The following is a 144,179-nucleotide window of genomic DNA, read 5'->3' as shown; positions in this document are numbered from 1 at the left end:
TCTATTCGCTAGATCAAGAAACAAATGGGGAGAGAGAGAGAGAGAGAGAATGAAAAAAGTGTGGTGTGTGTGTGTGTGTGTGTGTGTACTGAAGATGGGCTTGCAGCGGAGCACATATGGTGCTGTAATATGCTATTAGAATGAGGTTTAATTATCTTGCTGATGAGAAACAAATATCACCTCTCAGTGTGATATTTTCAGTCTTACATATTTAACCTCAGCTATCCAAGAGAATGTTGTGAAACAGTCATTAATCTTCTTAGAATATGAAGTCTGCCCTTGTCTGGATATCTTGAAGAGGGAACTATGTCTACAATATGACACTTTGCATGGCACATATGAATCAAAAACACATCAAATTTGGCTCTGGAACAGGGTGAAGTGTGGTATTAAAGGGGAGAAAACCTTGCTGGGCTGTTCCAAACAGCATGTACACTAAAAAGAATGGCGTGTAAAATTGATTTATTGACGTTTTTTTTCAAAAACACACGCTAAAAAGAGTCTCTAGGGTCTAATGTAAACGCCGTCACAATAAAATCATACGTCAGGAACTTTATCACTCTAGCTGCACACTTCATCTGGCTTAGATCACAGCTGTTGACTATACTATAGGGAGAATTCCTGTGGGTGGATACACTGCAGGTTGTGATAGCTTCTTCTGAAAAAAATCATGGCCCATTTTCAAAGGGGTCCCCTTGACCTCTGACCTCCAGATATGTGAATGTAAATGGGTTCTATGGGTACCCACGAGTCTCCCCTTTACAGACATGCCCACTTTATGATAATCACATGCAGTTTGGGGGCAAGTCATAGTCAAGTCAGCACACTGACACACTGACAGCTGTTGTTGCCTTGAGTTTACCATGTTATGATTTGAGCATATTTTTTAGCATCAGTTTCCGCTCGTTACATGCATGCTAGGGTTGTTACAATTTTGATTCTCAATCGGAAATCAATTGAAATTAGCTTCCGATCTCAACCATCAAAATCAAAAAGTAGGTTCGGCGATTGCTTTTTTTCTCTCCACCCCCACAAAACTCGGTGTAAGGTCCACTAGGTGGAACAATAACTGAACACAACCAATGATTAGAGAAAGTCAAAGTGATGTGCCATTTTAAAAGGTTTTTATTAAAGATCACTAAAGGTTAACAAGGAAAATGTGGTGGAGGTAAGGACAAAATGGTTGTGCCAAATAAACAAAATCAATAAATCCAAACCAGGCCTCACTATGTGTCTGCCCTCTTTGGAAACAACACAAACAAAAGGCTTACTAGATTATCTAAAAAACAGTGGTGTACAAAACATACAAGGGGTGGCACCAACCGATAAATCTAGTGTTTATAGACATTTACAAAACTACGTGAAAAGGTGTACAGGGTATACCCCCGACTTACCTATGTCCTCTACCTCCTCACCACAGACTTTAACTTTTAATCTCACAACTAAATCAGGGTACCACACAGGTCAAAATGCTTCAGAAGAATGAGTCAGAGAGAGAGAGAGAGAGAGAGAGAGAGAGAGAGAGAGAGAGAGAGAGAGAGAGAGAGAGAGAGAGAGAGAGAGAGAGAGAGAGTCAGAATCAGAATCAGAATCAGAATGGTGTTTATTGCCAGGTGTAAGAGGTATACACTAGGAATTTTCTTTGGCATTTTTGGTGCGAGACAAACAGTATAATATAATAACAAAAGAATGGATAAAAACAAAAGAATAGATAAAAGAATAGATAAAAACGTTAGAATAAAATAATAAAAATGTACAATTTACAAATTACAAATAAGCTATAAACATGATATAAAGATAGTGCAAATATTGAGAGAGGGGGGAGAGTCAGTGTCGGCAGGGGGGGGCAGTAGTGTGTGTGTGAGGGAGAGAGAGAGAGAGAGGCAGCCCACGATAGCGATTGGCTAGATAGCAGGAGAGTGAGCCAATCAGCAGCTGAACAACTCTCCACAAGTGGACTCCAATCACCTCCATTATCACTTAGACCTGGCAGCACCTGCAAGACAATGGTGAGGGCATAACAGTAGAAATGCTCTGCAAGCCTGTCTGGCCCTGCAGGCACGTAACACTCGGGTTCAAGGAAAAAAAAAAATATATATATATATATATATATATTTAGTTAAGAGTCTCAGAGTAAGGAACAGAACTGCTGAAAATAGAGTTTTTGGCACCATTATAATTGGCAATATTTGGAGGCAATGAATGGTGCAATTAGCAGGCCGTTGTGTCCATTCATTATACTGTTGTTCCTTTTATAACTCAGTCTGTTGCGTGAATAGATTTTTTTGACAGTCCCCATTCTTCCTGAAGGCTAAATTTCCATTTTCCATTTCCTCTAAAAAGTTTCTTGTGTTTTTCAGCTCTATGCAATTATCGCTAAACAGTCAAGGAAGTTTATTTCCATCACCCTTAATCTCAGTCTCAGAAGCGCTCGCATGCTCACGTTTGACACAGTAAATATAGAAGCGCACTATGAATTGTGACAAGAAATGTATTCATAAATAATTTCATCAGAAGAAAGGAAAACACAGAGAACAGAGCATGAGAGTTCAGCCTGCATGCACATTTGCATATTATAATAGATCACATGAAATGGGATTCCGGCAATCTTATTACAACGAATGAGGAAGAATTTATTACATCATTGATTACAAATTAATGCAGGGAATCAGTCATTTGGAGAGAAATGTGTTATTCGGTCTGATGTTTTATTCTGTGGAGAGCTGAGATCAGAGTCGAGAAATGTCTCTATTGCTCCAACTTTGTGTGTGTGTTTTATATGTGTGTTTGTGTGTGTGTGTGTGTGTGTGTGTGTGTATGCGTGTGTGTGTGTGTGTGTGTGTGTGTGTGTGTGTGATGTCTTGGAAATGCAGAGTTCGTCCCCCCAGCTGTTATTTGGTGCTAAAATTAGTCGCACGGTTCCAACAACAGCAAACATTGAGAATTAAAGGGTAGAGGGATCAGAGAGGAGAGAGAAGAAGGAAGACAGACGGAGAAAGAGAGAGAGAGAGAGAGAGAGATAGTGAAAGGGGATGAGGAGAAATTAGAGTGAAGAGAAGAGAAATGTTGATAGTAGCAGACACACAGAGAGGCAGAGGAACGAGTGTGTGATGCATAATGCAAAAGTCTGATTTTCAGTCTTAATGTTGCCCGAAGTGATTCACAACAAGACCACCGGCTCAGCATGGGGCTAACACACACACACACACACACACACTTATATATGCAGAAATCCTCCATTATTTCAGATGATAAGTCCACATCAAAACTGCTTATGAAATGTGTAGAAATGAGGGCTGCAAAAGCTAAGGCGATAATAACGCGTTAATGCAAATTAATTTTACTGTCACTACCGGCATCATATGAAATCATCATCATAGTTTCATCATTATAAAAAACCTAAGGAATCCATTAGTACCAACCATGTCATACTAGCTTGTCATGAAGGAGGTTAAATAACGCTCCAAAGTTACACTAAATTTTGGCGAGGAAAAAGCTGGCATGGCCATTTTCAAAGGGATCAATTGACGTCTTACCTCAAGATATGTGAATGGGTTCTATGGGTACCCTCGAGTCTCCCCTTTACAGACATGCCCACTTTATGATAATCACATGCAGTTTGGGGGCAAGTCATAGTCAAGTCAGCACACTGACACACTGACAGCTGTTGTTGCCTGTTGGGCTGCAGTTTGCTTGGTTGCTTTGGTTGTTTGATTTGCAATAATGAATATATACATACATTTATATGAAACAAGCATTCCCATGTTGATAAGAGTATTACATACTTGACAAATCTCCCTTTAAAGGCAAGGTTGACGATGTTATCCTGTATACACTATTTGTTATATTGCTTGAAATGGTCTTTACACCCAGCTGTGGCGGCTGTGGCTCAGATGGTAGAGCAGGTCATCCACCAATCGGAAGGTCGGTGGTTCAATGCCCGGCTGCTCCAGGTCACATGTCGATGTGTCCTTGAGCAAGACACTTAACCCCAAATTGCTCCCGAAGGCATAGCCATCGGTGTGTGAATGAGTATTTAGATAAGATCCTGATGGGCAAAGTTGGCACCTTAGCAGCCTCTGATATCAGTGTGTGAATGTGAATTCATACACTGAATGGGTGAATGCTGACATGTAGTGTGAAGAGCTTTGAGTGGTCAGAAGACTAGAAAAGCGCTATATGAATGCTAGTCCATTTACCATTTACACCCCGACAGCGATCCATTACTTATGAGCTCTGAAAAAGGAGCGGAAAAGAGCCGTCATCTGTAGCTGCTGTAATCCTGTAAAAACGTCTACCAATCACTGCCGCTTGGAAAGAACCAATCATATGCCACCCTGCCTCCCTGCTCATACTCTACCCTTGGCGTGCACCAGCCTGAACTCAAAGCGCGTCGCCGCCGTACGTTTCCTTGTTGTTGAAATGATCACTTTGTAAAGTAGTTCCATGGTAATAATCCAGCTATTACTGCTTTAATTTGCTTCATTTTAGCTCCTTTCAAGGTTTCCATTTTACATTTCTAATGGAAATTTAGCTTTTCTTAACATTTGGAAGAGCACAGTAATAAAATTGGAAAACATATTTAAGTTGCTTTTTGTGAGTTTGATATAAATGTAACAGAATGTATTAAATGGGCATATGACATCGTCTCATATTGAGCGCAGGCTGCTGAATTTAATCATGATGAAACTGATGATTTACACCTCTAGTAGGGAGGTAGAGAGAGTGTCTGTAAACGTAACAGTATATATAAAATGATTTATGAGGCTCTCTCTGGATATTTTCATAATATTATCATATGTGTTTTGTTAACATGATCTCAGTATTTCATGCTACCTGCTCAAGCATGATTGGTCGATAATACTAGTTGCCTACAGATTCTGCATATATCTGTTTATAGAGATTAGTTACAGTTTGAGTCATTATTGTTACATAACTGCAACGTAAAGTTAAACATTATATTGTAAACTATTACTTTTATTGTGGTTTTTGATTAAAATGTGCTATGCTCTGCATCGCAACCTATATTGAGTCAGAATGTAACAAAAATACACACGAAGGCCGGAGAGAAAATAGTGAGAGTTGAGTCATTGTAAAGAAGAAACGAGGCTGGATAAGGAGGACGGATGAAAAAGAGAGGAGCTTGGAGGGGGACGAGTGTCGGTAAGAGTATATATCAGCAGGAAGTCACACAGGTACATACTCTAGGGCTAAACACAGACTCACTCACACATGCTCTCCCTCAGGCTCTTGCAAACACAGACGCAAACAAGCAAAAAAAAAAAAGTTCAGACTTTGACAAAAACACACAAAAAGAAGCTTATCAGGAGGCAGACACAGGTTACATACATTAACTATATTCCATACACTAACGATGTTCCGTACAGATGAATAAATACTTCTAGGTCGTGCATACAATTTATATGGGTGTCGTCTTCAGTTCCCACAATGCCCGGAGGGGAAGCTCCAGTCCCGGCTGCAGCTTGAGAGGGGAGATGACTAGAGCAGCGAAAATGTACTTTTCGACTTAATGTATGCTTCTCACAGTACTGTAGCCTGTATGAAATGATTATTATGCTATCACACATTGTTAAATATATTACCCTTTGTTGAATAAATGCTTTGAAATGGGCATTTTTAACGTCAATGCCAAGCACTGAGCATTGACTGCTTGGCACTGCAGCAGCAAGTCTGTCAACACAGACGCTGTTTGCACGTAATCCTGCGTCTAATATTGATGTTACAGCAGTGTTATTTAAAGGTACTATACGTAACAATTTATGTGTATTAATCGCTTTGTATTGCCATTGTGTGAACAGATTGTAATGTAACTTAAAAACTGAGACCTTCCCCCTGCCTATGACAGCCTGTGGACTGTTTTTGATGTAAAGAACTCGGGACGTTTTTTCTTCGTAATGTTATCTGATGAAGTAATTTGCAAATGGCAGGCTGGTTAGTATCATGGAGACTGGACATTACAGATGGTAACGGTGATATATGATTGTAATGTAATGTCACGTCACTGCTTTGGCCGATGCCCATGATGACCGCTAACACCTACGGAGTGCGATCAACAGGATGCTGACTGCAGTTCACTTAACAGCCACCTGTGTCATTGATAACAAGGATTTTCTAAAAGTTACATATAGTGCCTTTAAAAAAAGGCCAATACAGTTAACATGTATTATATCAATCAAATATTTTGACATTTAAAATATTCATTAATCGCCATTGAAATCATGTTATGTGCTCTGTACAGTTGGTCACCTGTACTGAACACCGTTAAGCTTAATGATCTTCCAGACACAGGCGGAGGCGTTACTTTTCCCCACTTTTCTCAAAGACTCTTGGTCCAATAGACATCAGTCAAAGTGTAGACTTGTCTAATGGATATTCCCCCAGAGAATGAGCACACAAACATGCTTGTCAGGCTCTTAACAACAGAGGAGTGCTCCCTGGCGTGGCGCTGAGGTGCGGAAAGTGTACGGAACACAGTTAGTCTACGTTATACAGTACATCCGCTTGAAGTGTTAATGTGTAAAGAAGAACTATTTGGAGTTTCTGAAACAGTCACTGGTCTCCATACCTGAATTAGTTTCCCCACAGGACAAATTACACATCACAGCTGGTTTCAGCACACACACACACACACACACACACACACACACACACACTATTGTCTCCTACTGCTTCACTGATAGACTTTAACAGCACAACAGTGTATTACTTTCAAGACCAAGTGAGTGTAAAATAACCTAATCATGCTTCTATCTAAATAACGTCTACTCTCATCCTATTTCGCTACTCACCGCCCTCAGATAATACAGACAGGGGTTGACACCTGATGGTTAGATTTCCCTGAAAGTTGCCCACAGGGGAAAGAGGACATTTACCGAGTTTGAATCCGGGCACATCACCATTACTGAGCCTGAGTCTGAGGGCGAGACAAAATTTACTCAATTACTTATTTATTGCTGTCTGCTTCCTTCCCATTTGCCCTCTCAAAACTATTGCGTACTAAAGGCCACGGGTGTCTGTCTAGAAAGAGATGTGCCACTGAAAGCCCCGGTGTCCTGATAGACTATGAGATGATGCTGCCAAACATTAAATACAACCATTTTTGGTAACATGTTTAGCCATTGTTTTCCAGTGATGCACGGTTTGAATCAACCAGTGCAGTGCCCTTTCGGGATGCAGCCGTTCGGAATGGGCCGACTGTTTGCCTCCTGCGTTCCGGCCGTTGGGATTGGGCCGATTGGCTCTAGGAAGTGTTGCTCCTAGCGTTGTCGAGAATCACTCATCGCTCATTGACTACAGGGAAGTGAAGAAGAGTTTGGTTGTAACGCTAGTATATCCAACATCCAGCAGAAAAAAGTGAACAGCAGTCAATGACCTGCCGACTGAAAAGGTCGGCTGCGGACGACATGCTCGACTCTTCCTGCCCTTTAGCCCCGCCCCCGCTGCTGCACAGAGCCATATTGCTTGTTTATTCATAGTATTAATATTGAATGTGTCACATTTTCAAATTGCACCAACTTCAACACTGCACTCCCTTGAGTCCAGAGCAATATACCCACCAAATGTGAAATAGATCGGATGAACGGTTCTTGAGATATACGAAGGACACACACACATACAGACAGACATGCTTTGCTTTGTAGTTAGATACAACTGTCTACACCGTCCAACAGCTTATATTCATTAGACTGTGTGGACTTGATTTCTTTTCAAATGATTACATATGGAATTACAGTTCAAAGAATTCTGTGTATACAGTGTATACATGGATTTCCACCATCTGTGGAAGTCTTGTGAATAAAATTAAAACTTTCCATGGAGAGTTAACTCACACTATTTAGTTGCAGATATCACTCCCTGGCAATCATTGATATCCATTCTCATCTGTACTATTTGAAAGTCAACCAGGAGCCTCATGAAACTTGCATATAGTTGTGTCTCTCACCACTAACATTAACAATTACTATTGTTACTGTGACATTATTGTTGTGGGGTAATTCAAGGTCTCGCCTATTTTTATTGCGAGCCGCGGCAACAACAGACAGAAAAAACAATTTTTTTTGACTATCGGCAACATTACTACACTTTCAATGTCTGTTTCTATGAATATGAATATAAATATGTCACAGACATGAAAAAAAGTAAAGATTTTTCTGTGGACAGAATTCCTTCATTTGTTAGCACGATGCTTTTATTATGAAACATGTACAGGACAGTGTTGTAGATCATGCAGTGACTTGCAGGGCTCCATGAATGAATAAAGTACAGGGTTTTCATTGTGGATTATTACTAATATTTACAAATTACCACACGGTTCTTGACCTTTTTCCTTCTAAAATAAATATAAATGACATTTATATTTAAATGAAATTGCCATTATGAAAGGCAAATTCTATGCAGAAAGAAAGAGCCGGCGGCAGAAACGCTGCCAGTGAGGACAGGACAGGCCGTCAATCGGCCCAGTGGATAATCCTTGCTTGCCCCCTACTGCAGTCCTTGGCTTTCCTTCCACTCCTTCCACTAATTATTATTGGGAGAAACCTTCAGCTTTATTTGTTTTGGAACAACACTCTTTTTTTTTTGTGCCATAAAGCACCTGGCGGGACTGTGTTAGATACAGTGCAGCAGCAGAGGCTGCCAATCTTCCTGGCAACTAATTTAAGCCAAAATGTTACCGATATATTAAAATTGAAAGCGGTAATAAAGATTTATTGATGTTACAAAGTAATGAAAAGCACTTTTATAATTAAAGGAGTGGGTCCAAAATAAGCACTGCCTGTCCTGTTCGCAGGACAAAAGAGCCAATGAGGGCTGAGAGGATACATTGTTGTTTTAGGACTGAGGCTGAGAAGTTGAAGAAGCCCTTTTGAGTTGCATTTTGCTTTCTTCCCATTTCCCCCCTTCACGACAGTTTGCAGTTGTATCCCGGGCACAGCCCCCCATGTGCACCAGTCATAACAGAATCATGCATGCCTTATTGTTTACTTTCTTTTTCTGCTGACCTTGAGCGGTTTTGCTGATATGGTTGCATTTTATTCAGCTCTGTGGAGAAATTAAATGAAAAAAAATACACAGCAACATCCAATACCGGTCTGATTAATATGCACCCCCCCCCCCCACCCCTCTCACCCCTCTCCCTCCTACATTGCTGCAGAAAAGGAGCAGCAGGACAAACAAAGCATGATGAGTTGCCAGCTCTTTTAATTAGCACAGGCTCAACACACCGTGGTGCAGCAGTGTTGCCAAACTCCGGGATGTTAAAGGATGAACAGTCATGATAAAGCGGGAGGCTTGTTTACACACGGATCATAACCCTGCAGAACTGCAAAAAAAAGCCCACCCCCAATACTCATAAGCAGTTAATCAGTAGATAATAATAAATGTAAATGTTGGGGAAACAACAAACAGAGCAGTGGTTTCAAAGAAAGAACGGGGAATTATAATGACATCTGTTTACACATTGAAATTACCTGAAAAAACAACGTGAAGCAACACATCCCACAGAGCATATAAACTACTTAATCTGCAGATAATTCCATGCAAAAATGGTTCAAGCCACAATGCTACATGTTTGGTTTAACATTACTCAAAGTAATTGTAATTGGACAGTGCAGACTTAAAGCTGCAGTAAGCAGAATGTTTTGGGCATCATTGGGCAAAAATTCCATAACAACCTTTCAGCATATTGTAATTCAAGTGTTCTGAGAGAAAACTAGACTTCTGCATCTCCTCATGGCTCTGTTTACAGGCTTTAAACAATCTAGCTCGTGACGGGACACTTTGGCCAATCACAGGTCATTTCAGAGACATAGCGTTCCTATTGGCTGTTCATTCAACGGAGGCAACTGTCAGTCACTGGCGAGATTCGGTCAAACTTGGCAGTGCTGATCAAATATGAATCAATATTCTGTTAATATAATGCCTATTTCTCGCGCAAAATGTTTTCAGAAACATCTTGTAGTGTACTGTTTAGCTGTAAAATGAGAAAGTCTGCTCCGGCTGGTGGGCGGCGCTTGGTATTTCCACTCAAGATGGCGACCGGGTCACAAACTTTCTCATTTTACAGCTAAACGGTACACTAAAATATGTTTCTGAAAACAGTTGAGGCGAAATATGAACATTACAGTAACATAATATTGATTCATATTTGATCAGCGCTGCCTAGTTTGACTGTTTGATCGGAGTTTGCGAATGATTGACAGTTGCTCGGAGACGGCAAGGCTCAAGCTCGGCTCTAATTGGTTGTTTTCCTCCGGTCTGTGAAATCTTGCAGATGCCATTCGGAGCATCGGAGGACACAGAGGCACATGTTTTTTTCCCCCCAGATTGCTTGTCTCATGCACTACTGTCAGGATAAAGTAACAGTTTTATGAAAATAACTTTTTTTAATCATAATTGCTCCGATTCTACCTAATGCTGCTTTAATGTAGATACTTTGAATAGACAGACAGACAGATTGAGAGATGGAGAGATAAAGGTGTCACGCAAAGATACTATCGACTATGTTAATTTAAATTGTTGGAAAGCAAATATGTTCTGTGTTTTTCTGTTTTGTTTTTTACAGCAGATATTTTGACATGTCACAGTAGGAAAATCGCAGGTGTTACAAACAACAACATCTGTTCTATTCAAGTGTCTCAGTAAGTCATGCCAGTGTGACAGTGAGCCAGCATATGCAACAACAGGTCTGTCTGCTTTCCTACTGTGACAATTCAAAATGTATTCCATAAAAAAAAAGCCTCTTGTTTTCTACTGCCATTTATGCTCCTCATATGTATGGAGGACGGAACCTGACAAAATCAAAAATAAATGACGAATAGATAAATGACGAAATAAATAAATGTAGCAAAAATAATATCAAAAATAAATGTAGCCATTAATTAATTAATAGATCAAATGTGAGATAAATTGATAATTTTGTTTTAATTGACTTCTCTATTTATTTATCTTTCTATTAATTCCCTTATTTACTTGTTTAATTTGACCTTTTATTTATTTATGTATTTGCCCCATGACACACATTGAGTGTCAGCCCCCTCATTTGCATAATGAGGCAGAAATGCATAAAGAAATGTGTAAACAAATGTATAAAGAAAATGATACAGAAATAAATCAGATTGGGGAAGGAAATAAGGGTTGAATGCAACAAAAAATAATGCATAAATAAATAAATACATTTAAAAATAAATATAAAATGAATGAAAAAATGAATAAAAATAAATTAAAAGAATAATAAATACAAATTAATGCAAAAGTAATAAATTAATTTGAAATGTCATAATATAAATAAATAAATTGAAGGGAAAATTAAACAGAAGAGTAAATAAATTAGGGAATTAATACAAAATGAAGTAGAAAATTAAAACACAAATATCAAATGATCTCACATTTTATTATTAATAATAAATGAATTCATTATTTAATTAATTAATGGCTACATTTATTTTGAATATTACTTTTGCTACATGTAATGACATTTATTTATTTGTCGAGTCATTTATTTATTTATTCATTATGTTGTAAGTTTATACAAATATATGCAATATTCATATAGCTTCTCACTAAATAACACAACTGAACAAATAATAAAGAAAAGTGGGATATTACATTGAGCCATATTACATGATTTTACTTCAAATACTGAGTAGTGTGCATAATGAGATTAGGCCCAGAAGAAGAAGAACAAAAACAAGAATATATATATATATATATATATATATATATATATGTATACTGTGTATATATATATATAAATATACACAGCATACTGTGTATATATATATATATATATATAATCTGGCAAAGTGCAGCAGTGCAACATCAGTCAAGTTTTGTCCTTAAAGTTATCTGTTTATATCAGAATGATGCATCTGTATATGTTTACATCCCTAATAGAAAGACAGATAGTTAGCTACCTTATCTGATCATAAACTGAATGCATTCACTGTTGATCAACAGACTGCCAACGCTCTCAGCACTGAGATCCAGGTATGGACAAAAATAAAGTCCAACTGCTCTCTTTGGTCATGCACTTCTGCATTTTCTCAGGTTAACAGCTCTCCTGTGAAGTCTGCCGATTACTTTACCGCATCTTATCTCTCTGTATGCAGCGCTTTGGCCTTCTAGGTGGTAATCCTGAAGCTGGAGACCTCCATGGAAATATCCCCCTGTCAATGTTAAAGAGTTTATTTGCAGCGATCTCCTTTGAGCAATGCTAACTAACAGGTTTGTTATCAAGTAATGTGCCAATGCAGATCAGTTGTGACCCTATGTGACGTGTATCTAGGAAAGAAAGAAGCCAAACTTTACCAAAACTTTATGCAGAAGTGTAGAAAAATTTAACAGATTGCTGCTGTTTGCCCACTGAGTTTCACTGGAAGCCAGATGTTGCTTTGTTCCCCAAGACTGGTACCACAGAGAAATTTTTCAGTCCTTCAGAAAATATATATAGCCAAAGATACCTGCAGACAGATAACAAAAAAACGGTGGGCCAGATTTAGTGTGGCTTTTGTGCCTGTTTTTCAGGTGCAGATGTGACCCATTGTACCCCAAACACATGCTGTATTTAGGTGTGTGGATGGATGTAGCCGGCTGTTTGTTTGAGTGCATGTGTGTGGTCCAAATATCCATGTGTGGGTGGCATTACTTTTTTGTTTAGTGCACAAGCTTGTGTGTATCTTCTGTGCAATGTCTTTGTTTAATACATGACTCTTTTTTTCTTAGTGATCTGGCCCTGTGTATCTTTGTATCTATCAACAGCAGTAGTAGTAAGGTGTTTGCTTTGTTGACCCAACTACTGGTTTGTTAATACAGAGGAATAACCCTTTAGCTTGACAATTTAAGTCCGCTGAAGTGCCCCTGAGCAGGTCAATAAACCCACCCAAGCTCCATGACCCCTGTTCTGTATCTTACTGTGACCTCTGAGCTCCCACTTAAAGAAGAGGAAAAGGACAAATATAAGATCATTTCTTCACATTTACATGTTATCAGGCATATTTGATCCATAAACCCCCCATCATGAGTGCTGTTTAGCTGGGTGGGTGGTGATTCATATCAAACATTCATATTGTTAGAGAATGAAAAAAAGTAGAGCGTTTCAAATGTATAAAATACCAGTGAAGATAAAACTCTTTTCTCCAATTTGTCTTGGCTGATAAGACCGAGTGTGGCGGTGCAGGGTGGAGATCTGCTTCTCTAGATCTGCTACCCTAGATCTGCTAACCTCATTCTCTTTCCTCTTTTCTATAGTATCCACCTGAGCTCTCATCCACTCACATTTTTATACACTCCCTTTTGTGTGTGTGTTTCCTGATGTAGTCGGCTACATTCGTGCAGCATGCGGGCATTGAAGGCATCGTTTTTGGCCTTGTAGCACATTGCTTGTGCTAAGAAACCGCACACAATTGGAGAGGATTTGATTCTATTCGGCTACCAAAGACATTGTCAGAGAATTGCTGGGTGAGGATGCTGCCGTACCACTCTGATAATTCTTTGTGCCGACGGATTGGTGACATGGCACAGGAAGAATAAGGACAAACCTTTGAAGGTGCGGCAAACATGGCTGGACAATTTTAAGGAAAGAACAACCGCTGTGTATTGTCACTAGGGATTCACCGATACCACTTTTTTTTCAGACGGAGTACAAGTACAAGTACTTACATTTGGGTACTCGCCGATACCGAGTACCGATACAAGTACTTCTCTGTGCCAGAAGACCCTCATTAAGAGCCAGCTGGAGGGGGTGAGCGACACACGGCAGGCTGGGGAGTCCCGCATACGAGGCGGTGCGCCGCGACCGTCTCTAGGTCGGCCGAAGCTTTACAGCGCTCCCCGCCTGGACCTCGCCGCACCGTGACGGGGCTCCCTGCTCCCGTTGCGACTGTCGACCGGGGCGGACTGTCCTCAATGCGCGCCAACCGTGTCGTGCCTCAGCCCACGTAAAAGGCGCCAGAGGTCTGTGGCGATGTCGGCAACCCACCCGACCCGTCTTGAAACACGGACCAAGGAGTCTAACGCACGCGCGAGTCAGAGGGTGCAAGCAAAACCCCGTGGCGCATACAAAGTGAGGGCCAGCGCAAGCCGGCTGAGGTGGGATCCTGGCCGCGCCGGGTTGGGCGCACTGCCGGCCCGTCTCGCCAGCACCGTCGGGGAGGTGGAGCGAGAGGACCCGAAAGATGGTGACGAGAGGTTAACGTCGCGCTGCTGTAAAGTGGTATCGGTGCCGTTGTATCGGAGTCGTTTTGCGAGTACGAGTACATGAGCACAGTATCGGACCCTGGTATCGGTATCGGTGCATCCCTAATTGTCACTGTAGTCCTTGTGGCAAGTTCAAGATGATTTTTGGGGAAATAGAGCATGGTTGAAACATATCTGGCCCAGGTGGACTGTTTGCACCAGTACGAGTCAGTGCTGACAGCCCTTGAAGAAATTGCATCATGCAACTCATCTGATCCTTGAACTAAGGCCACCATTGGCCTTAGTGGAACATTTCTAAAAGGGATCACTGTGCTCGGGCCTTGAAATGGCTGAAGACCTGATGGGGGATCTGGAGTGCCTGAACTGCTCCTTAGGAAACAGACCGTTTCAGGCCTGTTGGAGGCCGTGGACCTTGACCAAAACAATCATGTTGAACATCAAACTGTTGTTCGCAAGAGCAACTACTATGTCAACAAAGTTGGACCTACAACCTATACAGAAGAATCATATCTGCAAACCTACAAAACATTACACCGGTCATCCTGCGGCCCTTATCCATCCGGATGCCCAGTCTTTGTACAGAGCCCAATTCTGCAACGCCTTAGACAGACACAGTGAGTGTCCTGAATTGAATTCAAGACTACTGCAAGAGCAGCGGGCAACACAAACAAGCTCAGATGTTGCTAGAATTATTCAGGAAATGGTGCCAGAGGTGACTTTCAGTCAGGTGGAAGCTTTAATAAGGCTTCTGCTGGTCGTCCATGCCTCCTCTGCAGAGGCTGAGAGGAGTTTTAGTGCCCTGAGGAGGCTGAAGACATGGCTTAGGTCATCGATGAGTCAAACAAGGCTGAATAATGTGGCCATGTGTGTTGACGTGCACCAGGAGAAACAGTACAGACTGGAGCAATATGCTGATCTTTTATTGGTTTTGATAAGCAAAGAAAGGCCTTTGGATCCTCTGCTTGAAGAATGGCAAAACAAAACACGTCATTGCCTGGAGAGGAGAGGAGAGGAGATGAGAGGAGAGCAAAGCAAACGCCCTACTGCCCCCCAAATCTACTTATAAATATGTGAATAAAAACAACAATTTGATAAAGCTTGGCCAAAATATCTGGACTTGTATTCATATATAGAAAGCCAAAGTCACGCCCCTTCCGGTGGACCTTATTTCAGAAAAAATATGAACGATAGTCAACGGAGAGAGATACATATTTTTTTTATCCCTTTTGAATTGCGCCATGAATCTCACATATGATGTTTGTCAATTTAAAACATAATTTTTCAAGTCAAGAAAGTCTCAGTTTGTCGTAGTATCATTTAGTTTCGTGTGAAACCGCTCAGTGAACTACATCTCTCATCTCGGACAAGAGCTAGCTAGACGTCACTAACACTAGCTAGCTAGCTAGCCAAAGCAGCTATGTTCCATGCACAAATTAAACGTTATCTTACCTGATGTGTTTTATCAAGTGACTCCTGTTTTTTTTTATCTATATATTACTTTACTCCCGCGATAATTTGCCTTGCGGACCGTCTACGTGATGCACATAGATATCATGACGGGGAAAGGAAAGTCATTTTCTCTGAATGAAAAAAACGACAGCGCACACGGAAAGCACCTGTAGGTGAAGCCGTCCTTGTCAAGTGGATTGATAGCGCCTGAAAACTCTGCTGACCGGCTCCTCTGCATTCGCAGCGCCGGCAGCTCACCAGGCACCGGTGCCCGTCTACCTCCAAACCGCTACCGGGTGAGAGAGCGAGGAGTCCAGTGCGCCTTTCGACTGCATGCACGCCATGGATGCGTGCTCGCGCTGCAGAGGGCGGAGCTGGCAAGCTGGAGAGTGAACCAGAGTAACGTTAACATTTCTTTACTAATAAAAGTGCTAAAAAACACTTTCATATAACATTTGTCGTCCTTAAATAAAAGGGTGCCAATCCTTAGTATCGATACAATTGATTTTTGCATTTCAGATCGATTTTATATCGATATAAGTCTCCCGTGAAGGACAACTTGCCGAGTACCTATCGATGTAGTTGGATTGTAGGAATATAAATCGATACATCGATGTAGTAGATGAATCCCCTACGTAGGAACATAAAAACTATGCAGGGAGCATCTGGACAAGCCGACACACGGGGACGAGGGGGTGAGAACGATGGTGCTGTAATTTATTGACACAATGTTAACGTCTTTTTTTGTAAAATATTAAGTGAACTGTTCGTCATATTTCTTTTAAACTTGTGAACGAATGAAACATTATATAAGGTTTCCTGAATCTGCTCTTTTGATTTACATAATATGATTTTAGAGGGCAAACATTTCTAGAAGAATGAGATGTTCAGACGAAGGCTGTGATAAATAATAGAAAATAATAATTTAACTAGTAATAATAATGGTCCAAAATGATGTGGAATTGCATAGTTTTAAGTCAAAAATCCTTCTAATTCTAAATCTAATCTCCTAGTATCTTTTATTAACTGTAAGAATTCAGAATGTAATAGTGATTGCTGATGTCGGCCGATACACACGCCAACATGTGAATAAGGGGAGCACTGACTCTTACTTTTTTTTCACTTCAAGAACTGCGTGAGTGTGCAGGAAGTTGCTGTATTTGTTTCTGCATTTTGCTGTATTTGTTTGTGTGTCTGCCGCAAGCATTTTTTTGCCCTGTGAAAGAAACTAAAACAGTTTTGGCAGCATCTTCCCTCTCTCCCTCCACCTCTCCTGCACGCATCCACCCTTCTTTCGTCCCTCTCTGTCTAACCGGAGCTATTTCTTTCTCCTTTCCTAACCCCTTCTTTCTCTTTCCCTGGAGGCAATAAAGGTGAAAGGATGGAAAATAATTAAAATAATCCCGGGTCCCTGTGCTCATGTCCACCATTCTGCTACTGTATTTTGCGGTATTTTTCCTTCTTTCTTTTCTTACCTTTCCCCTGCGGCAAAATTTGCCAAAAAGAAGCAGTAAAATATTGACAAAAACACATTTTCCCACCGGCCTCGAGTGCTTCTTCTCTCCCATCAACTTGTCTCTCCTTTATTTCTTTGTTTTGTTGTGTTTTTCTCCATCTTTTCTCTACCTCTCTGCCTCTTACCTCCTCTCTTTTTTCGTTCTCCCCCTCATCACTTCCTCAGTGTTCTCTAATTATTCGAGTCTGTCCCCACTTCAAAGTGGCCCGTTAGCTGATTGGAGCTCTTTAAGGAGAGAAAACGAGCGGGGGGATTTCATAATGGCTGCCGACAATCGTTAGCAGAAGAAGATGCTGAGTGTGTGTGAGAGAGAGAGAGAGTGGTGGCTTGTTGATGAGCTGGATCGGAGGGTGTGTTTTGGGGATATTATGTGTGCGGTTGATAGATGGGTGTGTGGATGGAAGTAGCAGGCTGTTTGTTTGAGTGCTTGTGTGTGGTCCAAATATCTATCTGTGTCATACTTGCCATCCTTGAGACCGTTAAAATAGGAAGGATTTCCGAGACTTTGTGTCTTGCACTCTGGTGACTTTACAATACTGAAAATAACAAAATAATAAGTTCACTGCAACAGCATTTTTATGTTAAACCTTTGATTTTACCTTTAACTCCAATGATAGAAAACTGAATAATTTGCCCCTCTGGTGTGAAGTTGGCGTGTGAATCTCTGGCATAAACTAATATTCATCTGTTTTTATTTATTTTTTACAACGGAGCATTAGGGCCACATTGAGGAAAAAAACAAATCTGAGAATAAAGTCTTAATATAACGAGAATAAAGTCATAACTTTACGAGAAAAAAAGTTGTAATATTAGGAAAACATATTACCAGCAACCAACAAAACGGGCGAGAGGACAACACAGTTTCTTGCACAAATCTTTTCAAGGTCCTGATACTGATGATAATGTGGTGCTGATGTGCAAAAAGATTAAGTATTTCTTTATTTGTGAAACCTAAACTAAAGTATAACTTCACAAGATGCGCTACAGTCCTCATTTTCACACATGCTGCTCTATTTCCCCTGTAAAATAACACGTAAAACTTATGACTTTATTCTCGTAATAATACAACTTTTTCCTAGTAAATTTATGACTTTATTCTCGTAATTTTACAACTTTTCTTTCACGTAAAGTTATGACTTTACTCTCGTAATATTATGACTTTATTCTCGAAATCTCAGATTTATTTTTTCCTCAATGTGGCCATAATACTCCGGCGTAATTTTTACCCCTGCTTGAGTATTCCATTTTTCTCTCCTTTTCTCATTCATTGAAAGTCCTTTCAGATACAACGCAACAACGGCACCACTGCGCTCTGAAACCCGTTAATTCCAATGGCTTGTGCCGCGCCACGAAGGCTTTTCGTTGCATCGAGCAAAGCCCAACTTTGGGCGCTGCAACGCTGTGGCGAGTGCAACTTAAACTGCGCTGTGTCAAGAGGATAGACTGCTTTCTTCTGCCGGGAAATGACAGTTGGTGTAGCTCTTTTGTCGTCCAGGAGGAAACAGTAGGGATTATAGACACTGTTCAGTTCCAGAAACAGGTTGACATAACGAAAAGGAATAAAACTGGGAAAATGTATCATAAATAGGGAGAAATACGGGAGAATTGTGACCCCGGCAGGAAACCGAGGGAGGGCGATGAAAAACGAGAATCTCCCGGAAAAATCGTGAGGGTTGGCGAGTATGATCTGTGTGTGTGTGTGTGGGCTATTACTTTATGAGCTTGTGTGTATCCTCTTTGCAATGTCCTTGTTTCATGCATGTCTGTATGTGTCTGTCACTGTCTGTCTCTCTCTGTGTGTGTGTGTGTGTGTGTGTGTGTGCCCTTTCAATTACCCTTGAAAAATGAAGCATCTCTTAAAGGTCAAAACCTCCCCGTGGATCAGAGATGAGGAAATTCCTACAAAAGTACCAAAAGCTCGAGTGTTCAAACGTAACGATCCGATCATTTCAGAACATGATCGCAAGCTGGGGGATAATTTAACACAGTCTCACGGCAGTTCATGAAATAGACATTTAATCTATTTCATTTGCGTGCATAGACACACAGCACAATTACTACGAACGTCCAGCAACACGTAACGTCTGTCAATTTCCGCTACTGTCTTTTCAAAATAAACCTACTCAGTTAGGTTCAGGAATAGATTGACTTGGTTAGGCTTGGACAACAACCTACTTAGTTAGGTTTAGGAAAAGATCGCGATTTGGGTTAAAATAACTTCCGAAGTGGCGTAACTTAAACTACAGAAGTTTCGTGTCAAATAAATCAACTCTGACTTATGGTTTCACACGGGACACGAACACCGGTCTCTTGGGTGAAAATCCATTTTTTTTGTTGTTGTTGTTCTGTTTTCTTGCCGCTCTCGAAATTTGTATCTAGAATTAATACATTCAATTTTGTGACTATTTCAGGAACTGCTGTGTGACTGGGCAGGATAATTTCACACTGATCTACCAGTTATAATGCAAATGCTGTATATCTTCATCTTTTTTGAATATTTAATGAATCATCTTAAGGATAACCCTGTAGGCCTATAGGCTATAGGTTGGGATATGAAAGAGTCTGTGTGTAAAATAAATCAACCTTCTTGACACTCTAGTATGAATTCCTGTGATATCTGTAGATCTATATTAACATTTTTGCAAAGTATTAGCGACTCAGACCTTTTTCTTTCTTTTTAGGGCTGTCAAAGATAACACGGTATTATTGTGTTGACGCAAATTCGTTTTAACACCACAAATTTCTTTAATGCATGAAGGTAAGGTTGGTTTAGTTTGTGCTGTGGGGGAATTTTTTAAAGCCAGAGTGAATATACTGGTATCATATGAAACTACAAAAACCCAAGGAAGCCGTTGGTGCCAACCAATGGATCGAAGGAGGCTAAATAACTCCAAACTTGTGCTAAATTTTGGTGAGGAATAACTGGCATGGCCATTTTCAAAGGGGTCCCTTGACCTCTGACCTCAAGATATGTGAATGAAAATGGGTTCTATGGGTACCCACACTTGTTTGAGGCAAGTCATAGTCAAGTCAGCACACTGACAAGCTGTTGCTGCCTTTTGGGCTTGAGTTTGCCATGTTATGATTTGAGCGTAGAACCCATTTTCATTCACATATCTTGTGGTGAGAAGTCAATAGACCAGTTTTCTAAATTTAGCCTAACTTTGAGGTGTTATTTAGCCTCGTTGACATGCTTGCATGTCATGGTACCTTAGGTTTTCAAGTTCCATGTGATGCCAGTATATTCCCTCTAGCTCTAAAACTGAGCCTGCTACACCCTCTGAAAGACAGTAAGTTGGCCAAAGGGCACCCTCAAGGAGTGGAAAAGCTTAAAGAAAAGTTGTTTTCTCAGCTTTGGCCATGTTTTTTGGTTATTGTACATGGTGATATTGCTAAAACAAAGTCTAACGGGGAAAAATACGAGAGCATTCAGACGATCAGACTGGTCACAACGCAATAACACTTTAGGCACCACTTTATTTTGAGTGAGTGTACCAAAATGTACCTTCAGCATAGTGCTGTAGGCCAAACCAGTTGAACCAGTAAACTGTGATGGATTTTTACAACAGACAGTTTGAATAATAAGTCTACCATTCACCTTCAATTTAACCTCCACGTGAAGTCTGGCTGACCTAGAGGTTTGTTTAAACCCTATACGAATGTGTGCGTTTTTGCACTTTAGTGAGTGTTGCCGTATTCACATATCAGCAATTCATAATCATAATCAATGGCTAAAGCTACAAAAATTGGACCTCTTTTTGAAAAATGTGTATGTTATATTGCCTGTTTCTGTCCTTTGCTCTCAGTTTACAGCATTAATGTTCTCACTGGTGCACCACTGGCCAGTGTCAATGAAAATGACATGTAATTTGGCTGGAGTTCAATGGTCATGATGCAGCAGGACTTCAAATGAGGGTGGCATTTTTCCTGAGGATATGCTCAAAGCCAGTCAGTGATTTATTAGTGATGAGGCTAGGAAGCAGTAGGACTAGAGCGACAGTGAAAAGATACGCTGTAATGAAGGAAAACACTCTGACAAAGAGAGGCCTGGCGATGCAAGACAGTAAAGAGAAGGATTGGCGTAGAGAAAGGGCAATGAGGCAGTCAGGAATAAATAGATGAAGAAGGCACCAATGGAAGGTGCTTAGAAAAAGGGATGTGACCCCCCTAAATAAAAATAAATGAGGGCCAGAATGTAGGGAGCGCCATAATCTCCAAACTAAATCCAGGTTCTTGTTTGGTGCCGTTACAATCACATTAATTTTCCCCGTCCTCGCTGTCTATCATTTTCTGTTATGTCTTTTGTCATCTCTTTCTCACATTTGTATTTGTTGTTCATTCCTATCGCTTTCTTCTTTTCCTTCCCTCTATGTGCATCTCACACACAGTCCTAATACCCCTTCCAGACAGAGGTTGTTATAAATCCAGCTAGGATGAATGAATGCACAGCCGGTTTCTGCTGTCTGAGACCTCAGACTAGGCGACTGTTGTTTGTATAATTTCCATGTTCATGCATACGACAAGATGAGTTCCACAGTATAAGAAATGCTGAACTCTTTTTTTGTTTGTTTTTTTGTGATTGACTAACCCACTGTGTCTTTTTTGTAGCTGCTTTTGATGTTATGCATGTATGGACTCATACATGTATATTGATAAACCAGCCCAGTCGCACAGCGGTTTGTGAAATTGAATGTGTTGATGTATTTTATGATTTGTGTGCATAGACACGAATTTCTCTTTTTTTTGTGATGGTCAGTACAAAATCAATTCATATGTAATCCAGGTAACTGGGAAGCATAAAGAGCAGCGAATGCAGCAGAGGGAGGAGGTTGGGATGGATGGGTGGATCCAAAAAACACAGGACTTTCACCAAGGAGACCTGTGTTCACGTCATTGATTTATTCGTTACGTAACTTCCGCATTTAAGTTACGGCACTTCCGGAGTTTTTCTTTTTACCCAAACCACAATCTTTTCCGAAACCTAACTAAGTAGTTTTTGTCAAGTAACTTCCGTACTTAAGTTCCGTTAAGTTGCATTGGTATTTCAACTCAAACCGTAATATTTTCGTACACCTATATAAGTTGCCTAGGCCTAACCAAGTTGATCTATTCCTAAACCTAACTGAGTAGTTTTAATTTGAAAAGACTGGAGCGGAAATTGATACGTGTCACATGTTGCTGGTCATTCATACAAAAACGCACTAAAAATATGCTGTTCAAAGTCGTGCTGAGCGTCACAAAAAAAAGGTAAATTTGTGTCTATAGATTAAATTTCGTGCCTATTTCACGAACTACCGTGAGTATTTAATGGACAAACTGTAAATCTACAAAACTCACTCTATAAGATGTCTTAGTTTTAAATCTCAAAATAATCAATAATCAAGCGATAACTGGAAGTTTTTTTTTTTTTTACTCTTTTTTTTTTTTACTTTAACCCAGGAGGCCGCTGTTTGTGTCTTGTGTGAAACCAAGTCAACGTTGACTTATTTTGCCATAGTTTTGTTATGTGACTTTTGGACTAACAAGTGTACTTATTTAACGTAATAAACATACTTATTTTAACCCAAACCACGATCTTTTCCTAAGCCTAAGTGAGTTTCTTGCCTTAACCTAACCAAGTAGTTTTGTTGCATAAGTTATTCTAAAAACTCATCACATTCTCACTCACAACTAGTCAAATACTGATGCTTGGTCAGTGCGCCTCCGGCATCGGAGACCGATTCAAGGGGTACCACTCTAGCCTTACTTTTGGACTGACCAGGGACAGCTTGTCAATATACGCTCATTACATAGTGTCCTTTCAAAATAAACTTCCATTTTCAGAGGAGTTTAGGTTTAGGCATCACAACCACTTAGTTAGGGTTAGGAAACGGTCGTGGTTGAAGTTAACTTTGCTGTCTGGTCACCGTAGAATAACTTTGCTGACTAGTCACCGTCGAATCATGCCGCAGGTGGGTTTACATTGGAGTTAGTTGAAATCCAGGTTCATCATATACTGTTGCTAAAGGTTGTCTCCGTGCGTAGGGTTCCGATGCCGAGGGGCACTTACCAAACCGCGGTATTTTGACGAGTTGGGAGTGAGAACGGGTTGAAAAACTAAGTAAACCTACGTTGGAAGTTTAGTTTGAAAAGAGACTGTATGCATGTAACAAGCAGAAACTGTAAGTTCCCTGTGAACACAGAAGTTTAACACACAATGCACGTAACGAGCACAAACTGGACACGCCGTCCCAGAGTCCAAAACAGATGCCAGAGGGGTACCTAGAGCATCAAAGTTTGAAGCTTGACCACTGACCAAGCCTTGGTATTTGACGAGTTTGGAGTGAGAGTGTGTTAGTTTGTTCTGGGGAAAAAAGAGTAAATTACACCGCATCAGCTGTTGCATAAATAACACCTATCTCAACTGGCATTTCAAACAAGCCGCTTCATGTATGTTCCACAATCACCCCCTGCTGTTCCTGCTGCGCTGCTGTTTGACTGTTTGTTCTGCTTGTTGTCAAACTCATATTTCTACGGAGATCCAACATTCGTTCATTATGTGTCAAAAACTGTTGCTTTTGGTGCCATCAGCTCTGTCTTGTTCTCAGGACGTCTTGCTTTGAGCCTGCAGTAGACTGTTCCAAAGCAGGAACAGTTATTTTGGGTACTTTGGTTAAATGAAAAACCTGCTGTTACAGCTCTCGTCTGGCAAATATAAGTCCCCTCCTACCGTCTGGAGAAGGCTCTGTCAAAGCAAAGAAGTGCCGTCTCGCTGATTCTGCTTGCTGCTACTGCCACTGTTGCTGACACCCACTAAGAGTGAGAGTCCATATTTTTATAACTTCTACCCTGAGAGCTGTCATAACAGCCAGACCTCACATGCTCAAGCACTCAATCCGTGGAAAACTGTTTTTTTACTCTACGCTGCTGCATTCCAACATGTTTTGTCACCATTGCCTTCCAATGTAAGACGTATATTTGACCCTCTCACCCTGAAGGATTCTGTCCCGTTGCAAATTATGTCAAGTCACCATTAATGCTGGAATCTGCAGTCCCGGCTGCCACAAACTAAAGTCAAATGCTTCCACCAATACTGAATATTAACGCTGAATAGTTGTACTATTGTCTATTTATAGCTAAGTGCACTTTGGACTCAGTCTAAATCATTAAAAAGAGGTCGGCTTTATCTTCAGTTCAAGTTACTTCTCTACAGTCAGTGTGTATTTTGGCCTTTGCATGGATATTCTTACACGCCACTCTCCTTGTTGTCACCTCAGTGAAAAGCATAGACATTAAGACTGCCGCTTCGTCCTGAAGGCCTGTCTGTTTAAGGTTCGTAGCGTTTTACTGTGAAGGTCTTGGCAAAAATCTGGCTGTTGACCTAAAGGTGTGATATGCACCCTAGGGGTTGGCGATATGACCAAATATGTATATCACGGTATTTCTTTAGTTTTTTGCGGTGACGGTATTACAAAATTAAAAGGGATACTCCACTCAGAACGTGATTCTACCTCTTTTCTTTCTGTTGGCAATGTAAGGGGACATAACTTAAAGGAACCACAGATGGAAAACAGATGATGGCCCAATTCCAATCCGCCGTATTAAGTGCCATTCCAAACCAATTCACGGGGAGTGGAAGTGGGTTATGAAACCCTCCAACAGCGAGCCTGCATTGATGCCAACTTAACCAGCTGCCCTTACTGACGACGTGCAACGCCATTTTGTGTTCGTCAGGGAACATGCTCCAACGTCAGTTCCGTACGACTACAGGTACAAACATTTAGTTGTAAACTGCTGAAACTGGTAGGCATTTAATTTACTGTACTTTCTTGTCATACAGACATCAACAACATAAAGTAGGTAGATTGTATTTAGGATCAAATATACCCTTGTCCAGTCTAGAAAACGGTAGACATGTTCATTAGATTGTATACACACACAACATATCAGGAGCTATAGCCCCATAATATATTATATCTTCAACTGTGCTATACCGACTTAACAGTACAATAATTTAGTGCAATAATTCAGCTGTGCAATAATCTTGTTTTCACCGGCATTAACACTGCATTTATTTATACAGAACATTTGAACTAATACTCTTATTTTATATTATTCTTGCATTTCTATAAATGCATGCATTTATATTATTTGCATATATCTTATTTTTTTTTTAGTTTTTGTTATATATATTTCTTATTTATATTTTCTTATGGTTTCTCTATTTTTTATATGTTTATATTTATATTCTAGAACAAGAGCAAAACTTAATTAAATTTCCACCCGGGGATCAATATAGTATTTCTGATTCTGATATTTATTTCCTTGCAGGAGAGAGGGAAATCCGTCTGGAAGTGGCTGCTGTATTGATCCCCTCCACCTTAAAGAAGGAGCTTCATTGAGCTGTGAGTGTGACTACAAACAGAGTGCACTCCACCACGGAGTGGGAGGGTGGAGGGACCGGATTGGAATTGGGCCAAAAACTAACTGAAAATGAGTTTTAGTCCTACATGTATTTTGGGAGTAGCCTGCCCCATAATGTAAATGTAATGTGATTCATTCAGAGTTAATAATAACAGGCATGCTATTGTTTTCAGATTTTAAGTGACTGTAGCTGACTGTAGAACAATCTGGATCTCAGCAATATAGAATATTTGGAAAAAGATTTTTTTTTTTTTTCACATATTTAACTGCTGTATTGAAGGGTGTGGAGGGTGTATCACAACGGCTCAGAAATAACCATTTAACCTTAAATCTTAAGAAGGTTCAGTCTCAATGTGTTTCTCCATTAGAAGGAGAGCACGAGATAAGTTTACAATCAAAATTGATCAAGAGGAAATAATGTAAGTTACATTTCTAGGTGACATTTTAGATTCACAACTCAAATTTGACAAACATGTTAAAAAAGTTATGCAAGACAGAAAAGGTAAATGTGAACTGTTTCAGAATGGTACGACAATACATACCACCTTAAGTCAGATCAACTGTTTATGCGTGCCGTGATATTTTCACACTTGTCTTATTGTGTTACTGTATGGAGCCAGGCTTCACAGTCAACTGTCAAACCTGTTGCATCACTATATAAACCATTACTGAAAATAATGGATAAAAAACAAAATGAAATGGCACCACTGTATTCTTATAAAAAAGTATAAGCTGCTCAGTTTTGATGGTTTTATCAAGTCCTCTTTCATCAAATTGATTTTTAAATGTGTGAACAATCTCGCCCCAGAACTCGTCCTGTACTTCGTCCATATGTCACAAATGAATACCATTAGATAATAGCTGCTAGGGGATCAACGAATGGTAACTGCAGAGTGGCACAGCGCAAAACAACCTTTGTTCAGTCATCTTTTCAGTAAAAGGAATATATTTCTGGAATGCCCCAACAACAGAATTAAAAATACAACCTGACCTGAAAACATTTAATGAAAAGGTGAAACACTGGCTGAAACTAAACCAAACCTGTGATCACTGATTATTGATTGGGAACATACATATGTAAATTGATTTTGATGTACAATGTTGTATTATGTGATTTTATGTATGATGTGTTATTCTGTATTTTTATTTTGTACTGTCCCTATCAAATAAGCTAGTAAAAAAATAAATAATTATCATTGTTCACCTCTTTTCAAACTGGGAATTACATTATTTAATTGAATTCTGACCTTTGAAAACGGAAGCTGATATAATATTTTACATCTTAACACGCATGAAGAAAGAGATTGAAAATATTCAGCATAGACTGGACGTTTGACTTGATTTTTTGTGATGATAAAAATAAATAAATAATAAAAACATTTCTTCTCGCATGCCTCCATGGTGAACGTATAATCCCAAAACAGAGTAAATTTACTACACATCCATTTACAAACTGTATTTGTATCAAAAAGTAAGCACGACTACAAGCCAAGTTGACCTTTCTGTAGGCTTATAGGCAAGAATACTTAATTATACTTTTCTTAAGTATACATCTATCAAAAGATTATAGTATAAACCAAGTATACTTAGACTTTCCAGTACACTTGTCAGTATAAGCCAAGTATACTTAAAGGTCCCACATTGTAAAAAGTAAGATTTTCATGTCTTTTATATTATAAAGCAGGTTTAAGTGCTATATAAATACTGGTAAACTATCATAACACTCAATATATGGAGAAATGCACACATCCCCTATTCAGAAATTGTGCGTTTGAAACAAGCCGTTACGATTTCTGTCCATTTGTGATGTCACAAATATACAATTATAAAGATCATTACACGGTTTTAAACATAAACATTCTAAATGTGTCCCAGTTTATTTCCTGTTGCAGTGTATGTAAATACCATCAGCTGACAGGAAGTAAACATGGACCCAAGCTGTTGCCAAGCAACACAATTCCGTTTAAATGCACTACAACGGAGCATTTCAGGCAGAAGTTGAATACAGGTATATTAGGCAGACAGTATGAGGAAAATATATATATTTTTTTAACATAACAGCATGTAAACATGTTCTAGTAGAAACACAATAGTAATGTAAAAGAAAAACTATGAACCTGAAAATGAGCGCAATATTGGACCTTTAAGTATACTTTTTTTTAAGAATATCTCTGATAAGTATAAACAAGTATAAAAGGTAAACTGAAAGGATACACTCTTATTTTAAGTTCAAAAATAAGTTCAAGAAGTATACTAATAGCACCCTTGAATAAACAACGTTTTGGTAAGGGTTAGCATTTTTGGTCAAAGCGTGCTTGAGTTTAGCCTCTAATTCTCAGCGTCACTAGAATAGCTGTAGACTTTTATTGTCTTATCACAAACCCAACCAGAGCAAGAAAAAACATGCCACTAAGCATGGATGTGGTTAAGATGTCAAAACATGAACAAAGTCAACCACCAAACACTAACGCTGGAGGGCGGTGGGTAGAATTAACAGAGAAAAGAGTGAGCATGAAGAACCAAAACCCCAACATGAAATGATGATTCCCGTCACTTAAACAAGGTGGTTTATTTAAACTGTCAGCATCTCATTCATCCCTGCCTGCTGCACTGCTGCTGCCTGCTTGTTGTTTACTCCCTCCCTCCACTCCTTATCTGTCAATATCTGCCATATGCTACTGTAGGCTTGTCTCTTGAAATGATGCATTTTTCATATCTCAGTGATTAATGTCTGCTGCTCCTCTTCTGTATATCCCTGGGGGTTTGATTGTTCTCCCCGCTGAATCTTTAGGATGCTTAAGCATTGTGTATACAGAAACTGTGCCACCAATTTCAACTGTATGACTGTTGAAACAGCAAATATTGTTGACTTCATAGGAGAGTGTTTCTGACAAAAATTATTCAAAAAGCAGCCTATATGACATGTGCTGCAAACTGCATGCGGCATTTGTACAAGCCATACAATTATTGAACCCATATTGACCTAAAAAAAGTGGGCTATTACTTATTTTATCATGTCACTGTACTACACAAGATAAGTTTGTCTGTACTAACCTACTGAGTGATATAATTTGGTGCACAACCTAGGTATACCTGCTAAACCCTTCTCTTTCCAGTGCTTGGGGACAGGAATGTTGTTTCTTTCTGCCAATTCCAATGGCAGTTCACAGCATTTCTTTGGAGTAAGGCCATGGAACTGTTCAGCCAGCTTCTTGATATGGTCTGCAAGCTCCTTCTCTACCTCCTCTGTGAAGACCTTCTTTGCCTCTGCTGTTCCACTGTAACCAACTGTTTTTACTTCCTTTATCTCCTTCTTTTGTATGTACCTCCGCAGTGTTGACCTGTCAATATTTCTGTCTTACGCCACTGATCTGATAGATTTTCCACCCTTGACATCAGTGGCTGCTCTCTCCATCTCGTCAAGGGGTGTTGAGTCCCAGTTGGTTTTCCTCTTGTAGATTCTTGGCAATATACCTTTCCTATAAAGGGTAACATATAAAAAATCAAACCAAGTTGTGTAACACTCAACTGTAATACCTTTTATACTTCAGAGACTTAACTTAACTTAACTGCATTATGGTGGGGTAAGTTGAGCCAGTGGCTCTGTGTTTATGTTAACGGAGGCTGGTGCATGAACCATACAATGACCCTTAGCCAACATGCAGATGTTGAGCAAATCATAAATATCTCCACCAAACTGCATGTCAAGACGTTTCATTTAAAACCAGAAATGTCAACATCAATAGATGGTGGCAATAGATGACAAAAAATTCAGGGGATCACCAAAGTCATTAGGATACATTGTGTGGTGAACGATAAATGTCTGCACCAAATTTTGTTCCGATCCATCGAATGAATGTTGAAATATTTCACAGGAGGAGTGAAAACTTTGACCTGTTGATGGCTATAGATAAAAAGTTGTCATTGTGAGTCATCCTCTGAGGACCATGAATACCTGTACCGAATTTTATGACAAGCCATTTAACAGTTGTCAAGATCTTTTACTTTAGACCAAAACTCTCAACCTCATGGTGGCACCTGAGTGACACGTGATAGTTGATGGTATATTTCAGTCTGAGGGCGGCATGGTGGTGCAGTAGTTAGCACTGTCGCCTAACAGCAAGAGGGTCGCAGGTTCAAACCCGGTTTGGGGCCTTTCTGTGTGGAGTTTGCATGTTCTCCCTGTGTGAGTGTTGGTTTTCTCCGGGTGCTCAGGTTTCCTCCTACAGTCCAAAGACATGCAGGTTAGGTTAATTGTTGATTCGAAATTGTCCGTAGGTGTGAATGTGAGCGTGACGACTTGTCCAGGGTGTGTCAGCTGGGATCGGCTCCAGCCCGCCCCCCACGACCCTTAACCAGATAAGCGGATGATGAGGATTACAGATGATGGATGGATGGATGGATGGATATTTCAGTCTGGACCAAAGTGGTGGACCGACCAACCACCGTTACATATCTAGAGCCGTACCACAAATGTGGCTATAAAACTTTTTAATAAATTGAACCTTTTAGAGAACACATGATGTTGGCTGCTTGTCTTAACAACAAAAGACAAGGAGATATATGGCAGTTCATTAGCAACTAATTCACAAGAAAAAACAGGGAAAAAAATCACAGCAGTTAACGCAGGCCCACACTAAAAGATTTTTCAAATTGTAACAGATTTTCAAAATGTGAAAGCCCACACACAACGGTATGTTATGTTGAATTTAACAGTTTTGTTCCTTTAGTGTGTGGAGAGCAACAAATTGGCCAACAAAAATTAAATCTCGCAAAATTTCTTACGATCAAATGTGACTTTAGTGTAAACAAACATAGCAGATGACCGGCAGGAAGAATTAGCGATGTTAGTTTTTGCACAAATCTGTACTGTAAATTCATGAAAGATGGATGGGTGCAGTCATGGAGAAAAGTTAAATAAACACTGTTGTTGCCATAATTCAACAAGTTGGTCTTCCACTTCTGAGGTCCATCTTATTACTACTTTATGCTTTGCTTTTTGCATTGCTCATGCATTAGCCGCGGCCCCAATGATGGCAGTGGTTGTCCTTCCTTCTTCAGACAGCTTGGTTCCCAATCGTCTATTGTTCTTTCCCCTGTTACTGCGTCATTGGCTGTCCTCAGGTTCCCCACACACAACCTCATATCCCTCACTCACTCATCACTCATCATTACTCATCAACCGCTTCCCCGGGGTCGGGTCGCGGGGACAACAGCTCCAGCAGGGGACCCCAAACTTCCCTTTCCCGGGCCACATTAACCAGCTCTGACTGGGGGATCCCGAGGCGTTCCCAGGCCAGTGTGGAGATATAATCTCTCCACCTAGTCCTGGGTCTTCTCCGTGGCCTCCTTCCAGCTGGTCGTGCCTGGAACACCTCCCTAGGGAGGCGCCCAGGTGGGCATCCTTACTAGATGCCCGAACTACCTCAGCTGTCTCCTTTCAACGCAAAGGAGCAGCGACTCTACTCCGAGTCCCTCATGGATGACTGAGCTTCTCACCCTATCTCTAAGGGAGACGCCAGCCACCCTCCTGAGAAAACCCATTTCGGGCGCTTGTACCCGCGATCTAGTTCTTTGGGTCATGACCCACGGAAAGAAGATTGACCGGTAGATCGAGAGCGTTGCCTTCCGGCTCAGCTCTCTTTTCGTCACAAGTAGTGTTTGCTGATTGTTGCAGGTATCGCAGCTACAGTTGTCCTCATATGAAATGAAAGTGCTTGGCTGACTGTTTTTTCATGATCAGCACAAAATGTGATTGAGGCAGCTGTTTTTCCCTTCCCTCTCTTTTGGCAAAGCCAAATGTTGTGTACATGCCCCCCCAGGAGACCCAACTCCAACATATCTAAAATAAGATCTTTCAAATTTGAGACTTGAGATCAAGTTTGGATTTGACCGCCGCTGCCCCCACCTCATCCGACGTTCTCCCATCACTGGAAAGCCTTCCAACCTTGTAGCTGCTGCTCTATCTCCCCTGTGACAGCAGCAGGAGTGGCTGCAGTAATCCAGTTAGAGGAAACTCGCTCACTCTAAATAGCAGCCACAGAGATTATTCCTCTTGGTAAAATGGCACTGTGCGCATTTGTGTGTGTGTGTGTGTGTGTGTGTGTGTGTGCGAGTGTGTGCGTGTATGTGTGTGCGAGTGTGTTGCAGCATGTGTGCGTAGGTCTCGAGGGAACATGCAATGTAATCACAGGAGGCGATTACTTGGTGGCAGTCAGGTGTGTGTGTGTGTGTGTGTGTGTGTGTGTGTGTGTGTAAGTCCTAGGAGAGCGACACAATGTAATCACAGGAGACTGTTACTCAGTGGCATTCAGGTGTGTGTGTGTGTGTGTGTGTGTGTGTGTGTGTGTGTGTGTGTGTGTGTTTGGTTGCAGCGATAAGAACGTATGCACTAAGATAAAATTACTGCTCTGAAGATGGGTCGCAGAGGCTACAACACTACACACACACACACACACTCACACACACACACACAGAAACACACTCCAAATCTACCCCCATCAGCACTTTGTGCCCAAAGTGCACTTCTTATTTGCAGTTTGGATCGAAACTTTCTCTTTGAACATCAACAACAATTTCATTGAAATAACTCTCAATGAGTGTCTCTGAATCCCAGGTGCATTAGGTGTGATGTGTGCATGAATATCAAAAGTGACACAGGCCTTTCTGTTTGTCACCAAGAAAGCCTTTCTGGGATTTATAACCTACCGTAAACCAGGCACGGCAGGTCTGTCACGCAGTGTTATCATATTGCTACAATAATTTAACTGGTTGTACAAAGTTAACGCAATAAAAACACGTTAATGCAAAATTGTTTAAACACCACTAATTCCTTTAACGCATTAATGCAACTTGTGATTTCTAGATTGTAGCTGGCTCAGTTTTAAAGCTAGAGTGAAGATACTGGTATCATGTGAAATGAGAAAACCAATCATCCACTAGCATGTGTCGAAGGAGGTTAAATAACGCTCCAAATGTACACTAAATTTTGGCGAGGAAAGATTGGCATGTCCATTTTCAAAGGGGTCCTTTGACATCTGACCTCAAGATATGTGAATGAAAATGGGTTCTGTGGGTACCCCCACATGTGATAATCACATGTCATTTTGGGTTAAGTTTTAGTCAAGTCAGCACACTGGCAGCTGTTGTTGCTTGAGTTTGCCATGTAATGATTTGAGCATATTTTTTTATGCTAAATGCAGTAACTGTGAGGGTTTCTGGACAATATTTGTCATTGATTTGTGTTGTTAATGGATTTCCAAAGTTTAACATACATTTGCATAAAGCAGCATATTAGTCCACTCCCATGTTGATAAGAGTATTAAATACTTGACAAATCTCCCTTTAAAGTACATTTTGAAGAGGAAAAAAAGGATGATTAATTTGCAATTCATCACGATTAAATATTTAAATTGATTGACATTTATAATTTATGATAATAATAATAATATATTTTGCACTCTGTGACTCACGTAACCACAGTGTTTAAGGGTGGCATAAGTGTGATGAGGTTGATTCAACCTTGCAAAGTGAAGCGATGTGGTTCCTAAACAAAAATACCCCACTATTTTTCATAGCCACTGTTTTGTACTCCACTATTTTCAGATTTTTTTTCTTGTAAATTTATGACTTAATAATCTTGCAAATTTGTTTTTTTCACGTAAATTTGCCACTTTAATCTCATCTCTTAATATCCTAATTTTTTTCTCGTAAATGTATGACTTTAATCTCAGAAATTCTGAGTTGTTTCTCGGAATATTACCCCCCTCCCCCGGCTCTGTAATTATTATTTATTTATTTAGTTTTTACCTATGATGGGCCTAATACGCTGTCGTACAAATGACATGGTAAAGATGCGCTTTATGTTCTGTAATGTTTTGCATGGAAAGTACCAGAAGCTCAATAGTTTCTATAAGGGAGCCTTTCCACCGACCATTCCCCATGGAACTTGTCACATAATGCTTAGAAAGGCTACAAATCCATGGATTTGTCTGTGAAATCTGCAGCTAATTTTTTTTTACTCCTACTTTTTCTGGAAAGTGCACAAATGTCAGTTATTTTCAGTTTGCACAATTCAAAGCCATGAAACGTGACTTCATAAAACGTGTTTTTCAGTCGTGTCGTCTCCTGTGTATTATTACTTTGGGGTCCTTTCTCTGAGCGAATCCGAGCGCTATTTTTGAAATCAAATAACACGAACAGCTCTCGGTTGTGCTTGTGATAGACGTGTAAAAACCTTTCTGCAGCCCCCTTTTTCCTTACTTTCAGCTGTCAACTTTCATCTTAACTTTAATATCTCATTTACTTTTCTTTTTCCCCCCTTTGCCTTTCTGTTCCTTTCTGGCTTTCCTTCTATTTCCTCTCTCTTCGGCTTTGCTCTTCATTCGTCATGCAGATTTAAGGAACAAGCAATAGCTACAGACACACGGCCGTACCTTTATCATAAATGCTGAGTATGTTCTTCTTTAAAGACAGCCATGTGTTTACCCTCCTCAGATGCACCGAGTTAGAACTTAACTCAAAGCTAAGGACAACCGCTGACTCTGTTGCTCCACAAAAAAATAATAAAAGTCACAAATAAACCGAGAGCCCCAGTGAACAATAAGGAGATAGCACAACTTGAAAGGATTACGCTGCGGGGCAGGACACAAGTGGAGGAAAACAAAAACAGCAGCTGTATTATGACATTTTAAAGGACATCCTTGCAAATTTCAGGATTATTGTATTAGAGCCTCCAGGCAAGCGTTTCTTCACCTCACTGGGGTGACTTTGCTTATAACTATGTGTCTAAGACACATTTCACGCGCAAACTAAAGTCTTGTTTTTATTAAATTTCCAGTCCATATCTTACACACCTTTTTCAAGGAAGCTCTTCAAGATCCTGGCTACATGTTGACAGTTCAGTGGTCTGTACCTCGTTGTGTGGGTGTGTAACAAGAATTAGGGACTGTTACCGTTAAAAAACAGTACGTTCTCATTCGGCTGTCCCTTCACTCCATCCGCGCAGGGAGGAGGTCAGCGTGGGTGGAGGGGTCAAATAAACACAGGACTTGCAGCCAGGACACCGCTGTTAGTGTTACAGCGTTAACCATGCATGTTGAAAAATTAAGCCAGCGTGGGTACCAGGGCGTTAAAAAGTGACGCCAAGGGGTCCTGACCGACGAGTTGTGAATGAGAACAGGTTGGAACAAAAGTATTGAAATGTGTATGTACAGTATGTGTGTGAGCGGAAGGTGGCTAGTTGCACTGCATTTGCTCGAATGATGGTTGTACAATTCCAAAACTCTGATCTCAGCCAGTACACAGTGACACATAAAGGTGCTCAATACAAAATTCAGAACATATATATTGCCTCCACACGGCTTTCAACATGGCGACGGCTGAGCCGGTGGCTCGCAGCTAACAGTGCTAATGACGCTAACAGTGCAAACTATGCTGCTGACAGAGCTAACAGTGTTAACCTGAGGGGGAACAGGAGGGTGGGCGCTACACTTCCATTTTCTCAATCAGCTTCATACTCCGAGTGATGAGGTCCTTCATAAAACACAGCATTTTCTGCCATATTTAAAACTTTCTGTATTTCTGTTTTTCCCTGTGCCCTAGCTTCTCACTGGTTTGAAGTGGGTGGGACTTTGTTGGAAAAAAAAGGTGATGTAACCAAACAGGATTCAGCAATATTTGAATCTGATGACAGTTGTATTTGAGGTGTGTAGAAGGTAACCTGCAATTTGCGAAATCTTATCTGAGATCTGCAAAAACTCTTTCAAAACTCACTGCCCAACGACCTTTCCCAACTTTAACTATTCAAGGTCAATGCCTAAACTCAACCATTCGAGGTCAATGTCTAACCTTAATCATTCAAGGTCAGTGCCTAACCTTAACCATTTGAGATCAATGCCTAACCTTAACCATCTTGCTTGAGTTTCCCCAATTTGTGCAGTCCCCCCCCCTCTACTTTAGAGATGTGGTCAGGTACAGCATCACAAATAAAGACAGCACACTGAAAACACAACACAACCTGTTTAAGCACAGATTCAGGTGGTGGAGGTGTAGGAGTGTAATGAAGTTGAAACATGACATTAGTGACATTAGTTTTGATGCAAAAGATGAAAGTAGGAGATACAGAGAGTATGCAAAATAAAGAGTGTTAGAGTCACACTGCCAGATCCACTCATCATAGTAATCAAGACCTTTTCAAAACCAATCATCACAACTCTGTAGCACAAAGCACAGAATAGTTTGTTGTATCACCAGTAGGCGTACAGTTGTTTGTGTCATACCAAACACACTACTGGCTAATTATGATTCACGTGGCATTATTATTTTCTAATGAGATAAAAGCAATTTCACAACATCTTATTTGAAAATGAATGTCACAGTACAAACTGAAAAAAAAAAAAAATTCTTCAAAGATATGAAATGTATTACCTTTAATCAGTCATATCCACCTAATGCGAACATATACTGTATGTCTTGTCTAATTTCTTAAAAACATTTGTATTGCAGTCACTGCAACCCTGTCTCCCACAAAATTGTGTTCCCATAAAACTAAACCAACCCCGTCTCACGGGAAAGCGTATAAATACCACAACAGTACAAAGGCATTCTGCGTGTCATGGGAGCATGTTTTAACGGTTTTGCATGTCATTTACTCCTCTTTTCGTGTGTCATTTGTACGCTGCGCAAACGTCCACTTAGGGTAAGGGAAAACGTCATGGTTGGGTTTAAAAAAAGTAAGTAAGCTAAGTAAAATACGTATGGAAATAACTATGGAAAACACGTCACAAACATCAATAAAAACACGTGACAATCATCATGTGACAATCATCACATGACAATCATCACGTGACATACGTCATTTGACAAACATCACTAACGTAACTTACAAAACAAAACACCGGTCAACAACGGTCTCAAACACAGGTCTCCTAGTTAAAAGTTCAGAGTTTGTTGGGCCCACCCACCTCCCCACCTGCCCACCATAAATGGACTTTATCACTTTTTATACTACGTAACTAACTCTCCCTTTTTGTACGAATGGGCTGACTGAACTGCATAACCAAAAATACGTTTTGAGGGAGACATATTTTCTCACGCACTATGGTCACAGTTTTAAACCGGTTGTTATACCCGTTATTATTGAAAAACTTTATTATTTATCGTAACATTCACAGTCATTCAATGCTGTTGGTGTTGCCCATCGTACTACGTTACTTGCTGTGGCGTAAAAGACAAACGTAATCCGCAACAAAATATGTTTCCTTCCAAACGTAATTGAGAATGCAGTTTTGTTGTGTAGAAACACAATTTTTAGGACAAAGGGCTGGTCACTGTTTCTACAATGTACATGCAACGGATTACTATATTATTGTATCAGAGATAATCTACTGGAATTTTGTTGCATAAAAGTACTACTCTAAAACCATGTAGACCATGGACTCTTGAGAATCACCCCTCAAACATTTACAAACAGAGCAGATATCAGCCACTTGTGTATTTCCCAAAAGGGATTGAAACACCAAAGTGGTGGTTTTGTCTGTCCTTGGCTTTTTCCAACCTAAATAGTGTAGGGTAAATTTCCTCTGTGGGCTTTTAGAAAGCCTTTCCTGTATCTCTTGTGGGGACAACATGTCCTTCTATTTGAAACATTTAAGTGTACATTGACACGGATTACTTTCACTTGTTTTTGTTTTCATGGTTTTTCTGTAAACCAATTTGAGAAGCCTTGTATTCTATTTCTGTTACAACTTGAGTATTATTTCTGTACCCCTGGGCATTGGTTCTAATGGTATGATAACACTGTACTCACCAATTGCCGAGGTCTCGGAGCGCAGGGACATCGCTAAAGCAATGTCACACATGGCGAGAAACATAAGCGGCCAGACAATCAAGTAGGTTGTAAACAAACCCCCAGGTTGTAATCTTTCTTTTATTACTATTACCTAAACTGACTGTTGTAAACACCCACAGTATACAGACTGACTTCTTACCAAAGTTGCTGTAGTTGTGTGCACAGTTTATGTGGGACTACCGGTGTGTTCACTTTCAGTTTCCTTCCAATTCAATTGGTAAACTGGCTTCTTTGGATCGTTTACAGCCGGTATGATTGTCTTAATACTTGTGTTTCTTGCCGTGCTGGATACATTTTTAGTCATGTTGCTGTGTTCTGAGATCTATGCAAATACTTAAAGCGAATAAAAAATCACTTATACTGGGAGCAATATGGTGTTCAAGTAATTCTATCAAATGTCCTTTCATCTGACTGCCTTTTCCATGGCACACAGCCTTTTCCACGATTTGCTTGTCCCATACAAATGTTGCGATCTTTGAGAAAAATCTTTGAGCCTGCAGAATCCGTACTTGTGCTCTTTAAGAGACGTTGTCTTGTTCCAGTGGGTTATCCAGCCCAGTCGCACAGAAGTTTGTGGAATAGTGACTAAATTGAATGTATTGATTTGTGTAAATAGATACGAATTTCGCTTCTTTTTTTAGATGGTCGGCACAAATCAATTTGTATGTTATCGTGAACCGGTAGGTATAAAGAGCAGCGAAAGGCATGCAGGTAGGAGGTCGGGGTGGTTGAGTGGGTCAGAAAACACAGGACTTTCCCCCAGGAGACCGGTGTTTGTGTCCCGTGTGAAACCACAAGTCAACGTAACTTTCGTACTTAAGTTAAGGCACTTCAGGTTTTATTTAAACCCAAACCGAGATATTTTCTTAAATCTAACTAAGTAGTGTGTTGCCTAATCCTAACCAAGTCGATCAATTCCTAAACCTAACTGAGGAGTTTTATTTTGAAAAGACTGGAGCGGAAATTGACACACTAGACATTCGTAGGTAAAAGCACAAAAAATATGTTGTTAAAAGTCGTGCTGAGTGTCATGAAAAAAAAAGGAAAATTTGTGTCTATGTACACGAATCAAATCGGTTAAATTTCATGACTATTTCACAAACTGCCGTGAGACTGTTGGGATGCCAGACTCATCTTTCATAAAGCCGTGAGCTGTCCTCGATGCTACCATAGTTTTGGTTGATTTTATCGTTAAACAAAACAAAACAAGATGTGCATATGGTTATATTGTTTTCGGAAAAAAGTCTGAGATGGGAGATGAACAGTGTCCAATGAGTGTGCATAAGGAAACTGAGGCAGGGGAAGAAGAAAGGTAGCGGACACACCAGCAAACCAGGGTGTCAAATACATACGCTTTGTCACGGCCCAACCATGTTTGTTTTTTTCCTAAACCTAACTACGTGGTTTTGTTAACTAATCCTAAACAAGTGTTTTTGTTTTATTCATAACATTAAGCAAGTCTTTACTGCGCCTGAAAAGTGACGCCGAGGGGTCTGACAAAGCGTCAGTATGTGACGAGTTGAGATGAGAACGTGTTGGACGCACACGGACTTCTTCCATGTTTTCATTGAATATCACAATCATTTGTGCCAGTCACAGATTTCTCCGTTTGTATTAGTTAACCATATTGGAAATAAGTTTGAGGTACCCCTCTAGCGTCAGTTTTGGCATCGGCGTCCAATAACACTGCACAAGGCACCATTTAGCGTCGCTATTTAGACACACCGGGCTTTCCATTAACTACAATGTAAACCTATCAGCAGCAACAGTAAAACACAGGGAAAGTGTTGTAGCGACGTAGTTTAAAGAGTGAAAGAGACATTCAGGGCGGGCGGGAGTGGAGGTGGATGGGTCCAACGAACACAAGGCTTTCATCCACGAGACCGCTGTTCGTGTCCCTTGCGTTAAGTTTCACTTTCACTTTACAATCAGTTGATCGTTTGTGTCCCGTGCTCCCAACGTCAAATCACATTTGCATTGTAAACAACGTAGTAATGTAAAGCCCAACTATGTTGTTTTTTCCTAAACCCAATTAATTGGTTTTGTTGCCTAATCCTAAGCAAGTGTTTTTGTTCACAACATTAAGCATGTGTTTAGTGCAACGGAAAAAGTGACGCCGGGGTTTGACAAAGCATCAGTATGTGATGAGTTAGGATACAAACATATTATATCATATATGGCAACTTCAGAGTTTTTAGTCACTTTTAAAAGTCTCGTCAGTTGTCTGGCTTGTTATTTTCAAGCTATCTCTTCCCCCCTATGATGGAAACAAAGCATTTACGGTAGAAGAAAGCATCATCTGACATGCAGGGGTCTGAAAGACAGAATACGGAATACTCAAAAGTAAAGGATTCCACTTGACCTGTGTCTCTTGGCCCATATGACAATAAAGCCTCAATAAAGCAGCACAGCATGGAAGATGGATTGGTGTGGAAAGATATTTGGTTTATTTCAAAGCAATTCGCTGCCAATTCACAGGTAGCCAGAGAAAGAGCCACACTGACCATCAGATGGCAAGCTGAGAAATTCCCATTGGAGCAAGAAATTCACACTCACACATTTTACTCTTGATTGCCCTCGGTCATCCATGCGAAAGCAAACCACACACACACACACACACACACACACACACACACACACACACACCGATTGCTCTTGTTCGTCCCGGTGCACCGAGGCCCTGAAGGTATTCAGGAAACACACATACACACTCCCCCCACCTACACTATCTCCAGTGGTATCTCCAGACTGTGGGGGAGACTGTCTGACAAGGCGCCATGAGTTCACTTGTCTCACATCTGATTGGGTGTTGGGGGTGGCAAGGGGCTCTGCGGTGATTGTTCATTTACCTTGAGAGCTGCGCATGAGAGCTTACTGCTCAGTCAAACCTAAACAAGTCTTGTTTATTAAAGGTGCTAAATTCAATATCCAGTGCAATAATATAGCTCAAAACAACTATTTGCGATGTAAAGATATAGAGGAGTAATGTCTACCTGAGCAGAGAATGAAGTCTCTCTCCCTCCGTGTGTGTTGTAATCCAAGCTTCTCCTCGCTCTGATATTGCCGGGCTGGCTACACATGCTTTTAGTGCATGTTCATGCTTTTAGTGAGGGTGCCCAGCTGGCTAGCTCACGGCCCCTGCTCTGCACCGCTGTCATACAGCTGATAACGCCGTCCCGACCAACGCCGCCGTTGTGGAAGCATAGAACTCACCCTCAGGTAAACACTGTTATATATGTCAGCAATATAACATATTCTTAATATATAATAAGTATATAACTATATACTTAAACGGATATCAATTTTGTAGGTATTGCTTTGCTGCCGGTGCTCCTGTCTGTTTCTCCAAGATGGGGGCACGCCAATCGTCATCTACTCTAAGTGATAAACCTACGATGATACGTACCTCACAAAAAACACTTCAAAACACCCAAACTTTCCCTTTAACGTCAAACCCAGTGAAACAAGACATCTGTAACAATAAAGTGAAAGTGTACTATTCTTTTATTTAGTCCAAAAGGAGTATGTTAGTCTTCTTCATTTAAAACCTTCTATAAGATGGGATATAATTTATAAGCAGGTAGCCCACACATGTACACAGTGGAAAAAAACACAGTGAATTTACCCTGAAGTAGACCAATAAAGCTGGACAACTACAGTAGCTTTTAACTTTTAGCACGGCACTAAAAAACGAAATAGGAGCACTTCAAGCAGCATCTCCAGTTAATCTTGAACTAAATAGACACTTCATACGTTTGCCGACGTTAGACACAACGTAAACAAAATGCAAATGTTTGCCTCTGTGTGAGCGAGTTGTTAGAGACACCATTGAGGAGGCTAAATATGATTTAGGAGGTCCATTTTAAGGCAATATCCATGAGAGTGAAGACTTATCAGACAGCAAAAGTGTGTGCACAGTGTGTAATAATACTATGTAACCAGATGTTTATAACTTGTCATTTTCCCTCTCCTCTAACTCAAAAAGAAGGGAGGTAATTAAAATGATGATGGGGGTTTTCTTTGAGGCGGTGCTAATGTCTGAACGATGTCTTACAGTGTACACTCAATACTAATTATGACTGTGAACGTGATTATACAGATAGAATCAAATTATACACTGTCTCTCAGCTAGCCACTATGCAAGGCTGTACATAGGCACAATGGCACTTTGAGTGGGGTGCAAACATGGCAATATGCCCTCAATGACAAGTTAACATGCAAGTGTTGTTAGCTCGCTAACATTTGCAATTAGCACCACACACAAAGTATAGCTGACGCATATTGGATTGTCATTAGTTATGCAGGAATACAGCACAAATTAAAACTTTGACGTGTTGGTGGTACTAGAGGAAAAGTCAGGGGATCACCAAAGTATTACACTTCCTTCTGAGGGTAACATGAATGTATGTCCCCAATTTCATGGCAATCTATCCAGTAATCATTTCACTCAAAACCACAAATGTCAACCTCATGGTGGTCCTAGATGAAAATTCACCTACGTTATTAGGATACATGGTCTGGAAAGCACGAATGTCTGTCCGAAATGTTTTGCAAATCCAATTGGCAAATGTAGATATATTTCACTGGATAAATGATAAACGTAACCTGTTGGTGATCGGTATTGGTGAAAATTCAAAGAATCATCAACATTAGTATTAGTATTATCATCTTGGGACCATGAATGTATGTCCCTAATTTCATGGCAATCCATCCAAAAGATGTACAGACATTTCCCTCGAAACCACAGATGTCAACCTCATGGTGGTGCTCGATGAAAAGTCACCTACGCTATTAGGATACATCCTCTGGGAACCATCAATGTCTGTCTTAAATATTTTGACAATCCGAGTGGAAAATGTAGATATTTTACTGGCTAAATGATAAGCTAAACCTGTCGGTGATTGGCATTGGTGGAAAGTCAAGGAATCACCAACATTATTAGGAGTCATCATTTGGGGACCATGAATGTATGACCCCAATTTCATGGCAATCCATCCAAAAGATGTACAGACATTTCACTCGAAACCACAAATGTCAATCTCATGGTGGTGCTTGATGAAAAGTCACCTATACGCTATTAGGATACATCCTCTGGGAACCATGAATGTATGTCTTAACTTTTTTTGCCAAACCAAGTGGCAAATGTAGATATTTTACTGGCTAAATGATAAGCTTAACCTTTCAGTGATTGGTATTGGTGGAAAGTCAAGGAATCACCAACATTATTAGGAGTCGTCATCTGGAGACCATGAATGTCCCCAATTTCATGGCAACCCATCCAATAGTTGTACAGACATTTCACTCAAAACTACAAATGTCAACCTCATGGTGGTGGTAAATGAAAAGTCACCTTGTTTATTAGGATACATCCTATGGCAACCACAAAGGTCCGTCCCAAATACGTTGCCAATCCAAGTGGCAAATGTAGATATATTACTGTGTAAACGATAATCTTAACCGTCGGTGATTGGTATCGGTAAAAAAAGTCAAAGAATCACCATCTGTGGACTATGAATGTCTGTACCAGATGGTATGGCAATCCATCCAATAGTTGTTGAGATATTTCAGCCTTTTTTGTTTTACTTGAAGTTTCTGTTCTTTTAAAAAGAAATAGCCTCTGATTGAATTTCTGCATTTCATTGTACATGTGTGTTTTGCAAAATCTTTTCTCTCAATTTAACAGTAAAGTATACAAGCTTTAACTTGGTTTCACTCGGCTACAGCAAGTGCTGTACTTTACTCTCCCCAATCGATCCCTGCGGTTATAAATGTACCTCCCATTTGGCCAGGTTGGCTCACAGCTGCTCACACCTACACTGAATATTTGTCCAGCTGTGGCATGAATCTATACTGCCAGGTTGGAGCTTCTTTCACAGCACCGTGTCCCTCTGCGGCGTAAGACATGATCACTCACCGTCCGCAGTCATTCTCAAGATCACCGGGAGTGGTTATTTACAGTGACACAGTTGTTTAAGTGTCATCTAGTGCACTGGCCTTGTGTCCACATGATCAGGCCAAATGATGACTGTTATCATGCGCACCGTTGGAGATTTGATGTGTGTGACGCTCTGCTGTGTGAAAGACTAACTGGCCACTAGATTACTCAGTGCCACCTCCACTTCCTGGAAGATATGTCATCATATGACTGAAGGGGTTACATGCAGAGGCACCATTACTGATACATCCATAGTAGTTTCTTTTCTTTTTTTCTTCTTCTTAAAAATGGGGGATATAGTGGTTTCCAAAGCTTTTGTCCAATTATATAATCTCACTTTTATTCCCATTTTGTTAAGGATGTCTGAGAAATTATTCTGAAGGGTTGGGGATGGACACACATCTTCTTTTAAATAGGAATATTTGAGAAAAGGCAGATATCTGTCTCTTGGGATTTCTGCCTTCACCCTAATACAAATGAGGTGAATTTAATTTAATTAGTGGAACTCAGAGCTTAAAAAACTGAATGAAATCCACAGATAAAGTTCCTGTTACTCTGGATAAGCACAGATAAAAACCATTTTCAATGGAAGTCAAGTCAAGTGAATTTTATTTGTATAGCCCAAAATCACAAATAACAAATTTGCCTCAGGGGGCTTTACGAACTGTACAGGATATGACACCCTCTGTCTTTTACAGTACAACCCTCTCATCGGATAAGGAAAAACTTACCCAAAATAAAACCTTTAACAGGGAAAAAAATGGAGGAAACGTGTTTCTAATAAATAATAGAAACTAATCTGCTACATACTGTAAGCACCTTTGCCCTGATCAATATTTGACAATCTCTTTAAAAAAACACTGAATTATTAACCAGCACATGACATTGATGCTTCACGTTTCCATGAGCGCATGTAATCATGCATGAGCAAATGTGTAATTGATTGGGTTTGTATTTCATGTCAGTTTCATATCTACAAGTTATCTATGATGTAGCACCACACAAGGTCCAATGGTGGTTTTCTTGTATGAGACATACCGCTATATAGATCCAACAGACTGGAGAGTAATCTGTATTATTTAGTAATTCACACTGACTATGTGGGTGTGAGAGCAGAAAACACAGATTGTATCTATGTCACTTTTCAAGAGAGAACTGTGTGACCCTTAACACTTTTTTAACACACTATTTCATGGATCATTGATCATTCAAAATCACAAATCACAAATTTGCCTCAGGGGGCTTTACAATCTGTACAGGATACGACACCCTCTGTCCTTTATAGTGCGACCCTCTCATCGGATAAGGAAAACCGTAAACAAAAAAAAAATTTTAACGGGGAAAAAATGGAAGAAACCTCAGGAAGAGCAACAGAGGAGGGATCCCCCTTCCAGGATGGACAGACGCGCAATAGATGTCGTGTTTACAGAGTAACAACATAATGAAAATACAACATATACAATCCATATGACAAAAAAAACTATACATATAATGTGAACATATGTGAGAAATTGGATCCCAGAGGATGTCGAGCAGCTTCCCAACATCGCAAAACAGATAGAGCCAGAGCAACACGACCTCCTCTCCATGCCAGATAGATAGAGCCAAAGCAACACGACCTCTTCTCCATGCCAACCAGATAAAGCCTGAGCAACACGACCTCCTCTTCACGCCAAAACTACTAGGGAACTACTTATATACCAATGAAAGAGTCCCTATGTTAACAGTTGACAATGAGAGTTTGTGGATTATTTAAAACAGTGGTTCTCTTCTTTTTGGCTGCTAACCTCTCAGACCAAAAGCCATGTTTACTTGTGACGTTTTGCCACTGGCTGCATATGTCCAGCTCAACCATAGAGTAGGGATGTGATGAATCTCATTACATGATCCGAACATGAACAGATTGTGCCGTCTGAACAGATGCAAACGGCATCACAATTTTGCCGGTACTTTTTTTTTTTCTCTCTACAGAGAAGGACTTGCCAAAATGTAAAGAAGCAGGTTGTAAGCTTTAAGCACAGAGGTCCTGGTAATTTGGAGTTCAATATTCAGATAATCTGCACGGTTCAACTTTTCACCACTTCCCACCAGGTTAGTTATGCAGTGCAGAGTTAAGCTTGAGGGAGGTTGCACAGCTGTTGTTGTTAACTTATGATGTTGAAGCATGTGTCCTTAAAAAGTAGTTGGGAACTGAGGGAGCTGAAGTTAGAGAGTGTCTCAAAAGTGAATGCAAAATGACTACGGGGGCTTTTCAGATTTATTGTTATTAACTTTCTCTTTTTTTTTTATTTTTCAAGGACTGATCAAAGCATTTTTTTTTCATCTGGACCTCCTCCCATTGCATGCACAATATATTTATTTATTTGAATTATGGAACATGTCCCAATGAGTTATGATGGCCCATTTTTGTCCATATCTCTCTCATCTTTTTGATCAACTTTATCATTGATATTTAAAAAAAAAAAAAAAAAATCATGCAATATGACCAAATGCAATTCTGACCTATTTCCCCACTGTTAGAACCTCCTGTTCTATTTTCACTTCTCATTTTCACCCAAACCATCAACAGTTACACAATTTTTATTTACACTCAGTTTAGACCTTGATTAATATATGTACATGGTTAAATAATTGTGTTATATTGTATTATCATTTGAGAGGGTAAACTTAAACATAGACATCTGAGAAGTAAAAATTGCAGTGTGGCAATTTAGCAACAATTTAGCACAGAAAATGAAGCAGTCTAGACTATTACTAACAATGTCTTTCTAATGGTATACAGTAAATGCAAGTACAGATATTTGTGAAGGAAACACATAGAAATAGTCTTTCATTTGAATAATTCTTAGAAGCCTGAAGAGATCAAATGGTTGAGTAATTCACAAGAGAAAAACAGAGATTTGGGAATAGTCTGAAAACAATAAACATAGCACAAATCTGTATTTTGTTATTTTTTGCTCTCCTATCCTCTTTATCATCTTGCAACCCCCTCAGGTTTGTTTCCTTGTTGTTGGAAAGCATTGATGTAAGTTAGATATATGCAGTAAACTGTTGGTGGACATGTGGACATTGCGATTAATCGCAAATTAATCACACATTTTTTATCTGTTCAAAATGTACCTTATAGGGATATTTGTCAAGTATTTAATACTCTTATCCACATGGGAGTGGGCAAATGTCTGTATATATTTATTATTGGAAATCAATTAATAACACAAAACAATGACAGATATTGTCCAGAAACCCTCACAGGTACTGCATTTAGTATGAAACATATGCTCAAATCATAACATGTCAAACTGCAGCCCAACAGGCAACAACAGCTGTCAATGTGTCAGTGTGCTGACTTGACTATGACTTGCCCCAAAACTGCATGTGATTATCATAAAGTGGGCATGTCTGTAAAGGGGAGACTCGTGGGTACCCATAGAACCCATTTACATTCACAAATCTGGAGGTCAGAGGTCAACGGACCCCTTTGAAAATGGCCATGCCAGTATTTCCTTACCAAAATCTTTCAAAGTTTGGAGCGTTATTTAACCTCCTTGGCAACAAGCTGGTATAACATGGTTGGTGCCAGTGGGATCCTAAGGTTTTCATCCATATTATTTACTTTTGTTGAGAGAAACATAAAACTCACAGTGATTTATTACAATGAACTATATGAAGAATAACTCTCTTCCACAGAGATTTGACTTGTGATGGATTTGACAAATCTACATTCTGATACGGTGGATATTATCCTCATCTTTGCATCAGTGTTAGTACGTTCTGTAATCCTTTTCCTTGTCTATCATCCCCCCCCCCCCCCCCCCCACCCACCCCCCTGCTTGATCTGTTTGAATTTTCCTCCCACTGTTCGCTTTGACTCCGTGGCTTATTCAAAAACTCACTGCCAATTATCAGAGATACCGTCAGAAAAGGACACAGGAGTTATTTGTTCTGCAGAAAAATGAGCACGGACGATTCACACTGAGCACAATTATGGCAGGGCAGGAGCTGGGATGACATTAGTCAGGGTTTAAGTACAGTAAATATTGTGGCTTGACATATATAGTAATTACTATTGACATGACAGAGGGAGGGTTGGAGGAGGAGTTTGAGGTGGTGATGAGTGAAGGGAGGGAGGCCGGAGGAAATGAATAAAACATAGAAAGAAGGGTGATTCATAGAATAAAATATATAAATAGGAAAAGATAAATTTTAATGAGAGGGAGGGGAAGGATAATAGAGAGAGGACAGATCAATTTAAAAATACATTTAAGAGGATATGAAGTGGAAATAAAAGTTTACAGATGTTTCTGTGGAATTTTACTAACTTTCTGACATATTAAGAGTCAGTTGTGTAAATGAAAGTGAGATGACAAAGGTGACCGTTCAGAAAACCTGACGACAGTATCAGTAATTACATTTATTTGATTTGTTTTAATATTTAAAATTATGCAATCTGATGTATTTTGATATGAAAACAGAGGGGTAGCTTTTAGCTGCTTTAGCATTCTCCGAGGATTCTTCGAGGAGAATGGGCAGAGTGGTTCGAGATGATAGAAAGGCAACAGTAACTCAAATAACCACTCGTTACAACCAAGGTATGCAGAATACCATCTCTGAATGCACAACACATCCAACCTTGAAGCAGATGAGCTACAGCAGCAGAAGACCACCCGGTACTAGCACCTGACACTTTATTAGGTACACCTTGTACCTAATAAAGTGGCCGGTGAGTGTAAATTGATATTTCTGTTTCAATTTCCTTCTTTATTTATTTGTATTTCTTTATCTATCTTTGTATTAATTCCCCTATGTATTTACTCTTCTGTTTCATTTTCCTTTTTATTTATGGATGCGATTGTTTTTCTTATTTTTAAATGTATTTATTTTTTTATTTTTTTATTTTTTTATTTATTTGTTATCTATTTAATTTTACATTTATTTTATATTTATTTTTAAATGTATATATTTATTTATATATTTATGCATTTATTTATTTGTGCACAATGTTCCCTTTGCATTTCACCCCTTATTTATTTCTGTATTTTTTTCTTTACAAATTTCTTTTTACATTTCTTTATGCATTTCTGCCTCATTATGCAAATGAGAGGGCTGTCACTCAACGTGTGTCATGGGGTCAGAGTGCATAGACGGAGTATATGCCAGCTAGCTACCTGCACTCCAATCTTCATTCCCATTTTGGCAGGTTCCGTCCTCCATAGACACATTCGTGGCATTCCTGTAACGGCAAAGACCATAAAAATTATGTGATACATCCAAATCTAGACATAAGCGACCTTTTTAAATGGAGCCGATCCCAGCTGACACTGGGCGTAGGCGGGGTACACCCTGGACAGGTCGCCAGACTATTTGGATCAGTATGTTTTGTGTATTTATTTAGTACGATTTGATGAATAAAAAATATTTGTTTTTATTTTATTTATGACAAAATTTCAATACTTTTATCAATTATTAAGGTTTATTGACTTAAATAACCTTGTAGCTTAGGCTGTACATATTTTAGGGATATGAAGCATTTGAAGACACTCCGAGAAATGACATCACTGTAACTCCTGAAATACTAATAAATTCAATCCTAATATCCCAGACAATTGTATAAAATGTAGAAGAGAGAAAGGAACCCTATTTCATTGCATTTGGAAGTGTAAACACATACAAAACTTTTGGAATGGAATAATCCACACAATTCCCAACATCATCCACCAAAGCATCCCTGTAAACCCAGAGATATGTATCCTTGGTCTTATCCCAGAAGCGTTGGCACTGAGAACTCATGAACGCAAGTTGATTAACCTTTGAGTAACCTTTGTCTAATACAATCATTTACAATCACAAGTCATTTTTGTTGGTAACTACACCCAGGGCTCAGAGTTCATGGGTGGGTATATGGGTGAATGGGGGGAAGAGGTCTCAAGGGAGACTTTGAAAAATGTAACCAACCCATTTTAGAAAAGAGATGTATTATGTTCAAAATCAACAATGATAGTACAATAAGCAAAAATACCAATGAAGGCTGATGAAATACCAATGAAAAAAATACCAATGTTTCTGCAGCAGAGTTAAAAAATATGCACAATAAATGGCCAAATGTAAAGCTGAGAATGATACAAACTAACTTACCATGATACCTTCCCAGGAATTCCTTATCTCCCAGTCATATTCACAGCTGTGTTGTGACTCTTCATCTAATTTTAGAAACAAATGTACCTCATCAGATTATTCTTTTACTAAGGAGGTGACTTAATTTAAGCGTCTTTGAGATCACTAAAAGCGCTATATAAATCTAATATATAATTATTATTATTATATTATTAATTGATTGGCATCTCTGCATCAACAGTCTCTTGCTCTTCGTTATGCTTCATACTTATTTGCCCACAGCCAGTATTCTGTAACCTCCATCATGATGCTGGGCTGTGGTTGCTAGGACACTGTGATGCAACTGCAAAGCCTCCATAGTGGGCTTCTCAATAAATAACTCGGTGGAGTGGGTGTCTACAGCCAGCCGTCCGCTGTGCTGTGTCATGTCTTTGCTGTGGCTGGTTGGAGAGAAGTGTGAACTGTCACATCCACGCGCTGCCCACTCATCCAGAGAACACCACTGTCATGTCCTTTCAGACGAAGGATGGGGTGGGGCGTTGGGGGGGTTACACACTGGATAGGTGTGTGTTCTGCAGTGGATGGATGTGATTGAGACACTCTGGTGTCAGAACTGCTGGACTGTATTATTATGCCTTCAATCTGCTGTCCGGCTGCACTTCTGATAACAGATGTGGTGCTGCCTCTGTCGCTGTGTGTCCATCTCCGTCTTCATCTTTCTTTCTGATTCATGAACCGCAGTGTCTCTGCATCTCTTTCTCCTCTTGTTGTCTCCGAGTCTTCCATCTTATGTTGGATTTGAGAAGTGTCAACTGTCAATAACTCTTAAACACCAAATATCTGCCGCTGCCGTTATAGATTGTAATTTTTAAAGTCTTTAATGCGCATTTTTAGATGACAATTTACAGTCCTCAAAGAAAATTTGTTTGCAATAATGTACATATCATCTGTCACTTTTTGTACATACCTGTCACTGCAAACTCGCTGTACATACAGTATGTAGACATCTCCACATGTAGATACTCTACATAATCATCCAGTCCATGTACACCATTACAAAAAAGAAGTATACTTCAAATTTATTTTACGAAGTAAACTTAGGTATAGTTCAAGTATATTCCCAAGTATACTAAATGTAATAAGTATACTAATATCAGTGTACAAGTAGTATACTTGTAAGTGTACTACTTCAGTACTTCTTGGGACTAAATTGGCCCACTTTTTTAATTTATAAAAGTATACTTTAAATGTAAGTGTAGTAAACGTTGAGTACACAACTAGTTTACTTTGTACTGCAACTATAATATGAGCTATACTACAAGTGAACTTATAAGTATACTGTTAGTTTACTAGTCATATACTTGTAGCCCACTTTTTATACTCTCAGTAAACTACTAGTTTAATAATTTTTACTGCAAGTATACTTGTAAGTTTTATTTAATTAATTGATAGTACTTAGCCAAATGTGCTTATACTTGTCTGTACAGTTTTCAGTATAAGCCAAGTATACATGTACTTTTCTGTAAACTTGTCGGTATAGGCGAAGTATACTTAGAGATTTTGTTAAGTATATCTCTGATAAGTACATAAAAAGTAAACTGAAAGCATACTCTCTTATTTTAAGTTTAAAATAAGTATACTAATAGCACACTTGAATAAACTTATTTTTTGTCAGGGTATCCATCCGGTGTTTATTTCTTTGCACTATTTGTATTGTTATAACACTTGACTTGAATATATTTATTTTTACTATTGTATTCTTTTATTCTGTTATTTATATTATCTGTAAGTTCATTGAGAGAGCTGCATAAAATCATATTCAAATTTAAAGTCAAATTCCATGTACGTACAGTATATACTTGGCGAAATAAACCTGATTCAGATTTTCCTTGACAAAAATACAAATCTACTAGATGTTAGTGTCTCCTTAGTCTATGAAAACAATGAAGAAAAATATTTGATGACCTCTTTCCCATGACAAAAAAAGACTAAACCCCCTCAAAAAGTAACCTTTGTACTCACAAATCATATAGTCATGATAAATGAGATCCAGACTGTCTGATTGTGCCATTTTGGACCCTGTTGTTAGTGTTAGTCTTTCTGCTATGATCAAAGACATTCATATAACCCCGTACTGTTGTCTTCGTCCCCCAGCTGTTATCCAATTATTTGCTTTTCAAAAAGAGTTGGAACCAAAAATCCTAATCCCATTCACCCCTGTGTTCAGAGGCAGTGTGGCTTCTCATTTTCACTGCACTCATTAGAAGAAACACTTTTTGGTTGTGTAAAAGTATATTTGGGGTATTTATCCTCCTTCACCTCTGAGCCATACTAGGGAGTCACAGCAGGGGAGCACAGCTCTAATGAACCAATTAATTCATCAGTTAGAAACATGAGACACTTTAATTGGATCTTTGAAGTTTACTTTTCCCTTTGTCGCTCGGCTTTTTCATGTCACAACATGTTTGTGTGCTTGCTGGGAGCTGATAGCATCCCAGCGAAAGACAAAACTAACAACAAATAAAAAGATAAGTACATAAAATACTTAGGACAATATAATACAACTGTTCTAATCTACTCCCTCTTTTATCCTCATCCATCAGATTGATTCGTTTTGGGTTCATGCACTTGAAATTCCAGATATAAAACTTTGAAAAAACAACAACACAGGAATAAATGCATTTAAATAGAAATGAAATGCAACTTCTCTTCAAAACAATTTGCACTCCAGAGTCATTTCAGCTATGCAGTTCTGGCCCTGGGGGCATAGTGTGCTCTCAGTGAAAAATAACCCAAGAAGAGAACTCATAGCCTCAATTTAGCTGTTCCAGCAGCCCAATGCATCCACCTTTAGTTCTTTCAAGTCAACCCCATCTCCTACAAAATTATGCTCCCACACATCTAAACTACATTCTCAATTACATTTCGAGGGAAATGTAATTTTTCCCGGATTACAGTCTTAGTTTTAAACTGTTTTAAACTGTTTTAAACAAAACTGAAACAAAAAACACAACAAAACTACTTGGTTAGGTTTAGTTTTAAAAAGAAAAAAACAACTAGGGCTGTTAAAGTTAACGCAATAATAACACCAATTTGTTTTAACGCCACTAATGTCTTCAAACACATCAACGCATGAAACAACATGCAAAAAGCCTAAAATGCATTATCATGACACGCAGATATAAATATATGCCACCTATTAAAGTCTCCATGCCCCCATGGTACCCACCAATCCATCTCTATCTCATCTCAGGTCGTGTCTCTACCTATCTTGCATGGAGAGGAGGTCGTGTTGCTCTGGCTCTACCTATCTTGCGTGGAGAGGAGGTCGTGTTGCTCTGGCTCTATCTATCTGGTGTGGAGAGGAGGTTGTGTTGCTCTGGCTCTATCTATCTGGTGTGGAGAGGAAGTTGTGTTGCTCTGGCTCTATCTATCTGGCGTGGAGAGGAGGTCGTGATGCTCTGGCTCTACCTATCTGGCATGGTTAGAAGATTGTGTTGCTCTGGCTCTACCTATCTGGCGTGGAGAGGAGGTCGTGCTGCTCGGGCTCTATCTGGTTGGCGTGAATAGGAGGTTGTGTTGCTCTGGCTCTACCTGTTTGGCGTCGAAAGGAGGTCGTGTTGCTCTGGCTCTACCTGTTTGGCGACGCCGGGAAGCTGCTTGACATCCTCCTGGATCCACCTTCTCACATGTTCACATTATACGTATTATTTTTTGTCATATGGATTGTCTATGTTATATTTTCATTATGTTGTTACTCTGTACACACGACATCTACTGCACGTCTGTCCATCCTGGAAGGGGGATCCCTCCTCTGTCGCTCTTCCTGATGTTTCTTCCATTTTTTTCTACCTGTTAAAAGGGCTTTTTTTGGTTAGGTTTTTCCTTATCCGATGAGAGGGTCGTACTGTAAAGGACAGAGGGTGTCGTATCTTGTACAGATTGTAAAGCCCCTTGAGGCAAATTTGTGATTTTTGATTTTGGGTTATACAAATAAAATTGACTTGACCAATGATCCATGAAATAGTGTGTTAAAAACGTGTTAAGGGTGACACAGTTCACAGTTCTCTCTTGAAAAAGTGTTATAGACAAAATCTGTTTTCTGCTCCCACACCCACATAGTCAGTGTGAATTACTAAATAATACAGATTACTCTCCAGTCTGTGGGACCTATATAGCGGTATGTCTCATACAAGAAAACCACCATTAGACCTTGTGTGGTGCTACATCATAGATAACTTGTAGATATGAAACTGACATGAAATACAAACCCAATCATTTACACATTTGCTCATGCATGATTACATGCACTCAGGTAAAGCATTAATGTCATGCGTTAAATATGTCATGTGCTGGTTAATAATTGAGTGTTTTTTTAAAGAGATTGTCAAATATTGATCAGGGCAAAGGTGCTTACAAGTATGTAGCAGATTAGTTTCTATTATTTATTAGAAACATGTTATACATACTGTTGCTCTTACACTTGTACTCACAAAAGACTTTGTATTATAGAATATAGAATTGTATGTTTAAATTTGCAAATGAAGCATCGTATTAAATCTAATAGAAATCTGAACATTGGATAAAGCCAGGTTCAACATTTTTTAATTTTTTTTATTTTGTTGACATATTAGAGTCAAATGTTTTTACAGAGGGAATTTTCGATATCTCTCCATAAATCCGAAAATACTGTCAACAGCCAAAAATCCATTTTTGCCATGTTTTTAGGAATACAATTAAATATAAATCAGGCTATGAATGACATATGAGCAAAAACCCTCTGTATAAACCTTCAGAATATAGATAGGAATGCCAAGTCCGGCTACTCACGGTCAGAAACACTGCTGAAATGCACTATGGTTCCCGTGAAAAAAACACACCCAAGTCCAGCTACTCGCAGTCAGAAAGGATGGTGAAATACACATTGGTCCATGGGAAAAAACACACCCAAGTTCGTCTACTCGCGGTCAGAAACACTGGAAAAATACACTATGGTTCCCGTGAAAAAAACACACCCAAGTCCAGCTACTCGCGGTCAGAAAGGATGGTGAAATACACTTTGGTTCATGGGAAAAAACACACCCAAGTCCGACTACTCGCGGTCAGAAACACTGGTGACTATAGTTCATGGGAAAAAACCTGCCCAGGTCCAACTACTTGCGGTCAGAAACACTGGTGAAATACACTACTTACTAACCTGTTAGTATTATAAACGTGTGTTTGCCACAGAGCTTATTTTCTACAATAATCCAAAAGCCAATGGAAAAATCCCATTGGCAGTTTGTAGAGGGAACCAGGGTGATGCTAACTTCCCGGTTGGCCTACAAAAATACGTCATCCCTGGTGCACTCTATAGGGTTAACATGGGTTCTACCTCATATACAGTATGCCACTTGTTTGTTGTTCCTGCACACTGCAGTACTGATAAGAGAAACAGAACCAGCAACCCCTGCAGCATACATGGTGGAACATAATGTATACAAGACAGTAATACAGGAAACTAAAACAAAAGTATACTGTAATATGAGAAATGATGTAACCATGATGTCGGTCCATTAGAAAATTAAGATAAATAGCAAAAGAGAACAAATTAAAACCAAAAAATACTAACAGATAAGAGTGGACTTGAGTTATTAGTAAAAAAAAACATTCTCACTTAGACAGCAGTGTAGTCAGGCAACATTTACACAACATTAGTGAGTGATTATCAGCATACAGCTGAACCTGCAGAAAGGCTTGTATAATACCATTAGTAGAAACATTATGCAAAGTGCAACAAAGCTAAAAGTAAAGACAGTAATGGCTTGCATCAGCACAGGTTACACTCTGTTTGTGAACTATAGATTATTACCATCAAGGTTAATCATTTGGCTTTCACATCACCGGAAAAGACTGAGCTGACAAATTAGGGATGGTGCATTAGAGTTTCCTAAAAGACCTGCTGATTATCATAAAGAGAGAAAATTACTATTGCTATCTCTATCCTGTGTATATGCAAATCTGCTACATTCATGGTTAGAATACAAAGGACCACATCAATTTTAACAAATGGTCGTAAAAAAATCTTTCATGAACACAGCCAGCAGCTGGTATTTCTAGTTCAAGTTCTGTATTGGCTGGTTGTATTCTTGCTTTTACGAATGAATCACTTTGCCTTGGGTCTGCTTTCTTAGTCATTGTGTTTCTGGTTTTCACTTTAGACAATGCAGTAGTAGTAGTAGTATGTGTCCTGTGCTTATCACTGTTGTAGCTTTAGTGATCAGGTCATCTCTTCAACCCATACACTGTTTGGCAGTTCCATCTTTAGCCTCAAGACTTTTGATTTGTTGCTCTACAGTCAGTTTAACTTTGAACACAGTTGTTTGAAAAGATAGCAAACACAGTATGCCATTTCTATGCAATGTAATGATAGAGCAATAAAGAGTAATAAAGATAACATTTCATTGAAGCAGTAAAATAAGCACTTAAGGGGAAATGGGAAATACTGAGAACATTAAGGTTTTAGTGGTGCTAGAAATGTTTCATACTTACCACTCAGTTTTAAGAACTAAAAGAAGGTTTATATTTCTTAAAAAATATGAACTTAATCAACACATTTAGCTTGTTTAAATATGTTTACTTAAAATTGGAGACCAATAATTCACACTGTGAAAATTTGAATCTAGCTATCTTAGTGATGGTGACCAGAGACCGATCTTATCAAGTACACCCTGAGATGGAATGGAATACCAATAGCTGAATTGAGTTTATTCATTACAGAAACACACTGAAAATATAATTCCAGTTTATTGCAAATTGGATTCTATTTTCTTAATTTTGTCCTTCATTCAACCCAGTCACCAGAATAAAATGTTGGCATTGTACGTTTGAATATCTATGTTTCCGGAGCAAAAATCTGTTTCATGTCAACATTTCTACATCATGTTTTGGGTTAAAATAAGTATATTACTTTTGGTTTCACACGTGACAAGAACACCACTCTCTTGCGTGAAAGTGCCACGTTTGACCCATCCATCCACCCCGACCTCCTGCTTATGGGGACTTTGATTAAATGTATTTGTGATACATCAAATACAAACGTAATTCGGGAGAAAATACGGTCCCTCGAAACTTAATTGACAATGCAATTTCTTTGTATTGGAACGTAATTTTTAGTAGACCAGGTTGTGTCAGTTTTGGTTTTAATGTTTAAAGAAGTCAGATGGGAGAAAGAAGCCAGAGCAGTCAGACAGGTTTTAAAATAGTCCTCTGGGTTAGCTAAATTTACTTGAAAGAGAAGACAAATGCAAACGGTAGAATTACAAACCAATATGTCCACTGTAAACATTCATCACAGTTTACAGACTGAATTCCTGGTCCAATTTTGACCTATAGCCCACTGTACTTGGCCGTAGTTGTACCACAGGTTGCCTGTGTAATGAGAGATTACAATTGCTTTCAGTTTTTACCTCCAGACAAAGTGGTTCCGATAATCTGGCTAAACTGTTGGTTTGATTACAACCCGTCTGGTCTTTTGACTGCTTGTGTAAGACAAGGCAAAAGTGAGCATGGCTGACATACCCCAGCTCACCGCTTGACCCCTACTAAAGTAGGGCCAAAGGTTTTGCCCTTTTGGAACTCATGGAATTAATGGGCATTAACTATTTAACTAATGAGCACCCTAGACTTCAACCACCCAAAAGGCACACCTAGACCACACTGTCAACTATAATACCATATTTGAAGTTCCTAAGTGAAATAGTTTTCGAGTTGTACTCCAGAAACTATTTTGAAGTCGAAAAAAACACAGTTTTTGGCCAAAATGTCAAATATGTTGGGCACCCTAGACTTCAAACCCCCAAAATGCACAACTACACCACACTGTTAACCATCATACCAAATTTGAAGTTCCTAAGTTAAATAGTTTTCGAGTTGTACTCCAGAAACAAAATTGAAGTCGAAAAAATCACAGTTTTTGGCCAAAATGTCCAAAATTTTGGGCACCCTAGACTTCGAACCCCCAAAAAGGCACAACTAGACCACACTGTCAACCATCATACCAAATTTGAAGTTCCTAAGTGAAATAGTTTTCCGAGTTCTGCTCCGGAAACGAAACGGACGGACGGACGGAAGGACGGACACACAGAGCGCTATAAACCGCCGACTACGTTGTCACAGGGGTATAATAAGATCTCAGCAATTAACTTGGTGAGTACAATATTATCATAACTGATAAACTTACTTAAAATATAAGACCCTATTTTTAATAAACCAGAATTTTCGTCTAACCCAGTATGTTAAATTGTGTTCCCATTTCCCACAAGATGTCTTTTTTTGCTGTCGGTGGCATGTAGCAGGGCCAACTCTTGCCCTTTTGGTACCCTAGGTGAAATTACAGGAGGGAAAAGTTTATTTCTTTATTTCTTATATTAATTGTTTGTTCATTTGCTACCTCAATGCAGAAAATGAGGAAGGGTGCCCACTGGCATTTGTTATTTATTTAAAAAAAAAAATGTTATAGGGCGCCCTAGGTAACCGCCTATATGGCCTATGCCTTAAGCAGGCTCTGGCTTCTAGAATTCATCGAAATGTGATAAGGCCGCAATACTATATCAACTCAGAAAGAGGGGGGAAAAAAAGATATCTTAAATGACACCAGAGTCTCACACATTCCGCTAGCGGAGTGAGATAATGGGCAGGTTCACAGCCTAGACAACGTATCTGGGTGGATTAACAACTCTCATGTTCACCTCTCCAGCCTCCTTCCCTTCTCCATCTCTGTGTTCTTCATCTAACCTCCTCTGTTTCTCCCTCTGAATCTCTCTATCACCATCTGTTTATTTATATATTTCTCTCTTTTATGTCTCTGGGGATCAGAACGATGCAGAAACGGTTCACAGCACGGGCCCATCTTTTACCCCCAGTGGATCATAGGCCATCCCATAATAGCATTCTAGAATGTACGGATTGATATTATGCATCAAGCATGGCCCTCACTTTACAAAGTGCAGGCCACCAGCTGGTATAAGATATTTCTTACTTTCGTATCAAACTGCTGAGGTACACCAGAAGATCATGGTACCAGCTCTTGATGGAATGGAACATTGAGAAAAACGTCAAGTATAAAATCAAATAAAAGTTCCACAAAAACAATTTCTTCATGTGACTCGACCTATTTTGAATTACAAGACTATACACATATTTTTCCTCTGCCGTGTGAGTCGTCAGGGCAGTTTGGTAATGTCAGTCACCCAAAGGAATAGCATGAATCAGTATGACACACGGGAACGCATTAGTATGGAAATGAAAGACCTACAGTACAGGTGTGAATCCTATTAGTGTCTCCGTCAGGATCAGGGGTATGGAGCGAGTCCATCACTCTGATAACATCCTTCAAACGCATTAATGCAAGAACAGAATTGGAGAAGGATTCTGAGCAGTGCCATGATTGATTCAGCATAAGTAATACTTCCATAGGCATGAGCTTCACATGAAAAGTAAAAATGCTCTTTATATATATCCAACATAGGTTCGTCACATGCTTGAAAGGTTAGAATTGTATTAGAAGTGAATCTGAGCAGTCCTAAGAAACCATGTTTTTAGCTAATTATCTTCATTTATCATGTAAACGTATAACACGCACCTACATTTGTTATGCCTCTCAAAGCTTTTAATTAATGCCAACACATTATTTTATTTCAAACATGTCTTATCTTCATATTGTTATTGCGTTCTGCATAATACTTTAGCTTTGGGTCATTTATTTCCATATTAACTTGTATTGTTGTGATTGTCTGAGTTTATTTCAATGCAGACCTGAAATGTTTTTTTTATTTTTGTTTCAACCATGTAAAACACTTTGTAACTTTCTTTTGAAAGTTGCTGTATGTAAGGACAGTGTGCTTCAGCAATAGAGCGCTACATGACTGAGTCCTAAAACCCGGAAATGAGTTAGCATTTTAGCACTTCCGGTTCCCTTGTCAGGAAGTCAATGGGTTCTTTGAATGGGTTTTAAGTTGGATGCCTGAAATAAGGTCTGTGGTTAACACAAGCTTTTAACGTTTTGTTCTACGAAATAAAATACATCAATAAATACCCCCAATCGTGATTTTTTTAAGCTTGTACGTATCTTAAAAAAGGCGGTTGCTAACAAGTGGCTAAATGAGACCACTAAACGGCATCACGCTGATTCGTCCTTCTTTACAGCCTCGTTGCTCATGTGACCGTGGTGTAGTTCGTTTATAGCCCGACGTTAGCTTTTGTTACAGCCCGGCTATTAGGCTGCAACAAAAATGTGAGTGGAGAAGAGGTAATTGCAAAACTTAACAGTTTATTTACATAAACACTTATTAAAGAATAAATGTAAAGATCAGTATCAGTAATCAGTGGTGTAGGAGTGCATGGATGCATGGGTGTGGGTGCATGTAGCAAAAGAAGAAGAACAGCCGTGCCGCGATGTCCACAGGAATGGAGTGATGTGCGTGAATGGAGAGAGAGCGAGATCTGAATGGCAAAGAGGGTTTTATTGTCAGCGCTACACCGGGCCCAGGTGTAGCTCATCAACTCATGATGTCATCATGTCCCCGCCTCAACCAGAGCCTTCAAGAAACAAGAGACCAGCGAGCCAACACACACCTAGTGGTGGGAAGGGGTCGTCACATTCCCCCTCATCAAAAAAGGAGTTCCAATAAGAACACCGCAACAGCTATTCACTAAATCAACCAAAAAAGTAAACAAAGCTACAAAACAATTTACTTTACTTATGATTTATGTTTTTTACATTTGCAATATCATTTCTAAAACTATAGTTATAACACTATACTTACAGTAACAACTATATCAAAATCCATACTGACCGTTTGGAGTTTATTCCCCAGCAAGCCAACCAACCCCCATCCCGCCCACTCAGCAACTCAGGCGCCTGAAGAAGCATTTAAAGTGACAGAACAGAGACATAGCAAACCAGAGGGGTTAACAATTCAGTCAGGCATACATACCTAAGAGCTAGGAGCTCTAGACAAGGCCCACAACATTATCCGAGCCGTTGATGTGGCGAATGTCCAAACAATATGCTTGCAAATACAACATCCATCGCATCAACCTGCAATTTGGGCAAAAAAAGTTATGGGGTTGTGATCTGTGTACACAAACACAGGAACACTAGAGCCTACATACACATCAAAATGCTGTAAGGCCCAGATGAGTGCAAGGGTCTCTTTCTCAATCACCGAGTAGTTCAACTGAAAATAGTTTAACTTTTTTGAGTAGAAACTCACGGGACGATCCACACCACTACCATCCGTCTCGAACAGCACCGCTCCCACCCCCACGTCACTTGCATCCACCTGCAGTTTGAAAGGTTGATCCATGCAAGGAGCTGCGAGAACAGGAGGTGAACACAAAACAGACTTAACATTGTCAAAAGCCTGCTGACATGAGGCTGACCAGACAAATCAAGCTTTTCCTTTCAGCAAAGCAGTCAGAGGGGCTACCACAGTCAAAAAGTTCTTACAGAAGCTACGATAGTACCCGACTAGGCCAAGGAAACGCTGAAGTTCTTTTTTCATGGTGGGAACTAGATATTTCTCAATGGCCCTCACTTTGGCCTGGACTGTACACACCATCCCCTGTCCTACAACTTTACCAAGGTAAATTTATTTATTTAGCGAATGCAAAGTCCTTGAGCCATGCAGTTGCCTCCTGGTCTGCTGTATGGAGGGTGTCTAACCCTCCTTTTAGACTGTGGAGCGGGCAAGCTTCAATGATGTGTTCCATTGTTTGCACCTCTCCACAGGCACACAATGGGCTTGGGCTGCTGCCCCATTTGTGAAGGCTGGCCAAGCAGGGGCCATGTCCGGACCTGAATCTATTAAGAGTTGACCACTGTATCCTTGGCAGGTTGGTGCCAGGGACCTGTTGGGTGGGGGCTGACACCAGATGTTTGTTTGGGACATCCTTGGACTCCCATTCCTTTTCCCAAGCTGATTGGGTGGTGAAGTCGGCTGGTGGGGTATTCTTCCATATCGGTCGTCTAGATGGAAGACGGGCAGTGGGTGGGTTGAAGATGTCTGCATGGATTGGTAGATGGGGAGAGTCTTCGACCTTTTGAAGCATCCTTTGAGTAAATGCTACTCGCCGGATATGTGGGGGGGTTATATTGGATAGGACAGGGAGCCAGGGGAGTGGTGTTGAACGAATAGTCCCGCTTATGATTTGCATGGTTGTGTTGAGCTGGGTGTCCACATGGTGTGTATGGGGTGACCTGGACCAAACAGGGGCACAGTATTCTGCTGCAGAGTAAGCAAGGGCCAGTGCCGAGGTGCGCAATGTGGGGGCTGCTGCCCCCCATTTTGAGCCAGCGAGCTTACAGAGCAGGTTGTTTCTAGTCTTCACCTTAGCTGCCGTTCCTTTCAGGTGTTCCTTGAAGGATAGGGTCCTGTCAAGTGTCACTCCCAGGTAAGTTGGGTTGAGGGCGTGCTTTAGCTTAAGTCCGCTGAGTTGGATATTTAGCTCTGAAGCAGCTTTTGCGTTGTTGAGGTGGAATACACTGGAGACTGTTTTAGCGGGGCTTGGTTTTAGGCGCCAGGTTTTGCAGTACTGGTCCAGCTTTGCGAGGTCTTCCGTGAGCACCTGTTCCAGAGAGTCAAAGTCTGGTGCTTGGGTTGCCAGACAGATGTCATCAGCGTAGATGAATTTACGGGATTTAGTGGTGGGTAGATCATTTGTGTAAAGGTTAAACCGGGTTGGGGCGAGGACTGACCCTTGTGGGAGCCCGTTTGACTGTTTTCTCCATGCACTCTTATTCTGTCCAAGGTGAACTCTGAACCTCCGGTTAGTTAGCAGAGTTTTAATTGTTGCTGTTGCCCAGGCAGGGAGTGCTTTTGTGAGTTTTAGCAGGAGGCCTTTGTGCCAAACAGTATCGTAGGCAGCTGTGAGGTCGAGGAATACTGTTCCTGTCTTCAGTTTGCGCTCGAAACCATTTTCGATGAAGGTGGTTAGGGCCAGTACTTGTTCTCCTGTGCTGCGGCCCTTGCGGAAACCGGCCTGGTCTACGCAAAGAATCTCTTCTACTCCTGGAGATATGCGTTGTAATATAAGGCGTTCTAGGATTTTGAAAGGGACGCAGAGTAGAGAGATTGGGCGGTAGCTTGCTGGTAGTTTGTGGTCTTTACCAGGTTTTGGTATGGCAATTACTTTTGCTGACCGCCATTTCTTTGGGATTGAGTTTGACTGTATTATCCTGGTATAGAATTGGGTCAGCCAGGTTAGAGCTCGGGGGCCCAGATGTTTCATGAACTCTGGAGAGATGTTATCATATCCTGCTGCCTTTCCACATTTCAGGCCCTGCAGGACTTTCTCCAGTTCAGCGACCTCAAAAGGCTCAGGGTTGCTTTCCTCTCTGAGCTTTTTTCTGTGTGCCTTTAGCTCAGTTGTAATTGATCTTCTGGTGTTTTTGTCTTGGGCTGCTTTTGCAATAGTCAGTAGGTGGGACGCAACTTGATTGGGTGTGACAGGTGGTCGGCTTTGGGTAGGTGGTTTCTGTGCAGCTCCAAGGCGGCGGATGAGGCTCCAGCATTTTCTGCTTGAGCGGGTGAAATTCAGGTCTGCTACAGTCTCCTCCCATTTTTTCCGCCGAGCTGTAGATAGTGATTCAATGAGATGGTCTGCCATCTCGGGGTCCCCTGATGTTTTGTAGGCTTGTAGGAGGGCAGCACTTTCTCCGTCCAGGCATGGGACATAGAGGGGTCGGTAGCCTCGTGGAATTGCTGTGTGGGTAGCTTTGTAGATGGCGCTGCAAAAGCGATTGTATGCTTCATCTACAGTGATGGTTTGGAGTGGGATGGTGACGATACTCCGGTCCAGAGTTTCACTGAATTTCGTCCAGTTGGCTTTTCGGAAGTTCCAACGCATCTTCCTTGGGCTGTTTATGATTGGGAGTTGTAGGCCAATGTGTATAAGTGAGGGCCGGTGTTGGCTGTGTGGAAAGTCGTCAAGGATGAGGGTCTGTGCAGGATAGGGGGTTCCATTCAAAGAGCTGACCCAGCACAGGTCAGGGGAGTAGTCCTTATTCCACCTGGCTGAGTGGAATGTTCCTCTTTGTTTGGGGTCATGAATCAGAACAAGGTCGTTTCTGGATGCCCAGGCTGAAAGTGCCTCACCATCACCATCTACTGCTGGGTATCCCCAGTCAGGGTGGTGGCAGTTAAAGTCCCCCACATAGATGGCAGGGTGGGGGAAAGTGGGTAGGACTTGCTGATCCCAGTTGGCACTCGGGGGCTTGTATACATTAACGATGTGAAAACCGACAATGGTTATGGTTTCAGAGAAATTGATTGTTGTCAAATGGTTAGCTTCAACTATGTCAGAGCGCACATAGGTGGCAAGTCCGTGTTTGGTATGGGGCGTGTAGCACAGAAGATCAAAGCCATTGATGGAGTAGCGGCCTGCTTCCTCTGTGCCAACGTGAGTCTCTTGGAGGCAGATAACGTCAATGGAATGTTGGGAAGCGAGGACTTCGATGAGGCTCCGCTTGGCTGCAGACAGGCCTTCAACATTAAGTTGTAGTATTCGGAGGGCAGGTCCAACCGCTAGGTGCTCTTGGGGCTGTTTGTGGTTACTGCTTTCGGCTTGGGGACTGTGACTAAGATTCTTCGATTTGGCTCTCAGGCGTTGTCTCTTGGAATTTAGTCTGCTGGTAGGATCATTGGCTTCCCCAGGCGGGCCTGGGTACTGACGGGGGGTGCGACGTGAACGCTGATCCATTGCCATCCCCACCAAGGTAAATGACGGTGGCCTTAGCAAACTCACACTTTGCTAGGTTTACTGTTAGACGCGCATCACTCAGACTGTCAAACAATTTTTTAATAAGAGCCAAATGTTCTTCCCATGTATCGCTGTAAACGTCGCCCAAATACACAGCACAACCTTCCAACCCTGACACCACCATGTTCATGAGGCGCTGGAATGTTGAGGGTGCATTCCGCAGTCCAAAATTCATGACATTATAGGTGAACAAACCAGATAGTGTAATAAAGGCAGAGATTTATTTTGCTCTCTGAGACAGTGGAACCTGCCAGTAACCCTTCAGTAAATCAAATTTACTTACAAATTGCGCAGAACCAACCTGATCAATACAATCTTCGATCCGAGGCAGTGGATAGGCATCAGGTTTGGTAACTGTATTTACTTTACGATAATCTGTACAGAACCTAGGACTTTTGTCAGACTTCAGGGAAACACAGAGCGTTCTCATCTGGGTTACCAGTCACAGTGGGTGAAGATGACACTACAGGAGGTGGTGGACGCTCGGCCCACACCCGGCTGCCAGCCAGGCCGTTACCAAGGATGACGTCCACACCTTCGATCGGCAGTGCAGGACGGACCCCCATGGCGACCTTACCCTGCACCAAACCACAGTTAATCACAACAGCATGCAGAGGAACAGGCACAACATTGAAAACCATACCCCGCATCAGGACCAAAATCCCCAGTGTCAGAATCATCATAAAACGGCAGAACAGAGCTCAAAATGTGCGAATCATATGCTGCAGTATCTCTCAATACTTTTACCGGCACACTGATGTTACCTCCCACCAGTGACACACAGCCGTCGGACACAAAGGCAGAGAAGTCAGGTTCATCCAACCTGCATGGCTCTCCAAAGTTAACCTGTTGAAAGGGAGAGACAACAGGGACAGGTTCCACAGACACCACACAAGCAGCAGAGTTCACCTGACCCCCGCTATTACCCCTTCCAGCATTAGCTCTGGGACAGTCAGCTTTCCAGTGCCCTCTACCCTTCCAAAAGTTACATACTCTTGAAGAGTCAAACTGCGTTTGACCTGGTGTAGAATGTTCAAACCTACCAAGGCGTGGATGAGGTTTCTCCTCCTGTCTACCCGAGGCACGATACATACCACCTCCGTCTGGGACCCTGAAGTTACAGTCACCCTGTGCGTCAGCACGTAGTCATCAGCCAGGGCGGCAGCCTCAGCAGCAGTCTTCACTTTGTGCTCACCGATGTAAACAGTAATGTGGCTGGGGATGGGATTTTTAAATTGTTCCAAAACAACCGGATCACATAAAGCAGTATAAGTGTCCACCTTTAAGGCATTGCACCACAGACTGAAAAAAGTGTCCAGATCTCTGGCAAACTCAACATGACTCTGTTTACCAGACTTCTCCCAGGTCCTGAACTTCTGGCGATACGCCTCAGGGACTAACTCGTAGGCCTTTCACACTGCAGACTTTAAATCTTACTTTCTGCCACTGTCAGAGCAGGCCTCCTGAGCCTTACCTATTAACACACACTGCAATAATAAGGTACGATCAGCATCTGACCACTCTCTGCTCTCAGCTACACGCTCAAACAATGAGAAAAAGGTATCTGGGTCTCGCTCACTAAACTGAGGAACTAACCTTAGATTACTGGCAACATCAAATGAAGTAGTCGATCTACCAGAGAAATCAGAGGCACGGCTAGCACCTCCAGCAGGTAAACTCAACCTGTGCTCTATCTCCAGCCTTTTAATTCCTGCCTCTCTCCTCAGTTGCTCCACTGCCAGCTTCTCCATCTCTGTCTGCAGTAACAACAGCTCTCTCCTCTGCTCAAAAGTCAGACCTGCATCTCTGCAGCCAGACACATCTACACTGTCCACCACAGGACCAACAGTATACATTTTTGCTCTGAAAATACCCCGATCAGTCACATTTGCTTTGACAATACCTTTAATGTTATCTTTCATCCTCTTATCACCAACATCTAAGTTAAAATGTTCGGCAATACGGACCAACTGTTCACGTGAGCAGCAAACCAGCAGCTCTTCCGATGGCGCTCTCAGAAACTCCTCTATACTCGCCATAACTCACTAGCAATCACTTACCTACACACGCACAATCCTCTACTCATCTGACGCGACAAAAACACCCGGCACGCTGAGCTCACACAGCCCACCCGCACAGCCGTGACGTCACCGTGCACCGTCCCTCTAACTGCCTGACAGAGAACTAGCTAAGCTCCCCCCTAGTCTTAAGGTGCTAGTTGCGGTGGGTATTTATGCACTCTCTACCGCAAGCCCGGCGAAGCAACCAGCAGTCGGCGACTTCCCCCGCAGCTTCGGCCATGCTCCCGAGCTGACAGCAGCTCTAACCGCGTTCACACCACACTAACAACCCCCCCACGAACTCCAAAAGGAGTCCGCACTGAAGCCTAACAGGGACAGAAACACCGGTAACTTACAGTGGCTATACCCGACTGCTGAACTCACTGCCTAACATCACCAGCACATCAAACCTGGCGACACAAACAAACAAACAACCAGCGGCTACACTGAAATGACCAAAAACAGCACTTACCCTCGTCAACGCTACTCCCAAACATTTAGCTGTGCGCTCATTGACAAAAACGCTCCTGAAACTGTCAACAGCTGTGTGTCGACGTCACACTACAACCACAACTGCTCCTTCTCACTAACTCCGCCCAACAGACCTCTTACTACCTGAGAAACTAGGTCCACCAAAATGGACGAGCCCCCATTTGTTACAGCCTGGCTCTTAGGCTGCAACAAAAATGGGAGTGGAGACGAGGTAAATGCAAAAATTAACAAAGTTTATTTACAAAAACAGTTATTAACGAATATATATAAAGATCAGTATCAGTAATCAGTGGTATAGGAGTGCATGGATGCATGGGTGTGGGTGCATGTAGCAAAAGAAGAACAGCCGCCCTCCACACGAATGGAGTGATGTGCGTGAATGGAGATTGAATGGCATGTTAACAACGACAAAGGAAATCTCTTTGAAGACAAACAGTATAAAGATGCCTTCAGTGATGGTTGGCAACAATGCTGTCCAGTCTGTCATTCTAGACCTGGGAAATGGAAGTAATTCTGAGGCCATGAAACAGGTTCTTGCTGTAATTGACAAGAAGGTTCGCAATATGGAGAAGAAAAAGTCCAAACTGGATGACTGTCAGGCGAGGAAGTGTAAGGGAGAACAACTGAATCAGGATCAGCTGGATGCCTTGACAAAGTACCAAGAGATTGCCAACAACCTTGATTTTGCTCGAGAATTGCAGAAGAGCTTCCTGGCATTGGGTCAAGAGATTCAAAAGGCAGTGAAGAAGACTGCTAGACGGGAGCAGCTGCACTATGAGGAGATGGAACAACGGCGGCTGTACTTCTTCTTTTGCTACATGCACCCACACCCATGCATCCATGCACTCCTACACCACTGATTACTGATACTGATCTTTACATTTATTCGTTAATTAGTGTTTTTGTAAATAAACTTTGTTAATTTTTGCATTTACCTCGTCTCCACTCCCATTTTTGTTGCAGCCTAAGAGCCGGGCTGTAACAAATGTTACTGCTGGCGATTGCATTCACACTTCAAAAATTATAAAAGTGGTGTTCATTGGTGGAGATTATCTTGCTGGACAAAACTTGTAAGTATCATAAACATTTGTTTGCAACAGAGCTTTTTTTCTGCAATAATCCAAAAGCCAATGGGCAAATCCCATTGGCTTTTTGTCGAGGGAACCAGGGCGATGCTAACTTCCTGGTTGGCCTGTACAAATACGTCATCCCTGGAGCACTCTATAGGTCCCAAAAATCTAAGAAAAACAAGTGACATGTTGGTAATGTTCAGCCAAAAAATGACCAAATAACATGTTTCAAAATGTCTACAAGCAGCCTGGATTTGACCTCAGCCTGACTGAAAAGGGAATACAACAAAAAGTTGACTAAATAATCCACTTGTTTACTTCTAATGCACCTTCTGAGCTGCTTTAAACTGAGCTAAAGCAGGCAACAGTGTTTTGTGAAAACTTTTGACACAGCACATATGCTTTGATAATTGTTGTATATGAGCTATAGTATAATGATATAACACCCAGGAGGGCAGTCTGTAATGCAATTACAGCGGCTTCAAAACCCACTTGCTGATAGCAATGTATGAGGCCATAGCGTTGTAAATCACCAGCAATGCAGGCAGGGGCGGAAATTCCATAAGATAATAAAGGAAATTCCATTATGCATCAACATCACAGCAAACATATGGCACAGCTCCATAATAACATTCACATCATTCATTCATTTATCCCATGAGAGCCAAATGGTAATTATTGCAATGCTGCAGTTTAAAGTGTCAGTATGCACAGCTGCAGTGGCATGTATTGTCTCATGTATGGCACAAAGGACAATTAGGTGATCGGGCTTAAGAGATGAGTGAAGGCTGATCGGGTTTCCAACATCAAAGTACAGAAGTTAAGCAGCTGTTGTGTCAGTGTCAGGACCAGAATTCATTGTGGAACCACATCGATGAATTAAGCTTGAAATGTGTACACTTAGTGTACAGTAAAACATTTTTTTTTTAATTATTATTATTAAGTAGGGGTGACCCCAAATAGTCAACTATTAAGAGAGTTAATACAGGTATATTCAGACAGACTATATGAGAAACATGAAGTTTTTTTTGAACATTTCAGCATGTAAACATGTTCTAGTAGAAACATTAAATAAAAGTATGAACCTGAAAATGAGCACGATATGGGACCTTAAAAGGTAACTTCAGTATTTTTCAACCTAGTCCCTATTTTCTCCCTTTTTTGTGTCTAAGTGACAACATCCACATTGTTTAAATCATTTAAATATTCAGCCATGACATTGAACATATTTTAGATCACACCAAGCTATGCTTTCTGTGCTCCAACACAACAAACTCTGCCTGTTTCCACTATGGTTGTGTTCCACTATTCCACCGTTGTCTTCCGGCAACACGTCACCTCGCCAGATTTCAGAATGAGGCTTCTCCTTGAGCGAGACTCTTTCCATAATGGCAGACACCTATAATAACAATCAGAGCCAGTCATGGCAAAAAGGAGCACTTTTAGTGGACGTAATTTAGGGTGCCAGCTTGCCCCAATAGGATTACATTGCAGCCTTTGAGCAGCTGTTTGTCTACAGCGCTGTCCCTCAATACTGGTCCAATTTCAGAGTGTTGTCCCTTTTAGTCAGTTAGACACAAAAACATGGGAAAATAGGATCCAGGTTGAGAAATAAATTAAATTAAAGTTACCCTTTAACAAACAGACCTGGTACTGATATTGATTTTCTCATCTCACTCTGTAAAAAAAAGGAAGTACTATTACTTTAAGGAAGTGCCACTGTATTGATACACGGCAGAATGTGAAGCACATGTGCTACAATTTTCTTGGAACAAAAGTAGTTCTGTATCAGTAACAAGTCAACATGTCTCACTTCACCAGTCTTCTGTTTGACTCAAGAAAAAACACAAATGATTGCATTTTAAAACTTAATTGCATAATCTTTGTTAAAGCTGAAGTAGGCGAGATTGGAGCAAATATGATTAAAAAAAGTTATATTTATAAAACGGTCGCTATATCGTGACAGTAGTACATGAAACAGGTGACCTGAAAAAACATCATGTGCCTCTGTGTCCTCCGGTGCTCCTAACAGCATCTGCAAGATTTCACAGACCGGAAGAAAACAAGCAGTAAGAGCTAATCTGAGGTCTGCTGTCCATCTGCCGTCTATGAGAGCCGACTGTCAATCACTCGTGAACTCCGACCAAACGGTCAAACTAGGCAGCGCTTATCAAATATGAATCAAAATTATGTTACGTTAATGCCTATTTCTCTCCTCAAATGTTTTCAGAATCATCTTGTAGTGCACGGTTTAGCTGTAAAATGAGAAAATGTGTGACGTCGCCGCCATTGTGAAATCTGGTGAAGGAACGCCAAGTTCCGGTCACATTACCGGAGCACAACCAATAGGAACGCTCTCTCAATGAAATGACCTGTGATTGGTCAAAGACTAGATTTTTTTTAAAGCCTGAAAACAGAGCCATGAGGAGGTGCAGAAGTCTAGTTATCTCTCAAAACACTTGAATTACAATATGCTGAAAGGTTATTATGGAATTTGTGCCCAATGATGACAAAGATATTCCGCATACTGAAGCTTTAAGAATCCAACATGGAGAATTTGATCAGGAATGACAGAACCCATCTCTCATGCAGCCTCACAAGAGAAGATATTTTTTTTTTGTTCCGTGCCCGTACAACCCCATGTTTTAAGATTTAAAGCCGCCTTTTATCACTTTTTAATTGTCATCGATACATTTGGGACACATAAAGTTCCTCACACATGATCAGCTGACGGTTCTCTGTGTCACACGGGTGAAATAAACTTAATTTAAGTTGGCAATGCAAATGTAGCGTGTCACTCGAGAGACTGGGGGAGATGAAGAGAGGGAGATAGAGATTATTTGAGCTGACAGGCTTTCATGTCATATAGTTTTTTCATCAAGTGAACGATCATCTACCCCCCCCCCCTCACACACACACACACACACACGCACACACACACACACACACACATACAGTCACAGTCAACTGCCTGATTGCCTAAGCCCCCGTGGTTTAGGGCCCCAACCAACCTCAATATCCATGTAAATCTGCATAAGCCCACGGTAATGAAAGAACAACATGGATATGGCACGACTCTCAAGAGCCCCTGTGATATGATGTGACACACACACAGCAGAGAGAGAAATAAATAGGCAGTGCTTATTTGAAAAGTGAATGACTATATTGCTTCAGTGTGTGTGTGTGACTCTCTGTGAGGTGTGTGTGTGAACGCGAAAAGTGAAAGCCAGCTGTCTTTACTTAAGGTCCCTAAGCTTTGGCATTAACTAACACAGGATTGGTGGATTGTTTTAAATAACAGCTGTAATTAGCAGCGAGCCATCAATTCTGTTGTTCTCGGGGAATGATGAATCGAATCCCCGTCGACAAGCAAAAGGCTGCTTCTTGAGTTGTAGTGGAATCCAGGAGGGCTTTTGGAGATTCAAGTGGGGTAAACAGGTGGGTGGTGAGAGGATGAGGCGTTTGTTTACCTTCTTATTTGCAGAATAGAGAGGAGAGTTAACGCTACTCACCAGGCTGGAATAAATATTTATGAATGAAGTGTACGGAATAGTAAATTCAGCACCGAGTAAAAAACGATGGTGATAACGGCAGAAATTGGGTTTCAGAAAATGTTATGTTTTCTTTGGGGCTGTCAATCGATTAAAATATTGAATCGCGATTAATTGCATGGTTGTCCATAATAAAATGTGATTAATCGCAGATTAATCGCACATTATTTATCTTTCAAAATGTGCCTTAAAGGGAGATTTGTCAATTGAATTTAATACACTTATCTTTCTTTTTTTTGGGGGGGGGGGGGGGGAATTAGTTTTATTCCTTTATTTCCAAACATAGTATAACAAACATAACAAAACATAACTCCATAATACAAAAAATTACATCTTACATTTAACATTTAATATAAACATACATATATAAAAACACATACACATGGCTTCCCACTCCCACACAGAGACAGGTCCAGCCTTCCTCCCACCCCAAGAGGTAAAGCTACAGAAAAAATAAAATAAAAATAATTTTAAAAATAATTTAATTAATTAATAAAAATTAAAGGTAATAAGTTCTATAATAATATAATTCATGGTAGTAAGATAAAAACCTTAAATAAATAATTAAATTGATTAATTAAATGTAGAGAAAAAAATAAAAATAAAAACAGCACATAGAAAATAATAATTAGTAATTAAGTAAGTTTGTTTGTAGATGGATATGGGTTCAAATCTGTCATTCCCACCAGCCTACCGAGCTATGTTCAAAGTTGTTGTGTAGGCTGGCCTCCCACTGCTCATGGACAACATCAATCACCCAAACCTCGTAAAAGTGGAAGAGTCTTGCATTAAGAAGTTAAAACACGCTAGCTTCCTACTTAACTAATTTATTCATAATGTATGGAAGGAGGACATCTAGCTGAGTCACTGAAGGTCTGAGTGGAAATGATCCATTATGTGTGAATGAGTGAGTTAATGAGTCCTTGAGATCTCTGTTAGTCAGTATTTATGATGTGATTTTTACACATTTGTGTGTCTCCCATCAGCCTGTATGTGCGTGCCAGCTCTGCTGTCATCTCCATAGATTGACCTCATTATGATGCACTTACTCACTGATTAGGTGTATTTCAGGTCTTATCAACACACATCACGGCCGTGCTTTCCCTCAGCAAATATATCGCACTTGACAGTTTGTCTGAAAACATCATCATCATCAACAAATCAGGCAGGTAGTAGGATTGTACGGCCACATGATCCGTGCTGCTGTTTTCTATAGTAGGCCTATAGAGCTGTGTGTTTCTGTAAGCATGACAGACAAGGACAGGGACAGCAAGGACATGCATGTGTCATCTCTGCACGTGATATATATACATAAATCACCCCTCTCATAAATGTATCGTTGTCGGCACTAGTGCACAGAAAGTTTTCTAGCATGTAGAGAGCACTTTATCACATTGTTCTCCACTAGAAAGACATCCTATACCAGGGGTCAGCAACCTTTACTATCAAAAGAGACATTTAAGGCAAAAACTAAAAATCTGTCTGGAGCCGCAAAACATTTGATCATTGTGATGAAGGTAACACAGTTTATAGTCTAAGTATGTAGTATATAAGTCTAATGCATTGAGGGCCAAAGAGACAATGTACTACGGAGTATTAGGGCCACTTTGAGGGGAACATTTTTTTAATATTACGAGAATAAAGTCATAACTTTACAAGAAAAAACGTTGTAATATTATGAGAATAAAGTCATAACTTTAGTAGAAAAAAATACTTAATATTACGAGAATAAAGTCATAACTTTACGAGAAAAAACGTCATAACTTTACGAAAATAAAAGTCTTGTTATAACAAGAATAAAGTCATAACTTTACAAGAAAAAACGTCATAACTTTACGAGAATAAAGTCATAACTTTACAAGAAAAAACGTCATAACTTTACGAGAATAAAGTCATAACAACGAGAAAACCTATAACCTATGACTTTAATCTCGTGATATTATGACTTTATTCTCGAAATCAGATTTTTTTTTTTTTCCTTAATGTGGCCCTAATACTCCGTCGTACCGTCGTACCATAGACCTACAGCAATGATAAATACAAATGAAAATGTAAACAAAAAACAGTTATTCATTTCCACTAATTAAAAAAAAAAAAAAATCCACAGGGAGCCACAGGAGAGGAGCTAAAGAGCTGCATGTGTCTCGCAGGTTGCAGAGCCCTGGTCTAGAGGGCCCTGCATCACGTTTTCTCCACTAAAAGGAGAATAAGGACTACACTATTTAGTATTTGAACTGACCGATGTAGTCACTTGCAGGTATGTTTTTTAAGCAGTTCAGTGTGCAGCTGACTAGCCCATCAGCTAACTAATGTTAGCAGTACACCGGTGGATGATTATATGGTCGCTTGTTCAGCAAGCCAAGATGCAGCACAACATACTGTATGTCCATGTTTGTAGATGAGAAATTGGACAGGAAAGTGTAAAAAGAACTTGTAAAAAAAAAAAAAAAAAAGCAAAAAGAAGTTACAGTCACAGACGTGGGAAAAAGGAAAGCACATGAAATATAAATATGTTCCTTTTGTTTACAGATTTTTCCTCAAAAGAGAACGTATTATATGTAATCACAGCTTACATCTTTAAGCTGAAACAAAACACCTGCAATTTAATTTCATTTGGACTTTAATGAATGGACTTTAAGGGGACCTTGATAAAACTTTGCATTGCACTTTGTTGATTCCAGCATCTGGAATGTGAGGATGTGCTGCTTTTCTCTGTCTATCACGAACAAAATGAGAATTTATAGTGTCACCCTGGGCCCCTTTTCACTATTTTTACAACGTTTTATTGAACGAACAATCAATCGATTCATAATGTATAATAATAATATATAATAATTAGTGCTGTCAATCGATTCAAATATTTAATCGCGATTAATGGCTTGATTGTCCATCGATAATTGTCAAGTATTTAATACTCTTATCAACATAGGAGTGCTTGCTTCATGCAAATGTATGTATATATATTATTGGAAATCAATTAACAACACAAAACAACCCAGGAACCCTCACAGGTACTGCATTTAGCATAAAAAATATGCTCATATCATAATATTAGTGTGCTGACTTGACATTGACTTTCCCCCAAACTGCTTGTGATTATCATAAAGTGGGCATGTCTGTAAAAGGGAGACTCGTGGGTACCCATAGAACCCATTTACATTCACATATCTTGAGGTCAGAGGTCAAGGGACCCCTTTGAAAGTGGCCACGGAAGTTTTTCCTTGCCAAAATTCAGTTTGGAGCGTTATTTAGCCTCCTTTGCGACAAGCTAGTATGACATGTTTTTTTCCAATGGATTCTTCAGGTTTTCTAGGTTCAAATGATACCAGTATCTTTAATCTAGCTTTAAAACTAAGATTGCTACAACTTCTGAAATATTGATTGCGTTAATGTGTTAAAGAAATTAGTAGCGTTAAAATGCATTTGGGTTAACGCATTATTATTAACTTTGACAGCCCTAATAATAATAAGAATAATAATGACTATTAGTTGAAGGCCTTCAATATCTGCTGTGTGTGTGTGTTCATGTAGCCAGGTGACATCAGTCTCAGAAATGGGTTGCATTGACAATAACATCATCTGCATAGGTGCATGTGTGGTTATATGTAGTATGTGTGTGTGTGTGTGTGTGTGTGTTTGTATGTGATTAAAAGGTCTATTCAGTCTAAAACTCATTATATACTGAAAAATTCGAGCCACTGGGTTTTAGATTAGCGGTGTTGATTATGTCTCCGTTCGTTATTTCCAACGGTTTGCATGAGTGCTTGTGCATTTTTGTGTGTGTGTGAAAGACAGGAGAAGAGACGGATCAATGCAGACTTTATTACACTGATAAACTCAGTGTGTATGTTCTTCATTATGTTTTCATCTGTTCCTTCATTCATAAAGGTCGTTCACCTGAGGAGCGATACATGATATATGTGCATTGATCATTGAGTATGTGTGTGTGTGGGTCGTGGTGGATTTAAGTACATATTAAGTACACAATGAGAAAACACAGAGAAGTGACATTTGCGTAGTAGATTTGTGTGTTTGAACATGGAAATATGTGTGTGTGTGTGTGTACACAAATTCATGTACGGTGCATTCACATTTCCGTATGCATGCTCGCTTCCCTGCAGTTATTTCAGCATTTCCTGTAGAGTAATTTGTCAGAACCCAAAGAGAGCAGACTGGTTGAGCAGATGTGCAGGAAACGCCACCATTTCCATAATTACCTCCAGAAAAAAACAAAAACATTCCCTGCAAAAATCAATTTACCCCTCTAACGAATGCGCTCGTAAAGCAACTGAGACAAATGCAACGAGCTGCAGGGAGCGGCTGCACCTCACCCCAGTTAAACAGCAAAGTGGAGTAGAAAACTAGAGCACAATTCAATTTCTGTGCGTGCAACATCATGCTTTCAAGTAATAATTTCTATGATTTTTTATATGATAAATGTCTGGATGAAGATGAGATTTTGTATGGACATTCATGGCACCCAAAGAATCAATCCTGATGACTTCAGTGATTCCTTTTTCCTCCAGCACCACCATGATGGGGACATTTGTGGTCTTTCGTGACATGTCTTGACAACTATTGGATGTAGTCAGCAGCGTAACATCATTGTGATTGGCCCTGGTGCAAATTTTTTTTTTGGGGCCCTCGCCCCAAACACAAGCGCACACACGCACTTACACACACACAACCACTACTGACAATTGCAAAGCAGACAATTGCTATACCAACATGGAGAGGCTCATCATGCAACTCCCATACTGCAAACCAGTCTTAGATCAGCACCACGGACAGCGCCAAATTTATCAACGCTAACTTAACAGCCTGCCCTGGACTCGGCAGTCAAATGTTATCACAGACACAGATTTCAGTAGTTGCACATTTCCAACATATGACACGTAACCATTACAGTGCTATAGATTTAAATCCCTGATCCCACTCCATAATAACAAAAAAGAAACCAGTACTCACCCATTAGAAGTTTAAACTACTGGTCATTGTGCCCTGCAAAGTCCTTAACAACATTGCTTAACAACCGCTTAACCCACTGCTCTTGTTCTGCGGGTAAATGGAAATGCAGGAAGTGGGTTGAGGCGTGGTCCTGCTCCTGAAATTCTGCTAGGTAGTTTCAATAAATGCATTTAGGCGGAGTTAACAGGCTCTTTTTTCTTTCCCTCTCATCAGTAAAACTAACAAACTTTCTCACAAAGCCAGGCTAACTGTTCCAGTCTTTCTGATAAGCTAAGCCTACTTGCTCAAGCTTCATATTTAACATACAGTGATAAGAGTGGTACCTATCTTCTCATCTAACTCCAGGCAAGAAAGTGAATCAGCATATTTTCAGAAATGTGTAACTACTCATTTAACACAACCTATCAATTTTTACTAAAGACACAATAATTAGACTAAAAACTTAAAAGCTTAATGATTGAATACACAGCTCGTTGACATTCACCGGATGTCAAATACTGAGGCTTTGTCACGGCCGTTGGTCGTCGACACAAGGCACCCTATAGCGCCTGTATGAAGCACACCTGGCTGTCCATTAACTATAATGTAAACCCAGCAGCAGCAACAGTAAACTCTCGGAGAAAGTGCAACAGGTTTGTGGTGACGTAGTTTAAAGGGCGAAATAAAATTGTAAAGTGAAAGTGAAACTTAATGCACAGGAAAGCACAGGAAACGATCAGCTGTTCATTCGTGCCCCATCACTGTACAAATGTAGTAGTTTTAAGCCCAACGATGGAGTTTTTTTCCTAAACCAAACTATAGTGGTTTTGATGGCCAAACTGGCGTGACACCAAGGGGCGTGACAAATCGGCGTTATGTAATGTGTTGGGATGAGAACGTGTTGGAATGCTCGGTTGCTGGCACAGGAACGTAGCTGGGAGTTCAGACATATTTTCTGTTCTGTTTCTGTTACCGCCCTGCATGACATTTTATTTTATTTACTTAACGTTTTGTCACAAATAGCCAAATACATTGAGTCTGAAAGTATCAGCATCAGCTTTAAAAAAATGTCATTTAAAAAAGAAATGTTGAATAAAAATGTGTTGACTGAAAGCCTTGTCATTGTTGGCTCAAGCCATTACATCAGCAGCTATTCAACATTACAGTTTTTCAAGTGTAAGACCTTGCCAGAAGATTTCTAAGATAAACTTGTTGAATGTGGTTATGACTTGAAATTAACTATTATTTTTCTTATTCCTTCAATGCTTTTATGAACTGGCTCGAAGAGAATGAGCTTCATCCTATTAAAAAGACAAAAATTCTGTGTTTTCCCTCGAACACACTAATGACCTTTTTCTCTCTGAATTATAATAGGACGGGCATTTCTTGTGTTCTGTACACTTTTCAACATCGAGTCCTTATACATTCAGGTTTTTTTTTTTCATTATTAAAATTAGGGTCTTGAAGTTTTCTATCGTTAAACAAAAAGTACATAATGAACTAGAATAAAATAGGTTTGAATCCAGAAAAAATATAGTGGCTTACCCTGATATTCGTACCCTAAACCCAACTAATCTCACTCCTCATGCCTAAATCTAACCAATGAAGGAAACAAGTAATCGAGTTAGAGTGCTGGGTCATGCTTTCACCAGTATGAAAAGAAATCGGTAAAGTCCAATGACTTCATTCTGCATAATATTACTTAGCCATGTGCTACTGTTTGTTAAGTGTGTATTTTCTGAGCAATGGGCCATTGGAACAATGCGTGTTTGTTTTCGGGATAACGGTCTGTCAAATGGGCTTTCGGTCCAGTGAGACATTATTCGGAGTGGGGTTTCGGAATAAAGGGTCATCTGAACAATGGCCAGTCCCCAGCTGTCCAGCGTCCTCTGAGTGTCCTCACTCATTCAGTCATAACATGGTCTTATAGTTTTGAAAGATTTTGAGGGACAAGGCCAGTTGTCACCTGTCCAAATCCCAGAAATGTAATTTTTTCCTGCAGGGGGCTGATAATACATGATAGCAGAGGCACCACATAGAGCATGTTTATATACTGTCATCTTATCTTACTGTACCACTGCCCTCGAAATGGATTTAGCTTCATAATGATTAATGTAACAAAGTGGATCCGACACAGGCACCTTCTAGGATAGCCAAGGTCACTGTGTCAGAGATGAGGATAAATATTTCTTCATTCACGGGGGGCTTAAACTAGTTTGAGTTTAATATGATTGGATGGAATTGTTGATTCAATCTTAATGTGCCAGTATTGTCCACAGTATCCCGAGCCGAAAAGCAGTCGCTGCAGCAGTAGAATACTTGATTTAAACACCTTGGTCTCATCCTTAAGAAAGACTGTCATATAATAAAAGTACTCCTCTATACATTTAAAGTAATTATCTCCAAGATTTTCATTTAAATAAATGTCTTACGTCACTATCTGAATTAAGTATCACAATGGTGATTGAGCCTATGGCCACTGATGAAGGCCTTTGCATTTGCAGTATTATGAACTGGGTGTCTGTGGCGACATTCCCAGGAAAAATCACAAGCAGCGCACAGTTAGTGATACGTTTCCCATCATCCAGCAGTGGTTGGTCTGCCAGAGAGGATAGCTGGAGCTAATGCAACAGACTTGCTCTTCAACTCACTTGTGTGTGAAGCAGCGTAGCCTGCTGTTTTTTTTTCCAGACTCTGACCCCTGTTCAGACCTGGCATTGAAATGCATCCTGAGTGAACTGATAACAAGTGGACAGCTTCAGGTACGTCTGTTCACATATTGGCATTAGAATGCGTCTCCACATGTGTCTCAAGCGTCTTGTGATTGGATCTCACTGTGATTTTGCATTCACACTGCTAAAACAATGTGGGCATATGTGGTCAAGACCACCTCTGAATGTGATCTGAGCGATCGTCAATGTGTCTGAGTGCGTTCACACCTGTACTTAGAGCTGTCCACTTGTGATTGGATCACTCAGGACGCATGTCAAGGGTTCCACATCGGGCTCATTTTCAGGTTCATACTTGTATTTTGTGTTTCTACTAGAACATGTTTACATGCTGTAATGTTCAAAAAAACATTTATTTTCCTCGTGCTGTCTGCCTGAATATACCTGTATTTACCCTCTGTCTGAAACGCTCCGTTTTAGTCCATTTCAATGGAATTGCGTTGCTAGGCAACAGTTTGGGTTCCATGTTTACTTCCTGTCAGCTGATGTTATTTACATACACTGCAACAGGAACAACTCTGGGAAACATTTAGAATGTTTACGTTTAAAACCGTGTAATGGTCTAAATATTGTGTATTTGTGACATCACAAATAGACAGAAATCCTAACGGCTTGTTTCAAACGCACAATTTCTGAATACGGGCTGTGTGTATTCCTCGTATATTGAGCATTTTGATAGTTTAACAGTATTTATATAGCACTTAAACCTGCTTTATAATATACAAGACATGGAAATCTCACTTTTTACAATATGGGACCTTTAATACCAGGTCTGAACTGGGCCTCTGCTAGCATTGTGATTAAACAGTTAAAATGGCTGAACAAATAAAGAAAAGAGCGATGACTAGTGATGATGAAAGTTCAAAAAAAAGTGCAAATCCAAAGAAAAACAAACTTGCTAAGTGACTGGCATCACACAGGCGACACTGTGAGAAAAACACAAAGACACAGCTGCAATTACCGCTTACTGCCACAGGGGCCGCCAAAGACAATGAAAGGGAGAACTTTGAGATTTGTAACCTTAATGTCTGTCAGCCATGTTGATTTTAAAGTTGTGATTATTCATCTCCTTAATAACAAAACCATAAATTGCAATATAATAGCCTAAACTAAAGCAAAACTTCCATCAACTACATGCATAACACAACCCAAGTGCATCTGGAAGTCAACGATGTAAATGACATCTGCAGGTAACATTCTGCTTCATTTTTTGGCTATTCATCTATTTGAACATTAAAACCCCTCTGAGCTCTTCACCTCAGATGAATCAGAACACATACCACCTGACGTAAAAAGCAATTATCTAAAACCACATGAACTTAATAAGGAACTGACAAGGGAGTGCCACGCGCCCTGTGGCTCCATATCTGTGTTCCCGTCTTCTATATACTGTATGTAATGAACATAAGGTGGCTTGTGTATAATAATTCAGCAATTTACTACTGTAATCTATTCACATTTCTTTATGGGGTGAACTTGCATTCCGGGAACTGCAAGATATTGTTAAATGGATGTATAAATTGATGATGATAATAAAGAGTAACACGGTTGTTATTGTTACAGCCAATAAGATTTTTATGGACAATTACTCGGCACAATGTTTTTTGTTTTTTGGTGGTGATTTTTTTCCTTTATATCAAAATGATTATACAGAAATTATTTTTTATGGGTGCACTTATATATGGGGGAGTGGAGGGGGGCACATTAGCTAACAAGCTTGTGTGCTTTTGTGTTGAGTTTGAGCTTAAAATAGAAATATGATATCATCAGGAATGTCAAAGTTTATATATTAATAATTATAAACTGCTGGATTCAGTGCAAGTTCAAACCGGAACAAGTGTTTTCATCTAAAAGTCACCTCAAACATTAACACTTCAACTCCTTTCAGTGGTTACACATTTACTGACATCTAACCCATTTGTGCCTGCAACTAAAATTTTTAATTTCCTTTGGTGGAAATGTTCTCTGGGCTTGCCTAAGCACAAATGTGAAGAAAATTGACAAGAAAACTGTTCGGCTGAAAAGGGAGTTTTTCTTATCATAGTATATCTAGTATATGGACACATGGGGCTACTGTTATTGCAATAGGCTCCAATATATTTTAGGAAACAAACAGTAGTCCATTGTGCCCAAATAATAGATATAGTATCATAAGAAAATGGCTGTATCTCAGAAACTAAATGGTATCTATGAACTCATAACAAGTTGAATATCAAAGATTTGCACAAATCTAGTGTTTCGTATGGGAAACATTTAATAAACTCAATGTTAGCATATTTCCTCAATTGGAGCATGGCCATGGAGCAAATATGATTAAAAAAATATATATTTTTATAAAACGGTCACTATATCCTGACACCATCCGCAGCAAACTGTCTCATATTGCAGCTAAACAGTAGAGTACAGTCCGGTGTATCCCCGTAAGTGCAATTAGAGGGGGTAAAGGGGATATGATGCCATTGGTAGGCGACCAAATAAATCGCATCATGATCTTATATTGTTGGAAACTCTGGGATAATGTAAATACACATCTCAACAAAATATATAACATAGGTGTGGTTGTTTTTAGACATTTTAATGCAGAAATGTTACATATTATACCTTTAAAGTGACACTTCACTCACTTCACTTTTAACTTCTTTCATTATTTGTATTTTAACTGCCACTTCAACGATGACAACTGTTTCAGTTAGGGCTGTCAAACTTAACGTGATAATAATGCGTTAACGCAAATTTAATAAATTTAATAATTTCTTTAATGCATTAACGCAACTTGTGATTTTTAGGTTGTAGCGGGCTCAGTTTTAAAGTTCCATTGGTACCAATCATGTCATACTAGCTTGTTGCGAAGGCGGCTAAATAACGCTCCAAACTTACGCTAAATGTTTGGCGAGGAAAAACTGGCATGGCCATTTTCAAAGGGGTCCCTTGACCTCTAACCTCCAGATATGTGAGTGTAAATGGGTTCTATGGGTACCCACGAGTCTCCCCTTTACAGACATGCCCACTTTATATTAATAACATGCAGGTTGGGGGCAAGTCATAGTCAAGTCAGCACACTGACACACTGACAGCTGTTGTTGCCTGTTGGGCTGCAGTTTGACATGTTATGATTTGAGCATATTGTGTATGCTAAATGCAGTACCTGTGAGAGTTTCTGGACAATATTTGTCATTGTTTTGTGTTGTTAATTAATTTTTAATAATAAATATACACAAACATTTGCATAAAGAAAGCATATTTGTCCACTTCAATGTTTATAAATCTGTGACAATTTTGCAATTCATTGCGATTAACTATTGTAATTGATTGACAGCCCTAGTTTCTGTATTTCAACTTTATTAAATGTTTCAACTCCCAAACACACTCCTCAGAACACTTAGCCTTTTTCTAGTATTTCAAAATGTCCTCATGGTCAAGCAAGTTGTTCCACACACCTAACAAGCATGGATGGATAAGCAAAAGGGTCTACCGAACACAGGCCCAGTGGTCCACCGGGCCAGGCGGCCCCTGAGCCAGAGCCTCTATATTAACGTTAAGTGGGATGCCCCAATCGTTTTTTTGTTTGTTGTTGTTTTTTTTGCTACTGATCATGTCTATATTACGTTTAGTGAGGACATATTTCCTTTATGAAATTCCTGTATTGAAAACTCATGCAAAACTTGCCTTCAGGACAGGTTGAAATTGATGTACTCTGCGTCTGTCACTGTAATCTCAGGATTAAAAGAAGTAACTGATCTCACAAAGACACTTTGTTTTCTCTTCAAACTTCTCTTCTTTTTTTTCCAAAGAGGAAAACTAGGCTAATCTGCAAAATACTTTGAAGTCACAAAATAACAATGTTAGCCAACATAATGCGCATTCAAACAAAATAAATCTTCTTTCCCTCGTCTCTCTCTTGTCTCTCTTGTTTTAGAGAGAACTAGGCTAATCTCCTGACTCTGTCGGCCGAAGCAATGGCCACCGGCTCCAATTTTTCCATCCAAGGACGCTGTCACATAATGTGTTTGTTTCTGTACTTTTATTACACATGTGCACAATTACATTCATCTGCTTCTTTATCTATTTTGATCAATACCTATGACATTACATATGTTAAGTACTCGCTGCTCCTCCACTCCAAGTTACTGCTTTTTTTTTTTTTTTTGCCTAAAATGGGTCTTTTGATAGTAAAGGTTGCTGACCCCTGGCCTACACCTTAAAGAAGGGTGCTTCATTCAGGTGTGACTGTGACTAAAAACTGAGCTCACTCCATCACGGTTTGGGAGTGGGGTGGGTCTGGTTGAGAAAGGCCCATAGTCAGTTTATCTTAACTTTAACCAGCAGTCCACTAGCTTATTATGACAACCAGAACTGCCTGCTTTGTTTTTGGTGTTACATAATGATAGGGCTAAGAAATGGTGAACCATTAAACTTCCATTAAATGCAGAGTATGAAATAGCAGCGTGTCTCTTATAATCACAAGGGAAATGTCATGTTTTGGCAGCTCCGGCAAATGTCTGAGCTCCTAAAAAACATACCAAGTCAAATTTTATTTTATCTGCTTGTCATAGATACACCACGCGAGACAGCCAGCCTTCTTCTGAAACAAATAGCTGTTTTTGTTCAGTGTTGGACGACCTTCATTGTCAAAAGAAATAAAAAAACCCGGGCGATTAATTGAAGTTATATGGTGGGTTATGTGGGCCGTAAAAAAGAGATAAGCATTTGAATCAGGGGAGAAAAAAATGCCATCATGGACACTTTTAGCTTAATTTCACATTCTCCGTGTTGTCGTACCGCAGCACGCTGTTCATTATTCAGGCTAATTCCTTGAAGGATTTGATTTTTCCAAAGCATTTAAAATCACATCAGCTGTCAGATACATAATTTGCTTTCTCACAAATCCCTCCGAGCAACTCGCACATCCGAGCGTTTCACCGTGGCCCTGCCACGCGTTCACTCAGCCGTCTTGTGTTTGAAGCAGTCCTCACATGACGGATGACTGGGATCAGCCGCGGTTTGACAGTGAAACAGCACAGAATAAGCAGGTGCAGGTGTAGCGGGTGGGAGAGTACATGCATTTATTCTGCCTTTAAGTCTGCCAGGGAACTGTTTGTTTTTTGCTATTTTTAGTAGTGACCATGACCCCTCAAGCCTACCCTTAACATTCATTCCGCAACAGCTTACAAGACGCTCCAATCCATTGTGTGAAATAGTGGTTTTGGCACTTCTCCTCGAGGGGAGTCGTTCATGGACAAAGACATCCCACTCAAGAACATCCCGTCTTGTGACAAGGGCTTTGTGTGTCCTGACAAGAACATGTCATCTTCACTAAACCAGTTTGGACTTAAAATAAACTCTAATGTTCAAGAGAAAAGACACACACGCTTTCCCCGTCTATGACTAAGAATTAGGATTATTACAGTTAAAGCATAATGACATAAGTTTATGGGCGATACCAGACTTTTTAAATTCGAAACCGATAATTTTTGTTCCAATTTTACCAATACCACTACTGACCATTTCTTAAATTGGTATGTGAAATATATTTTTTAGATAATGGTAATTTTTAGAAGAAAAAAAAACAGCTTATTACACATAAAGGTCCCATATTGTAAAACCTGAGAATTTCATGTCTTTTATATTATAGAGCAGGTTTAAGTGCTATATAAATACTGTTAAACTATCAAAACGCTCAATATACGGAGAAATACACACAGCCCGTATTCAGAAATTGTGCGTTTGAAACAAGCCGTTAGGACTTTTGTCCCTTTGTGATGTCACAAATATGTAATATTTAGACCATTTCACGGTTTTAAAAGTAAACATTCTAAATGTGTCCCAGTAAATTTCCTATTGCAGTGTTTGGGAATAAAATCAGCTGACGGGAAGTAAACGTGGATCCAAACTGTTGCCTAGCAACGCAATTCCGTTGCGTTTCCGTTGAAATGAGCTAAAACGGAGAGAGGACCAGATTTTTTTTTTTTGTCTGTGTTGATGTTACAAATGGAGCTGCTGAGATGCAAGAAAAAATTCAGACCTGATCTGACAATAAAGTAATATCATCATCATTACTTGGCAGGGCAAACTTGACTGCGATCCGGCTGCGCTGCTGGTTTCACGAGCCTCAAGTGTCCTTTTGTGCGCACAGAGCAGCAACTAACCAATAACTTGTGGAGGTAAAGAGATAAAAACAAACGCTCTGTGCTGAGAACGTACTGACAGCTGCTGATTCTGAGGACAGACAGGATGGACATCTGAAAAAATGTTACATCTTTAATGACATGTTGAATAAAACACAACAAATTAGCATGGTAATCAGCCCCATACTTTTCTGTATGATGAAAAATGTGTTTTCTTTTCCGTTTTCAGCAGCAGCTTAGCTTGTTAGAGGTTTAAATATCCTCGCTCATATGGATCATAATGTTTATCCTGCTGTCATATTATTCCCACTGTTTATTCTAAACATTAATATGCATGTGCACATAAGCTGTCGCATGCATGTACGTATCCAGCTAGCCTGGATAATTAGGCTGTTAAACATTTATTTTTCCTCTGTGAGAGAGCGTGTGAAACGTGTCACTTGCATGAGTCTCACACAGTCAATGTGCTGGCAGAGAGAAAAGGACATTATGGAAGAACACGGATGAAACAGACACGGCTGTTCCTCAAACACATTGATAATAATAATAATAATAATAATAATAATAATAAATTGGACTCATATAGCGCTTTTCAAGAAACCCAAGGACGCTTTACAAAGAGGGCACCCAAAATCATACTGATAAATAAAACAGAGGGAAAAAAACAGTAGCCAGGTAATTAAAACGAGTGATGTGTAGGAAGAGTTAGCTGAGGTCATAGGCCTTGATGATCAGCCTGGTGTGGGGGGGGTGGAGAGCAGACCAGCGTCGGAGGATCGTAGTTTCCAGGATGGAGTGTAGGGGTGGAGAAGGTCGGTTAGGTATTAGGTATCAGGGATTTGTATGTGAGAATGAGGAATTAATAGTTGATGCGGGACTTGATTGGAAGCCAGTGAAGGTGGATTAGTGTTGGGGTGATGTGGGGCCTAGTGGGGGTGAGAACCCTGACAGCTGAGTTCTGGACATATTGGAGCCTGTCCAGGGCTTTGCTGGTTACCCCAGACAGGACTCCATTACAGTAGTCCAGACGGGAGGTGATGAAGGCATGAATGAGGGTCTCTGCCATGGAGTCGGAGAGTGATGGCTGGAGTCGGGAAATGTTTTTGAGGTGGTAGAAGGCGGATTTTGTGACGGATTTGATGTGTGAACTTAATGAGAAGGTGGAGGTTGCGTTCCTCGGAGGATGGGTAGATGGAGCTGCCATCCACGTCCAGGTGGAGATGAGGTGATCCTCTCTTTCCTCTGTCCAAAACTCTGCTGACAGTGTGTTACTGACTTGACCAGCTGACTTCGCTAAAAGCTGATTGGCTGTTGAAACAGGTGTCGTGCCTTATGTTCTAAAACCACTAAAACCAAGTTGACAAAGTTGCAGGCGACACCTTCAGCCAACTTGAGTCGGCCAGTTCACACCGCTGCAACGTCCCAAAACAGTTTCGTCTTGTTGTGAATCTTTGATCTTAACTGGGCTTTACACAGCAGAAAGACCAGAGGTGAAGGCATCCTTTCTGCATCTGTCTTGGAAAGACATGGACAAAAAGGGAAATGAGCTCATTTGCTTTCTGGTGACGAGTTAGATGAGAAGATTGATGTCTGTATCATATGTATTTGTTTACTGTAAGGCTAAAGCCAGCAGCCGTTTAGGAAACACCCAGTGCTGGCTCTTCCACCGTAGGATTTTGTTTGTTTAATCTGTACAAAAACCAAAGTGCTCAAATTGTTTCTTGGCAGTCTTAAAGCGGTAACTTTCTGGAATCTCTCGAAGCTGCTTGGCAACAGCTCTTAGCCAAGAAAAATCCGGGCACATAACAGCACATAAAACGGTGAATTGTGATTTTTTTTTACCCTTTCGTATTTGTACGGATTAACCCTTTACCATTCTACACTCTTTTTTTAGAGGGGTAGTAGGGGTGTCTTCTATGTCAACAGTAGATGTCACATAGAAGTGGTGTACATCATCTGAAAGCTGCGAACCTGGAGATTAATTTGAGATGCAGCTCAGCAATGTGTGTCAAGATGTTCTAGTCATTAATAAGACATACACATCAAAATAAATTGTGAAAGTGTATAAGAGCGTAGAACATGATGCTCTGTTATGTCTTATAAGTCGTTGCAACAATTTTTGGTGTTGATACCATTTGTTACAAAGGTCCGCTGCTAAATTTAACCATTTTTTTTACCATTTGAGAATTGCTAAAAATGATAAATAATCCCTCAAAAATACCACATTAAGACACCAAGACCTTGAGGAACACCATAGAAAAAGCCATGCTGGGAAAAAAATGTCAAAAACTTTTGAAATTTTGAGATTTCTGCAAGAATTGCATTTTTCGGTGATTGGATGGCGAGCACTTCTGTTGTGTAAACTGCTCAGAAACCCCCTTATTGTCAATCTAGCTAGGAAAGCCATCCATCCTCTGAATGCTCTAGGTCTCTAGTTTGATTCATCCATCCTCTGAATGCTCTAGGTCTCTAGTTTGATTCATCCATCCTCTGAATGCTCTAGGTCTCTAGTCTGATCCATCCATCCTCTGAATGCTCTAGGTCTCTAGTCTGATCCATCCATCCTCTGAATGCTCTAGGTCTCTAGTTTGATTCATCCATCCTCTGAATGCTCTAGGTCTCTAGTTTGATTCATCCATCCTCTGAATGCTCTAGGTCTCTAGTCTGATCCATCCATCCTCTGAATGCTCTAGGTCTCTAGTTTGATCCATCCATCCTCTGAATGCTCTAGGGCTGTTTTCGAAACCGCATACTGCATACTACTGAGGAGCGCAGTATGCAGTATACAGTACATACTGTATACTGCGTTCCTCAGTAGTATGCAGTATGTGACAGTTAAAGTGATGTATTTAGCAGTATGCTAGACGAGGCTTAAGCCTTCAAACCAGCTCTTAAAGCACAGGACAAAAAAACTAACTTGTACCACTATTACAATATTATCAAAAAATAAAACTTTGATTTTGTTGTTTATGTTGTGCTTGTTTACTTTATAAGATACTGCAGGTTTAAACTATTTATTCTGACAGCTCATAAAGAAGTCCGACAAACAGGATCATCAAAGAGGAGAGACGGGAAATATAAAACATTCATCCACAACGTTTACTTTACTCAAACTGCTTTTTCAGTTACAGCAAAAGGACTGATCTCCCTCCAGATATTAGAGAAATGTTAAAAAAGTGTCATGTTGTCTCATCAGGAACCTCTCTGCCCCGTCAGAAGCTGCTCTTTCCCTCTCCTCTTCTCTCTCCTCTCCTCTTCTCTCTCCTCTTCCTCTCCTCTCATCTTCTCTCGCCACTCTGCTGCTCTGCAGCCGCTCTGTGAGCGTCACTGGCCGGCTCTCCAGCGAGCTACGCCCGCGGGTGATTGTGGAGCTTTTTAACTCGAAAAAAGGCAAATAAACACAGGTTCCTGTTAATTTATAATGGACATCTGTGTTGTGATATTTAAACAAACTATCCGTCAACAAGGAAATCAAAGCCTCTCGTCTACAGACCGGTCTCTAGAGAGCTCCAGCAGCTCATAGCGGTCTCTGAGCGTGACTACCCGGCTTGCTGGCAGCGACCCGGGCAGGCGCTCGCTGGCTGTCACGGTATTCTGTGGAGCTTCTAAACTCCGACAACGGTGGAACAAATGTTCGATTCGCCATCTAACTTCGTAAAACTGCCGATATTAATAATCTACACAGTTGATTTCTCGCCTCAAAAACTTTCAGAAGTGAATTTAGTGTTGAAATGGCTACAGAAAACGTAAAAAAACAGCAGCTTTTGGCTGCTGTTTTTATACCCGTAGCCTGTGCTGTTCCGCTGCTTTGCATTGTGGGATACAGTAGGCGAGCTAGACTGGTCCGATGCATACTGGAGAATTTTTCCAAATCAGTACGTCATCCGGGTATTTCTGGCATACTGGAGATTTTGCTTTTGTTCGCATACTGCATACTACATACTACATTTTGGCCAAATCAGTACGTACTACTAGTATAGTATGCGGTTTCGAAAACAGCCCCGGGTCTCTAGTTTGATCCATCCATCCTCTGAATGCTCTAGGTCTCTAGTTTGTGGCTGTAAAGTTTCGTGAGGCTGTGATTATCCTAGAGGTCACCACAAGGTCATTTTATACAGTGAGGTCAAGTTTCAAATAATGGTTTTACTACAATGAAATGGCTACTATGGGGACTAACATCATCACACATGAATACAGTTGGGCTCATTGGATCCACAAGAGTCTCAGCTTTACAGTGATACCCAATTTAAGACTGTTTATGGACCCCAGTATGCAGAAATATTCAAATACACCATTTTAGTATTGGCAAAAATAACTCATTTATACTGCATTCAAAAAACTGCATGTTATTATCATAAAGTGGGCATGTCTGTAAAGGGGAGACTCTTTGGTACCCATAGAACCCATTTGTGACCTGCTCCATCATTATGAGTCACATTGACCCCGAAACACATTTTGAGTTATCTGTCTGACTGTAAAGAGGAAAGTCTCAGCTTTATGGCAATACCAAGATTATCTTTCTACGACAAATATTCGATGAGATATGCTCTTTCAAAGTTCGACTGTCATGAAACATTACTTTTGAGAAAAAGGGCATTAAAGATCAGAAGTCATTTTCAGCCATTTTTTGCATTGATTAAAACACATTTATTGAGACTCAAGTCTAAATGAACACAATATTTCTTGGTCAAAAGTGACAACCAACATTTCATAATTTAGCCTACACATACTTTCATACATACATGTGCACATAGTCACGAGCACGTGATGTGCACGTGGCCACGTGCACGCGTATGACCACAAGCAGTACAGTAGTTAGGGCTAGAAGTCCATGTAGAAAAGAATCCAAAATGTATGGAATAAAATTGATAAAACATAAAAAAATATACTGTACATATGATATAATATATAGTATATATGTTTATTTCAATATAATAATAATTATATGAAGAATACACAATTAAAAATATTAAATATGGAGCCATGTGCACACAGGTACATGCACAAACTTACAAGTCCATATCCAAACAATAAAAAACCATACTAGAAAATGGATAACATATTAACAAATATTATGTACATATTATGTATGTACAATATTATATAATATTATATATAATAGAAATATAGACATAATAGAAAGACTATGAAATGTGTTGCCTGTACTCATTCTGCTGGCTTCTCCTGGAGCTCACTGTATCCTTTGACAGGGTCATGTGGGAGCTGATCTTCTCAAGGAGATCCAGATGTTTCTCATCTACAAAATGACATAAAGGGAAAAGCATAAAGTGAAAAATCAAGTCATCTCAAAGATTTTAAGCTGGCTAAATCATGTTGAATCATTGTTAAATGAGGCCTGATCATTATCATATATAAATAAAGCCCTATATTAATTAACATAGCCTATTCACCATGTGATATCAGATTAATATACAACATATTATTTTACTATATGTTAAGCTATTTCTTTTGCTATTTAAAATGATATCCTCCAAGAGAGACACACCTGAGACAGACAGACACCTATAGACTACACACACTGACACACACATTAGTAGCTGCTATTAATGCTTCTTAGCCTGCTCTAGAGATTTTAAAAGTCTTTAAAACAAACAGATAAAACAAGGATAGTGTAGTTTAACTATAAGAACTTACCATCAGTCATTTCTTTCATTTGATCGCGTCTTCTCTCATCTCCTACGGAGTAGAGAGCGGCGCTGTTTTACAGTTTGCAGCTACACTGGTACTCCCGGCCGGGCGATCTCAGTCTCTTTAACACTGTCCTGATTTAATAACTTTAATCAGAGACATTTCGTGCCATAATCGGCTCAGCCATGAGTGGAATATCTTCTTCCTCGCCTTCCTCCAACTCTCTTTCTCCGTCCTGATCAGCGGATTGAGAGCTAGCCTAGCCTCTAGCGTTAGCAGGGCGTCCGTCCCGACTCGGCGCACCCGCTGTCCTCATCACCCGGTGCGGTGAAATAATCTGAATTTAAGTCGGTCCAGTTGTCGTCAGATGTAGCACCTCTAACAGGAATTTAATTTAAAAGTCGAGCAATGTTTTCCTCACGTGAATTCATCTTGTCAAGCCCGTTATCTCCTCTGTCAACCAGCTCTATTGAGCCGAGTCAATACAGCGGACTTCCGGTAAAAACTTTACGACAACGTTATGTTTAAGAGCTTCAAAACTAGACTCATCATTTGAATTTTACATTGATTCTTACTTTGTATTAAAGCTGAGACTTTATTTATTCAGAAACGCATAAAAAAAAAAAAAACTCAAAACACACTTTTTCATAAAAAAACGTGTTTTTACAAGAATGCGCTGCCGCGACATCCGACTCATTTTGATAGAGCGGGTCACATTTACATTCACATATCTTGAGGTCAGAGGTCAACGGACCCCTTGGAAAATCGCCATGCTGGCTTTTCCTCGCCAAAATTTAGCGTAATTTCGTAATGTTTTAGCGATCTTCCCGACAAGCTAGCATGACGATGGTTGGTACCAATGGATTACGGTTAGGCTTTCTAGTTCCATATGATACCAGTATCTTCACTCTAGCTTTAAAACTCAGCCCGCAAGAACCTCTGAAAGACAGATTAGCTGCCGTGCCCTCCGGCGGGCCGTCAGAATTTTGAAGGCTTAATCAAACATAATGTGTTAATTAGCGTGTTCTAGACGTGCTGGTAGGCAGATTTGTTACCAGAAATCTGGTCTGTCAAGTAACTTATGGTGGTTATGTGGTATGTGATTGCGGCCTATGACATGGTCAATATCAGCAGTGTTAATTAGAATGACATAATTAGGATCTGGCATGTGTCACATCCCTCCATCACACAGTCAGCATATTAACTCCATGTTTTTTTCTGCACGGTGTAGTTTTGTCCTATGTGATTCCAAAAAGCTGTGACCAAGCTGAAATGTTGTATAACAACGTACCAAGGAGACTTTTTTTTTTTTTTTCTCTGTGTTGGCTCCCCCTGCAAATGCAATGACACTTTCCATATTGCTGACTTTTCAATCAACAAGCCACGCTGTGTTGCCTGCCTATGCTCTATGCCAAGTCCCAGTATTATGAAATTGCCTCTCAGTGGTTATGGGTTTAAATTTCCTTTTACAATTTAGCGCTTTCATTAAAAACGCCGGGGTTTCTGAGCGAGGCATATAATAAGTGCATTAGCTTTGTGAACTTTTATACAAGCGTTTTCATAAAATGGAATGGAACACGGCGAGCTGAAACAAAGGCGAAAGGAAGGAAATGTTTCCATTAGTGCACCTTGTGCTGGCTGAACACAAGAAGTCTGTAAAAATCTTCCACAAAAAAAGTAAAGTTAAGTTCGGGGACCGTGAGCTGCTGGGCATTGATTGGTGCCACTGGTTTACAATGCTTTGACCAGTGATTAAATGCCGACAGTCAGGTTTTAAAGTTGCATTTATCACCGTCAGCAACACTGCACAATGACTAAAGCTCACCGTCTTAATACTTGTGATTGTATTTACCATCACCAGGCCCATTGGTTTTGTCTGAGCCATAGAAGAAGACATATGCCTCTGTCGGCTGATGACATAGGCTCATTATTAAATGCCTATGGATTTATGGTCGCTTTATGACCAAGTCAATATGGCTGTAAAGGAGCTCAAAGCAATGCTCTCACTGAGCCGAATCACTGACTCTGTTGGATGTTATCCCACCGTTCAAGAATTTATTTGGCTATAAAATCATGTAAGTACACTATATATCCGCATCGGGGCCTGGGAAAATGCACAATAAGCTTCTTTTCAATTGTCAAAACTTATATGACGGACGTAGGATTTTATCTCAGCGTTGGCAGAACCAGAAAGACAAAACCGCATTCTCAAAATACAAGCATCAATCGGTTTCCTGACACACACAGCAAAGGCAATACAGCCTGAATATGGCAGCATAACTCTTAAATGTCGAGTAAACATTTAAACAGCACTGTGCTGTCTGAGGTTTCTTTCACAACTGTAGTTTGGTAAATGTAGACATTATGTTTCAATCAGTTTTTAAAAGTTCTATATATGATATTCAGAACATTAATATAGCAGCAAACAACTATTTGCTATATAAAGATTAGGGCTGTCAATCGATAAATATTTAATCACAATTTATCACATGATTGTCCATAGTTAATTAATTGCAATTTAATCTCAATTTTTTTTATCTGTTCAAAATGTATCTTAAAGGGAGATTTGTCAAGTATGTAATACTCTTATCAATGTGGGAGTGGGAAATATGCTGTACTATATGCAAATGTATGCATATATTTATTATTGGAAATCAATTAACAACACAAAACTATGACAAATATTGTCCAGAAACCCTCAGTTACTGCATTTAGCATAAAAAAATATACTCAAATCATAACATGGCAAACAACAGCTGTCAGTGTGTCAGTGTGCTGACTTGACTATGACTTGTCCCAAACTGCATGTGATTATCATAAAGTGGGCATGTCTGTAAAGGGGAGACTTGTGAAATACACACAGCTCGTAATCAGAAACTGTGCCTTTGAAACAAGCCGTCAGGATTTATGTCCATTTTTGATGTCACAAATTTACAAATTAAAGTCCATTTCACAGCTTTAAAGGTCCCATATTGTGCTAATTTTCAGGTTCATACTTGTATTTTGTGTTTCTACTAGAACAGGTTTACATGCTGTAATGTAAAAAAACACCTTAATTTTCCTCATACTGTCTGCCTGAATATACCTGTATTCACCCTCTGTCTGAAACACGGTAGTACAGTAGTGAGGAGCTCCTGCAGCTATGGTGCGTGGCTTAGGTTTGTGGGACCTGAGACCCGGTGAGAGCATAGTGAGTTCTAAACAACAATAAAGAGGTTAGCGTAGATGCTGCGATAGCATCAGTTATATCGGAACTGGAGACTATTTCTTAGTTGAAAAAAGAGCAGTAGAAGTACGGTACTGAAGGTAATGTTTTCGTGTTTTAGTTTGATTGACAGATGGTTCATCCAATCACCTGCCAAGTATTTTTTGAAAGTGCCTGCCCTTTTCCAAATGGTTTCCAATGACGGCTTCTCAGATGGTTCTGTGAAACAAACCATCTGAGAAGGTCAGGTGAAGTATATGGAGCAGCAAAAGTGATCTGCAGTCAGCGAGCCTGTAAAGGCCTTGCTGCGGACGACATACTCGACTCGACTCAAACTGGCAAACCCCAGATTGTGAGGATTGTTGGATGTGTGCGGCAAAGACACAAGTCATAAATCACAAAAAAGGATGTTAGTCTTGCAGGATTGCTTAAAATCTTTACCATACCCCCCCACTGCATTGCCACAACATAGTGTATCCCACTCATTCAGGCCCCCTAAAAGGCTCAAATATCCCATAGCTCTGGTTTTAGAGGTGAATTGGGATGTAAAGGAAGTGTTGCCACTAATTTGTCATTAGGCCTCTTGTTAGTGTTGTACATTATGTTTTGCACCATGCCAACAATGAAAATATTGATTCTCTATTCCAAATATTAAAATATAATTTGAAAGCTTTTACTTTAATGAACCACTTAGCCATTTTAATTTGAAATGACAGCCTGTTGTTAATGCTGTTAGACACAACTGAGGCATGAGTACTGTGTGTGTGTGTGTGTGTGTGTGTGTGTGTGTGTGTGTGTGTGTGTGTGTATGTGTGCTGTACATTGTCACTACCAATCTCATTAATATCCCTTTGAGTGCTACTGAAGCACTCTGAAGCCTTCTTGGAGCTCCCATAGCAAGTCATCAATTAATATCTCACACACGTCACACCAGCCACACAGCTGAACATGTATGCATGTACACACACACACACACACACTTGAATGCAAGACTGAATCCATACCAAGATATCAATTAGTAACAAACACCCCTCAGTGCACCGCATGCAGCACGTCAATTATCACCAAGCACACTTCAGCGAGCCTCCAAACGAAGACATCAATTAACCTTAAACTCTACGTGGTTATGGTTGTCAATGGTTGTTAGTGGGAACGGTGATCTGAACCACATACGACGATAGTGGAGACCATACGTTACTGCAGTCTTCTGAGGTGAAGTTGATAATGTACACTGAGATCATTTTGTGTGCCGATGCAAAACCAGATTTCATAGCGACCCAGTTTCACCACGTTAGCAGCAAATGGAAGCTGTGTTTAGCAAAATGTTGTGTATGTTTGGTTTGGAACATGCCGAGTGTGTAAAGGCACGGTGGAGAAGAAGTAGATTAGGCAGTTTGGAAAGTTTCCACGGACTTTAATACTTTTATTTTCAGTGAAACTGGGTCATTGTTTGAATCCGTTGTAACTGTCTTGAATCCAAGCTGACTACAGCTACTCATCCTCCACAAAGGAGCAAACTAAAAACTTTTCAGAGCCATCTTTGATGCCCAGATATGGAACGCCAAAACCGACGAAAGGGAGTGGGTTTATCGGTGAGTCAAAACGTGATTTCATAATTACATGAACTGTTGTAGTGTAAAAAGAAAAATAAAGCTTTATACTTTCCTTAACTTACTAAGTAGCCTTAACTAGCCAACTTGCTAGTTATACATGAGGTGAGTGTTTGACATCCAACAAAATGATCTCATGGGAAGGAGTATAAATAGCACGCCACTTTTAAAGATATTTTGAGTGTCATAATATGCATTTTAAGCTTTTCGTTTGTCATTTTACGGACAATTCTCATTCCCAACTTGTCACATACGGTCGCACGCAATGGCACCTTAATAAACGGGCTTTACTGGGGCTGAAGCCCCGGGCCCCGAGTACCAGCGGGGCCTCACGAGGCAGGAGCTTTAAAAAATGCAGCTGGATGAGCAAAGTTACGAGAGCAAGTCATCTCGCTGCCATTCTGTTAGAATGCCGGGATGGAACTGTGTTTACTAATGCGCGATGATAAGCACTGATAAAACGATGTTCATCACAATGATGTGCCAAATAAACGTTAGGTAGTTACAGAATAAGTACCAAATGGTCGCTGCCTGTGTTATTAATGTTAATTTTCTATACACTGTGATTCCATAACGTGAGTGATTTTTCACGGTAGCCAAAATCCCTACGCACCGCTGTCGTGGTCATTAGTTTAATGGCTCCGAGCAGTGAAAAATAAATCAATAACTCAACAGTAGTAGTTGTAACATACTCATCAGGTTATGTTTTGAACACACCTGATGCACCTGATGCAACTCAGCAGTCCTTATTGTTGGATCAGGGCTGAGCATCAGGTGATTCAGGTGTGTTAGAGCAGAGAGAGCTGGAAAGGGGCAGGTAGGGTGTCTGGAGGTCTAGAACTGGGTCTAGGCTATAGGCTAAAATAAATAAAATGAATGAAACACTATTTAAAAGTTTTCTGAATCTGCTCATTCTACAGGGCAAACGTTGCCAGAAGAATTAAGTGTTCAGACAAATGCTGTAATACATGTGAATGATAAAATAATTATTTAGCAAGTTTTATTTTTAAGCTTTTTGGGTGTTATCATAATAATTATTGTACAAAATGATGTAAAATTCCATAGTATTTAGGTCAAACACCTTCAGATTTTGAAAAAAACTCCCACCCCACATTTATACCGGTTCTTTTGCCTGTGATGTTTGTAGGTTCTTATTTGAAAAGAGATCTTCCCATGTTGCCAATGTGCACACAGGACTACATGGCTCAATAACCTAGCCTTGTCCTGTCATATAGTTGACATATTGTTTTATAATGGTGACTTTCATATTCTGTTTACTGATGAGGAGAGCACCTCATTACAAATTAAATAGAATATTACAAAGTGAATAGAATAATACAAATTAAATAGAATTTTACAAAGTGAATAGAATTTTATAAAGTGAATAGAATATTACAATGTGAATAGACTATTACAAAGTAAATAGAATTTTACAAAGTGAATAGAATATAACAAAGTAAATAGAATATAACAAAGTAAATAGAATATTACAAAGTGAATATAATATTAAAAATTAAATAGAATATTACAAAGTAAATATAATTTAACAAAGTAAATATAATATTACAAAGTAAATATAATTTAACAAAGTAAATAGAATATTACAAATTAAATAGAATATTACAAAGTGAATATAATAGTTCAAAGAAAATATAATTTTACAAAATGAATAGAATTTTACAAAGTGAATAGAATATTACAAATTAAAGAGAATGTTACAAAGTAAAGAGAATATTACAAAGTGAATAGAAATTTACAAAGTAAATAGAATAATATTTCAAGTCAAGTCAATTTTATTTGGATAGCCCAAAATCACAAATCACAAATTTGCTTCATGGGGCTTTACAATCTGTACAGGATACAACACCCTCTGTCCTTTAAAGTACAACCCTCACATCGGATAAGGAAAAACTTAATAAAAAAAAACCTTTTAACAGGGAAAAAACAATTGGAAGAAACTTCAGGAAGGGCAACAGAGGAGGGATCCCCCTTCCAGGATGGACAGACGTGCAATAGATGTTGTGTGTACAGAGTAACAACATAATGAAAATACAACATAGACAATCCATATGACAAAAAATAATACGTATAATGTGAACATATGTGAGAAGGTGGATCCAGGAGGATGTCAAGCAGCTTCCAGGCATCGCCAAACAGATAAAGCCAGAGCAACACGACCTCCTATCCACAACACGACCTCCTCTCCACACCAACCTGATAGAGCCTTAGCAACACAACCTCCTCTCCACGCCAGATAGGTAGAGCCAGAGCAACACGACGTCCTCTCCATGACAGATAAATAGAGCCAGAGCAACACGACCTCCTCTCCATGCCAGATAGATAGATATATGTCGTTGTCCATTTGCAGGGGTTCTGAATTTAAGTTAACGTTGCATATTGTGAAGGGAGGGAAGGCCTCCAAAATGACCATAGCCCCGGGGCCTCCAGTAATATCAAGGCCCCTGTTATGTGCAGTAATACGTTTTTTTTTTTTTTTCTCTTCTCCTGTGTCTCTCAGGTGCTGCCCTTCCCTCCTTGTGCAGCTGTGAGGGATGAGTGTGCGTAGTTGTGGCTGATCCGTAATCAGAGCAGAGTATATAACGGCAGGAGAACGGAGGAGAAGTTGCCCAGTGCCAATCTGCAGTATCTCCGAGACTGTGTGTTGCGTGGTTGCGTCAGTGGTTGACGGGTGTGCCTTAAACTTTGAGGTGTTTAAGGTTGTATTGTTTGCTGTCTCTGTGGAGCAGTAGTGTCACATTGTTTTACTCCCTGATCATTCGCTGTCTCTGTGGAGCGGTAGATTTAAGTTGAGTACCTTCGGCGTTGTTTTGCACTGCATTTCTAAGCAGTAGCTTTAATTTGACTGTTATATTAGTGGTTACGGCCATAATTATTTAGTCGTGTACTTACCTCCCGTTTTCGGTAAGAGAGTAGTTTTCATTTGTTGTTTGTACATTTTTGTTATCATACTTTTTGTTGATAAATTGTATGATTATTTTTCACACAATCTTGTTGCCAGTCCTCTCATTTCCGGGTTTACAAATTTATTTTGTTACTCCCTCCATCCCCTGGACCTTAAACGGAGGGGAACATAACAAATGGGGGCTCGTCCGGGATGGACATGGACACACGGTCGCAGTTTTACACATTGTGGTTAACGTTGTGAATTCAAACTACTTGGTTATATTTAGGCAACAAAACTACTTGGTGTTAGGCTCAGGAAAATCATGGTTTGTGTTTAAACTTGGACATTTGTCATGCGAGTTAAGTAGTTGACGTAAATAAGTTAACAGTTGACATTTGGTTTCACACAGGACGCAAACAGCGGCCTCGTTGGTGAAAGTCCTGTGCTTGTTTGACCCACCTACCGATCAGCCCCGACCTCAGTCCTACGTGGACTTTCTCACTCTTCATACTACATCACCTGACTTCGGAGCGCTTTCAGCACTCTGAGCGTCTATTGCCTCGGAGTGAAATGATAGGTGAAAAGCAAAACAAATACTTAGTGATAACATGCCAAATGAGTTAAGAAAGTGGTTATTCATACGCCATTTGGTAAGAGCTGCATCCAAAACATAGCATTCCTTTAACTTCTGCATACTTTTTAATGGAAGTTTTATGCACTTGTCTCTCTGCTGGTGTCCACATTTATTCTGTCTCATTTGAAAGAAACAGTTGTTCAAAGCATTGGATATACAGCGTGATGAGTTGTGCAACACGCTGTTCAATGGCATAATCTAACACACACTGTGTAAATGGTTCCTCTACATGTAGGATTTCCATTAATGTATCAGTCTAATGGCTATACTAAGATTTGTCCATGTGCACTTTCTATAGCCGCTATGATCTGCACTCCATTTGCATTTTCCATTATTTCCCCTGTCTGATGCTTTCAAAGTGTTACTTACTAGTTCACCATGTAAATTGCTTAAGCGCCCCAGATGGAAGCCCAAAGCAGATCCGGGCTGCTGTTCCTACACTGATAGTCATGTTTTTCCCCCGCAATAATACGTAGCCAGACATCGCCGCTGATTGGAAAATGGAAAGCATGACAGGCTTTTTCAGTAGATTTCAAGGTATACGACTCGCTGTGCCTCCGTGGACGTCTGTAGACTTAATTTTTGTAATGTTACAAGAGCCGAAACCAGAGCCCCCTGAATTGAAACGTCTCAGCTTTTGATATAATCCTCAGAGACTTTTTTGTATCCCTGCTAAATTTAGCTTCTCAAGTGTTAAGATTTCTACGTCACATTTGATACAAGTAGTGATAAGAAAATCCCCACGAGTTGGACTTTTTAAAGATGGAGAATATTAGTTTTTCATGTAGGGATATACTCATTTTTACAGAGACCTTCCTGCTGTGGGTTTTATTCTGTGACACTGATCAACAGCTGGCGGCGATCACACGACATGGAGTTCAGCAGTGTACCAGCAAAGGAAAGGAAGAAGCTAACATGGATGTATACAATGCAGGATTTAAAATATACAGTATATTCTTTAAAATCAGCTTTGCAAATGTTTCATGAGGAAAGGCATTCAACACAGGGTGGACTGAAGGTTTTTAATTGGTGATAAATTGTAAATGTAACTTTGTTTAAGAAAACTCAACAGGGTACCTTTACAGTATATGAAAACCTAGTTTCAAATCTTAAAGGTCCTGTAGCAACTCATAACGTAATAACTGCGCATAATGTAATAACTTAAATGTAATAAAAGCTCATAATGTAATAATCAGCACATAATTTAATAAAACATTGAGCGCACAATGTAATAACCGTTTTGTTCATAATGTAATAAGTTATTACATTATGAGAACATTGTTACATTATAATCTTAGCAAAAAAAAGAGTTGAATAATGTAATAAATTCAGCGCATAATGTCATAATTAAAAAAAAAAGAGTACTCTCCTTGTCTTCTTAAAGCATTGGAATGATCTAGTTTCACATGTCACAAGTGGAGTAGTTAATTTAAAGCAACTGGACTTTGTCTGTTTGGTCAAGAAGACATTTTCATCGATCAGTTCCATATTGATGAAGCCTCTTGGATGTGAGACTACAAGATATCCAATGACCTGGACAAATGAGAACCTTTACAGAGATGATGCTGAATTTAATATGGTGTTATGTACTGGTAACAAAACGTGGACTCAAATGCAGCACACAACGAGTCTTAAAGGAAGAACAAAAGATTTATTATAATTATTAAATGTACTACGGACAGGGCGGGGTGTCCTGGGAGTCCGGCGTGACAGTACTAGAGTCTATGTGGAGTTAAAGGATCGAGGGGTGCAATGGGCAGGTGCTTCCAGGGATCCTCCAGATGATTAGTAGAATCTACTAGATCCAAGGAGAAGGAGTGGCGTCTGAGAGTGAGCAGGCAGGTTAGTAATAAGGGAATGGGTCCGAGGAGAGTGACTGGTGTTGGAGAGTGAGCAGGCAGGTAAGTAGCAGGAATCAGCGGCAGCTGACAGGTAGGCAAACCACTGAGGGCGACGGAACGATCTGGCGATGACTGGCAGGAAGACCGGAGTTGATATACTGCAGGTGGTTGTCATGATAGGATGATTGATGTCAGCTGCACCAGCAGCAACCACGCAGGAGGAGGAGGAGGAAAAGGAGGACCACACCCCCTTCCACACAGACAGACTAGACAGACAACAGGGCAGGGAAAACAGAGGAAACACTGGGAAAGCTGGAATGCCAGGTGATATCATGGTCTCAATACTGTACCTCACACTGATCCCAATGCTGTACCTCATAGGGATGTCACGATACCAGAAATCTAGTAGTCGATACCAATACCAGTGAATTTCCACGATACCAAATTTGATACCACGATAAAAAAAACAACCAAAAAACAATAAATCCCATGTAATGTGTACATGTGTCTATATATATCCTCAGATTGCAAGCAGTAGTTTAAATTCACTGACATGGTGACATTTCACCGGGTATAGGCTACCAGAGGTGGGACCAAGTCATTGTTTTGCAAGTCACAAGTAAGTCTCAAGTCTGTGACTCAAGTATCAATTCAGGTCTCGAGTCCTAAACAAGCCATATGCGCTCTTCACCAAATGTAACGTCATTTTAACAGCAGAACAACTGGATAGTTGTTAATTAGTTCTTCATGGTTTTCTCCCCTTAACTTGATTGGATGCTGTTGGATTGGTTCAGTTTTGGATTGGTTCAGTTTTTTCCCTCACAAGTGAATCCTCTTCTCCAACAGATCAATAAAGGATCTCTGGATCTCGCTGCTGCATTGCACTGTTGTGTGTGTGAGCAGAGGACAGAAGCAGCCGCATTTGGCACTTGGCGGGTGTTAATTTCGGATACCTTCGGTACTGTAGAAAACGAGTAGCGTCACGTTTTTAGAATTTTGGTATCGACTTGGTACCAAAGAATCGGTTTTCGTGACATCCATAGTACCTCATGCTGGCTTCACTGTAGTCCCTCAGATTGGCCTCAATGCAGTCCATCACACTAGTCTCAATCCCACATGCAGATCCTGATACTGTCCCTTATGTTGGCCTTCATACAGGCCCTAGTATCAGTCTCTCTCATGCTGACCCTGACACTCTCTCAGTTGCTAGCCCTGACTTACCTCTAAATGTACTGCCAACCATTATAGAGTTAATCCTGTCTGTTGAAATGTCAATGCTTGGCACTTTCAATAGAGTTTCAAAGTTCTTCAGAGAGCTTTTTCGTGCCATTTTTGCCACAAATATATATTCGAGGTTCTTTAGCTGATAATTTGCAGCTTTAGAAACTGCTACATCAGCATTATGAGGCTGTAAACAGCAGCTGGACGCACTAGTGGCCTTTCCTTGCACATCAAGCAGATTTTTGGCCAAGATATCCGATGGATGAGGGCATGGATTGTGGTTCGGCACATATCCTTTGGATGGTTCAAAATAAAAGACATATTTTGGAAAAAAATACGCTTTTTATCCCTTAAAGGTCCCATATCCTGCTCATTTTCAGGTTCATACGTGTATTTTGTGTTTCTACTAGAACATGTTTACATGCTGTAATGTTCAAAAAAAACTTTATTTTCCTCATACTGTCTGCCTGAATATACCTGTATTTAGTGCCATGTGTGGCGTCAGCATTTGACCCCCTGAGAATGAGAACGGGCTGTTTAACTAAATGTAATTGTATTATATGCAGGCACACATGCTCTTCCGAATCTCGAGCTTCCATGGAAATTTAATTCATATTCTGCAGTACATATCGTAATTTCCTACATGTTTATTGCCATCAGCTGAACTGCATTCAATTCATGTGCGAAAACACAACATTGTGCGAGGTCGCTCAAAGGAACAGTGTTTCTTGGACCAGTGGGAATGTTGTTCTGTCAGTTAATCTGCAGAAATCCTCTCCAACAAAGGCAAAATAGGGAAAATATTAACCACATAGTCCAATTATGCACGTCCTGTGAGCAACCTCACCATGATAAAATCTCTCCTTTCAAGTTTTCCCAATGAAAGCCCCATTCAGAATGACGACATCCACTCTAATATTATGATCACTGACGGCAGTTCAAAGCCGGCGTAAGGGTTCTCACGACTAAGTGCCATTAAGTGAAATTTGGAACATTTCGTTCGTTCCTTATTTGTCTGCGTGTCAGTTAGTTATATTTTGTAGAAATTCCAACACAAGTGGGGTCTTTTTTTTGAGAGTCTCACAGTTAACTGAGTAGATTGTGTGTACAGCATATGTTACACAGCGGAAAAGCAAACAGGGATTCAAATACAAATCCCTTCAACAATTGTCTCCTACCAGCGCTACCATATGGATCTACAACCCTGAAGGCTTGTGCCATATCTGTGTGTGTGTGTGTGTGTGTGTGTGTGTGTGTGTGTGTGTGTGTGTGTGTGGACTGCATGAATGTCAGTTTTTACACTTGGCAAAGCTCGGGTTGACACCAGCTTGTAGACATCTGCATCCACACGCTCCTTGACGTGACCTTATTATCGTGCTGGGTGATAGTCATCTTCACCAGCAGCATAACATCTGCTAGACCTGATGGTAGGAGCTACACACACACACACACGCACACATGCACTCACAGAAATAGGCACAGACAGACAAAGAAGGAGCACACACACACTCGTATGGCAAACACTGTGGATTTGTATTCTCGGCATGATTATTTAAACATGTTGCAGAATCTCATAGCGTAAAGCCGTCCAGACACAAAAACCCACAAGCCCCAAGACACCCAGTCACCATTACATCTTCAAAGAGCAGATGTTCAAAAACTTTGTTTGGCATTTTATGCAGTTTTTGCATGCTGTTATGATTGCTTGAAAAATAGTATGTTCACAAGTAAATCAGAAGTCCGTATAAACCAACATATTTTTAATTCTCCAACACTTATGTGCAGCCTGGTCTCCTCAAAATTGCTTTGCTAGGCAACAAAACTGCATTGTATATTAAGTTTCGAGGGAAACTTATTTTCTCCCAGATTATGTTTTGGTTTTTGACGTATCACAAAAACGTTTCTAAACGTAGTCGTTGTGGAAGTATATTTAGGGAGGAGTTTGGGATGGATGGGTCAACACGGGTGAAACCAAAAGTCAACATTGACTCATTTTAATTTTATATATACGTTACATATGTAACTTCAGTTACGTAACAAACTTATTTTAAGCCAAACCATGATGTTTTTACTAGGGCTGTCAGTCGATTAAAATATTTAATCGCGATTAATCGCATGATTGTCCATAGTTAATTGCGATTAATCGCAAATTCATCACACATTTTCTATCTGTTCAAAATGTACCTTAAAGGGAGATTTGTCAAGTAGATTTGTCAAGTATTTAATACTCATGGGAGTGGGCAAATATGCGTACTTTATGCAAATGTATGTATTTAGTATTTGGAATCAATTAACAACACAAAGCAATGACAAATATTGTCCAGAAACCCTCACAGGTACTGTATTTAACATAAAAAAAAAATATGCTCAAATGATAACATGGCAAACTGCAGCCCAACAGGCAACAATAGCTGTCAGTGTGTCAGTGTGCTGACTTGACTATGACTTGCCCCAAACTGCATGTGATTATCATAAAGTGGGCATGTCTGTAAAGGGGAGACTCGTTGGTACCCTTTGAACCCATTATCATTCACATATCTGGAGGTCAGAGGTCAAGGGGACCCCTTTGAAGATGGCTATGCCAGTTTTTCCTCACCAAAATTTAGCATAAATTTGGAACGTTATTGAATATCCTTTGACAAGCTAGCATGACATGGTTGGTACCAATGGATTCATTAGGTTTTTCTGTATTTCATACAGTATGATGCTAGTATGTTCTTCTTATCTAGCTTTAAAACAGAGCTTGCTACAATCCAAAAATCACAAGATGCGTTAATGTGTCAAAGAAATCAGTACAATCAGAAACAAAGCGGTAACGCGTTATTATCACGTTAACTTTGACAGCCCTAATATATGTTATTTTTTACTCAAGTCTCCCTTTTAAATAAGATCACAATATCAAGGGGATTTACCTAACTAAATAAATTACAATAAATGTTCAAATGATTAAGTTATATATACACAACAGAGCTTCAAAGGACAATAAATCCATTCATCCCCAATTGCAAGAGCATCAGTCGAAAAAAAGTTGTATTATGTCAGGGAAAACAAATTAAAGTAATGTCCACTTGTTTAGGCTTATTTTGATAAAATATTCCTGTACTAGAGAAACCTTTTTGTGACTTTTTAAACAACAACAAAATATTTACACGCAGACAAATTACATTATCACTCACTATGTGCACCAGTGGGTCAGTGTTGGACATTTGAGTGTTCAAAAAAAGGAAAAAAGTACATCCTGAGATACAGTTTGTGTTTCTCCTGAGCAAACCACTAAATTACAAGGGACACTGGGAAATTGAATTGTACTTTTGTACACCTCATGCAGGCAAATTCATTCCATTTTCTTTTCCAACTTTTCCTTCGCTTTGTGCTGACTTTATGGTAAAGAGATTAGTGACATTTTGGAGTAATGGATCAATAGAAACACTGTGGTCTTGCCAAAAGGAACAGAGTATTTCTGTGAAATTGGTTTCTTTCTCTTGCTCTCTCTCATTTTCTTTTAATCTTTTTCTCTCTGCATCACGATCACCCCGCCCACTTAGATTAGGATTGAATACCAGCAAATAGGGAAAGTAGAAATAAGGAACAAACATGCACACACACACACACACATTCGGTAGGAATGAAATGATTGGATGGGCTACTCGCTACCTGTCTGTGAGCACTCTGCCCGTGCACTGATTGTGCATCACAGTCTTCCACAAGCTAATAATAGCCATGTTGGTTGTTTACGCTGCTAGATACTTTCATTGGTAAAGAGTTGGCAACACTGGGCTGGGTTTTCTCATCCCAACTCATCACATACGGCCGCTTTGTCAAGCCCCTTAGTGTCACGCCCCCTTAGTGTCATGCCCCTTAGTGTCACGCCACTTAGTGTCACTTTATTTTTGACATCAAAACCACTATAGTTACACTTGGTGTAACTTTGGGTTCAGGCAACAAAACCACTATAGTTAGGTTTAAGGAAAGAACTACATGGTTGGGCTTAAAACTACTACATTTGTAGTAGGGTCAGTGTGCCAGTTCGGCTGTCCCGCGTTGTGTGTGTGGACCGACTCGCGCCATTCCTCGCTCCTCACAACAGGAGGTGTTTTTCTAGTTATCTATCTGTCTTACTTTGTCAGTAAGCTTGACTTTATTTAAGTACTTTAAGTTGTGTAGCTATCAGTTTTGGCTCTGTTTAGTTAAACAAACATTATTTTGCTGTTGCATCAACCTCCGTTTTCCTCATTTCCTCTTTCCCTCTTTTTTTAACCCGGTTTTACTTTTCGTTATTACTCCCCCCTCCCCTAGCCTTAAGTGGGGTTGTAACAGTTCGGGGGTCGTCCCGGGATCTTGGAAAAGGAATACGGTAAGACGGAGTTGTTGTGATAGTCGAAGAGTGTGGTTTGTTCGCCCGCGTCAGGCTCGTGGGTATTGAAGTTTGTATGCCTGTTTCTAGCCTCATTTCAGGGGACAGGGAGTGTCCTGCTGGATTGTGTTCGTTCCTTCCTTCGGACGCTCATTTATTATTTTTCCTTTGTTGTTTTCAGTGTGAATCCCGGGTGGAGATTAAGTTCTCTGGCGGGGATAGGCGTTCAGGGTTTCGGCCGATGAGTTTGCCTTTAAAGTTGCCTCGAGCCCAGAAAGCTCCAGAAGCTAAGGAGGTATAGTCTGGGGTTTGGCAGGTTTTGGAAGAAGTTCGCTTTTGAGAGGTTGTATTTTAGTGTCACACCTGATCGCTTTGCGCAGTATACAATCATGGCATTTGGTATGCTCCATCCACTTTTCAGCGCCTCATGCATCTCGTGTTAGGAGAAGTGCCAAATTGCAATGTATATCTTGATGAGGTTGTAGTGTACTGTACTCCAATGTGTGGGACGACCATGTTGCAAGTTTGAGAACTGTGTTTCAGCGTCTTGCTAAGGCTTCACTAACTCTAAATTTTGGCCAAATGTGAGTTTGGTAAAGCCACTGTTACCTACCTCGGGAAGCAGGTTAGCCAGGGTCAGGTCTGGCCTGTAGATGCTAAAGTCGCAGCCGTTTAGAAAAACGTAAAAACAGCTGTTTGTAGTGCGTAGAAACAAAACATTATAGACATGACCACTTACTATTTGTGTAACAATTTAGCCACAAATTCACATACTGACCATATACGGTCCAGCCATATACTGGGTTTAGACCGCGTCTTGTTTTATTGTATACACCTTGTATATCAAAAAGCTTCAGCAGACAAAAATGTAACTTATTCCACTGTTTGTAGCACATAAAAAACAGCTGTTTGCAGCGCATAGAAGCAGCTGTTTGTAGCACGTAGAAACAGCTTCTTGTAGCACGTAGTAATAGCTGTTTGCAGCGCGTAGAAACAAAACATTATAGACATGACTACTGACTATTTGTGTAACCATTTAGCCACAAATTCACATACTGACCATATACGGTCCAGCCATATATTGGGTTTTGACCAAGTCTTGTTTTATTATATATACCTTGTATATCAAAAAGCTTCAGCAGACACAAATGTAAACTATTCCCCTTTTTGCACTGCGTCCATGTAATTCATCTCAATGTTGTTCATACTGACCACTCGTTTTGCTCCAGACCTGCTGTTCCTCACCTGCCTACCAGACGTCGGTATTGGCTTTCCCCTTCTCACCTCATCACCTGACTCGGTCACCCCACCCGCCCAAACAACTGCTCCTCGTTAATAATCAGTCCCATCATACATAGAAGACAGATCATCTAGTGTAAGTCACCTTAGCGGTTCAGTTTACCATACCCATCTGGATTTGACGGCCTTCAGACCAATTATAGACTGTTTCATCCACACCTGCTCTTTCCTCCCTAGTCTGCTTTAGGGTGATCCAGGGTTATAGCCTTCTCTCATCCCATCAAGTCTTTGATTGTCTACCATATGTGTCTTTCAGCAAGGTTTAATTCCATAGACAGAGTGAAGGTGAAGCTCGTTATTTTAGTTAATACACTCACGACAATACGGGGCTGCCTTCAGTGGGATTATGGCTGCTACAGTTGGACACTGAGGTGAGGTATAACTACCTAAAATGACTACAAGAAATTCCCTCTTGGCTCTTAATGCTTTCATGAAGCATACATACTATCTTGACCTGCTTTTCTTAACCAGTGGGCCACAAGCCGAGGATGGACAAAGAGTCAGCAACCACTACGACTGAGTGTGAGAGAGCTGGTTTTTACGTTTCAATATTGGTTTGACATTCCCTCTTTCACTTCCTCCCGGCAATTCACAATATGTAGCACCATATGTCACTTGAGTGTTCACTTGCAGAGCAAAAGGGCAAGGCCTGAGGGGAAGCAGGGGAATGAAAATGGAATGTATTAACCACTTTACTGAGTTTTGGGATTGAGGCAACACATTTAAGAAGTCCAGTAGGTAGAGCATCATGAGATGACCTCTCAGGTTGAAACAAAACCTTGCACTTTATTATCTAAACAACCTATGAAAGTAAATGTGAACCCTCCCAAAATATCTGATAACTCTAGTCTACAGCCATACCACTGGCTCTGTGAGGCTGTACGTAAGCACTGTGGTGCTTTGAGCTAAATGCAAATGTCAGCATGCTAACCTGCTCACAATGATAATGCTAAAATGATGATGTTTAGCAGGTATAGTGTTTCATCTTATTGTAGCCTGTTAGATTGCTTAAATCTGCACTAAACACAGTGTACAGCTGATGCTGATGGGGATGTCATTAGTTTTAGAGGCATTTGGTCATAAACCAAAGTTCAGGGGAAGTATTTACCTGCTAGTTGAAATGTCAGAGGATCACCAAACGTATTACAATTCATCCTGAGGGAGACATGAATGTCTGCACCATATTGCATGGCAATCAATATTGTTTAACTCAAACCACAAATTTCAACATCAGGGTCATGCTTCAGCTGTTTTGTAGTGCGTAGAAACAGCAGTTTGTAGTGTGTAGAAACAGATGTTTGTAGCACGTAGAAACAGCTATTTGTAGCGTGTAGAAACAGCTGTTTGCAGCACGTAGAAACAGCTGTTTGTTGCGCGTAGAAACAGCTGTTTCGGACTTTCAGTGCGTTCTCTCGTGTTCTTTAAAACCACGAAAAGCAAGCAGGCTAAGAAACCAAACTAAAAAACTGTGTTCTATCATTCTCCTCCACTCTGTTTCAGCACTACGGACAGCGCCTACACATGCACTCTCTAAACACAACATACAGCGCTGTCCATGGTTCAATGCACATGATGAGTAAAAGTCAAATTGAATGGCAGCGGTCAGTGGGAATAGGTGACAGGGACCGATATTGTTTTGCTTGTTTAAAGTACAAGTGTTGAGATGAAACTGTGATCCAATTCAGGCTTTTATTCATAAAAAAATAGGCTTGTTAAAGTTAACGTGATAACACATTAATGCAACTCGTGATTTTTAGGTTGTGGCGGGCTCAATTTTGAAGCTAGAGTGAAGATACTGGTATCATATAAAACAAGAAAAAATCTAAGGAATCCATTGGTATAAACAGTGTCACATTAGCTTGCAGTGAAGGAGGCTAAATAACGCTCAAAACTTGAGCTAAATTTGAACTACATAAAACTGTCATGGCCATTTTCAAAGGGGTCCCTTGACCTCTGACCTCAAGATATGTGAATGTAAATGGGTTCTATGGGTACCCACGAGTCTCCCCTTTACAGACATGCCCACTTTATGATAATCACATGCAGTTTGGGGCAAGTCATAGTCAAGTCAGCACACTGACACACTGACAGCTGTTGTTGCCTGTTGGGCTGCAGTTTGCCATGTTATGATTTGAGCATATTTTTTATGCTAAATGCAGTACCTGTGAGGGTTTCTGGACAATATCTGTCATTGCTTTGTGTTGTTAATTGATTTACAATAATACATGTATACATACATTTGATGTTGATAAAAGTATTAAATACTTGACAAATCTCCCTTTAAGGTACATTGTGAAGAAATGATAATGTGCGATTAATTTGTGATTAATCACGATTAACTATGGACAATAATGCGATTAAATATTTTAATTGATTGACAGCCCTAATAAAATATTATGTCAGAGTCCAAAAGTTACTCGGGCCGAGGCCCCCCTGCTTCTGCAGCCTCTGATACAGCATGTCAAACATCAACAGTAATAGCACACAAAATAATGCATAAAACGTAAGCATGAGGCTCAAAACATTTTTGAAATGCATTACAGTGACTTTGCTGATAAATGTCACAGATGAATCTGGAATGCTGATATGAGGAATGCACATTGGTTTCTGCACTGATCAGTAATTGAATTTACTAGACAATTTAGTTTGAAGTTTGAATTGTTGAATTATGTAGTTTATGGATTGTTGCAGTGCAACCCCCCCCTTTCTCTGTCATAACAACCAGCAGAAGATGCCCTTGTGAAAACGGTAAAAATCAATAGAGCTACCAAGGACGCACAAACTAATGCATTTATTCTGTACTCCCACTAACTCTGCAATACATACCCCTCTCTCTCTCTTTCTCTCTCTCTCTCTCTCTCTCTCTCTCTCTCTCTCTCTCTCTCCCTGACTGTGATTTGATCGCAGAAAGACCACTTCATCCATCTCTGTCACACACTGACTGCCATGTTAATAGCCTAAACACACACAATCCAACAAGCACACGTAGATACAAACATGTACACAGCAAAAATTATCAGTTTTGCTTTTTTTCATTTCATAAACCATCTCTTTTATCATCACACACAAACACTCACACACACACATGGACACACAGATACAGATTGAAGGGTCAGACTGTGTTTTGCATCCTGCTGTCTTGCCATCCTGAGAGACCGATCAGTATCTTAACAACTTTAAATTACTGCCAGTTCTCAAAGGGCACATTTGGTATGTGTGTGTGAGAGAGAGAGTGTGTGTGTGTGTGTGTGTGTGTGTGTGTGTGTGTGTGTGTGTGTGTGTGTGTGTGTGTACTAAAGATAAAAGACAAAGGATTAGAGTTGGAGGGCAAGATGCCACCTGGCAAGTTTTACCACATTTAAGCCTCTTTTCATACCTTAGGTTTAGTAAGTATTAAGTATTTAATACTTACTTGTATACTATTATACTATATAGTATACTACTAGTTTTAAACATGTGATTAACGTTGTAAATTTAAACAAAACAAACTACTTATTTAGGTTCAGGCAACAAAACTATTTGGCTAGGTTCAGTTAAAAAAAAACATCTTGGGTTGGCTTAAAATGACTACAACAATGAAAAAAAAAAAAAAAAAATGAAGGAAAACTACTCAGTTAGGCATAGGCAACAAAACTACTGTGTTCGGCTTAGTAAAAAACACACGCGGGACATGAACAGTGGTCTCCTGGGGGAAAGTCTGGTGTTTGTTAGACCCATCCACCTAACTTTCCCGCCCGCCAGTAGTGGACTGTCTTGCTTATTATACCTGTTATTATTCAATAACATTTTTATCCAATGTATTTTCATTCACTCTCTCTCAATATACTACCCTTGCTCCGCGTGTCGCTCGTTGTACTATGTCACTTGCTGTGGCCGATCGCAGACTTACAAAGTTATTTCTGACACGTAAAAGACAAACGTAATCCGTTACGTTGAACTCGCTGTTTTTTCTCGCTGAACTGCTGCGTGACTCACACTTCAGGTGTTCACACCAGCAGCTGTTGGGCTGCTGCTGTCAGCTCTTTCTTTCTACATAGAGTTTGCCTTTCATAATGGCCATTTCATTTTATTATAAATGTCATTTATATTTATTTTAGACAGAAAAAGGTTAAGAACTGGTGGTAATTTGTAAATAATAGTAATAATCCACCATGAAAACCCTGTACTATATTCATTCAAGTCACTGCATGTTCTACAACACTGTCCTGTAAATATTTCGGAATCAAAGCCTTATGTTAATAAATGAAAACGCTCGAGGGCTTTTATTTTGTAATGAAAGCAGGAAATGTTGATTTAAAAAATTAATCTTTACTTTTTCTCATGTCCGTGACATATTCTACAGTTACAGAGATCGGAACTGTAGTAATGTTGCTGATATGATTCTATAATGTCAAACGATCCCTTTCAATGTCTGTTGCTGCTGTGAACCGTGCACGGCTCGCGGTAAAAATAGGCGAGACCTCGAATCTCTCGAAGACACGCAGCCGAGACATGCGTCTCGGGCGGGCTGTGTGGCTGCTCAAACCTGTTAACACAGACGGCGAAATATAAAAAACAAACGATTCCGCAGCTTCTACATGCTGCTGACATTCCCAGTGTGGACACACCGTTAGGCAACAAAACCACTTAGTTAGGTTTAGGAAAAACATCATGGTTGGGCTTAAAATATGTACGTAAACAACGTAACATAGGTACGAAAAACAAACACCACTATAGTAACTTCAAAAGACTCAACAATTTGGGACAGGAACATCGGTCTTCTGGTTGAAAGTCCTGAGTTTGTTGGACCTGCCCACCGTAAGCAAACTTTCTCACGTCTTACTCTAAGTCACGATCTCTGTGTGTAGCATTTTCATGTGAATGCGTTTGAATTGCAGTCAGTCCAGACTACAAGGCATGAAATGACATGCCAAAATAACTGTTGTGTCATTCATACTCCATTTGTTGAGACCAGGCTGAGCAGCCAGTTATCTCAATAGAGACTTATTTATACTCATATAAAGTATTTATAGTAGGAATGGAAATTCACTCACGGTCTGTGGCTGAATAAGACTTTAAAACTTAAAATGATTTTCAAGCAAAAAAATTGCTATGATATTGTAGAAATTTTGTAGTAAACCCTGTGTCTTTTATACCCCAATATCTTACTAGGGTACATAAATACTGGATGTATTTTTTTTTTCACTTCTGTTGACAGTTGACTAACAAATGAAGCAAAGGCCTCTAGTTTTATGTTTGTTCCATCTGCCATCCCTGAGCAGGTAAACACAAACACTACAAAATACAATAAACAGGCACAGTTGGCTAATACTCTGGCCTTGTGTTTTTACGCTGGTGAAGTGGTGATGATGTAATCTTCCATCTGCTCCTCAACTGATACTGCCTCCTCTTCTCCTGCAGGTGTGTTGACAGTAGCTGCCAGCTGTGAGGCTGACCAGATTATTTCGTTAGAGGGTTAGTGGAAGATTTTTTTATTTTGTTATTTTGAAAAAAGTTGCAATAAATAAATTAATGAATTATTTAAAATAAATGGTGAAAGTGTATCAGGGCAACATTATGATGTAAGTATGGTCATTATCATGCTCTATGACAATATGTGTCATAAATTGTTGCAATTTTTGGGTTGATGCCATTTGTTACACATATTTGGTGCTAAATGTAACCATTTTTTTTACCATTTGAGATAAAAATGATCAATAATTTCTCCAAAAATCCCACATTAAGACACCAAGACCTTGAGGAACACCATAGAAAAAAACATACTGTGATTTGGTGTCAAAAACTTTTGACATTTGGAGATTTCGGCAAGAATTGCATTTTTTTTGGCAATTAGACGTTGAGGACATTTCTGTTCTGGAAACTGCTCAGAAACCCCCTTATTGTCTGTCTTATTGTACTGTGATTATCCTAGAGGTCACCACAGGTCATTTTATACATTGAGGTCAAATTTAAAAAATGCTCTCACTATATGAAATGGCTACTATAGGGACCAACATCATCACACATGAATACAGTTGGGCTCATTGGATCCACAAGAGTCTCAGCTGTCCAGTCATACCAATACTTATGTAATTCCAAGACTGTTTAGGGACCCCAGTATACAGAAATATTCACAGTTTTAGAATTGGTGAAAATAACACATTTATACTGCATTTTAAAACTGAATGGTTTTTGCCCCAAACTGCATGTGATTATCATAAAGTGGGCATGTCTGTAAAGGGGAGACTCGTGGGTACCCATATAACCCATTTTCTTCCACATATCTTGAGGTCAGAGGTCAATCCTTCCCGACAAGCTAGCATGACACAGTTGGTACCGATGGATTCCTTAGGTTTCTTAGTTCCATATGATGTATGTATCTTCCATATAGCTCTAAAACTGAACCTGCTTCAGCCTCTGAAATACGGTAAAGTTGGTTGGGATCGCCCGCGATCCTACGGGTCTCAGAGTGTTAATGCAGGAGCCAACTCGTTCCAGGCTGCTCTTACTTTATTGTAGCATGATGAATTATTGCTGTCTATACACAGTAGCCTTGTGCTAAAATGAAATTTTCCTGTCAAAAAGTGTATGACATATTCATATGTGGTTTACAACAATGGGAAGTCACTATGGTTAGCTTTGTGTCAACACTTGTGACATCTTTTCAAGGAAATACTTGGACCCCTACCATGTACCGCATACTTCCTGTCTGTTACTCAGGTGCAATATGGAAAGTTCCATGATTATTGATTCATAATTTTCTGAGAAAGCATTTTAGTCTTCTTACAGTGTAATTAGGAAATACCTCCGCCAAGGCCAAAGGCCTAGGAAGGAGGTTATGTTTTCACCGTCGTTGGTTTGTCCGTTATCAGGATTACTCCAAAAGTCTGCAATGGATTTGAAGGACATTTTCGGAGGGGTGGGGTGTGGCACAATGGACAGTCCATTAGATTTTGGTGGCGATCAGGATCATGATCCGGCTTCAGGAATTTTATTTAAGGATTCCGATCAGCCAGAACATTAATACCACTGAGTATAACACATGCGCAGTGTAACTGATGACGCGTTGATGACGCATGACCCCGCCTCTTTCCTTCAGATAGAGAGACATAGAGAGAGAGCGGGGGGAGGAGGGTGTGGGGGGGGGGCAACTGTAGTTTCTGCGTTTTTTTCACATTAAACTCTGTGAAATTACAGTTAAGTTGGACCAAAGCACACTTGGTCATTGTTGGAAAGAGTAACGACGACGGTTTAGGTGAGTTTTATTTTGTTTCAGTGCAGTTTGAATGAAGTGTTTTAAGATGCTCCGCTACGTACAGCTGATCTCAACATAAACACAAATACACGAGGATGATGGCGCGAGCTGAACGGAGAGGGGGACAATCGTACTCGGGCATCTTGGCAGAGGTCTGCGCTCTCCAAGTGCCATTCTAGTACACATATAATATTAAGCTGAAATGTTACTTCAGTTAAAGCTGAAACTATTCGTTATCAGTATGAATAGTTGATATCAAGGTGTTTCAGTATCTATTATTCAGCTTCACTACAAGATACTTCTCCGGGCATCTAACAGCATCCCAGTAATTGGTGTCCTGTTTTGTTGTTGGAGGAAGTTATCATCCAAAACATCAGACCTTGAGTTTAGTTTAGTCTGTTTTGCTTTAGTCCGTTGCTGATGCTTTGATGTGCTTTTAATGATGGTGCACCCAAATAGACTGCAGTCTGCTTTTAAATGCCACTCTATATGCCAAAACAAGTCCTTTACTGTCTCGCTGATGCTCACAATAGAATAACATGACATATAACTACAAATACTCATCACAACACCTGTCTCAGCACATTGTACCTAAAATACAACAGCAGATATCATATCATTAGCATTAATTAAATCCACCACACATACACGCCTACACTAATCAAACCCTCGCTAACTTTGCAGTTATTTACAGTACAAGGCACACTGATGAAGTGAGCTGGTACAAATGAATGTGTTCATGTGTATGACTGCATCCATATGTCCCTGTGTGAATCAGTTTGAAGTTCACAACATGGAAACAAGAGTCTTGGTGACACAAGTCTTTCTCTGAGGCAAATAAACTTTCTCTCTGTATGTATCTGAGAAGTGATTATCTAATTTTCATAAATGTCCTCTTCGTGGTGCAAGGTGTAATGCCTGGCCACATGTTCCAAACAAATGTGCGGCAGCATTTCACCCCCTCAGTCGGTCTACTGCTGGGTCCATTAATTCACACTCATCAGTTAAAAAACAAAGGTCAGTTATAAAAAAAAAAAGGTAACACTTTATAATAACCATCATTTATAAATCTTTTTTTAAACTAAAATTTTATATTTTAACAGTTTATTGTTGCACACATTATAACATTTTGTATACTAATATATATATATATAAAGTATTTGTTAATGATTACAAAATTATTTCTAAACCTTTAAGAAATTGTTTGTAAAACATCTATGAACATTACAGAGATAGATAGACCAAATATTTGTTTGTTCAACATTATTTGGATGGCTATTATAAAGTTGCAACTGATGATAATAAAACCTTGTTAAATGGTTAATAAATACTTTGTAAAGCATTTATAAACATTAATTAGATAAATATTTAGTATTTTTTCAATGGTTAATAATTGTTCCAGGTCCATCCATCTATGTAATGTTTATATATGTTTTACAAATGATTTCTTAAAAGTTTATAAATCATTTGGTAATTATTAACAGATACTTAATATAGCATAAAAAAATTATAATGTGTGCAACAATAAACTGTTAATAGATAGTGTACTACTGTGATCAGAATAGAATTGTTATCATCTCCTATCAGCAATAATACAATATAGAAGTGTATGATTAAACTTTTTGTGTGTTTTTTCTAGTGTTAAAAAAAAAAAAATCAAATCAAATCATAACATTGAATCACAATACTTATTTTTAAAAATTGCAATACATATCAAATCGGGAGATGGGTGGATTGTCCCAGGAGAAAACCCAAAATACCACTATGAATAATACAATCTTAAACACCACAAAGTTTAAAGCACATCCGTCAACCACTGACGCAACCACAGAACACTGGCAACTCAGACAGAGAAGAGGGCACAAAAACACAACATACATGCAACACAGCACGTAACATTCATCCACAAAGAAATATTTGGTTGGATAGGAGAGTTGGGTTTTGAAGGCAGCGTTTGCGGAAAAAAAATTATATAAAAGGTTACTAATATTTCATTTATAATTACAAACAGCTATTTGTATTTAATTTTATTGTTGGTTATTATTAAAAGTCGTTCAGCTCCGTCTGTATATTTCAGTCTTATAGCACGTAAATGCAACTGCTTTCACACTGCTGCTGATTAAAACGCAACCTTTCCACTGATGTGTGACAGGTGCAAATTGCACATTCACAAACCCACACACCATGTGAACTTGGCTTGATTATATGGTGCATAGAATTTATTCCTGTCAGACATACATACCAACAAAAACACACACACGCATGCAAAAGCCCATTTGTCACTATGGCAGCTTATATTTCATGCAGCCATACGTAGAGCTGTCAACCAGACTTTGGAGAAGCTCTTCTCGGCTCAAACACACACACACACACACACACACACACACACACACACACAAACAAGCACACACTCACTAACTCAGGTATTAGGGAGTATTTACTGTAGAGCAGCCTGCCAGTGTAATTCAAGGGGAATGTCCATTAGAGCAGAGAAGGGATCTTTTCCCAGTATAAGTCATAGTAATGAATTCCAGCAGAACTCCCTGCAGTCCCATATATCAACGCACAGAACAGCATTTCAACTCTCTGAGACAAAGTGGTGCTGTAAAAACCCAGTGTGTCTTGGTAAAGCAATGTTTTGGCGAGTTTTAAGTGCTATCTAAAATCTAATTAAAGAACATCTATAGTGGTATATTTCACAGTAACAACAGTTTTACACTCTGATCCGAAGCATCAGCGGCAGCACTGCCGTCTGCATTTTTACCATTACGATTAATAACCACGTTGTTTTTATTGTAGACTGCTGCATGACTTTCAATGATTTGTTATTCTGTCCGCTTCTTCTAATGGGACACCTGTTGGACTGTAGAGTAGTTCTTTTGTCTCTGCATCAGCATATTTATATGCAATATACCTTCTTTGCTTTACAATTTTCATACTTGCATTTTACAGGTGTTTCAGCTGAAAGGAAGCACCTGAGGTGACATCACTGATTTGGGTGTGGCCAGCTTGAAAGCTTAAACTCAATTCAATTCAATTCAATTAGTTTTTATATAGCGTCAAATCATAACAGAAGTTATCTTGAGATGCTTTTTATATAGAGCAGGTCAAGACAAGAGATCCCACCAGCGGCTATAAACCTAGAGCAGAACTGGGCTCTGGGTGGGCGGCCATCTGCCGGGACCGGTTGGGTCTTTTGAGAGAGAGAGAGAGAGGGAGAGATGTACAGCAACCACAATAATAGCACAACAGCTATAAGAACTAATACAAGTAGGGCTAATAACAAAAATCAATAGCAGTGGATGTAAAAGAGTGATAATACAACTATCAGAATGAATAGCTGTAATAATAATAGAAGTATAAATAATACTAATAATAATAAAAAGGCAACCACGATCCAGGTGTAACCCCGATCCATGGATACCTTAAAACTCCGTACTATATTCATTCATGGAGCTCTCCAAGTTACTGCATGTTTTAGAACACTGTCCGGCACATATTTCAGAATAAAAGCCTTGTGTTAACAAATGAAGGAATTCTGTCCACAGAAAAAAACGCTTGAAGGCTTTTATTGTGAAATGAAAGCAGGAAATGTGGATTTAAACCCCATACTTTATTCATTCATGGAGCTCTCCAAGTCACTGCATGTTTCACATCACTGTCCTGCACATATTTCAGAAAAAAAAGCCTTGTGTTAACAAATGAAGGAATTCTGTCAACAGAAAAAAATGCTTGAGGGCTTTTATTTTGAAATGAAAGCAGGAAGCGGGCAGTGTGGCTACTCTAACCTGTTAACACGGACACCAAAATAAAAAACAACAGGTAACGCAGCCACCACGCGCTCTTGACATTCCCGGTGTTGATGAGGCTTTACTCACAGCGTAGATGCGCATGTGACTAGCGGCGGCGTCGTGTTTGTCAAGTTGGGAATGAGAATGTGTTGTAAATTGCAACACAAAATGAATCTTAACACCTGTGCCATGCTGCTCTGCGTGTCACCACCACATTAATTCCCTTTTTAGATTCCACAATCAGGTTGTAATCTTCCATTCAGCATTAGTTAGTCATTGAGAGTTAATACCTGCTAATTGATTAGCGTGTGAATTAATGAGCTGGAGCGATAGAAGGACTCGCCGGATCAGACCGGAGGGAAGGAGAAAAGGTTGGAGAAAGAAGAGAGGGGAAGGACCAGCGTGAGACAATTTACATAGAAAACTGGTCATTAAAAGTGTGGTTCCATCAGCACCGTCTCCCCCACAGTGAATGTGTCACAGTAATGTACGTAATCTCGTGGTCAAACCTGTGTTTTTCATGTTGGAAGTTAAAGGAAACATGCAGGCAAGCGATTCATTACAGTAAGATCTCACATGGCTGTCTGATAAATGAAGAAGAGAGGAAGGAAGACACAGTGGAACAGAACAAGCTTTTCCTGAGGGGCTTTGACAGAACTGAGTGGCAAAGAAGGAGAGATTCTGTAGTGGAAATTGTCTCTTTTGCTAATCCCATTTCATGCCAGCTCAATCTTACTCTCCAGAATATTCTGAAATTTACACAAAGTGTCAGAGGAGGGATGGAGGGAGGGAGGGAGGGAGGGAGGGAAAGATGGACAAGGAAGAATGCAAAGGTAAAAAGAAAAAAAAGGAGACTAGGGGGAGAGACATCAAATAAAAGTAAAGGATGGAGGGACAGAAATGGAAATTGGGCTCAATTGAAATTCTGCAGCGGCAGTCCATCAAAGCGTGTATCGGACATGGTCCACTCAGTCTTACCTCTTGTATTTCCAATGGGAGCGAGACAATGAGTTTAAGTCTCTCTTGCACTTAACGTCACTGCCTGATTGGCTCCTCTACAGTTGAAGTGTCACACTCTTAATCTTCCCCCTACATTTGATCAGGGGTTCTAACATTGCAAGCGGTGCCCCATACTGTGTTTATCCTGCATTAGTATGGAAGAGGTAGTCATGTTATAGAACACCCCATGACAGGGTGGCATAAGATGACAGGAGCTGTGAAAACTGTACATTGGCTTGTACTTGAGCGAGGTAATATACAGTTTTAGGGGATGGTTTAGGCTTTTGTGGGGCTGACCTTGACCTTGACCTGACCTTGGGCATTATATCACTACATAGCTGCAACGTGGGAAGAGATGGGTATATTTGGGGGGTCCAGGGTTTTAGATAGCGTCAGAGATAGCTTCATGAAGCATTGGAGCTCTCCCGCATATTGGTTTGCAAAAGGGTTCATTTCACGAGGGCTTCATCTGGGCTTCAGGGCAGTGAAGGTGCTGGTGTAACTATAGGAAAATGACAGAGGGGAGACTTTATTAATTTTTGTCCAGGAACAATAATTTCTCAACTGTGTTTCGGCTTTAGGCGTTTTCAATTACGTCATTGGACTAAGGCCTCGTCCCTTGACCTCTGACCTTCTATGGGTACCCACGAGTCTCCCCTTTACAGACATGCCCACTTTATGATAATCACATGCAGTTTGGGGCAAGTCATAGTCAAGTCAGCACACTGACACACTGACAGCTGTTGTTGCCTGTTGGGCTGCAGTTTGCCATGTTATGATTTGAGCATATTTTTTAATGCTAAATGCAGTACCTGTGAGGGTTTCTGGACAATATCAATCATTGTTTTGTGTTGTTAATTGATTTCCAATAATAAATATATACATACATTTGCGTAAAGCATCATATTTGCCCACTCCCATGTTGATAAGAGTATTAAATACTTGACAAATCTTCCTTTAAGGTGCATTTTGAACAGATAAAAAGTGTGCGATTAATTTACAATAAATTGCGATTAAATATTTTGATCAAACGACAGCCCTAAAATTTAGACGTTACATACAAATTCAAAGAAAAGATTTGAACGGGAAGGGACCAACAAGTTCTCACTCCCAACTTGTCAAATACGACAGCTTGGTCACTGACCCTTTACGCTAACACCATCCTCCTGGGTGAAAGTGTCTTTTGACCTATCAATCCACCACAACCTTCTCCCTATGCAGACTCTTTAAGCATACTACGTCACCTGACTGTCACCTCCTGCCATAACTGCGGCCACGTAGAGCATCATAGTTTGACGCGTAGGGCCACTGACCAAGCTGCCGTATTCGACGACTTGTTAGTGAGAACGGGCTGCGGGGACAGATGTAAATTTGATATAGGACATTGAAGCAAAGACATGTCAACATGTTTCAACAAGCAAAAAATATGTGCACTTAATAAAGAGACAAAAGAGAAAGGGGGACAACTGCAATAACAGAAAGAATTTACGCTCCATTTACAATCCATCCCAAGACCCACACAACAGAGGACCTCTAAAAAGTCCCCTCTTGACTAAGGAATCCCCCGTTGGTGAATGTGTAACAATGCTGAAGTTCACTGTTGGATAGGAAGGTCAGTGCACACACACACACACACACACACACACACACCAATACACAGATATACATACATATTGAGCCCCTTTACCCCATCATCTCTTCATCCTGACATACACAAACCTCATTATTATACTGTCTCAAACGTCTCCTCTGAAGCAAATCTGCAGATGTTATTTCCACCCCCATGTGAAAGACTCCCACAAAATTATACATTCCAGTCCCTCACATGCACACGTCTTTATTTACCCACCTGTCCTACATGCACAGGAAAATCAGAGATGATAACCTAGTTCAAGGTGTTTATCACACACACATCCACACACATATTTTGACAGGTTTGAAATTGGGTTACACCCCTGGACACAGACGTATGCATAAACATACAATCACACACACAGAGATGAACGTATTATGTGCATACTGGGAGAACGCTACAGCTGTGAATCATTCAGAGTGTGCCAGCCCCATAAATATGTTTAATAAATTACAACCACAGGCTGTATATGAGAAGTGGATGTAGTCACTGTGACGTCCCCCAGTGGTTTGTGGACTAGCGTTCATATTTTTTTTGCCTATCTGATCAAACCAAGCAGTCCTGTGTTGTTGAACTCTTAAAGGAACAGTCCTACATTTTGGGAAACACCCTGGAGAAGTTGACAAGCGACCTGTGGAGACTCCAGGAATATAACGTCCCCAACCAAGAAATCCAGCAGAAGTGTCCTGTTTACACTTTGGGTTTTGTACAGAAAAGAGGATACAACCATAGGCCGTTTATAAGAAGTGGGCGTAGTTGCCGCAACGTCACCCACTGGTTTGTGGACTACGGTTGTGAAGCCTTGAGTTCGTCATTTTGGCCGTCGCCATATTGGTTTTTGTCCGTCACCATCTTGGTTTTTGTCCGTCGCCATCTTGGTCTTTGGCCGTCACCATCTTGGTTTTTGGCCGTCACCATCTTGGTTTTTGTCCGTCACCATCTTGGTTTTTGGCCGTCGCCATCTTGGTCTTTGGCCGTCACCATCTTGGTTTTTGTCCGTCTCCATCTTGGTTTTTGGCCGTCGCCATCTTGGTCTTTGGCCGTCACCATCTTGGTTTTTGGCCGTCTCCATCTTGGTTTTTGGCTGTCTCCATCTTGGTTTTTAGCTGTCACCATTTTGGTTTTTGGCTGTCTCCATCTTGGTTTTTGTCCGTCACCATCTTGTTTTTTTTCCGTCGCCATCTTGGTCTTTGGCCGTCACCATCTTGGTTTTTGTCCGTCACCATCTTGGTTTTTGGCCGTCGCCATCTTGGTCTTTGGCCGTCACCATCTTGGTTTTTGGCCGTCTCCATCTTGGTTTTTGGCTGTCTCCATCTTGGTTTTTGGCTGTCACCATTTTGGTTTTTCGCTGTCTCCATCTTGGTTTTTGGCTGTCACCATTTTGGTTTTTGGCCGTCACAATCATGGTTTTCGGCCATTGCCATGTTTTTTTTTGCAATCAAAAGTGACACGAGAGGGTGGAGCACAGTGCAACCGGATGCTGAATAAGACATTTTCAGGCGACCAAAAAGGTAATAATTAACTTTAATGAACTGAAAACACACTGTGAAATAACACACTGTGAAATAAAGTTCTAAATCACAGACAACTACCAGACCGGACAAAGCCGTTGAAGCACAAGGTAGCCACGTCCTAAGGCATTCCCTGCTTCATGGTCTATTTGACTCTAAATGGGACCATAATTTACTAAATGAACATCATGCTGTATTGAAGAAGACTTGAAACTAGAGATTGAGACCATAAACTCATGTTTACAATGTTTACTGAGGTAATAAATCAAGTGAGAAGTAGGCTCATTTTCTCATAGACTTCTATACAATCAGACTTCTTTTTAGCAACCAGAGGAGTCGCCCCCTGCTGGCTGTTAGAAAGAATGCAGGTTTAAGGTACTTCAGCATTGACTTCACTTCTCAGTGGAGGTAGTTTACAACACATCTAGCCTATGGGTTTCTTTGATGTTTCCAATCATTATAACCTGGTCTATCACAGTATTGAGGTCAGCGAAGTCAATATGTTCCACAATCATCTAAACTGCTTAAGAATGGGGAGAGAAAAAAGAGTCCCTGTAATCGCTGGCCTCTGGAAACAGTCACACCTTAATGAGAAGTGGCTTTAGAATAGAAGGGGAAAATGGGCCTCTTACACCACAAGTCTGCTTTGTTTAATTACAGCAGGACAGGACAGCTCATGTTAACTAACTGGACTGTCAGGACAGCAAGATTTAATTCCCCCCCCCCCCCCCCCCCCCCCCCCCACACACACACACACACACACACACACACACACACACACACACACACACACACACACACATAGAGGCTCCCTGTTAGCCTGCCCATCATACTGCACAGAGGCCTGCACATCAGCTAGACAGCGCAGACAGACCAATGAATGAAGATGCTATAGGGTGATGATCCACAATACATTAGCTCTGAGAGTTGGTGCTGAATGTGATGGAGCGTGACGGGAACACAAGCATTCTCAGACCACAGGCCTCTCTGCTGCTTCACTGTCTATTAACCCTTTGAGACCCGCGATCCCGACCGACTTTACTGTCTTTCAGAGGCTGTAGCTGGTTCAGTTTTTAGAGCTAGAGTGAAGGTATCCTATCAGATATCATATGAAACCAGAACACCTATGGAATCTATTGGTACAATGACATACTAGTTTGTCAGGAAGGAGGTTAAGTAACGCTCCAAAGTTTGGCTAAATGTTGTCGAGGAGAAACTGGCATGGCCACTTTCAAAGAGGTCCCCTTGACCTCTGACGTGAAGATATGTGAATGAAAATGGGTTCTCCGGATACCCACGAGTCCCCTCAAACTCAAGCCCAGAAGGCAACAACAGATGTCGATGTGCTGACTTGATGGGATTAGCATAAAGTGGGCATGTCTTTAAAGGGGAGACTTGTGGGTACCCATTTTTCCTCGTAAGAATTTTGCATACGTTTTGAGCATTATTTAGCCTCCTTCATGACAAGCTAGTATGAAATGGTTGGTACTAATGGATTCCTCAGGTTTTATAGTTTCATATAATGCCAGTATCTTCACCCTAGCTTTAAAGGCCCCATATCATGCTCATTTTCAGGTTCATACTTGTATTTTGTGTGTTCTACTAGAACATGTTTACATGCTGTAATATTAAAAATAAACCTTATTTTCCTCATACGGTCTTTCTGAATATACCTGTATTTACCCTCTGTCTGAAACGCTCCGTTTTAGTGCATTTCAACGGAATTGCAAAATAATTGCGTTGCTAGGCAACAGTTTGGGTCCATGTTTACTTCCTGTCAGCTGATGTTATGGTCTAAATATTGTAGGAAATTTACTGGGACACATTTAGAATGTTTACGTTTAAAACCGTGTAATAGTCTAAATATTGTAGATTTGTCACATCACAAATGAACAGAAATCCTAATGGCTTGTTTGAAACGCACAGTTTCTGAATACGGGCTGTGTGTATTTCTCTGTATATTGAGCGTTTTGATAGTTTAACAGTATTTATATAGCATTTAAACCTGCTTTATAATAAAAAAGACATGAAAATCTCACATTTTACAAAATGGGACCTTGAAAAGTGAGCCCTAACAATTACAACTTGCGTTAATGTGTTAAAGAATTTAATGGCGTTTAAACAAATTTGCATTCACGCGTTAACTTTGACAGCCGTACTTCAAACTAATGTCGATGTTGCTTTGTCTCTGCTGGATGTGTATATAGGATGTCGGTATTGTGTTAACAGCTTGTTGTGCTGCCACCAAGTGGCCAAAATATAAATTAATGCTTTTAGGGCAAAACGTTTTTAATAATTTGGGAACGTTTTCATTGGCAGTATATATCCAAAGAAAAAAAAAATCTATAATTTAGAGTAAAATGACAGCCAACAGTATTTTATTCTAGAGCGAAAATTAAATTGTCTATTGGACTTTAGTAGTAATATACGAAGCGCTAGAAATACCAGGAATATAACAACTGAGAGCCTGGCGGTTGCAACTCCTTAGGCTATTTGAATATTAGTTTTGTGTTTGGTGGTCGGTTCAGAGTGTTAATTTCTCCCATCTCTTCCCTGACATGTAAGCGCATCGGGTGTTGAATTTCAAGCTCTGTGGTACAGTTATTATGGTATCACTCCCTGAGTAGCAGCACACTGTCACAGTAAGGTTAATGTGAGCATGTTTTCACAGTGTCATGTTAACAGCAATGATGCTAATTTCTGAAGAGAAAATGTCTTTTGAGAGAATCTCAGTGAGTCATGCTGCTCTATAAAAAGATGGCCTGTCTTTGGAAAATTATTCTGCAGTAAATTTCCAGCAATCTCCAATCTAGTTGAACATTATCAAACTCTATAGTTACGTCCTCATAAAGGGAATAAAGAGCAGTAGGTAAGTAAGTACGTAAGTAATAGTAAATTCTCCAGATGTTATGACGTTTATTTCAGTTGATGGAGAGGACAAACCATCTCAACCGTCTTCCACGGTGCTCAGACTTTAAATCCGCTTTATTGTGACTTGCCAACAAAACAATGTCAGAGAAAAGTCAGCCTGTAGTCGCTGTCCTCACACCCCCGTTGGGTACCACACATGCACACAAACAGGATTGTATCCACAAACACACATGTGCACTCTTGTAATTCCAATAGGAGTTCTTGCCTCTTTGCAGTATCTCAGCAACTGTTATCTCTGCATCCACATGTTCTCCGGCTCAGTCTCTTTCTACGATCATTGGCTGTCTGTCAAATGATACCCTACCCAGGGATCACACACACACACACACACACACACACACACACACACACACACACACGCACACACACACACACAAACACACAAATAGAGAGCGAGAACTGGATCAGAGATTGCTGCAGCACTCTAGTCAGTTTGTAGGTTTGGTGGTGGCTGATTATGTGAGTGGCTGGGTGAACATTGAATAGCTGGGTGGATGCATTTGTCAGTCAGAGTGTAGACCTCCCTCAGACTGACTGCTGATTGACTGATAAAACAAAGGGCAGCAAATCAGCCTTCAGTAGATGAATATCTGACTGACGTGCCCATCAGTAGAAGAATATTTGACTGACATGTCCATCAAGAGGGTCCACTAACTTGTTGGCATTTGTTTCTTTCATTTGAGTAGTTCATTATTGGCTGGCTTTATTTTGTAAAGGCCTAACGGACCAATTGCCCTGTTGTGTGTCAGTCTTACCTGGAGACTGAACTGGAACATTCTCCTTTTAGCTCTGTTTTGGTCTCCACCAACTGGCAACATCCGTTTCTGAAAAGTGAAGCCAATGTAGAAGTGCCTTAAACTTGCATTCTTTTTAGTAGCCAGCAGGGGGCGACTCCTCTGGTTGCAAAAAGAAGTCTGATTGTATAGAAGTCTATGAGAAAATGAGTCTACTTCTCACTTGATTTATTACCTCAGTAAACATTGTAAACATGAGTTTATGATCTCAATCACTAGTAGTCTTATTCGATAGGTGAGAGCATGTTTTTCATTTAGTAAATTATGGTCCCATTTAGAGTCAAACAGACCATAAAGCAGGGTATGCTTTAGGGCGTGGCTACCATACCATTGACAGGTTGCTACCACGGCGTTGTCCGGTCTGGGAGATGTCTGTATTTTCGTCTTACAACTTCATGAAAGTTAATTGTAACATTTTCTAAAAATGTCTTATTCAGCGTTCGGTTGTATTTAGCTCCACCCTCTTGTGTCGCGGCATTCGACAAACCAACAGGTGACGTCACGTTGACTTCTTATACACAGTCTACGGTCTCCGCCAACTCCTGAGTGAAATATCTGTGTCTTTATCTCCTAAATGCTCCACTTTGTCCATCAGCTAGTCACTTACTTTGTCTGTCAGCCTTTTGGTGCTGGATCATGGATGTATAAAGAGAACTGGATACAGTGTCAGAGGAAGGGGCACGTTCATTCCTATGAAAGTGGCTCAGTAGTAGTATTAGTATTTTACAATTTTTAGGACCTAATAATTTAAATAAGGGCTATTCAACTGTTCATACTGGGAAGTAACAATTATCTGCTAATTTACAGACATCTCTTTCTCCAAACATATACTGTATATATAGACACTTAAATTTGTATCATGATTGTCATGAATTGTTTAAGTTGTGTTAATGCAATAAAGAAATTAATGGCGTTAAAACTAATTTGTGTTAACGCGTTATTATCGTTTAGTTTCTTCACATCCATGAGACTTTACTGTATGTCCTCGTTAAAGTGACTGTATTGCTAAGCAACAGTTATGCTAATTGACAGTAATTTAGAGTCAGAAAACCAACTGGCTGTCTGACTGTTTATGAATACAGACACTTGAAGATGACAGTGACGGCATCCAACGGTTGAGCAGAGTTGGAAAAGGACATGAGCAATCTCTGTTTGTTCATCCAATGAAGAAACAAGAGGCAGCCATCTTGTCCTTGTGGGAACAACACAATATGGACGTGGAAGCCTGTGTGAATATCTGTCCAATATTGAGTGTCTTGGCTGCATTGTCGTGTGATGACCATGCCAGTAAGCCGGATGGGGAGAACAGAAATAGTGCAGATCAGGAAGGCTTTGATACCATGATCTCATGGCACAGGCAGAACACAATTGTTCACACACAGACACAAACCAGAATGGAGGCCAAAAGAGCCAAAATGGCAACCTTTGATTCACAAGTCAACTTTGCCAGTAAGTTGTTTTTGATTCTGGGAATGCTCTCCTCAAACAACTGACCATAGCTCAAACTGTAAAATAATAATCTGCAGAATGAAATTGTCAACTGAAGGTTGAAGGAAAATCGAAAGTTCAATTTTACGCTACAGTCGCAAACAAACACGATGGCACAACATAACTTACAAAATTGTAATGTTAAAAACCCTGCAAACTTAGTTAACATTAAATATTCATCAGTAAATAAGCAGCAAATAAAGCTGAAGTTTGGGGGAAAATATCTTTAACAGTCATCAGCGAGCGTCTTTGAGCAGTTCACAAACGACACAGCCAACTTTCGGCAAAAGAAACTTAAGGTGAGTGTTGAAATTAGTATGTTTGATGTAATTATATATTTTAGTCAAGATAAGATGGGGTATAACATGCTGTATATAATACAATTATTTATTTTATTTTATTTTGGAAAATTTCATATCCATAATAAAAAATGGTCAGGAACCAAGCCCACTTTCCTGCATTGTATTAATTAATTTAAACAGTAAAGCACCATCATAACCTTTATTAAAAACAAAAAAGCCATTAAGACTTATAAATTATTAAATTATTATAATATGATGTATATAACATAAACACACATTATAAAATGTATATGTAATTATTTTTGTTTTGTCTTCTTTTTTTCTTGATTTTTTTTTCTTGTTCAGCTGTCTATTTATCTGTATCTCTGTGCATGAGTTCAATAAAGAAAGCATTAAAAGTTCACACAAGACTCTTGAGTTGGGGAGCTCCAAAATTTTTCGGGGAGCGGAAAATCAGGACTAAAGTCATGTAGTGTGAATTAGGCATTAGTAAATGTTCCAGCCTTAGTTTCCTGAGTATCTCCTAATATTATTGGACTATATTACTATATCTTAGTCTTTAACTAGTGTTTTTTTGGAAACCGTTGCCTAATTTTTGGACTGTCCCCTGTGCACTGAGTCCTCTTTCTGCTGGTTGCCAGTGCTGCATGATATCTGTGTGTTTGTCACATTCGCACATGCAACACCTTTCACATCACACAGTCATTTGACTAATTGTTCAAATAAAAATATTGATTAGAGCAGTTTAAAGGTATGCTAAGGTTGAAGTTTAACAACAGACCATATACAAGAGTTAATGTGACCTTCTGATAATCCAGTAAGAGAGAAGATCCAGAAATTGAAATCAGAGCGAGAAGGTATATTTTTAGAGAGCAAGTACAAATGGTAGAGGAGATTGTATGATTCAGAAAGGGATTAGAGGTACTTCTTTAAAAGATGAGCTATCAGGTGAGAGCAGCTGGAGTGATATCAGTTCTTGAAATATATTGGTTAAAAAATTGCCATGCATAAATTGAGGAGAAAAAAAGGGAACGAAAAAGAGACAAAGTCATCACTGACTCAAAAGACTGAAATATAAGTGAGAACAAAATGAGATGCAAATAGGGAGGCAGAACAACAGATGGAGGGAACGAGAAGAAAAACAGACGACAAATAACCGCCTTTCATTTCAATCTATCAAACTTTCACCGGAGTGTTTTGTATGCCGAAACTTTCTCACCAAAGACAAGTCGGACAAAGAGAGGTAGCGTGAGGTCATCATTCACCGCAACGCTAGCTTCATTTTACCTTTCTTGATAAAGACGGGCAGAACTACAGGGTAAGACAGACGAGAAGAGACGGAGGGAAAAGAGAGTGCAAGGACATCCACCACCAATAACAACAACAACTTTGACGGAACTTCTTCAGCGGTTCTGATGTGTGTTTGGGCCTGTTTATCCGAGCGCCACAGGGGCAGGAGAAGAAGAATAAAACTCAGATACTAGCCTCTTCTCATCTCCTGCTCGCCTCTTTCTCTGATATTCACTTTTCTCCATCTTCCTCTCCAACCCCTTCATGTTTTTCTCCTGCTCTACTTCTTTCCCTGTTTTTGGTTTCTCTATATTGGGCTCCATTTAAGGTCGCTCTCTCTGGCGCACCATTAACTTTCCATTTCTTACATCTTTTTGTCAGCTGCGTCCCCTAAAAATTAGGGCCCGAGCACCGACAACGTTGGGCAGCGTCGGGCCCATTTTTAGTGTTTTACAGGCCGTATACTTTAATGCACTCCTCCTACAGATTTAATCAGATCAACTTCAAATTTGGTCGGTCACATCTAAAGAGCTTTGTGATCACAAAACGTTTTTAAAAGAGTGTAAAAAGACTTGCATTTTCATGCAATTCTGGTGACGTGGCATGGTGGCAAAAAAGCATCTTTCGCCATAAAACAGGAAGTTCTTGTAACTTCAGCACTTTGTCAAATCTGTGCCCATTTCTCAGCCACGATGGCGGTCCAGGCCTGAGGTAATTTTCATGTCAATATAGACTGATAGTCCTGCCCCTTTAACCTTCTTTCATAACTCATGAACCGTTTGTCGTAGACTCTTGTGGGAGGTTTCATTTCGCTCAGCAGAGAGTTCCTGTTTCATTGCTGTGTTAAACACCCACCGCCTACACTTTAGCCCCACCCCTTTCATAACTGCTGAACCATTTGTCGAAAACTCTCGTGGAAGGTATCATTGCACTCAGCCGAGAATTCCTGTTTCATTGGTCTGGGCTATCCCCGTCCCCTACACTTTAGCCACGCCTACTTTCATAACTCAGGAAACATTTCTCGTAGACACAGTCCAGTGCACTGGGCACATACCTGTTGATGCGGCGGCTGTAGCCTTTTGTTCAGGTGCAAATGTCATCAGATGGTGCACAACTTTTACCGGCCATTCAAACTGTCAACCGCAACACGTTGCAGTTTGTGGGTCTTCGTAACATTTGTGAGCAAGTGTTTGTGTCTGAGTGTGTCTGTGAGTGAATGTGTATGCGCTGGCAACAACACAATAGGTGTGTGCATCTAAGATGAGAAGTTGGATGAGAGGAAGTGAGAGAATGATAGACTGAAAGGGTACGAGATAAAATGTAAAAGAAACACACACACACACACACACATACAGTGACAAGACAATAACAAGTCAGTGGCGTTTGTGACTCTTCGGGGAAATGCCGTAATGTGTTTTTTTTCCACTCGCCTACCGCTCATCTTTTCATCTCCCTTCTTTTCTTTTTTCCTCCAGTAGATTCCCGCCGTGGCCCCAGAGTGAGAGTGGATATGAAACCGTCAACAACTTGTCAAGGACCCGTACACCTTTTGTTCAGCTGTCAGCGCACACTCTCACACACACACAACACAGAAACACACAGTCACTTGCTCACTGACTCGCTGACTCGCATACTCACACAAATACACACATCTTCAAGTTTATCTCCCACTTGCTTCCACATGAATGCAACCAACGCAACCAGAACAAATGACCTTTCTTTGTTAAATACACACATACGCCCCACATGCAGGATGCCTCTCTCTCTCTCTGTAATAGAGATTTGTTTACGCATAGCCTATATTGTATAAAAAAACTGAAATATTTCTTTATATGGTGTTTCAACAACACTAAATGTAATTTATTCACTTTCTGCGAGACTAACTTGTGGTAAACAGGTTTCAATACTTTCTTAATATTGGATTTCAATAAGGAGAAGAAGAAATTAAATAAAAAATATTTACAAGAAAAGAATGGTTGATTTTGCAATTACTATTACTTATTATGCACATGCATAACTGGGGTCAGTGGGACCCCAATCAGTGAGGAAGCCAACATCAACAGAACATAAGGGTTAAAGAGATAGTTCGGGTTTCTTGATGTGGGGCTGTATGAGGTACTTGTCCATAGTAGGTGAGGTGAGGTGTGACTAACAGTAGATGACGGTTGGCACACCCGCAGCATTGAGAAACAGACAGGAGCACCGGCACCGGAGCAAAGCAATGCAGTGCTGTGGACGGGGAAGGCAGAAAAACATATTTAAGCCACCTAAAAGAAAAACTCACCAAAAAAAGTGTATGCTATGTGTAGAAGGTTTTCATCATTTTATCTTGCCATCAAACAGCCCTTTCCTTCTGCTTTCAGTCGGGGAACTGAACTGAAAGTGAAACTTGTCTATGCTCTCTCCAAAGCCAGCAGGCTCAGATAACTAGTTCAGATTCTGCAACTACCATCTCTATGCAGATGACACAGTCATGTACTCCTATGCCCCCAGCGCAGAGAAAGCATTTTCTAACCTGCTGACTGAATTTAACACCTTCCAACATGCTCTGCTTGATCTGAAATATCTCACTCTGTGGAGGTTACAACATTGGTACATTTTAGTCTATAAGATCATCTCTGGCAAACTTCCGACCTACTTAAACCGGAGGTTTGTAATTCTCCAAAACAGTTATAATCTAAGGTCACATAAATGGCTTCAGTTTAAAGTTCATTCTATCAGTACAGAAGCTGGCAAAACAAGTCTGTCCCACTACGGTCCTGGTCCTGGAACGATCTGCAGGCCAAGCTTAAACTTGAGACCCTTATCTCTTTAAATGATTTAAAGGAAGTTGTCACTGCTAGCTGCAGTTGTTTCAATTAAATAGCAAACACATGACAAACATGCTGCCCTGTTAATGCACTGTATGATGATGCAATGTAATTTGTCGTACTTATTTTTGCTGTCCTAATTTTGCAACCAATTTTCACATTTTCTGAATTCAAACTAATCTCTCTGTATTTTTATTTTTTTCATCATTTTCAAAAATGAAAGAAATCCGTTCCTGCACTGCCCTTAACTCTCATATTTTCCTTTTCTTTGTAGTCCGACCTCTCCCAGACAAAACCTGGCAACCTGACCGGTTTCTCAAATGTACCACCTCTATTTTTTTATTCCAGGTTCTTCTGCAGTATCAAAGGGAAAGCATCTGAGCATCAGGTGTTTTCCTCTCAACTCCTCTCTGCACCTCTCTTCTTTTCTCCTCCTGACTCTCTCAGCTCTGTGGGAGTGGTAGTACTAACACTGGCAGCACAGAGAACAAAGCTTTGCCGAAACATGTTGGTTTTACTAAGAAACCAGAAGCTGCTGCTTAAAATTCCTTTTCCCAGTGTTACTTATCAGTGGGTTAGGTTGTGCCGGAATACTTTCTTACATTTTGCCTAGTAGCTGCTGCTGTATCAAAACTAATATCCAGCTCACAATGGATGCACAGTGCATTAAACACCAAACCATGGGTCTACACGCTTCTCATTCCAAAGGTCACAAGAAACTTTTAAGATGATTTATGGGGGTTTTCTCCCAACATCAATAACACATAGGAGCCAGGAACTTATGCCTAATGTATAGCCTCCTTAATCTGTCTTCCTCTTAAGTGTCTTCTGACATGTTGCGAGGCATAAATTATGCAAACATGGCTGTTTTTATGTTAAACTAGATGTGGGGTTATTTATTGTGGAGAGGGGGATATTGTCTAAACAGTAAGCAGATTAGCATCAATACATTTCTTCATCACTTCCATTCATCGACCTGGCACAAAACCTTATTTTTTTAAAGGGTAACGTCTATATGTTTCAACCTAGACCCTATTTTCCCATGTTGGTGTATCTAAATGACTAATAGGGACAACAATTTCTGAAATTTGTCCAGTATTGAGGGAGAACGCTGTAGACGGCAAGCTGCTCACAGGCTGCAATGTAATCCTATTGGGGCAAGCTGGCACCATCATTTATGTCCACTAAAAGTGTTTGTTTGTGCTCAGATTTTTATTATAAGTGTCTGACATTGTAGAAAGGCTCTCGTTCAATGAGAAGTCTCGTTCTGAAATCTGGTGAGGTGACACGTTGCCGGAAGACAATGGTGGAATAGTGGAATACATCCATAGTGGAAAACCGAGTTTGTTGTGTTGGAGTACAGAAAGCGTAGCTTAGTGTTATCTAAAAGATTTCCAATGTCATGGCTGAATATTTAGATGATTTTGACGGCATGGGATGCTTTAGGGCGTGGCTACCTTGTGATTGACAGGTTGCCCCCACGGCGTTGTCCAGTCTGGGAGTTGTCCACGTCTTCGTCTTACAACAGTTCATGAAAATTACAGTAATTTTGATCACCTAAAAAGCTTTATTCAGCATTTGGTTGTACTTTCGTGTCACTCCCGGTTGCAAAAAAACAAGATGGCAACGGCCAAAATGCAGACTCGAGGCTTCAAAACTGTAGTCCACAAACCAACGGGTGACGACACGGTTACTACGTCCACTGCTTATACACAGTCTAAGATGGGAACATAATCTTTATGAGACAGGGCTGCATAATCTTACCTTCTTGCATCATCTCACTTCTTATATTTGTCTATTTTCAAAGCATTTTTCTTCGTCTCTCCTCATCCAATGTCTATTCTCTGCACCTTACAGTTTCTCAACTCAAGTCCTGTACTCCTGTTGCTCCTGTTCTGACATCCTCTCCTCTTCGCTCGCATACTTTTATTTTTTTAAAGCCTCTATAAAGCATCAGCCTTTTATAATTGTTCCAGAAAAGCTCTTTTTGATGTTATAAATCCATATAAAAGGTCTATACGGTACCATGCTCAAATCATCCTGCAAAGGTGGTTCCTGATGCCCTACACTTAAATGGTCCTCACACAGAGCTGTAAGGGAGTGGTCAGTCATGTCCCTAAGAACTCAGATTAGTTGGTTTTCATTGCCAACCGAGGACCAGGATGCATTGCCACTGCTGTATAAAAGATATATACAACAGTCTACATCAACACTGTTAAAAAAAAATACCACAGTGTACCACTTTAAACTCTTTTATAAATGTGGTTAAATGGGGTATACTGCAAGTGGGTTCTTTGGGCAATTATGAGTCCTATAGAGGACATGGTTAATGTCAAGGAACTCGGAATAGAAAGTCATTAGGGGCACTCATACTTAAAGCTCATGTCCTGCTGCTTTCTGTCTGGTGGTTAACGAGCCATGACTATCATGGAGGGTCACAAACCTGCAGAACGCCGGCGCTTTAAGACTACCACTGAGAATGTATTAGGGCCATGGACCTACGGCCTGATCCCATGATGGGCCCCACAAGGCAAGACTTCCATTGTTGATTTATAACTTAATATTAAAGGACCAGTGGGTAGCATTAGCATCTGTTGGCAGAAAATGGAATATAATATTAAGAATAATAATATTCTTTAGTGTATAATCACCTGAAACTATGAATTGTCATGTTTTCGTTAGCTTGGAATGAGACGTTTATATCTACATATGATGTGATTCCAAAAAAGCATGATAGGTCCCCTTTAAGTGATTTCTCTGCAAAATATACGCTTGAAAAGATGGTCGAAATATTCCATCGCACACTCCAGATTGAGAAATAAAACACCATAATGTCTGTGAATGAAACGGTGCTACATCATTTTCTCTATATAAACCACTATTTTAAACAAGTTCTTTTTGTACTTGTGCTCACTTTTTCTGGCCTTCATCGACCAAATCTTTTCTGTTGCCTCTCTGTCCTCCCCTTTCCCCCCTTTTGAACTCCTCTCTCTTTTCATCTCAACTCACCTCCTCCATCTTCTGTGAACACTTAGCTCTTCTCCTCTCTTGACCTGTATCTGTGCTCTATTCTTTTTTCCCCCCCGTGTTCACCTGCTCTGTGTCTGTCTCAATCGTGTCATCTTTCATTCTCATCTCGTCCCATCTCCTCCTCGCTCTGCTCTCGCTGCGAAAGAAAAAGTGCCTATTTAAACAAGTGATTTAGTCTGGGAGTGAGTCAGTCATATTCTCAGCGGTGCGTTCAGGCTCCTCTGCTTCATGGGACAGGGAAAATGTGGGTGTTGAAAGTGGATGAGTAACACCCCTTAACTAACAACTATCGACATTCCCTTGAGCAAGGAACTGACCTTCCGTCTGCAACTCCGTTGGCGCTGCTCAGAGGTCAACAACACAGGACTGCGGCTGCATTGAGGAACTCTCAGAGGTGAATGCGTGTAAATGCATGAATTTGAAGCAGGGTATTGCATGAAAACACTCCTGGATGAATGACGGTTTTGAATGTAAATGAGATAGTTTGATGTTGAGACACAGATAAAAAAGAAGGTGCGTGAAATGAGAAAGAAATTGAGATGGAACCTTTAGGATACCTAACCACCAATACGTCAAACAGAGGGAGCAGTTAACAAGAAACGTAAAGGCTTCAGAATAAAAGGGAAAACTAGAGATAAAATGAATCGTGAATCATGAGCCCAGCATAAATGTTTGAAAAAGGGTGACATAAAACAAAAATAGACCAATCAAATTGGAAGTATATGCCTCTTGCAAAACTTTACAAGGCCCCTGCTGAGGAGGATAAAAGAGAGTGGTGTTTATTCCATAAGGGAATAGGTGATGGGCTGATTCCAGGAGGGATGTGGATTACTGTGGATTGTGTGATTTTCTGTGGATTGCACTGGATTAAAGGTGCAGTGTGTACGATCTGGCAGTATCTAGGTGAGGTGAGGAGATTGCAACCAACTGAAGCCTCTAGCCTCGTCCACACCAGGAACATCAGCAGCACGTGGCGGCTGTGTTACCTGTTGTTTTTTTTTATTTCAGTGTCAGTGTTAAGAGTTTAGAGCAGCAACACAGCCCGCGTGAGATGCAGCTCGGCTGCGTGTCAGCTGCGTCTCTTCTCAAGATTTGAGGTCTTGCCTATTATTGACGCGAGCCACGCGCGGTTCACAGCAGCAACAGACAGTGAAGCTGATCTATTGACTGTATATTAACATCATATCAGTAACATTACAACAGTTCCGATGTCTATTTGTACAATATGTTACGAAGATGAAAAAAAGTAAAGATTTATTTTTAAATCAACACTTCCTGCTTTCATTTAAAAATAAAAGCCCTCAAGCATTTTTTTTCTGTGGACAGAATTCCTTCATTTGTTAACACGAGGCTTTTATTCTGAAATATGTGCCGGACAGTGTTGTAGAACATGCAGTGACTTGGAGGGCTCCATGAATATAGTACGGGGTTTTAATTGTGGATTATTACTATTATTTACAAATTACCACACATTTCTTAACCTTTCTCTGTCTAAAATAAATATAAATGATATTTATAATTAAATGAAATGGCCATTATGAAAGGCAAACTATATGTAGAAAGAAAGAGCTGGCAGCAGCAGAAACGCAGCTGGTATGAACACCCGACGTGTGAATTACGCAACCGCCACGCACTCCTGACGTTCCCAGTGTGGGCGAATCGTCTCCCGTGTGCTAAGTGTGTTGGATAGCTACGGTGGCCAACATGCATAACTTTACAGCAGAAAAAAACATGTTTACAGCCTGGTACAAAAAAATGTTTTGTCTCTATAGCTAATATCTCTGTTCATGACAACTGTAGGGGGGTTGGATTTTTATACAACTCACCCGTTTAAATTATATTGAGGCTTACAGGCTTCACACTTTTTGTTAATAATAAGTATTACTGCAAACTGTTTGACAAAAAATAGAGCAGCAACATGTACCGGTGATCATGAACTGGATATAAGTGGTGCCCAAAAGTGAGTGTTTGAGTTTTCAGGATTTAGAAATACATCAGAGACGAGTGTGAAACTGCTGCTTGTCTCATTTAGCGCTCAATAGCACTGGATGGCAGCACTGACCTTTACTGGTGGCATTGACTGTTGAACTTGGATCGTTTTTTTATTTCTCTCTCTTGGATATAACACTGGTGCCAGCAAATTACTACTGAGAAGGCAGTGAGGGTTGAGTAGTCTTAAGGGCTGGATTTAGGGTCCTGTTTCTATGAAGGTGTGGGTTCAAATGCCATCTTTAGCCCCTGGTATTTGGAGCTACTAGCAATAAAATGAGAATTATGGAAGAAAACAGGATATACAGTAACACAGCAGAGGGATTCAAATTGATTTGTGTGCCTGTGGTATGCAGTGTTTTTCAACTCGCTGTTTCTGTTTGTACTATTCCTCCCTGCAATGTTTATATAAATATACTGACCAAAAGGAGCAGAATATGTCCATGTCTGGTTGATTAGACCTGTTTTATTGTAGAATAGCTCCGCTAATGAAGTACCACAAATTTGGAGACAAACGCAGTCCTAATAACTTCACAATACGTCGCTTCACCAGTGGAAAAACCCTAAAAGTCAGTAATGTTGATGCGATGGCCGGACAAGTGTGACAGTTAAAGGGTATCGCCAAATGGTGGGTGGTACCTTTTTGCAAAGATCATTGTTTTAATAAAAAAAACAAAAAAAAAAACAGGTGCTGTCATTTGCAAGCCTCGAATTCAGCATTTTGGCTGTCGCCCTCTTGGTTCTTTGTAACCAGAAGTGACACGAGAGAGTGGTGCGTTTTAGGCAACCAAAAAAGGTTATAATTAACTTTCATAAACTGAAAACACAATGTGAAAAGGTTAAAGAAAAAAAAGGACAACTCCCAGACCGGACAATGCCGTGAGCCACCTGTCAATCACACAGTAGCCACGCCCTAAAGCATCCCCTGCTTTATGGTCTATGTGACTCTAAATGGGACCATAATTAACTAAATGAACATCATACTGTATTGAGGAAAACTTGAAACTAGCGATTGAGACCATAAACTCAAATAAATGAGAAGTAGGCTCATTTTCTCATAGACTTCTATACAATCAGAATTATTTTTGCAACCAGAGGAGTCGCCCCCTGCTGGCTGTTAGAAAGAATGCAAGTTTAAGGCACTTCAGAATTGGCTTCACTTTTCAGACCCCGGAATTGCCCACTATAGTTTCCCTCGAAATATAATTGAGACAACACTGCAGGGAAAGTAATTTTGTGGGAGACAGGGTTACTTATTGAATAATGAGAAATTATTGGCTACATTTTGGTGAGCCCACAAAACTGGACATGCGTTGTTGGGCTGTTACAACGTATTTGGTGAAATCAATATGGACTTTGGAAAATCCAGTCCTTCAACTGCGGCAATGTTTACTCTTGCAGAACACTGACAACTTTGTATTTTAAAAAGAAAATTAGATCAACCCAACCTCACAACTCCCAATACATTCCCTACGTGCCCCCTCCTCCGAAACCACTGCGGCTATATCCTGTAAATGTTTTATTTCTATGGGACTCTGTGGCTGCTATAACAGTTACAAAGGTAATTTCCAAATGTCTGAAGCAATCTTTTCACTGTGTCATCTCTTGCCCTCTACCTGTTTCTGCTGTATGTATTGTAGTGTCTGTATTTAGTGTGTTGCTCGTGTGTGCGTTACGATGCCTGCCTCCTTATCTTTTTTAATTAATGCGATCTCTCGGCTTCCAGCTGTGTGTAGGTGTGTACGCATGCCTTTGACTTATCTGAAGTTATCTTTTTTTTGCTAAATGTGAACCACAACAACCTTATCCAACCCTTTATTGATTTAGTGTCTGCCACACTTAGCTCAACATAGCTCACCTGGTGCGGGGGGGGGGGACAAAGGGAAACAGTTGAGGAGAGAAAGATTTGGCCATGAAGGGTACAAGATTTTGGAAGCTGTATGAAAAAGGGGGTTGTCCTGGTATATCATGGCAAACCTTTCATCGCTTATTGATTGACCCGTTGAATCTACTGCAGTTCTAAAGGGCAAAGGTAGATGAAGGGGTGGTGTCAGGCTAGAAAATGTATTTTGAAGAGGATTGGTGGATGCCTAAAGGCCAGTCTGGAGTGTTTCCGGAAATGTGTCTGGACATTCCACAAACATTTAAAAATGTGACTTTTGATGTGCTCAGTACATCTGTTCTTATTATTTGACTTTGTATCTTTGTACAGCAGCATACTACCTCCTAAAAGAGTTAAGGCTGCTTCTATTGTGTCATCTGATACTCAGAGTTCTCATTGGGTCATTGGAAACAGTGAGAACAAAATGGCTTCCACTATAGATAGAGATGTTGGAGCAGGTTCAGGAATGTATCTAAGGTGTGTGTTTGTGTGTCAGCGGAGTGTAAAGGGTAACAGGTGCTTGTTTACTGGTTGGGGGGGGGGGAGTTAATGACCTCATTACAGTTGTGCGTTGGAGCATGAAGTCTCATCAGTGGACCGTTGCTGTTTATTCATACATACATATTCTTGGCATTGATGCACACACATATATACAGACACAGATGCAAATATGCACCCACGGATACATTTACCTGCTCAAATGTGTATGTTTATATTCAAGCATGTTATGAACGCACACACACACACACACACACACACACACACACACACACACACGCACAGAAGCAGAAACAAATATAGAGACTGGAATGAAAATGCAAATAAACATATTGCATTTTTTCTCTTCCTCTCCGACAAACACACACCTGTTATCTCCCTCTCTTTTTATCTCCTGCATATGAATACACACATGTAACATAAAGCTAACACACACACTGTGCAGCACTAAAGCATAAACAGATGATTTACCTCCTGCATAAACTTATTAACACACAAGTGAAGAGCATTTCAATTCAACATCTACTGCTCTGAAGACATTAAACATAATTAGTCTATGAATACTTCAAATCACTGTAAAATATATCCGTGACTTCAACTGCTTTCCATTGCTGTTATGTTGAAAATGTATATCTATAATGGGTTAAATAATTTCAGAAAGCACGCTGCTTATTTCATCGACAAAAAGTATTGTATTGGTGTGGAATGTGAAGGTTGAAAATGTGTCATAAAATACTGAATACTGGAGCGTGCACCCTCGGATTGGGTTATGTGTTGGGAACTGTGGTGGTGTGATACATTTTCAGGGTGTTTTTATAAAAGTATATCCTAAGACAAATATATCTATATCTATATATATATATAAAATATATATGTATTTACACAAACTGTTCATATACTAGGGTATTTTTGGTTAAAGTATAAACTTAAAGACAATCAAATATATCATGTATTCTTTCACACAAGCTAATGTTAATTTTACACAAATAAAGGTGTGCCTGATGCAGCAGTGAGGGAAAGCATACAGGCTCCCTTTCTGTTATGGAAAGGGAGGAGTGAAGCATGACATTGGGGGGTTCCAGCAGGAGGAAAAACAGGCAACAAGCCTGAAGACCTGACAACGAGCCATGAAGGAGGGTCTTCACAGGCTGAGCAACAACAGGCGAACAGGCATGACAACATGATGAAGAGCACGTAGAAGCTTCACAGGCTAAGCAAAGAGCATGCAACGAGCTTGCGACATCTGCAGTAGTGTTGCCTTCAGGCTCCAGATAGAGGGTCAGAATCTTAAATCTGTCAGAAGATAAGGCTTTTGAGGATCAAAATAGGGTTAGGGTACAAAGGGATAGCTGTGTTGAGAAGGAGGTGTTTGCCTCTACCTAGATCGGAGTATATAAGGATGTATTTGCCCTTTGTTCTGTTGGGCTTCCGGAGGCACGACTCGGGTTTATATCTTGTGAAAGATTCAACTCTATTTCATGAAACTTTGATCATGTCCAGTGCATTTTTTAACCTGATTTTTGAGAACTCTAATAGTTTCAATTACGATAAAGATAAAAGTGCTGAAGAAGGACGCCCTATCTTTTGCTGGCCCAAGGTCAGGGCATTTTGTCTTCAACAGTGGGGATTGAGAATTATGTGACAATATTAAGTGGAAAAAAATGGTGTTAAGTTTATGACATGAAGCCAGGGGAAAGACTGAACTGGAATCTGTTTCATGCAAATCCTCCAACTCGGAAGTTGAGTATTAGGATATTATAGGTTGTAGCGGGCTCAGTTTTAAAGCTAGAGTGAAGATACTGGCATCATATATGAAACTAGACAACCTAAGAAATCCATCGGTAACAACCATGTCATACTAGCTTGTCGCAAAGGAGAATAAATTGAGCAAAACAACAAACTTGAGCAAAATTTTGGCGAGGAAAAACTGGCATGGCCATTTTCAAAGGGGAGTCTCCCCTTTACAGACATGCCCACTTTATGATAATCACATGCAGTTTCGGACAAGTCATAGTCAAAGTAATATTACTTTGGCATGATCAATGCAATGCAATAAAGTCATGAAATAAACTGGGGAAAAAAAGTTCGGAAACTTGTGTTTGATGGATTATTTCTCTGTTGTTACAATGCTAATTGGCATTGTATTTTACATCGTTGGAAAGCCTGTTTATTTACCTTCACAATGATGTCCAACTTGTAAGGATCATGCATTTGTGGGATGAGCAGCACAGCTGATTATGTGGGTAGCGCCCAAGAAAAATTTGCCAAAATGCTCTGCCAATGGTAAACAGTGTATTCTCATAAGGCTACCAGGAAGCCTGCAATGACTTTCCAACAATGTAAAACAAAATGCCAATTAGCATTGTAACAACAGAGAAATAATCCACCAAACACAAGTTTCCGAACTTTTTTTTCCCAGTTTAAGTCCTTATCTCATTAAAAGGAAAATATCATTTAACCCTATGCTACCATGCGTATATCTGCTTAACACCTCAAATAAATACCCAAACCAGAGCTGCCAGGTCTGCACCACAACACCACTAATATGCCGCTATTGATTCTGGACCTCAGAGCAATAATTATATCAGTGCCTCCTATTACACTATGCCATCTGCACTGAACTGAGACAAGAGGACAAAATTAAAGAAAACAGAAAAAGCAGCAGTGTGAGCTGAACAAGGTTAATCAGAGAGTAAACTGATCTGATCAGGGAGTAACTGTTTCAGCTGCTTACAGCAAAATTCTGAGTCATCCTGAACAGGATTATATTGAAAACATCAGCAGAAAGAAATGTATTTATTTAATTTATGAAAGTTTAAAAATACCATTACAATATCATTTGAACTGACTTCCTCCCTGTACAGTTATGCACGGTGAAACTACTTATGGTCATATTTGTGATATTTCAGTCTCCGACCCATTGACAAATAGATCAGCAGATATTATTTACCGCTAAAGCAAAGCTGCTAGCATGGCTAAAATAATAATTAAAGACTCAATGTCAAAAATGACTGATGCTTGATATTTTGGTGTGGTTTCACTTTGAAATGGCACAAGAACACCATCTTACAAAAGTGAATCCATCTTTCTCTACCAGAGGTCCCCTGTCCTCCCGTAACCTGGCAACCGTTCTCCCTCCGCCATCATGGAGGATCTTCCAATCCCTTAAATGCATGAGACGAGGAGCTTAGAGCAAGGGAACACAGGTTTATCTTACACAGAAGTCTTTTATCAAGTGGCGTGACGATATATAAACCATAGTAGTTCCTAATAATATGGATGGAGTAAGCAGGCCAGGCAGAAGGAGCAGCCATGGGGACTTGGATGCGTCCCCTCACTCCACATTACTGCTTGTAATTAAGCCAATTAGCACACGCCGGAACACCTCAGGGAGGGATAAGGGTGGGGACACTTAAAAAAACACTGCATCAAATAACACCAACACTGAAAGCCATCACTGCTGCTTGTATTGTCTGGGGGAAGCCCACACAGATGGTACAGGTGCATTTATGTGGACGTAAAGCTATTTGATGGCTCCAACACGTCAGGCTAATTAGTAGCTGTTCAGGAGGTATCACACTGTGGACGATTCAATATGCACATGGGATGTTTTAAGGTGGTGGGATGTTGTGCATATTAATATATTCTGTAGTTTGCCACAGACACCCAAACTCACTTTCATTTTTAAATTGCTAAGTGGGAGTGGCACCATTTTCTGTCTGTTTAATTAGTGATACCGCTTCAAATGTGAGGAGAAGGATTTATGTATCTAAGAATTATATGGTTTATAAAAAAATACTAAAAACTAAGGCTATCAAAGTTAAAACTTTCAAAGGGGTCTCTTGACCTCTGACCTCAAGATATGTGAATGAAAATGGGTTACCCACCAAACCCCCAGGAAGAGCGCCGGTCGTTGATGCCAATTGATGGTACTGCAACTACAACTTCCGTGTCCATCACGTGATGCCATTGGGCCTAAAAAAGACTTTTTCCCATAGACTTACATTGGGAGAGACGTCTGTGA

Source organism: Sebastes fasciatus, chromosome 10 (assembly GCF_043250625.1).
Source record: "Sebastes fasciatus isolate fSebFas1 chromosome 10, fSebFas1.pri, whole genome shotgun sequence".
Taxonomy (NCBI): domain Eukaryota; kingdom Metazoa; phylum Chordata; class Actinopteri; order Perciformes; family Sebastidae; genus Sebastes; species Sebastes fasciatus.
This window is presented reverse-complemented; position numbering follows the sequence as displayed.